The 137,709-nt window shown below is 34.7% G+C and overlaps 22 protein-coding genes, 3 non-coding genes and 1 pseudogene across 31 annotated transcripts in view; 10 read left to right on the top strand and 16 right to left on the bottom strand.

Moving 5' to 3' along the window:
* The first annotated feature begins 3,113 nt into the window (after positions 1-3,113).
* LOC18031622 (DNA-directed RNA polymerases II, IV and V subunit 9A) lies at positions 3,114-5,405 on the top strand. Its single transcript, XM_006419344.2, has 4 exons — positions 3,114-3,333; positions 3,448-3,523; positions 4,082-4,240; positions 5,057-5,405. Exons 1-4 carry the CDS (start codon positions 3,305-3,307, stop codon positions 5,135-5,137), a joined length of 345 nt encoding a protein of 114 aa, XP_006419407.1. The 5' UTR covers positions 3,114-3,304; the 3' UTR covers positions 5,138-5,405.
* Positions 5,406-5,436: 31 nt separating this feature from the next.
* LOC18031496 (PH-interacting protein) lies at positions 5,437-18,263 on the bottom strand. The gene is given in 25 exon segments (XM_024183627.1): positions 5,437-5,939; positions 6,070-6,128; positions 6,225-6,797; positions 6,884-8,755; positions 8,835-9,232; positions 9,336-9,390; positions 10,089-10,148; positions 10,261-10,357; positions 11,104-11,174; positions 11,260-11,340; positions 12,018-12,088; positions 12,672-12,840; positions 13,038-13,116; positions 13,266-13,343; positions 13,431-13,509; positions 13,512-13,533; positions 13,748-13,863; positions 13,949-14,043; positions 14,888-14,994; positions 15,091-15,168; positions 15,256-15,365; positions 16,076-16,315; positions 16,606-16,760; positions 17,005-17,362; positions 17,947-18,263. Coding segments are annotated over 24 exon segments (5,241 nt in total). The 5' UTR covers positions 17,355-17,362; positions 17,947-18,263; the 3' UTR covers positions 5,437-5,713.
* A 4,880-nt stretch (positions 18,264-23,143) lies between these two features.
* TRNAH-GUG lies at positions 23,144-23,215 on the bottom strand. The gene has a single exon. It is a non-coding gene; the product is annotated as a tRNA-His (tRNA).
* A 5,712-nt stretch (positions 23,216-28,927) lies between these two features.
* Positions 28,928-29,329, top strand: LOC18031465 (bZIP transcription factor 53). The gene has a single exon (XM_006419341.1). It carries the CDS (start codon positions 28,928-28,930, stop codon positions 29,327-29,329), a length of 402 nt encoding a protein of 133 aa, XP_006419404.1.
* A 244-nt stretch (positions 29,330-29,573) lies between these two features.
* LOC18031620 (probable bifunctional TENA-E protein) lies at positions 29,574-31,971 on the bottom strand. Its single transcript, XM_006419340.2, has 3 exons — positions 31,654-31,971; positions 30,893-31,113; positions 29,574-30,068 (listed from the first exon to the last, which is right to left on the bottom strand). Exons 1-3 carry the CDS (start codon positions 31,807-31,809, stop codon positions 29,726-29,728), a joined length of 720 nt encoding a protein of 239 aa, XP_006419403.1. The 5' UTR covers positions 31,810-31,971; the 3' UTR covers positions 29,574-29,725.
* A 408-nt stretch (positions 31,972-32,379) lies between these two features.
* Positions 32,380-33,474, top strand: LOC112096346 (annotated as a pseudogene).
* A 2,103-nt stretch (positions 33,475-35,577) lies between these two features.
* LOC18031293 (DELLA protein RGL2) lies at positions 35,578-36,870 on the bottom strand. Its single transcript, XM_006419338.1, has one exon. It carries the CDS (start codon positions 36,868-36,870, stop codon positions 35,578-35,580), a length of 1,293 nt encoding a protein of 430 aa, XP_006419401.1.
* A 1,437-nt stretch (positions 36,871-38,307) lies between these two features.
* LOC18031488 (DELLA protein RGL2) lies at positions 38,308-42,998 on the bottom strand. The gene is made up of 3 exons (XM_006419336.2): positions 41,835-42,998; positions 41,628-41,654; positions 38,308-38,616 (listed from the first exon to the last, which is right to left on the bottom strand). Exons 1-3 carry the CDS (start codon positions 42,996-42,998, stop codon positions 38,308-38,310), a joined length of 1,500 nt encoding a protein of 499 aa, XP_006419399.2.
* Positions 42,999-45,750: 2,752 nt separating this feature from the next.
* Positions 45,751-47,553, bottom strand: LOC18031396 (DELLA protein RGL1). Its single transcript, XM_006419335.2, has one exon. The coding sequence runs from the start codon at positions 47,551-47,553 to the stop codon at positions 45,751-45,753; it is 1,803 nt and encodes a 600-aa protein (XP_006419398.1).
* Positions 47,554-49,330: 1,777 nt separating this feature from the next.
* On the top strand, positions 49,331-51,540 carry LOC18031857 (ubiquitin-conjugating enzyme E2 32). Its single transcript, XM_006419334.2, has 5 exons — positions 49,331-49,595; positions 49,871-50,002; positions 50,095-50,179; positions 50,619-50,782; positions 50,873-51,540. The coding sequence occupies exons 1-5, from the start codon at positions 49,485-49,487 to the stop codon at positions 51,284-51,286; spliced, it is 906 nt and encodes a 301-aa protein (XP_006419397.1). The 5' UTR covers positions 49,331-49,484; the 3' UTR covers positions 51,287-51,540.
* Positions 51,541-51,641: 101 nt separating this feature from the next.
* LOC18031760 lies at positions 51,642-54,919 on the bottom strand. Of its 2 annotated transcripts, none has more exons than XM_006419333.2 (7): positions 54,668-54,919; positions 53,623-54,022; positions 52,649-53,213; positions 52,414-52,514; positions 52,240-52,329; positions 52,033-52,157; positions 51,642-51,910 (listed from the first exon to the last, which is right to left on the bottom strand). In XM_006419333.2, exons 2-7 carry the CDS (start codon positions 53,932-53,934, stop codon positions 51,766-51,768), a joined length of 1,338 nt encoding a protein of 445 aa, XP_006419396.1. In that variant the 5' UTR covers positions 53,935-54,022; positions 54,668-54,919; the 3' UTR covers positions 51,642-51,765. The 2 variants fall into 2 exon arrangements, with proteins under 2 accessions (XP_006419396.1, XP_006419395.1); XM_006419332.2 differs by having other exon boundaries at positions 53,623-54,013; positions 54,668-54,911.
* Positions 54,920-56,503: 1,584 nt separating this feature from the next.
* On the bottom strand, positions 56,504-57,810 carry LOC18031897. Its single transcript, XM_024189258.1, has one exon. It carries the CDS (start codon positions 57,674-57,676, stop codon positions 56,837-56,839), a length of 840 nt encoding a protein of 279 aa, XP_024045026.1. The 5' UTR covers positions 57,677-57,810; the 3' UTR covers positions 56,504-56,836.
* Positions 57,811-58,216: 406 nt separating this feature from the next.
* Positions 58,217-59,842, bottom strand: LOC18031469 (universal stress protein PHOS32). Its single transcript, XM_006419330.2, has 4 exons — positions 59,463-59,842; positions 59,223-59,332; positions 59,016-59,134; positions 58,217-58,577 (listed from the first exon to the last, which is right to left on the bottom strand). Exons 1-4 carry the CDS (start codon positions 59,638-59,640, stop codon positions 58,490-58,492), a joined length of 495 nt encoding a protein of 164 aa, XP_006419393.1. The 5' UTR covers positions 59,641-59,842; the 3' UTR covers positions 58,217-58,489.
* Positions 59,843-60,457: 615 nt separating this feature from the next.
* Positions 60,458-61,800, bottom strand: LOC18031466 (UPF0481 protein At3g47200). Its single transcript, XM_006419329.2, has one exon. It carries the CDS (start codon positions 61,772-61,774, stop codon positions 60,458-60,460), a length of 1,317 nt encoding a protein of 438 aa, XP_006419392.1. The 5' UTR covers positions 61,775-61,800.
* Positions 61,801-63,706: 1,906 nt separating this feature from the next.
* Positions 63,707-68,297, top strand: LOC18031615 (aldehyde dehydrogenase 22A1). 2 transcript variants are annotated; one of them, XM_006419328.2, is made up of 14 exons: positions 63,707-64,272; positions 64,369-64,412; positions 64,618-64,722; positions 65,167-65,294; positions 65,403-65,525; positions 65,815-65,968; positions 66,042-66,145; positions 66,223-66,301; positions 66,505-66,600; positions 66,751-66,888; positions 67,066-67,281; positions 67,429-67,620; positions 67,709-67,852; positions 67,953-68,297. In XM_006419328.2, exons 1-14 carry the CDS (start codon positions 64,161-64,163, stop codon positions 68,103-68,105), a joined length of 1,788 nt encoding a protein of 595 aa, XP_006419391.1. In that variant the 5' UTR covers positions 63,707-64,160; the 3' UTR covers positions 68,106-68,297. The 2 variants fall into 2 exon arrangements, with proteins under 2 accessions (XP_006419391.1, XP_024034636.1); XM_024178868.1 differs by lacking the exon at positions 65,403-65,525 and having other exon boundaries at positions 63,708-64,272.
* Positions 68,298-68,383: 86 nt separating this feature from the next.
* Positions 68,384-73,675, bottom strand: LOC18031418. 2 transcript variants are annotated; one of them, XM_024178849.1, is made up of 13 exons: positions 73,203-73,675; positions 72,901-73,087; positions 72,528-72,600; positions 72,049-72,196; positions 71,742-71,845; positions 71,166-71,306; positions 70,956-71,079; positions 70,743-70,886; positions 70,379-70,536; positions 70,195-70,269; positions 69,939-70,077; positions 69,583-69,852; positions 68,384-68,871 (listed from the first exon to the last, which is right to left on the bottom strand). In XM_024178849.1, the coding sequence occupies exons 1-13, from the start codon at positions 73,482-73,484 to the stop codon at positions 68,716-68,718; spliced, it is 2,001 nt and encodes a 666-aa protein (XP_024034617.1). In that variant the 5' UTR covers positions 73,485-73,675; the 3' UTR covers positions 68,384-68,715. The 2 variants fall into 2 exon arrangements, with proteins under 2 accessions (XP_024034617.1, XP_024034626.1); XM_024178858.1 differs by lacking the exon at positions 68,384-68,871 and having other exon boundaries at positions 69,713-69,852; positions 69,943-70,077.
* Positions 73,676-75,064: 1,389 nt separating this feature from the next.
* LOC18031712 (peptidyl-prolyl cis-trans isomerase CYP21-4) lies at positions 75,065-77,564 on the bottom strand. The gene is given in 9 exon segments (XM_024191012.1): positions 75,065-75,391; positions 75,494-75,641; positions 75,727-75,864; positions 76,255-76,298; positions 76,301-76,342; positions 76,526-76,573; positions 76,664-76,703; positions 76,794-76,977; positions 77,359-77,564. Coding segments are annotated over 8 exon segments (705 nt in total). The 5' UTR covers positions 76,952-76,977; positions 77,359-77,564; the 3' UTR covers positions 75,065-75,304.
* A 3,804-nt stretch (positions 77,565-81,368) lies between these two features.
* Positions 81,369-84,205, top strand: LOC18031233 (probable N-acetyltransferase HLS1). The gene is made up of 3 exons (XM_024177985.1): positions 81,369-81,539; positions 81,823-81,956; positions 83,311-84,205. The coding sequence occupies exons 1-3, from the start codon at positions 81,369-81,371 to the stop codon at positions 84,203-84,205; spliced, it is 1,200 nt and encodes a 399-aa protein (XP_024033753.1).
* Positions 84,206-85,197: 992 nt separating this feature from the next.
* LOC18031468 (protein high chlorophyll fluorescent 107) lies at positions 85,198-89,687 on the bottom strand. Its single transcript, XM_006419323.2, has 8 exons — positions 89,095-89,687; positions 88,056-88,199; positions 87,085-87,390; positions 86,909-86,968; positions 86,515-86,760; positions 86,189-86,299; positions 85,911-86,087; positions 85,198-85,784 (listed from the first exon to the last, which is right to left on the bottom strand). Exons 1-8 carry the CDS (start codon positions 89,650-89,652, stop codon positions 85,404-85,406), a joined length of 1,983 nt encoding a protein of 660 aa, XP_006419386.2. The 5' UTR covers positions 89,653-89,687; the 3' UTR covers positions 85,198-85,403.
* A 14,716-nt stretch (positions 89,688-104,403) lies between these two features.
* LOC18032679 (receptor-like protein kinase ANXUR1) lies at positions 104,404-106,992 on the bottom strand. The gene has a single exon (XM_006419320.1). It carries the CDS (start codon positions 106,990-106,992, stop codon positions 104,404-104,406), a length of 2,589 nt encoding a protein of 862 aa, XP_006419383.1.
* Positions 106,993-109,384: 2,392 nt separating this feature from the next.
* On the top strand, positions 109,385-110,231 carry LOC18032675 (dirigent protein 11). The gene has a single exon (XM_006419319.2). The coding sequence runs from the start codon at positions 109,506-109,508 to the stop codon at positions 110,046-110,048; it is 543 nt and encodes a 180-aa protein (XP_006419382.1). The 5' UTR covers positions 109,385-109,505; the 3' UTR covers positions 110,049-110,231.
* Positions 110,094-110,253, bottom strand: LOC112095531. The gene has a single exon (XR_002903906.1). It is a non-coding gene; the product is annotated as a U1 spliceosomal RNA (small nuclear RNA).
* Positions 110,254-110,759: 506 nt separating this feature from the next.
* LOC112095533 lies at positions 110,760-110,955 on the bottom strand. Its single transcript, XR_002903908.1, has one exon. It is a non-coding gene; the product is annotated as a U2 spliceosomal RNA (small nuclear RNA).
* A 7,374-nt stretch (positions 110,956-118,329) lies between these two features.
* Positions 118,330-124,323, top strand: LOC18032750 (ATP-citrate synthase beta chain protein 2). The gene is made up of 17 exons (XM_006419318.2): positions 118,330-118,551; positions 118,925-119,048; positions 119,174-119,276; positions 119,794-119,859; positions 119,943-120,066; positions 120,194-120,328; positions 120,852-120,912; positions 121,004-121,080; positions 121,387-121,542; positions 121,645-121,773; positions 121,908-122,040; positions 122,128-122,255; positions 122,431-122,536; positions 122,785-122,861; positions 122,959-123,029; positions 123,134-123,418; positions 123,949-124,323. Exons 2-17 carry the CDS (start codon positions 118,949-118,951, stop codon positions 124,022-124,024), a joined length of 1,827 nt encoding a protein of 608 aa, XP_006419381.1. The 5' UTR covers positions 118,330-118,551; positions 118,925-118,948; the 3' UTR covers positions 124,025-124,323.
* Positions 124,324-126,770: 2,447 nt separating this feature from the next.
* LOC18033413 (phytochrome B) lies at positions 126,771-133,449 on the top strand. 2 transcript variants are annotated; one of them, XM_024180767.1, is made up of 4 exons: positions 126,771-129,046; positions 129,823-130,630; positions 131,146-131,443; positions 132,945-133,449. In XM_024180767.1, exons 1-4 carry the CDS (start codon positions 126,958-126,960, stop codon positions 133,053-133,055), a joined length of 3,306 nt encoding a protein of 1,101 aa, XP_024036535.1. In that variant the 5' UTR covers positions 126,771-126,957; the 3' UTR covers positions 133,056-133,449. The 2 variants fall into 2 exon arrangements, with proteins under 2 accessions (XP_024036535.1, XP_024036532.1); XM_024180764.1 differs by having other exon boundaries at positions 131,146-131,439; positions 132,745-133,068.
* A 2,965-nt stretch (positions 133,450-136,414) lies between these two features.
* The window catches only part of LOC18033403 (probable serine/threonine-protein kinase DDB_G0282963), a 5,868-nt gene continuing 4,573 nt past the window's right edge, over positions 136,415-137,709 (top strand). For all 3 annotated transcript variants that reach the window (XM_006419314.2, XM_006419315.2, XM_024178725.1), the window contains exons 1-2: positions 136,415-137,185; positions 137,316-137,709. The exon at positions 137,316-137,709 is cut by the window's right edge and continues 21 nt beyond it. In XM_006419314.2, the coding sequence (XP_006419377.1) occupies positions 136,722-137,185; positions 137,316-137,709 (858 nt within the window). In that variant the 5' untranslated portion in view covers positions 136,415-136,721. The remainder of the gene's footprint in view (positions 137,186-137,315) is intronic.

Here is a 137,709-nt window from a genome sequence, read left to right as displayed (position 1 = left end):
TAAAAATTTATACAAATTATTTTGGGCCTTCGAATCAATTTTCTCTCTCTCTCTTTTTTTTTTTCCTTCTTGCAGTTTAGTTTCACCGATATCTACGTGCATATAAAAAATTAATTCAAAATACAACAACATCACCAAATTCATCTTAAAAAGATTGGCGTTTGGTTTTAGGATTTTTCCATCAAACCCTATTTGGGTTATAAAAAGATCTTCCAAAGAGTTTTACATCAATCTGATAGGTTCTCCTAAACTTCTGAGGTTTTTTTTTTTTTGGGATAAAGTTTCAAAGATTCGTAAACATGTTTCGTTCAAATCCACTTCCATTTTTACCCCTATGATCTAGTTTCATCAATATCTATGTACATACAAAAAATTAGTTTGAAATTCAGCAACATTGTGAAATTGCCTTATAAAAACCAAAAAAAAGTGTTTTATAGCCTTAAGTTCTGAGCCTAAACTGAACCCAAAAAAAATTATAAGTTTTCTTTATCAATATCTACGTGCTTACATAAAAAATTAGCTCGAAATTCAACACCATCATGAAATCACCCTATAAACACCCAAAACAGTGTGCTATAACCTTTAGTTTTGAGCTCAAACTGGACCCATAAAAAATTATGTGTTTTTTCAATCAAAGCCCCATTTGAGATATAAAAACGGACTTCCAAAGTGTTTCACTTCTATCCAATAAGCTCTCCAAACTTTAGGTTTTTTTTTTTTTGGGGGAAAATTTTTCAAAAATTCATAAAAGTATTTGGGGCCTCCAAATCGATTTCTATTTTATTTTTTCCCTATAGTCTAGTTTCATCATATCTACTTCCGAACAAAAAAATTGTTCGAAATTCAACACCACTACAAAATTGCCATATAGGAGGCCAAAACAGTGTACTATATCCATTGGTTTTGAGCCCAAACTGGACGCCCAAAACAATTAGGCTTTTTTCTATCAAAACCTTATTTCGGCTATAAAAGGGTTTGAAAAGAATTTTACATCAATCCGATAAGTTTTCCTAATTTCTCTATATATTTTAAAAAAATTTTAAAAGTGTTTTTAAAAATTCGTAAAACTTATTTTAGGCCTCCAAATCGACTTCTAGTTTCTCTATGGTCTAGTTTCGTAAAAATATCATTGCAAAAATTGCCCTATAAATGCCAAAAATAATGTCCAAAAATAAACTTCAGTTCTCGGGCCAAATTGGGCCTCAGAAAAAAATTCCAAAATCCTTCCAAAAGGTTTCTCATCAATCCAACAAGTTTCGAATTTTTTTTTTTAAATTCATAAAAGTTATTTCGAACTTCCAAATCAACTCTTGTATTTTCTTATGATCTAGGTTTGCCAATAGCTACGTGGTGCAAAAAACTAGTTCGAATTGAACATCATAGCGAAATTGCCATATAAAAGCCTAAAATCGCGTGCTAGGGCCTTTAGTTCTGGGCCCAAATTGGGCCCGAAGAAAAATGAGTATTCTTCCATCAAAACTCTATTTCGACCACAAAGAAGCTTCCCAAAGAGTTTCACGTTAATCCGAAAATTTCTGCTAATTTTTGGGCCTCTAAATTGACTTCTGATTTTTCATAGGGACTAGCTTCATCCATATCTCCGTGCATGTAAAAAATTAGCTCAAAATTCAACACCATCGAGGAATTGACCCATAAAAGCCCAAAATAGTGGGCTATAAAAATGCCTTAAAAAGAGTTTACATCAATCCGATAGGTTCCAAAATTTTGTAAACATTATTTTGAGACCAACATGAATTGGACTATAAAAGCCTAAAACTATGTGTTATAGACTTTGGTTATGGCCCAAATTGAGTAACTTTTTTTTTGTTGCATTAAAACTCTATTTGGGCCATCAAAATCTGTCACAAATTGTTTCATATCAATCTGACAAGCTCTCCAATTTTTTTGGGATTTTTTTTGATCTGTTAAAGATCATAAAAATTATTTCAAGCTTCCCAATTGCCTCCCATTTCGCTACTGTGTCTGTGATTTAGTTTCACCAATATCTACGTAAATAGTTGGCACAAAATTCTATGCCTCCGCGAAATCATCCTTTAAAAAAGTTTCACACCCTTCCAATAAGCTCTATAAAAATTTGGAACTTTTATAATTTTTCAGAAAAACACTTAGAAAAATTGCCTTTGGTTATGGGCTTGGGAAAGAAAAATTGCCCCCCCCCCCCCACCAAAACACTATTTGGTCCACAAAAATATCTCTTAAAAAGTTTCACATCAATCCAACTAGTTCTCTTAATTTACGGGAAATTTTTATTTTTCAAAAAAGTTTTAAAAAGTTCGTAAAATTATTTTGGGCCTCCAAATCGACTTTCTGTTTTATCCTATGGTTGGATTCCATCATTATCTATGTGTATTCAAAAAATTAATTCAAAATTTAACATCATTGGCAAAATCTTTTATAAATGCCTAAAACTATGAGCTTTTGGTTCTTTTCCTAAACTGAGCCTAGAAAAAAAATAAAAAATTGGGTATATTTTCAACCAAAATTCGGTAGTTTATTGGTTAATCAACTCCTTTTTTATTCATGTGGGTACGGACATGAGTTTTTCATGTGCATTATGAAAATTGATTTTTTTTTTCAAATATTTAGTAACAAATTCGGCTGATTTTGGTTTAGATATCCAAATTGCATATAGTTGGTTTACATGATTTATTAGGTTCTGATAGAGCTATAATTGTAAATATTTGTAGACTTGTAATGTAATTAAAAAATAATAATAATTGGTCAAATGGACGGTGACATTCTCTTTCTTAGCGAATGGTTCGTATCATATAGAAAAAAAAATGACAACAAATATTTTATAAGTGTGGCGAGAATGATGATCAATAAATTGTGATATCATAATTAAAATAAAGAGTTTGTTATCTTACATAATGGTGTAAGAAACATGATTCTTTCACAGTTTGATGAAAATCCAACGAGTGTGAGAATATAAAGTAATAAAATTATATTATTTTTACAACCGTTGAATTTTCATCAAAGGATTATAAAAGAGTCATATTTCTTACATCATCATCTAAGATAATTAGAGCCTTGAAATAATATATTTTCATGTCTACATAAAAAGTAAAATTGCTTTTTATTCGTCATACCCAATGCCTTTTTTCCATTTTTTTTTAAAAATCCTTAGTGCTGTACTACTGGAAAGATCTAAAAGAGCCCTATATATAAATCAGTTTGCCCGCCAAAGAAACTCGAAACGCTCATTCGCTCACTCGCTCGCTGCCTCTATCTCTCTCTTCCCTTTATTCTGTGTCTTTTTTGTTCTCTCTACTAATTTGCGGAAATGAGTACTATGAAATTTTGCCGCGAATGGTCAGTTTTGCACATACACTTTCTCCTTCATTATTTATTTGTTCTTTTTTCTTGAATGTAAAATAATAATAATAATAATAATTATTATTATTATTTGATATTTGTGAATTTCAGCAACAACATTTTGTACCCAAAAGAAGACAAGGATCAAAAGATCCTCCTTTATGCTTGCCGCAACTGCGATCACCAGGCAACTTCTCTTTTTTATTTGTTCTCTAATTTTCTCTTTTTTTATTTTAATTAGTGTTGAACCCATTAATATTACGAAACCCTAATACTTTTATGTTGCTCTATTTTTATTTAGTTGGTGACTTAGCATAGTGTTTTAAAAAGTTCAATAGGTGGTTGCATGCTTTGGTTTATATTAATGTCAAAAGGATATTTTTTATTGCACGTTCAGAAAGGGGCAATTTAACCCGATATCTGTTGATTGCTGTTGTCTAATATCAATCTTGTTTGGGAAAGCGTTTCCTTCTGTGGGGGGTTTTCAAAGTTTTCTTCTTTCTTTTTCTATTTATTTTTACCTTTTTATTCATTTTGTTAATTTGGTCAAGGGTAGGTGCCAAGTAGTCATTCAGCATTAACTGCACAATTTTAATATAATTTTAGTATATTTCCAAATACTGTATGTTCTTTGATAAATTTAATTATGGGTGGTGCTACAAGTAATCTGCTCATTATTGATAGGAGGGTTTTGCTGGCGTGTTTTTTTTTTCCCTAATTTGTATGGCTTTCCAATTCTTTGCAGGAGGTTGCTGACAATAACTGCGTCTATAGGAATGAGGTACATCACTCTGTCGGTGAGCGCACTCAAGTTTTGCAGGATGTGGCTGCGGATCCAACTCTTCCTCGAACTAAAGCTGTTCGTTGTGTAAAATGCCAGCATGGTGAAGCCGTGTTTTTCCAGGTCAAGTTCCTATTTCATTATGTTTTTTGGTTTATGTTCTTATTTATGGTCGATTTTAAGTTCTTGATGAAGCCATTGTGGTTCATAAGTTTTTCCATTTTCTATTTCTGGTCAGTTAGATTAGTGCTTGGGCTCCAATGTGCTTGTAGTTCTATTTCTTTGACATATTTTTGAAGAAGAGTATGCTTTTGATCACTTGCCAGGTTTTAGTTCTGGAAACAAAGAATGTTCATTATGTGCAAATAGCTATTTGAGCTCTTGATTTGACCCTTGAATGCATAATATAGTGTGCTGCTCTATCTTTTGCTCCCATTTTTATGTGCAAGTTCTGTTACGCTTAGCTGAGGAATGGTTTTTTTCCCTTGAATTATTTTAGAAGGAAACAATTTGTACTTTAGCACTTCTTCCTAGGTCTTGTTTTAATACATTCTAACTACAACGTTGTTAGTTGCCTACCTTTCGATGTTGCTTGATGCTTGGTTTGTTTCTACAGCTGGAATTTGTTCTATTGGAAAAGTGTTTCAAAATCTTTGTATAGTTATATCAATCCATACAAATACTTTTATTGGATCGGTGGGTGCTTTTACCACTGGTTTTTTCTAGCTTGTAGGAAATCAGACACTTTGTACTGTCTTTATAATTTTGAAATAAAGATGGAAAAATCTTATTTCCGTCCTGTTTTCTTCTCCTCAAATAATTGGTATTGCTCAATTTTTATGTTTGTGTAGCCATTCCCCATGGACCTCTGAGTTCAGTGTCAGCATTGACTCAAATCCTTTTTGCTAATACCAAAAATTTTGGGCATAACTCATGCAGGCAACTTCTAGAGGGGAGGAGGGTATGACGCTGTTCTTTGTCTGCTGTAACCCTAACTGCGGCCACCGTTGGAGAGAATAAGGTTTAATTGCTCCCATTCCAGACTTACATTAATGGATGCGTTGTGTAACAGTTAATGAATCCATTTGCTTTAAGATTAGATTTCCATGAACTCTCTCTCCCCCCTCAGTTGTTACCAATGGTTTAATTACCAGTGTTATTTCAGTAACCTCTCCCGCTCCTGTTACTGATGGTTTAATTATTGGTGTCATTTTCACCGCCTTGATGTTCAAAATTATGAACAAAATTTACAACCATATTCCCCTCCGTTTTCCTTAATGAAGCAATCAGCAGAGTAGCCCCATGACGAGACAAATATATTGACAATTTTCATTTTACTTCGTTATCAATGAAGGTTATGATGTTTCGGTGAGATGTCCAGCTGTTCTGTACAACAATAAATTTTCCGGTGGAAAAAATTTTCCACAACCAGCTAATTTCTACCAAAAACTTTATCCCCTCTAAGAAAGAATCCACCTGAGTACTAACCAATTCCCAAAATTGGATTGAAAGAGCCTGAAGAATAAATAAAAGGAAAATATTATCTACAACAGAAACTGGGGAAAATGCCCAGGCGGGGTAAAGGATTGTGTTATATCATTGGCCAATGTCATGAAACTGTGGGGCTTTTAAAGATGATAACGTCCGTGTGACCGAGTCAGAAAGGCGTTTTATTTTCGTTGAAAGGTCAGTGTTCCTCCCAAAGTAAGATTCTGCATTGGAGAGCATAACAGCAATGTCATGCTTCACTGCTTCCAAACCTCTATAATAGTTGTTCTCTAACCTTGACTGGATCACGTCAAGAGATAATGGAACAGGAAACCTGCAAATATTTTTATCAGAACATCATGACCAGAATCTTCTTTAAGAAATGTGATGATATTTTAATTCAGAGTGCATGTATATTCATGCATTATTGTCTATGGACTACAAGAACCATGCATCAACATTACCTGTTCGTAAAGTTGGTCTTCTGTGAGACTTGCTTCAATTTTTGAACTCCATATTGATCCTAAAACGTCCACAGCAAAATTTAGACAAATCTTGACAACACCTTCATCAGATAGAGCCACACACACACACACACACACAAAAACTTGATTGATACCTGGACTCTATTGGCAGACTGCTCTAATTTGGCAAAGGCAGACAACAGCTTATTTCTGTTATCATCGTCAATACGAGGTTGCTCCCACTGAGTATCAGAATCGAAAAGCTCCCAAGGACTGTGTAGATGTGTTTCTGTGGGCTCAGTCTTGTACTGGACGGTATACCTTTCCCAAGGACTGTCTGGAAATTCAGAAGATTTGGGCTTGACAGACAGAACTCGGCCGTCCCACCAACTACCATCTTCATCACTCTCATTTTTCCACCAGACTTTGCACTTATCCCTGCATGTCCAATTTCTCTGAATAGCAGCATCAAACCGAGTTCTTTCAACAAGGAAGTCTGGGAAACCAGTCACTTCAGGCAAAGTAAGTCTGAATGTCATATTGGACACACTGGAAGTAGGGTCTATAAATTTGAGTGTCATTTTGCAACAGCTATCTCCAGACCCTGAAGCAGTGGCATATTCAAGGCTTTCGACTTTACAAAATTCAACTGCTCTTATGTTTCCCTTTACTGTTATCCAAGGGCCCACTTCTCTTGAGCCGCTATAATTTATATACTCTTGATGCCCCTGAAAATTAGATTATGAAGCACAAACTATATAAGTACAGAAACAAGGGAAAAAAACAGTGAGTTTATTATGGATATCCATCTCACCTGTCTTAAATATACAACTTCATCCCCTAACTGGGGAATATAACGGGAACCTTCCTCATGTGTTGACAACATTAACCATGATCCTTTTCTCGATGATTGATGTGTCTTCCGCCTATCTATAGGACTTGAGTCACAGAATAAATAACTGGTTCTTCGGTTTCTTGTGGACCTCAATCCAACTGTCATCTTTGAACTTGATCCCCATTCTTCATGTGGAAGTTGACATCTGCTTGTAGATCTATTATGGCCACTATACATATCTTCTGGTTGATTATGTTGTTCCAACCTCAGATTAGAGCTGACGTTATCTGGGTCACATGTAGTTGTCTTCAGACCCATGGACCGTGTCCTACGAGAACCATCAGTTGCACTTTCATGGAAATTATTGTTGTTAGCATTTAAAGTGCTTTCGCCTACACCACCACCATCACCTTCTGAATTAGTCCTATCCCTATTTGTCTTTGACCTTCTATAGACAACATTAAACATCTTTCTTGAATGTGAATGTGACCCCAAAGGGTCATGCGAAGTAGAAGTGGAATCAATCTGAGCATCCAATCGCTGAGATCCATCAGCCCCACGGTCTGAACTAGTCCTATTTGTTCCATCGGACTCCAGCACTTCTGGAAGTGAATTGGGTTTAATGTCCAAAGAGCTGCTGTGCAATGCATCGCATCCATTGTTTTGATTTTCTACATCAGCATCCCTTAAAATCCTCTTCGATCTAATTCTCAGTTTGGTTGAGACTGGTGTGAGGATCTCTTTCAGTTCAGAAGGCTGGTTAGTCCCATTCTGAAGGTGATTGGGATAAGGAGTTGTGTCCTCATCAGTTGTGTTCACACATTTTGATTCATCATAATAGTTTAACTCGCTGAAGCCTGATTGCTGCTCTTTGCAACTAGCATCACCGCAATATACATCATTGTTCTCACCACTAAGATTTTTCACATTCTTTAAAGGCACTTCATCTGTATTGTCCCCACAGTTTGTTATTTCTTCCCCACAAGATATGTCAATTCCATCTTTTTCAGGTTTTACATGTCTGTTAACTTCACTTTCTTTCTCTTTATCATCATCAAGATGTATGCCGGATCCATTATTTGCATCCAATGGCATCATTTCTCCTATTTTCAAACGTTTTGAAGAGCGAGCTCTGACTCCTCCCCATCTAATTTTTCCATCTTTGTATCCATTGGACAGGTTTAAATAATCTTCAAGCTTGTCAAATTGTTGCCCTCTCCCTCTTCTTTCCATCAGGCCGCAGTTTGCATCAACAGAACTGCAGTTGTTGCCAACATAGCTTACGCGATTACCATTGCCTTCAGTTGCTTCCTGATGAGCCTCAGATGATGTGCCTATTACACTGACAAGCTGGTTACATTTATCTGACATTCTCTCCTGCAGCTCATGCTTATTTGAATCACGAACCGGCAATTTTAGAACCAATCTCCTGATTCCAGCATTCACATGAGATTCAGGGGTATCAAGTTTAGTCACATCCTCTGAATCATCCAAAGAAATTCCTTTCCCCTTTGAATGCTTCCTTTGCTCATTTAACAAAGATCTACCAGATTCCTCACTCTCAATATATGAGTCTTGCAGATCACTTTCACTCTCTGATAATTCACCTTCTGAACCATCCACATCTTCTCCATCTGTAGACGCTCCTGTAATTTTAGAAAAGAACGAGCGGGCATTGCGTGCAGCAGCTCTTTGAGGTCTCAATGACTTGGATGTGGAAGACTTCCTCCTTGAAGATTTTTGTCTATTTCCTGATTTCCTAGTTCGTTTATTTCCGAATGCAGCATTACCCTCAGATTCATCCAAAATCCTCCTTTTAACACGCCTCCCAGACGAAGTCATGATCTCAGCCTGAAAAGCGTATTAAATATTACATCAAGCAAGACCAAATGAGAAAAAAAAATAAACAAAATATGTAGAGAAAACTCACTTCAGCCTTTTGTTTTTTCCTTTTTGATCTACGAAGACCATCCATAGGATTTTCCCCATCCTCACTGTCTTCAGCACTACATTCTGAATCACCAGAGGAAGTGGAACTTAAACTTCCTTTCTCCTCAGTAGAATACTCTTCAGCAACATTGTACTCTGAATCATTATCATCACTTTGCACTTCATTCTCTGGTTCCCAATCCATTACATCAATAAATTCCGGCAGTGGATCAATCATTACATCCAAGTCAGCCAACGGCTGCAATTGGTAACCCTGGTCTAGACTGAAGTCTGGCCCCACTGCAAGTTTTAGTGAAGAAGGACGCCACTCAATACCCAGAGCTCCCAACCGTCTTTGCTGGTACATGGTCTGATAGGGTTCCGGGTATGGAATCATGGCTAGAATTTCCCCACAAAAACAGCGCTTAAGAAACAGAGACTAGAAAAAAATAAATCCTCTAAATATCCTAACCTAATTAGATCATTGCAAGTAGGGATAAACCTGAGTCACAAAGAGGATCCTGCAGATTCCGCCGGTGAGGAGCAAGTTGAGTTTCCTACAAAGTTTCCAATGTTTGAAATCAATAAGTGAATATACAAATATACAAGTAAAAAACTTATAATAAGACCTGAGAGTTATGCCCTAGCAACAGATGAAGCTCTGACCATCTATCAGAGAAAAATGAACAAGTGGATCTTTTAGAATTCACTAGAAATTCTTTGATTCCTTCCAGATCCAAATGCTTATGAGATATAAAGAAAATAATCGTCGAAAGGTGCGTGATATAAAGCCAAAGAGGAATTTTTATATATATGTAGATAGATAGATCTCTTTTCTTTATTTATATATTTTTTAAAAAATTTCCCAACATATAGCTTATAGTCTACTTGCTTGTTTATATCATATACTTAAGACTCTTAGTCAAACAGGCCAAATAGATAACCTTCTTTTGTTGCCTTAAAAAATACCTATATACTTTAGTATAGCAGAAGTAACTAAAAGAAATAAGGAAGATTTATCTTGAGTTACGAAATTTACAGTATTACATTAATCATCTAAATTTCAAATCTCAAACCTTAATTGGAATTTCTCTGGGATAAGCAAAATATTGTTTAACAAGCATGCTATGCTAACAACAATGATACATAGCATTTTCTAACAATAGCAGAGTCATTCACATGCTCATCAATTAAAAAGTAGAGCACATAAAGAGAATGAAAAACAAATTACCCCAAAAAAAAGGGGTCAACCAACCTGATCAAGTACATTTCCATAGGTATCTTGAACAAGGGGACGATAATCACCAAGGAAAAACTGTTCAAAAAGTCCCACAGCATAAGCATCATAAACAGCCACAGGGATCCTATTAATGAGCAAAAAATTCACAAAACATATCCGGTTAACAGTTATCTATGGTATCAATTACCTGATCGTATTTGGCATCCTTTTGAGACTCCCCTTGGCCTGTGTTTAATATATATAATTGACCAACATCGTCTGAAAGTATAATGGAAGCTCCATCCCTATATAACAGCAACAATGATGACTCAATAACTCTATCGCTGCAGGAAAACTACAGGAATATTCCCAAATATTTCAATGTTTTCCAAAAATAATTGCAACGCAATGAGTGACAGCTGAAAATTTCAAAAGCACCTAATCAGGTCCCAGGACATGTGAAAGCATTATCTCGTGGTTTCATTTTTCAGCCAACTCTCTCGCATCCTTAAGGATCAATAAAGCATGAAGCTCAAATGAATACAGTAAACTAACCAAGAGCGCCTCCTGGTAGTATGCTGGCGTAATTAAAGCTAAAAATAAACAGCTTTGCTAGGTGACTAGAGAATACATGAAGCTTAATCGATGAAACCGATGGATGAAACCGAATGTGCTGATTAAATCTATATTATCCTGTCAAAGCAGAGAGTTAGATTTGTTGGAATCGTATCCTTAAATGCTCCAATTCCACCAAGACTTAAGAAGCAAGCCCAATAATGTAACTCCTGCCTAAAATCAGCTAAATACGGAGAATGGACATTTACAAAGTAAGCACCACAGTTCTGATCACTAATGCAAGCAAAGCAAGGTAGATCATGTGATTGACATAGCCCACTAGTGCAAGAAGCACCTTACAACTATGAAATCTCAATTCTCAAGGACAGTGTAAAAACCCAAGTATATAAAAGTACCATGACAATGGAACCATCAAAGAGAAAAATAAAATGAGGAGCATCAATGCAATCGGCATAATGGAGTTTCAATCACTTACGGTGAAAACTTGCCGTCGACCAACCTGAAACGGGAAATTTCATATATCCTGATTGGGATGCCTTCCCAAATCTGAAGAACAAAAAATATAAATTCATCAAGTAAAGTTGACAAAATTGGCAGATCTTCGAAGGACACGAGAAAACTGGATACTCACATCCCACACTATAGTTTTTCCATCATAGCCAGCACTCATAGCTATCCGGGGGTTGAAAGGATGAACATCCAAAACATACGTCTACCAAGATTATAAGTAATATGGTCAGAAGCAGCAAAACATGAGAGTAACTTCATATATCCTCAAACAGACAAGTGATAACTGATATGCGACATTGAGCAACCAAAAGATGGTAAGTGGTAGAAGCAAACAAAACTGATCCAGTCTTAAAGCAGACAACCGGACCTTAAATTGGACAACACGATTTCAGGAGAATCTTTGTGAATCAGATGGTATGCATGTTAGAGCTCTAAAAATAGACATATATTTAGCAGGTGATACAACGAGAGTTTGGCAGGTAAAAAACACAAGAACCATTGCAATATGTTACTCCTCGCATAAAGTTAACAAGGATGATCAAAAAGATTGTTACCAACACAGACGAACAGGAAAGCTTGGAAAAGTAATGCTTGACATACATAATTCAACATCAAGATAAAGTGAATTAAATAAATAAGGCATCTGTCAGTCCGCAACAAAGAACCAACCAAGACAAGAGACACAAGGAACACCTGATGGTATATTGGTAAGACCTTCATCATGGCATCTGAGACAAGAGGTAAAAAGTCCAACTAATGCAGGTGGAAAAAATAGTCCAAGTATGCCATGTTTGATCACAATCATATTGCATTATGTAAATAAGAAGCCCAGAGATTACTAAATGCATTAGAAACACAAGCCCAATTTAGACCACTTACAGATTCAGTATGACCAGTCAAAGAATGTACTAAGCTACCATCTGCAGCATTCCAAACACAGATTCGGCAATCTGCAGTCCAATAAACATATCATCATTATCTGGTCAAAGTTACAAGCTTACGCCCTCAACAAAGTAAAGCAGAGAGCACAATCTTGATTAATCCAACTTCAAAGAATTTTAACAGGGCTCAGCATAGAGAATTAAAAAATGATTCTGGATATTGTCAAATTATACAAGCATCAAATAAACAAAATCAAATCATCGATATATGAATGCAGAACAGAGGGCTTTGAATAAACCTGCAAACCAGGACTTCAAAATATTTTATAGGACAAAAATCTCTAAAAATGAACGGCTGATTAGTACCTTGTAATGATAAATTCATGCCTTAATATCCCACCAATTATGCCAACAATCTTAAAACTGACTGTTACTTTATTACCTCAATCTCAATCCATCTATAAATAAAGTCATTCAGAAGGAGCCAAAAGAGTTGCTCTTACTAATAGATTCTCATTCTGCTGATTATGAGAGGGAATCACAAATGAGGCATTCCACTCACCTATGTATCAAATTAAAATCTTTATTTGTTCTGCCTTTTAATTCTGCAAATAAAATGAATCTCTTCTACTAATTTAGAAGCAAGGAGTACCCATGATAGCAGCAAGAACAAAGCGGTTGTCTAGGCTCCACACAATCATATTTACACCACGAGGAGTTGGAAGAATTCTCTGACGAGGCCCCCCTCGTGGAGGTTGAGGAGGCATAGGAGGAGGAGGAACTTTGAGATGATAAGCTTGCGTCCAGCGGGCAGCTTTTGGCTGAAAGTAATTACAAAAAGGTATCAAGTTTTACTTAAATTAAAAAACCACAATACCCCAAGTTAATTAATCTGAAATTGAACTTCAAAGGATCAATAAGGCTAGAAGCTGACTATTACTGCCTCATGAGAAAGCTTATTTTGTAAAAGTGGAGGGTAGAGAGGGGCAATTGGAAAATGGCTTCACAGATAACTTACATGTGATCTACGTGATCTCGGAATCCAAATAATTGCACTGCCATCGCGAGAACAGGTAACTATGTTGTCATGACAAAACCTGAAAAATGCCCGGACATGTATAAGCATTCAATAGATAACGTCAAAAGTAAATGATAGACAAATATTTTTCTAGTCGATGTAGTACGAAACAAACCAAGGTACCCAAAATTTCCAGCTTTTTCAATAAAGAATAGCACGTACACATACCAGGAATTTTTGAACTTGGGAGTACTGTCTTCCTTTGAGCTGTCAGCCAAAGAAAATCTTGATGCCACAGCACAACCACTGCAAGATAAGGTAGTATCACATTGTAAATTGACACATCAGATCTTACTAGCAATTTTAAACAACATAGAAGAAAAAAAAAACAACCTGAATTGGACATAATTGACATCATTCTCATGCCCAGAGAGCACATCTATCTCATGATTTGGTTGGTCTGAATCATCCTATTTGGTTTACAAGCATTCCAGACCTGCAAATAACCAACCGCTGTTACTAAAGATATTGTAGATTTATGCTGAACTTTTCTGACGACTAATAAAGGGAGTAAATATTGTAAACACCTTCATAATTACTGAGTGAGTGAAGATTATAAAAACCTTCATAATTACCAAGTAGAATGCAAAGCATGAGAATGACAGGCAGATGCAAGCAAGATAACTAGTGAATAACATCATTAAATGTACCCTAGCAAGAGTGTCCGAGCTACCAGTAACAAAGACAGTCCCATTAGCATTAAATGCACAACAGAAAATTTGATGGCTTTGTGGACCAGCACTTGAGGATGGAGCCATGTTCCTCCCTGCAGACATCAATTGAATATATCAGAAGTCCTTTTCATCAATAATTCAGTTAATATCTAAATTGTTTTATGGAAAGCAACGGACCAGCCACTGCATCTGATGGCCTTGGTATGTATATTCGTGGACTAAATTGGGAATATCTAGCATCCCATATCCTACATGTTCCATCATCAGATGACCTGCAGAGGATTAGGAAGCACTAGGAAAATAAGTGAAAAATGGAAAAAGTTATAAGTGCACAACCTGTCATCAGCAAGAAGTATCTCAAAGAGCTGACGAATTTATATAAACAAGGTCCACAATAGGCATGAAATCTCTATACTTCAAATTAAATTTAAATGTCAAACTAGCAGAAAACATACAGATAAGACTTCTTTGTCGCATAATCAACCAGGGCACCAAAACAAAAAGGAAAAAAAAACACACATTTTCATGGGAAATGCAAATTGAAAGATTAAAAAAAAACCACTGTATATGGTATATCCCTTATGGTGTCTGGAAAATTTAAATGCAACAAGAAAATGATTAAAGGCAAAAGCATGTAGAACATAGGGGTGAAAAAAAAAGGATTAATTGTTTAAACAGGTGACCAGAAAGGGATTTGATGTAGCAACCAGAATATTGAACATCAAAAAGGATACATATTGGCAACATAGCAGGGAGAAACAAAAGCACATAATTAACTTATAAAGATTGAAATTCCCTTTAACCCAGTAAAATAAGAATCATCTCTGATCCATGCATACTTAGAAACCCACAGAGCAAGGGAGATTTCATGAACTGAAAGCAACAGCTTTGATCTTTTCCAAAGTAAACTTATACCTCATAATGGATGTTCTCAAACAGATAAGGATATGCAATCAGTAATAGAGCAAAGCAAATAAATTTTTAGACTTAAGACCAAAATAGATGCACAACATATGAATCACTTCAATCAGACAGAAGAGAGCATTTTAGTGAATTAATTAGCAACCTCACAAAATATGGAAAAAAAAACCCCAACGAATCAGGAATTAGCCTTACGATAAAAGCTGGTATACGGAGCCTGGCCTGGGACTAAAAGCAATGGCAGTAACAGCCGCAGTATGACCACGCAGCACTGAGATCGGTAGCCCATCCGGCAAACGCCACTATTATAACAGGAAAGAGTTATCAAAACTGAAATTTTCCAAAGAAAGAAAATAGAGAGAACTGTATTCATATACAATGCAATAAAGGAATCTTACAACACGAATAATACAGTCATTTGAAGCGGATGCCACCAACGCATTGTTGGAACTCACAGCCAAATCCGTAATGTCACCCTTTCCAGCAGAAGGAGATGTGATACAGTGAAGAAAAAAAATCAATTAACAGTATATAAGTTTAATTTATAAAACGTCTAAACTCACTTCATGTCCACGACAGCTGGCCAGGCAATATGCAGTCTCCATAGACCATATTTTTACAAGGCGATCATCTGAACCAGTAATAACATATCTGCCCGAGCGATCAAAAATTGCTGTAAAATATAAATCAAGGCAAGAAAACTTAGATATAAGTCCATGGTATGTTTAAACTAAAATCACGTCAGAAGCTAATGCAAAAAATTAATAGGTGAATAGACACAATAATCTAGTGTCAAATGAATTAAATAGCTAAAGTCATGCAGATGGACTTTAACTTGGAACAAAACTGTTCTTCCCCTTCGAAATCAGAAAACAATGGCTAGCAGCCTCAATAACTGTACAAATATTCAAATACCAATCATAAATTTGATCCAGATCATGTATGCGGATGGGTGGAAATCATGCCATAACGTCTATAATCACAATAAATAATTAACCATAGAGAAAAGACAGCACAAAAAGTTGAGGGGCCACAGTTGCAGGTTTAAACTTGAACCTGAAGGCTACTAACAACTACTGTATTTCTGCAATTTGCTAAGTTAGTCAATAAATTCATAATAATAGGTAATGCAACATGGTCTAGCAATTTCCTATTCCTAAGAAAGCTTTACAAAACTTCTGCATGCAAATATATGACACATATTCTTGATGCCCTCGTTCTGATTATTGAAGAGCCTACATGCAAGCAAAGTTTAAAAAGAGAATAGTACTGTAAAGCAATTTTTAACTTTATAATCTTTTCCAGATTAATAAAGAATAAAGGACTACTAGATTCAAACATATCAATATTCACAGACTACAGATGTAATGAATAAAACCATACCACAATAGACGGCATTCCGGTGGCCCCGTACCCTCTTTATATTTTGCATCTTCTGCACCATGGTTGATGGTTTTGCAATGGCATAACAAGCAGCACGAATAGATGGTGCACGATGATGCCTTGTGAAACCACCCCCAATTTCCCTCAAACCAAGCCCACGAATCTGATCAGCATACATATGGGGCCAACGCATGTGAGCAGGGGGGTGATCAATTTCATTCTGTCCTTTATCCCTATCATCTGAAAAGAAGAACAGATCCAGAGTACATATATAGAGAAATCAGCCCTTGCCAATAGTTCTGTTTCTTAGTCCAATAGAAATGGCATTCAAACCCCGTGAAAAGAAAAGAAAGAATAAAGAACCGAAACTCTAAAATCATCTAATAAATTACATATCAAACAGAGGACAAATAGCTATTTCATCTGCTAAAATTTGAAAAAATTAATATAAAAATGACAATTCTTGACTGTTAAACCTACTGCATGAAAATAAATAAAAAGGGCCCAAAGTCTAAATAAAAGCCACTTACAGCTCAGAAGTGAAAACGATCCCCTTCCCAGAAGCGTAGGAACATCAGCTGCATTAGGGGCATCTCCACCAATCATGGCTCGTGATGGAGAGGAGGTATTTATTATCAACTGCTTTAATAGCTTTACCAAATGATCTTTTTCAATGTGAGGATACCTGAAGAGTACAAATGATGAAACCTAATAAGCCAAACATTGTATGAAAAATCATGTAACATAAAAATGATCCTGTGTTTGCCTCTCTAACAACATAAAAGCTGTTCAAGGAATGGTGAAATAAAGTGTATGAAGGAGACTATTGACCATAACCAAAAATACAATCTTATAATTAAGGCAATATTGATTGAAGTTAATACATACATACACATAAGCTAAAACAAGACAAAAAGCATATCGCATACCTTTCCACCAACTTATTGTAACTTAATGGGAATGACATGCCGTCATCATTTTCATCCCCGCTAGGCAACCCACTCCTTGAATACCAAGCATGATATCTTCGAGGTAGAAGCTGATGTTCAAGAAGTTCGTTCCAAAACTGTCCATAAGTTCTATGACATGGCCCAGTCGAAAGGAAATGCATAATCAAAAAATAAACTTCTCTGAGGTCGACATCCACGTCAAGTTCCGCAGGTTGGCTTGTGTCAGAACCTGCAAGCTGAGCATTCTCATGCACCTTACTAGAAAAATTTAAAGGTTTCATTGTTCCAGAAGGTGCATCAGCAGAAGGAATGTACTTGCGAAGAGCCATATCTGTTCCTGTAAATTTTACAAGCAAAATGAAGAGGGAAAAAGAAAGTAAGAACAATTTACTTTACAATCATTAGTACATAAGCAGTAACACTATGACCTAATGAAGAAGTTAAGAACCTAAAGATTAAGATCTTAAAAACCCTAAATAAAACACAAGTAATTGATAAACAAATGTTAAGTAAATTCACAATGCGTTAACAAACTTGCACAAAATCCTGAACTATCCACATCAAAACTCAACCAATCAATTCACCCTAATCAAATATACAGTCAATTGGTACAACAAATACTAAATTAAAAACCTTTGCAACGAGTCAAATATAAATTAACCAGATGGACAGTCCCAACACATTTGGAATTTTCTTCTACACTTTTGTTGAAACCATGAACTGACAAATTCCATAAATGCCACTCGTCTCTGCAATCAAAACAAGAAACCCTAAATTCACATTCCATGCACTTGCTACTACCACAAACTAATCAAATATACATAAAATTGAACCAAATTAACACAATTTAGGATCCAATATGCAGAAGCCCTAGAAAAATACATAAAATAAACAATTTAACATTATGAATTAAATAATTACCAGCTATAGAGTTGATTTAAATGCAAAACGCTGCGTTTCAGCGAGTATTACAAAGTTTTGGTCATTATTATTATTATTCACACTTCGGTTTCGCGAGGTAATGGAGATCGAGACGATGGTGAATGAAATTGGAGAGTGCGAAACACCCACCGGAAAAGGAATTTTAGATTATAAAAGGGAGCTCTGAGCGTCTCTGTTGAGGCTTTTGTGTTTGTTTGTTATTGTAAGAAGAGAAGAAACAGAGAGACTGAAGAAGAAAAAAGAATAAAAAGAAGCAGAAACGAAGTTGAACGAAGCCGTTTTATATATATCTTTGCGACGCACCCTCTTCGTCGAAAGATGCTCTAAAAGGGAGGAAAAAAATAAAAATAAATAAATAAATGGAAAAATTGGATTATCCGGTGGCTGTGTTTCACGCGCTACTATGACGCGTGGTAAATTCGAGCTTTCGAGCCCGTGAGCCTGCTCGTTATTCTAGGCCTATGGTATGGTACGTTGGCAGTACTTGAATTCGAAATCGAAGTAACCATGCTTTGGAACGGGATATGGGCCCACATTGGGCCGACTACGGACCCAATTACTCATCAAAGGCTCAACTTTCTCATTCCTATCTCATTTGATCCCATGGGAAAACTTTAGAAAAATAATTATAGTAGCCGCTATTTATATTTTAAAAATTACTTTAGATACTTTATTACTTTATACACTCATATATTAATTTTAAAAATTAAGTTTTATTTATATATTTTTTAGAATTTCATAAAGATCCTTATTCAAAATTATTTAAATTAATTAATTTTATTTATTTAAAACATTAATAAAGCTTTTAATACACTCAATTTCAAGAGATTTGATAAATTTTTATATAAATATTATTAAGTCAAGTTGTAAATAAATCATTTAACAAAAAAAATTATTTATTTTATTTATTTATTTATGTTTAATATTAGATTTTGCATCCAAAATAACTTGCAAATAAAGAAACAATAAGAATAAATATTACATAAATACTACAAAAGAAAATAAAAATAAAAGAATTAGAAGAAGAAGAAGAAGAAGAAGAGGTCAGAAGCAAAAACCTAAAAAAAAAAAAAAGGGGATGCTTTACAGTATTTTGTTCACTTTATGTTTAAAAAAGATGAGTGCATATATATATATATATGTATATATATATATATTTTATGGAGAAACAAAAATAAAAATTTTGATTTCATCATTATTTATCTAAATATTTATTAAGATGTTAGAAATAAAAGTTTAGGGTTTAAAGCATGAGAATTATGTATATTAAATAATGAATGTTCTGTATGGGCGTTCAAAGTAATTATGTATTATTGATTTATAATACATTGTCATTAATTGATATTTACATGAATGATATTTTTGTAATAAATTTTTAATTGAAATTAGAGTGTTTAGAGTAATTCTTAGAGTACAAATAGCATAACTCAAATAATTATTGTTAGAATGTTAACAATAAAAAGTACTTTTGAAGTAGTAAATATAATTTTTTTTAATAGGGATAAAATATGGTGTTAAGAAATTATGAGGACCAAATATTAAAAAAAGAGGAATGTTTGTGTCATTTTCCCAAAAAAAGTAAAATTTTCTTAATTATTTGAAAATTGCATTCCAATATTAAAAGATACGGGTTTGACTCTCGCTATCTGCTTAGGTAAAGTAACAATGTATGTATATGTGTGTGTATAGGGAATTAACCCTAACGGCAATTCAATCACATGTTCGCACATGTGAATGGATTAAAACCCAATTTTATTCTTATGCATTTGGTTTTTCAAAAGTTGTTCTTAAATTACAAAGCCGCATACCAATGGGCATTTGACCCAATAGAAGAATCCTAACACTTTCAATGTTGAAAGTAGGAGTTCGAGCCTCTATAAAAGTATTTTGGGAGTTAGTTTCAGTTCTCCTTCAATTATCAAATAATTGAATGGAGACAGTCTCTCTCCCCACGAAATGTGAGTAAAGTGAACACCCCTCGAATATTAGAGATGATTTAAAGAATTTGAGCAGCGTTTCAAATGAGTACATGCCAAGAGGAGGTCTCAGTTATATAATTTATTTGTAAATATTAATTGTAATATCTTATGTAATATCAGTAACAATCCTGTATAACAGCATTAAAAAAAAATTTACAAAGACGCATTAAATATTTTTACCGTTAGTTTACAACCAGTCAAAGCAAACAAACCAATTTCCTTGCTTGTCTTATGTGTCACAAAATTATATAAAATGAAGCTTCAATATTCATATAAGGATAAGGGCAACTGCTCGTCATATTTTGATTTAAGCGCTCATTTAATTTATATATTTTAAAACAAATCTTAAGACATCTTTGTAGTTAAATATGTTATATTTTTATCTTTATTTTTTTAACTTTTACAATAATACTCTTACAGCAATAAATTAATTTATTTATAAAATAATTAATTACCAAATTAATGAATAATTATTTATTAGCAAATTAACGATTGAATATTAGTATGAAAAAATTAGTATATTTTGTACCCTTGCAAACTTTGCTTATAATATTTATAAATAAATTAATATCAGTAAATTTAAAGAAATGTTCAATATCCTTGCAATAATGTTACTAATAATTATTTTTTAAAAATAATTTTCTAAATTAACTCTAAAAGTAAAATAATAACATAAAAACTTACATTAAATTTTACTTTTAAGCCTAATTTAGTAAATCAAATTTTTTTATTGATATTTCGAGGAATATTACCCATCTCTCCTTCTAACTGGTGGCTTTCCCTCTCTCTCTCTCTCTCTTCCCCGCTTCCCCCCGTCATGAATGCATCTCACCATCAGTTTTCTCTCTCTTGGCTGGCACGAGGCTCTTAATTTTAGCACCCTCATAATCCATACTGTTGCGCAGATTTCTGGTCAACTTAGAAAACTAATTTACGTGGGGGCGATATAACGAAAAGACACAGAGAATTAACATGGTTCGGCATTTGGCCTACATCCACGGGAAGAAAAAGATAAATATTTTATTAAGATCGCACTTATAACTTGACTCCCTCTCTCTTTGCTATTTTTTTTCCTCTTTAAGATCAAAGTAGTCGTTAGTGTTATAGTCATGATCTCTATGATACCTACAATATTTGCTTCTGTCTCTTTGATTTGGTATGGTCCTGATTTCTTTGGGCTTCCGCAACAAATCTAAGTCTCTTATCTGCATGAGCAGCTGTTCTCTTGGTACGCTAAGTGGCGTGTACCCAAAGTACCTGCTTTATGGGACTCTTGGTGCCCTGCTGTCTCCTGGTCTATTTCTTTTGTCTCGACTTTCAACCTGCTCATCCTTCCTTTTTCGTTTTTCTGCAGCTCTCTGAGGGTCCAGGTCTGCTCCTCTCTTTGAATTGGTCAGCTCGTCAGCATTAGAGTAGCAACGGAACCGGGGAAAGTATACATAAGGTCTTAGTGAAGAGAAAGTTCTTATGGCTCAATTGAAGTTGGAGTTTAGTACTGCAAAGGAAGAATTAGCTCAGGCCCAGTCCCAAGTTCAAGAGCTGTCCAACTCCCTTGACCAATTGAACCTCCAAATCCCAAGTATGAAGGCATCAGCCATTGAAGAGTTCAAGGCTTCTACGGACTTCGAGAATATCCTTGATGAAGAATTCCCCACAGACGGTGCCAAACTGTTGATGCAAATTTTTGGTCAACTTAGAAAATTAATTTACGCGGGGACGTAGGTCAAAGGCCAAACCACGTTAATTCTCTGTGTCTTTTCATTACATCGCCCCCGCGTAAATTAATTTTCTAAATTGACTAGAAATCTGCGTCAACACATACAACCTATTTCCTTCATGTAATATCTGAAATATAAATGCAGTTTCTTCATATTGTGTATATTAGAGTAATAAATATATCTCTTAGCATAGTTATGTTACTTCAATTTATTTTTTATGCACATTCCAGTTGCTGCTACAATTTCTTTGAGAATTTCAGCTAAATTTGTGGCTTTGTTTTAAGAGAAACTGCAAATTGAGACCTAAACAAAAAAATTAAATCCTTATAGCAACTCTCTATAATTCTATATTTGCAATATCAAAATCTAATAATAAAATATATAATTTGTTTGTCCAATTTTAGGAGAAAGTACACAATGAAAACACTAATCTCGTTTCATTAAATATCACTATAAAATCCTTAGATTAAGAAAAAAAAATTGCTTGAGGATGCATGGGAATTCCTAAGTATATATTTTCTTGAGTGGTTTTTGGATTATGTTTTAGTAGTCAAGCCGAGAGACTCCCGCTAGCTGAGGACCCATGGCGAGAGAGAGAACGCAGAACACGTGTGTGAGCTTGCCTCGTGTGTGTGTGTGAGATGCATACCGTGGCAATTTATACTTATATCAAAACACTACATCTAGTGTTATGTGTGGGGTCAACTATGGTGCAAATATTAGTATTGTATTCAATATTCATCATAAGATGTTCAAAACATTTCAGGTTAGAACTATATACATAAATAGAAGTGCATTTTCTAGTATGTTCTTAAATATATGTCTTTTATTGAACAACTGACAAACAAGGAATATGTGTATCTTTATACCGAAGCATTTTCTATAACAAGCTGATCTCAATAATCACTTAGATTTCTCTTTTTTAAATTTCATACAAGCTTCGTTAACCTAAAATATGTATACTCAAATTAAAATTGTCTAAAACTCAAAGTTTATATTTTGAACAATCCCAAGCTGTGATTACTGGGATTCGAGCCCAGAACTCAAAGTTTATACTTAGAATAATCTCAAGTTCTTCCTCTTAAGATCTTGCCTAAAACTCAAGTTTTATCTTGAACAATCCCAAGTTGTGACTACTAGGATTCAAACCCAGAACTCAAAGTTTATAATTAAACAATCCTAACCTCTTCTCTCTTTTAAGATATTGCCTATAAGTTTATACTTAAATGATCCTGAACACTCTTCCCTCTTTGAAGATCTTGCCTAAAAGAAATATACTTAAACAATTCCAAGCATTTCACTCTTCCCTATTTTAAGATCTTGTCTAAAAAAAAAAAAAAATTCCCTAGATCCCGAACGCTCTTCCCTCTTTGAAGATCTTGCCTAAAAGAAATATACTTAAACAATTCCAAGCATTTCACTCTTCCCTATTTTAAGATCTTGTCTAAAAAAAAAAAAAATTTCCCTAGACAACATAACTGTGGCTGCTGGGATTCGAGCCCAGGTCTCCACGGCCACAACGTGGAATTCTTACCACTAAACTACAGCCACTTTGATGGCATCATTATCCTCATTTATATATCTAATGTATGCACCACTAAGTGCCGTGTCATGTTCTAAATAAACCTAAAATAAAGAAAAATGAGTTCGTCTTTCAAAAAAAATTTAGAATATATTAGAGCTAATATAACCAACTAATACATGTACGACATGTGCATTTGATTTTTAGACTACCAATTGCATGCTGACTTTTCAAAATAAATGAATACATATTGGAATATCATTTACTTCTTATATGACTAATATAACATCTCAAAGGTATTCTAAAATTTTTTCATATTTTAATATAATACGAGGTGATTATAAATAATCTTCTTTGTTTCTTATTCGAAAACATTTTTATTTTCTCCTTTCTTTTGCAAAGGGGGCCTGTAGAAAGAAACACCCACATTACTCGACGTGTTTTCTGAATTCTTAAATGAGCATAGTCTTTTCTTGAAAGAAGTTGCAATGAAACTGAAGCAGGATTGTGATCATTGTTCAAAGTCCAAAAAACACATTGAGAAGATATCGTTAGCAAATAAAATAAAAAGTGGATACATGTAAATTAAGCTGATCAGTAGTGGAAAGAAATTAACTTCAGGAAGACGGAAGAAGATCGATGCACTGCTCACGCAGCTCTTATATATACTAGACAAAATGTTACTGTTGGTGCTGTTGGGGGCCCGTGGCCTGCCCGCCGAGAATAATAGGTAGCTGTGAGTCCAGGCAGACTGGCACTCGATAACGAGGTCTTTAATCTCCTGGAACTGGGACTGCTGCAATCCAGCCAGAATTTTTGGGGCCTATCGCCCGTATATATTCACCATCAGTTAGGTAACACTATTAAAAAAGTAAAAAGACCAGACAAAAAGCATCTAGATTTTGAAGTGCTTTGCGCGCGTGAATTCTACAGCACAGGTTGAGATGAAAATCTTAGTCGAATTGCAATAAATCCAAATCTAGGAATAATTTCTCTCTGTCCTCAGTACGTAATACTAAACCGAAACGATATTCACTTATTAAAATTATATGGACATACATGAGGCCCATTGCCGTCGTGGGAGGACCATAGTAACTGTCCGGCGTATTCTAAAACTTTCACGAGTGATTTCTAATAATTTTCAGGGAGCTCAAAATTCGGAGGGATTTGAATTGGAAAAGGATCACAATGAGCACCGCACACTTCTACTGCATGTGCATGTCCTTCTCGACGTACGTCATATTTTCTCCCTTTTTTTTTCCCTGCCAGTTTCAGGGACTGACGGCCATGGTTGGTTTTAGGTTTTAGCTTCAGAAAAATTCGTTTTGGGAGTTATGGGGAATCGAGCATTAGTTTTTATTTATACAGGATCTAAATAGCATTGTTATTATGCGGCACGTGTCATTATCACTAGATTATTAAAAGTCTAAGGATAGTAAGAAGAGAATAGTAAAGAATTGATTAATTAAAACCCTAATGACAAATTGGTTTGAAGAAATGGGAGGAAAGGAGGAGGGGGATAGAAATAAGGAAGAAAAAATGAATTTGAGATTGATCTTCTTTTCTCTTATTTTCTCTCTCTCTCTCTTCCCTTTCCTTCCTTCTCTACTCTTCTCTTCTTTCTACCAAACATGGGCCAAATTGATGCATGACTCCAAGGAATTGAATTGATACGATTAGAGACAAAAATCTTAATAAGTGCATATTTGATATGGCTTATCTAATAACTAAAAATTATAATTTAATCTCATAACCTCTTTTCAAAATTTCTAGTATTGTTTAGTTATATATCAAGTAGAGCTTTAGACATTAAATAAGCTATTTTATCTCTATTAACCTCAATTGTTTGACTTTTGGAAGTAAATGTTATAGAGCTTTTTTAAAGAGTTAAATTATGTAAATTATTCTTAATTTATTTCCCAACATAAATTTAAAAATCTTGCTATTAAAATAATTTCACAATTTTTAATAAAAATTCTTATTGACAATCAAACAACTCAAATATTTTTAGTATAAGATCTATTAGTAAAAATTTTACTTAAATAAAATTTACTTAAAAAGTTATATCAAATGAAACCCAAGTCCTTGGAAGTTACAGATGGATCGATCGAATGATAAGATAGCTCCACAAAAAAATGTATCAAACAAAATATATTGAAATTAAAATGCGGATGTTCAGATAGCATTTGTCAGTGGTTTGTTACAACTTACAAGCATAAGTAATAAGTGGTACAAAAGGAGAAAAAAAAAAGTAAGTTGAAAAAAATTGTTTATAGCCATTTGATGTTCTGAACGAAGAACTAATACAAACGATGATGAGAGTAGCTGATAGGAAAAGAAAAAAGTTAGTAGGAAATTAAATAGGTCATTTGCCTCGTCGACCATTGTAGCATGTGCATGCTTTTTTATCGAATTATGCGTTCTTCCTTTGAATAATATGAGCTAGTTAATTTATCTCATTTACTTATTATCTGAAAACGTTTTAATTTTCTTTTTAGTTTTGCATGGGGCAAGCAGAAGCACCTACATTCTTCGACGTGGTATATATATTAATGATTCTTCTGTCATAAGCATAATCTTTTCTTCAGCAAAGGTTAAATGAAATTGAAGAGGGATTGTGTGCTCTGATCGTTGTTTAAGCTAAAAAATATTTTTTTTTGAGAAGTCATCTTCAATTGGTTGGATGATAGATTCACCTTCAAACGCCAAAGATTCACTCTATCAAAATTAGAAAATTAAAGGTGACTTTCACTTTTCCATAAAAATAAGACTACATCTCGTGGCTATCGTATTATCATTCTATAAATTTAGCTCCACTGCCAATTCATATGCCCGAAGTGATGCTATTATATACTGAAGATTTAGACTCTCGATAGCTTTTCAGACCTCGATAGACTTTACCTAAGCATGCCAGAGTGTTGACATATAATTTTCAACCCTTGATGAAGACTCTAGACTATCTTACCATTACATGATCAATTTAAACTTTCTATACACCGAACTACACTGTTATCGAATGAACTGAGTTGAGGATGAAGATTAGACATCCGAAAAATCTTGGGATTTATTAGCATGTCATTACTCAAATTGTTAATTTCCAGAAGATAAGTTTTTTCAATACATTATCGGAAGAACTCAGGTACATGTTGGTAGCTTGCTAGATAAACCAAAAAGAGTCTCAAGTCAACATCCACACCAAATTATTCTTGGAAATGTTGAAATCTGAATGAACTGACTTTAATAAAACTATGCTCGCCACGTTAGCGTCACTAGTTTTTGGATAAGTAAGAATTTGTAGGATATGCATCAATTTGGATAGCGATTGGACCAAGTTATCGACTTTTCATCTTATTGACTATGTTTAGCACTAAATTAATTATTAATTAGCCATGCAAACACACAAAGGAAATTCAATACAAAGAGAATGACGTCACGTTTTTAAATTATAATCAACATCTATCACTAAATTTAAATAATGGGGTCTAAAAATTAGGGATGGCAATGGGGAGGAGAGGGGAGAGGACCAATCTTCTCGTATCCATCCCCGATATTTTACGTATGTACCCGTCCCCTCCCCATCCCCGTCAAAATTATTTAAGAGAATCCTCATCCCCTCCCCGAATAATAACAGGAGATCCCCGAGGGTCCACGATCCCCGAATAACTAATACATTTTTTTTTGTTTTTGATTTTGAGTTAATCATATTAAAATAAAAAAATTCAAATAAAAATAAAGTTCGAAATATATCTTACATTAATATCCATTACAAAAGTCACATACATTAAATTAGTAAGTAACGTAGCATGCAAGGGATACAAACTATCATGAACAAATTAATAGCCTAATACAAAATTGTTACAAATAAAATCAAATTTAGATTCAAAATTAACTTTTCAATGGTGGCGTGGGCACTTTATAAATGTGGACTATTCCCTTTACAATACAATAGTTAAGTCGAAGCAAATTAAGAGCAAATATTAGATTATATTATATATTAAAATTGTGATTTGCTGTGGGCAATTATAACATCTAAAAATAAATAAAAAATAGATTTAAGATAAATAAAAAATAGATTTAAGTTTAAAATATTTAATGAATATTAAAATTAAAACAAAAGTTTTGGGTTAGTAGAATCTGTCCGGTCTTTTTAATGTCCTAAATAAAAATTTAGGAATTTAATTAGTTAATTAGGCCTAAAAGTTTAATAATATAAATATTTTGATATTTTTTATTTTTACCAATACTTATAATTTTATAATTCAAATTTTATTATTTATTTACTAGTAATTTTAAAAAATTAAAATTAAATTAAAAATTAAAATGGGGAAATGGGTAGGGGATGGGGATTCCACCTCATCCCCGTCCCCTCCCCGAATAAGAAATTGGGTAAAAAAATTTCTCCGTCCCTTCCCCGAATAAGAAATTAGGTATGAAATTATCCACATACCCTCCCCGAATGAAAAAAATCTCCGAATGTACCTGTTCCCGTGGGAATTTTTGCCATCCCTACTAAAAATATATGAAGCATAACGTCAATAAATTATGAGATATACTCTCATTTATCAAGAGAGAAAAATGCCTTTAATTTTTTATTTGTGGACGTTGAACCACTTTTTATTTCCGGACATTGAACCCACCATTCGACTAAAGATAACTTTCGAGAATCGCACAACTTAAAAATAGTGGGCTGTTAAAAGCAAATAATCAAGAATGAGTTGTAAAAATTCAAAGATAATAAATCTCTCCAAATATACACCGTGGTAATAAATTTGTTTGATAATTATTTTCTTTTATCTATTTTGGTTTTTAAGGAAAGAAATGATTTGACGGTCTGGGTCTAACAATACGCACCTTTTATATTTCGTTATCTTAATGACATAGGAAAATCAACCTTAAAACAGCTGTAAAATTGATCCCAATATAGCGTGCGATCATAAATTTTTAAAGTCAATTTTGGAAAATTGATATCACAATTCTTATACAACAACTTTTTTAATTTTATAGCATTAAATGGTATCTCTCCTTATCCAGAAAGTAAATAAAATATTGACGTAATATCCAATGCAAAGCGTAGCATGTGATTTATGACTTTGCTCTGGCACAGTTGGCTGCTAATTGTACTTTAATTTAATTTATAAAAGATTTGATCAAACATGTAAGCAAATTGCAACACGTTTTCTCTTCGATCTGGAAGATACCTTACACCAAATAATTCGCAATTAAATCCACTTTTGTCAATTATAAATACCCCCTTCACGTCCCTTGAGACCCTCCACTTTCTTGTTTTCTTCACATTTTTCTCCTTCCTCCTCTTTCAAAATTAATTGGATCTTGTTCCTACTCTTTTGATCTTTCTCTGAGCAGTAGTTGGTATTCGCTTTGTAAAATTATTTATTGATCATGATTTTGGTCACCATCATGCTAATGACATGACCAATCTGTCATTCTTTTGCACGATTCTTTTATCTCATTCAGTATCAATAGTACTTCTATATTGGTTTTATGTTTTTCTTGATTCCTGTTTGATTTAAAAAAATCTCAAAGTTCTTTAATTATTGATTCAAACCCAAAGATTTAACAATTCTCTCCAATCAAATGTTTTAGAACTTAGGCCGAAAAAAGTGGATAGGTACAAACTGGACCAATCCAAATTTTCAATAATTCGGATTCCAGTATAGTAAAATTTAATTTAATCTTTGCTAATATAGTTTTTTAGTTACATCCTGAAGAAAAAGAAAAAAATGTCGCTCTCATGCAAACGCTCGGAGTATGAAGCAAGATATGCAAACATGGATGAGAAGAAGAGGAAGAGGATGGCATCAAATCGAGAATCGGCCAAACGATCGAGGCTTAAGAGAGAACAAAGAGTGAAGGATTTGGTTAATGAGATTGCAACGATGAAGGAGCAAATATTTGAGCTCAATGGACAATATAATGATCTGTCACAAAGGACTCGTATACTTTTGCAAGAGAATCAGGCTTTGAAAGTTGAGAAGGCGAAATTGGCTGAGTACTTGGATAATTTGTGCTCAATTTGTATGAGATTTAGGCAAATGCAAAGTGGCTGCTTCTCAAATCAGCCATGGCAGCAAGCTTATAGCCAAATGCAACCCATTATAACTACTGGAATGTCCGAGTCTTAGCTACCTTCAGAGTAGGTTGAGTGATTCGTGTTCTTGTGTTCAAGTGAAATTTCTTCTTGGTCTTGATATGTAGTGGGTGGTCTCGTTTATTTATTGATCCTGTTTGTAGTAAAATGTGATTTGTCTCTTATCATGTCGTGTTAAGAAATGACTATGTCCCTAATCGTCTGTATAAAGTCCCGTTTGAAACTTTGTACCCGTTTGAAAACGTTGAAGCTGTGTAAAATTGGATCAACTAAAACTCTAAAAGAAAGTGCGCAGTTTTATTGACCCAAATCTTTGCCCAAATGCTCTGCTTACAAGACAGCGAACGTTACATGTAATGCTCAGCCGACAACGTTGGGTGTACGCCACAAACTTTACCTATTTCGTGTACAAGTTTTATGGAAAAAAGTTTCACGCAGTCCCACGGCTCATGTTCCAGAATTCAACTTCATGTTCCAGGACACGAATTAACTCTACTTCAGCTTTCTTTAACACATCGTCTCCAGCTTTCCCCACAATCAAATCATCAGAAGCCTTCTCCAGAAGCCGGTTGGCAATTTTTTTGAGAGAATGGCAGTATTGACCAAAACCATCATTGCCCCATCTTTGGCAAACCTCTTGCAATTCTGGTGGGGTATTGGTGTCAGGTTCTAGACAGTGTGCAAAACTCTCTTGATAGACGGCTTCAATGGCCCAGAAAACTGTGATGGCCACTGTATAGTCAACTTCTGGGCTCATTAAACTCTCCAGAAATCTGCAGATAGTGAAAAAGGATGACTTTTCTGGTGGTTATGGATCATTTCAAGTACCTCATCGTGATTCCCCTTTCATTAGAACCAAAAGTAATGCGCTGGTTTTAATCCTAGATTAAAACAATAATTTTATACCAGCAGCTTGAAACTATGCGTCACAAACTAAAAGCTTAATTGTAAATGTACAAAATACAAAAAGGCACAGCATTTTCATCATCATCATTATATGCCAGCGATCCAATGTTATGAACTAATATGATTTTCCACATCCTCGATAGTCGTCAATAACATAGTTATGAGTTAATATATCTTTTTCTATAGATTCTAAAGGAAGATCTACTAATCCAATACAAACTACAAACTTTAGGACACTTTTAAGGAATGGAGAAACCCCTAATTCTATGATGAGAAGAATTACGATCATGGGCTTGATGAGAAGGTCTAGCTGAGGAATAGTTATTATCAACCAACAAGGCAACAAATTTGAATCATTCTGAGGTGATGCGACCATGACCATCAAATGTGAACTATACACCCAAATGCAGGCGTAAGAAATTTAGAATCCTAGGTTCAGAGAGTTATGTTTTAAAGAAGATTTTCTAAACAGCTTGTCCCACATCGAGTTAAATGAAAGAATAATTAAACAAGAACCATGAAATTTGACAATCACGCAGTTCAGTTTGGCAGTCAAATCAAGTTGGCAAATCATTTGAACATTAATCAAAATCACCCCATAAGTATCATGCTTCCAAAATTCAATGCAATCACCACAACTATCATAATAGCCAAGAATCAAACTCTAAGCTGAAGAAGATTCCGTAAGTACCTGCAGTAAAGCTGATTAGCTTTCTGAGGAACAGTTTCAGAGAGTTCAACACCCCATTTAGATGCTTCTTTCTTGAACCAAGCAATCTCATCATGCAAACCAGCCATGCCACCCAATATCACTTCTGTATCGCCTTCACTATCATCTGATTCTTTCCATGCCTTTATGAGCACACTCGCTGCAAATGCGACAAACTCCCTAACAAATATGTAATCTTGTCCCTGCATAACCAAAGAGAACCATGCTCACAGTGAATCAGAACACAGCACAAATTATTTCAACTTAAAAAAATAAAAGGGGATTTTAGGCTAAAACAGCCAAATTTACAACCTGGTTCACAAGTCTAGCACCTTTTTAATATCCACACGCATAAAATAATCTAGTGAGGAACTACGCAGCACAATTATAGTGAGCAACTAAACAAATGACATAATTCAATAACACCTTTGAGAAAAGAAAATTGATGTTGTGGATTAACCATGAGTCCTCACGTGACAATGTTACTCATCATAATGTGACCAACATCAGTTGAACTTTAGTCATTTTTTCACGACATCCGCGACATGTTAAAATTCGAAAAAGCAAATCTTTGCACAAAAGATTACTAAAATATATACGTACCAAAGTGAGTTGCTTAATCAATAACAGATTCCATCAATATCGTAAGAAATTGAAAATATGGGAACTTAGTATGTTCATGATTTTCACTTTTGACAGAACAAATAAACAAATGAATTAGTAAGCAGTAGCAAAGAAGAGACCAGCCATTTCTTGAAGGAGGAGTAATTGACAGTGCCATCGCGAATGGCAAGGATGAAGGGGTGTCTTGTAGCTCCAATGTAAATTAGACGGTGTTTCCTCAGCCACGTGTCAATCACTCCGCCCTTCCCCGCTTCTTCTTTCGCCTTCCCTTCCATTTAATTTTTATCTTTCTCTGTTCTCTCTGAGGCTGACCGAATTGAACTGAACTTCCAGAGCAGATAAATATAGGTCTCGAGAGACATGTGTAGAAACCAGTGGGGCCGCCCCGCTAACACGCGGCGAAACAGCAAGTCGAAAAGCAGAAAGGCCTCTCAAAGCTTGTGGAATTTTTGACCAACTTGTAAGCTTTTATCGGCTGCCACGTTTAAAGTCAACGTGATGGCCGATGGGGCCTCTGCTGGGGTAATACCAAATATATCCTTTTTCTTTTATTTTTTATTTTTTATTTTAATTCTAAAAAAAAGAAATTAGCAGGTACTTTTATAAGAATAATTTTTATGCAAATAAATTTTTATAAGAATAATATTAAACATTTGGGTGCGATTATACCAGTACTAATGGATCAAATTTTATCGTAACTCTGCAGTTAAGCGTGTTTGAATGAAAATAGTATTAAAATGGGTGACCTCTCGACCATATTATGCTACTTTACTATGAGAATTTTGTTTTTTTGGTGACAGTTACAGGTACTTCTCTAAGAATATTGATCTCTTTCTAAGTTTGAAATGGGCTGGAAAGCTGCTGAGAAACTCATTAGCCACTGGAAAGTAGTCAGAGTACATAATGTGAGAATGTGATTAACAGATTTATTATTTGCTACTTCCATTATCTTATCTGGACTCTCAAACAGCAAGTATTTTAATCACTTTTTTTACAGGTTATGATAATCAGGGGTAAGAATAAAGGCGAGACTGGTACTATATAGCGTGTCTTAGATCCCAAAACCGAGTCATTGTTGAGCGGAAAAATCTGGTAGGGAAAGTTTTTTACAAGTCTTGCTTTGTTGCAATTATACTTTCATGTTATAATTCTTTCTTAGTTTTTTGTTTGGAAGGGGAGGGAAAGTTTCCTGTCCATGTTTATGTACAAGGAAGCAGTTCTTAGGATAGTATTTATTTGACCGTGATAGAACCCTCATATTTGTTCTACCAATTTTGGTTAAAATGTTCATTGAGTCTTTGTTTCTTGCTTGATTGATAAGAGTTTATATCGGTTAGCACCTATAAATGAGTTTCTGACATCCTGACACTCACACACATGAATGATCATAGTAACTGAAGACTTTTGTTAAGTGTTTACTAAACTTATTATAGCATGTTTGCAAACTATGTGCCGCCATCTTCTAGTAAGTATGAATAAAATTATTGACTGTCTCTTAATCTTTATGGAGTTTCCTTTGATAATTTAGAATTTCGAGTGCATGCTTGTTCATTGTCTGTTTATGTTCTTGCATTTAAGTGTGTGTTTTGTCCTGCCTTCAAAAAATCTAAATGAATAATTTTTATCATATCTTGCAATTCATGATTCCATTGTTGTGGATGTGTATGCAGGTGAAGAAGCATATTAAGGGAGGAGAAGGTCATGATGGTAGAATCTTTACAGTTGAAGCCCCAAATTCCAATTCATGCTTCAAATGTTCAAGTTGTTGAACCAGTGAGGGTATAGTTATATTTTTTTAATCTAATTTAATTTCTGGTGTTAGCATCTTATGACATTTAAAAGAAATGATAATTGATGTTTATCTATGCAGGAAGCCTTGTAAGGTTGGTATTAAATATGTAGAATATGGAACTAAAGAGTTAATTCCTCGTCAAGGATAACAACAAGATGTCTCCAGTAGTAAAAAAAACAACTTTTTCGCAGGTTCACTTATAATATATAACAAGAGAAAATCACAAATTGTAATTTATCCATGATAGATACTTGAGTTTCATAGATGTTACCTTTCTAGGTCCACAACTTGAATGGGTATTTTGTTCAACACATAGCCGGTAAACTTTTTCATACCGATTTACAGAACTTCCAGTTGATGAATCTAGAATTTCAGGTTCGAGATTATTTATAATCATAAATAGTAATCGTGTGAATGAATAGTAACCATATTTGTGAATAGTATCCATATGCGTGTTTGAAACTTTTGGTTTCAAACTTTTGCTTTATGGGTTATAACATTTTTGTTAATCCTCATATCCATATACGTTTTGGTCAGCGCGCGGCTTAGGCTTAACTCAGTATTGACTTACTTTGAAATCAGAATTTTCTGAGGCAGTTGCCGATGCGCCCGAAGTCTAATCGGGATGATTTTGCGGTAAAATGCTTAGCTCGTCAAGATATTCACTATAATATAATATAGTGTTGTTTCAAAACGTGCTTGTGATGATAACATGTTATAAATTTATATATCTCTATAAAACAAGATATAAAATAGATTAATTAGTTAATGAAATGAATTAATAAAACAAATAAAGAAACATACGAAGATAGAGATAAGAGAATTTAGCAGAGAGAAGTAGAGCCTGGGCTTCTTCTTGTTCACTTCATCTTCATCCCTTTGCTAATACAATACATCCCATATAATGGCGTTAGTGAACCAATCGTACTGTATCAAGCATGCTCTTATTAGAAATATTTAATATAGATATTACTGTTATACATAACATAATTAGGTAGTTAGTATAGTAGGAATTGTAGGTAACTGTTGGTTATTCACACCATATTTCATGACACAAAATTAATTTTTAATTTTTTAAAATCATTGTCTATATTTTCATCATTTCAGCTACAATAACAAACATTCGGGCCTTATTGAACCAAGAGCAAGATCATGGTCCAAAGATAAAACAAAGTGGTTAACCTATCTGGCCCAAATGAAAAATTAAAAACGAAGGTTCAAAGAGAAAACTCTTGGAAAGCCCGTACTCGAAACGCTTCCTACCCGGTAACACTCAAGCCACCCTAACTCCGCAGGCACAGGGCTTTTCACTGTCTCGTGTAATCTCTCTCATTTTTGTGCATGACATCTGGACCGTTTGCTCACCAATCATATAATTGTACTAGAAAATAGAATCGCATTTCACGCGGCTTTGAAAACAAAATTTAATATTATCTTTTTTTTTACTTTACACTTAATGAAACTGATAAAAAATATGAATTGACTTTTTTTTAAGATGAGGCAGCCTTATAAAAAATAAAAAAAACCATTAGCCAGCAATACAAATAAAAAAACAATGCAAGATAAAGAATAAAATGAGAGAATATATTATAGAGTGATTTTATTCATTCTAATTGTGTGTGTACAAAACAAAAAGATGAGCTCTCCTTTTATAGTTACATAATCACTCCATGAAATTAATGAAAAATTATGGATCATAATTCCTGGTGAGATAGTGTGAGTTATAGGGAAACTAAAGGTTGCTAATGGGAGATAGTGAGGAGACTAAGAGATATATGTTATGAACATTTACATTTATTTTAATAAATTAATAACACTCTCCCTTGGATGTTCATAATAAAGAATATGCCTCATTAAAATCTTTACATAATTGTTATTATGTAATAACAATCAAATTAATTATGAGAAGATGAAAAGTCAAATCTAAAAGAAAATTTCTCTATTTATTAGATAATAAAAAATATACAAATATGAGAAATGGTGATGCCACGTCACCTCCTCAAGTCCCAACTTTATATATATATATATATATATATACTATTTTGGACGTAGGATGTTTCCATTCTTAACTTAAATATTTGGCTAAGTGATGCCATTCCATTTTGGGATTCTTAGTGCAGGCACTTTCTAGAGAAATTGAACGTCAAATCAGAGAATTTAATACATTTTTTCAATGGCGTCGTGTAAACTTTACTTTGGCTAGGATTTCCTGAGATGCTGGCAAGCCTAAAATCTGTATTGCAAATCTTCTCTACTCTCGGTGAAACTTCCAAACTGAAAGAGAAAGATGTGGTATTCCTTTCCATCCAATTATCAAGCATTCCCCATTCCTATCAATCGTGCAAGAACTCCCACAAGCAAAACTCCTAAGTATCAACTCTGCTTGAAATAACGACCATGAGCTAAGCTCTGCTTCAACCAAACCAAACCTGTTGAACAAATCCCTCCATCCATCAATCTTCATGTGCCCGAAAATCCTCTCCTCACCCTCACTTGCAATGATGTTCCGAATATGCTGACCTGCGTACATTTCTTCAAATGTCATCCGATTAGCATGACACCTATTCATACAAACTTCCAGGCAATCAAATAAAGCACCAAAATGAAAGAGTGTCCCAAAAAATCTGTCTTCGAAAGTCTGTAAATTATCATTTGATTCAACTTCAATGACGACCATAACGCATGGATTGATCTTTCTAAGCTCCGTGAGGAATGTTTCCAAACAATTCGGCTTTCTTATCATATGACTTAGGTGAACCGGTGAGTAGACAGCAACGACTTCACCTTCGTTCGTCTCAAAATCTTTGATGTCTGTTAAAAATGATATATTGAATGGAAAGGGTAAATTTATGGTTTCAGCAAAGTTGGCCAACCTATTTTCTATCTCCTCAAATTTCTGCTTTGATGATGTTGTTCCGACCACCATTGTTATCTTAAGAAGCTCAGGTGGACACCCTTGTCGAGTTGCAAGAGCTTGCATGATCGCGGGACAGTGGGATCCAGTTCTGGTTGCAAGATCAATTATATGAATTGTTTTTGCTGATGACACATTTTCTATCACTGCTTGGATTCCTGCAAAGACAGTAACTTGATAAAAGGGGACTTTTTGATAACAGGCAATAAGAGCTTGCTTTGCACTTGCCATTACCTCTTCTGGGTGTAATAATAACATTACTTCTTCACTCTTCAGTCCCTTTGATGTGATCCTCCCAGTTTCTAGATTAAACCTCTCTCGGAGAGCCTTACTGAAGTAATGCACCAGTCTTTGAACCGGGTTGCCAGTTGTTGAAGAATACTTATCAACATGGTCTAGGAATATGCTAGCACGATCAAATTGTTGGCTGCCAATCTTCTCAGCAGAAAGTAATAGGAGATGAACAAGTTCCACACCCTTGATCCCCCCTTCAGGAAATCCAGTGGGAGAATTGCCACAGAAATGGTCAAGGCAGAAGAGATCGGGACGCCCGTGAAGAGAAAATTGAAGGTATCTTGTTATTGCAGCTCTTATGATATCTACTAATGATAATTCTCCCAAACCAGCCATGGCTCAAGTGGTTAAATCTTTTCTCTTCCTTCCCTTTTGAAGAATAATAATAGCTTCACACGACAATTGCCTTCTAAAAACTGTGTCATATCCTTTGGATTCACCGAATCACAAATAGGACAGATTTCTTATGCTTCGTGTGAAGTTACTAAAATATTTGTAGGAAGTGATGGTGACTTTATCTATAAGTGGTCCAAAGACAGAACAAGACATGCATATCTTAGATTTTAACGACTAAATCTTAAAGCTGTATTGAACATAATGACAAGGTTTTGCTTAAACTATAAGTTATCTTGCAATGTTTTTGTTGGATGTTGACAAGAGAAAAAGAGCTGGCATATGCTTTTGAGAAGTGCAATAGCATAATGTTGTTTCTTTGAGGTCGCTGCATTTATTGAGAACTGCTGGGCTTTTTGTTAACAAAACTACCAAGACATAGGGTGTCGTAGTTCTGCTAAGAAAATTAGAAATATTTTCTGGGTTCATGCAAAAAGATGAAAGAAAAGTTACTTGAAGAATCATGTTTAGTTTAGGTGCGAATTGTGGACTAAAACTATAAACAAGGTACTATATATAAAGATTATTTGTAAAACATTTATATATAGGGGAAAAGATGATAGCTAAGCTGCAGAATTTGTCTTGTACAATGGAATAATAATACTCATCTCAACCAAAACAATCAGAAGAAAAATAATCTGACAATAGAATGAGACAACATTGTTATTTCTTTTCAGAGAATAGAGTTCTGATATAATTAATAGTGGCTGTCTCAAGACGGATTGAGTCCACTTTATTTATTCCATTGGCTAAGTAGCAAAGGTCTTAATCCATACTGCGAGATCCCGAACTGAAGGAATAAAAGAATTGTGCTGCAAATAACATAGGCAATTTTAGTAGTTATAAATTGCACAATTCAACTCCTTCTCTAGTATTGCTGAAACTTCCGAACGGAAAGAGAAGGATGTGGTGACCCTTTCCATCCTATAATTAGGCATTTTCCATTCCTACCAATTGTGCAAGAACTCGCACAAGAGAAATTCTTAAGCAACAATTCTGCTTGAAATATGGAAGATGTACTAATTTCTGCTTATACCATTCCAAATTCGGGAAAAAGTTTCCTCCAAGCATCGATCTTCATGTGCCCGAAAATCATCAATTCGCCTTCATTTGCATTTTGCAGTAGTAGCAAATATGCTGATCTAAGAACATTTCTTTGAATGTCAACCATTTTGGATCGCATGGCACCATACAAGCTTCCAGGCAATCTAGAGCAGAACTATAGTGAAAGAGTGCCTCAAAAAAGCGGTCTTCAAACGTCGATAAATTATGATTTGCTTCAACTTCAATGACCACCATCACGGTTTAATGTGTCTTACCACTTACCAGTGACATTACCCAATCAGGCTGTCTTGTCATTTGACTTGGCACAAGGGGACACTAGACAGCTAATTCTTCACCGGTGTTCAATTCAAATATTCCTTTGCGAAGATCTCTAGTTTCTGTTGCGAAAGCAATTTTGGATGAAAAGGGTAAGTTTAAGGTCTCAGCAAAGTAAGCGAACATTTTTCCTGTCTCCTCAACTTTTTGCTTCGATGTTGTTCTAACTGCAGTTGCCTTCAGAAGCTCAAGTGGACATTCTTGTCGAGTCGCAAGAGGTTGCGTGTGCTCCACTTCTGATTGCAAGGTTAATGAAATAACTCTTTTTGCCGATGCCACATTTTCTGCTATTGCTTGCATCCCTGCATACTGCGTAACTTGATAAAATGGAAATTCAAGGTAACAGGCAATTAGAGCAGGTTTCAAACTTAGAATTTCCTCTTCTGGGATGCAACAGCTTGATTTCCTCATCTTTTACTCCCTTTCATGTGATTCTCCCTGTGTCCTGGTTCAACCTTTCTTGAATAGCTTTGCTGAAATGATGAACAAGTCTTTCTACTGCATTACCTGCTTTGGAAGAAAAGTTTTCAAAATCGTCTAGCAATATGCTAGCATGATCAAATTGTTGGCTGCCAATCTTCTCAGCACATACCATTAGCAACTGCACAAGTTCCACTTCAAAACTCGTGCGGGAAGAAGATCGTAAGTATCTTGTTATTGCAGCTCTTATGACATCTACGGTTGATCATTCTCTGAAGCCCGCCACGGCTCAATTGAATGAAAGCTGGTATCGTTATTCTCAGTACTTCAAACCCACTTACTTTGGCAATGCAAATATAAGAGAAATAAAAAGTATTTTCCACCTCCAGACCTTTCAGAAAATTACAACGGCACCATACGAAGTTGCAACCTTTACGTTCTAAAAAAGTCAATTTAATCCCTTGGATTTATCAAATCACAGGTGGAGATTGGCCCATAGGAATAGATAGGACATTTTATTTTTTTAATTATGGTTATTGTTCAGATACTATAAGAGCTCTAAGGTGATGGAAACTAACTTCGTCAACAATAGAAGAAGACAAGCATGTCTTATTTTTCGACAGTAGCTTAATACTACCTTGATTATTATGACAAGATATGAATTGAAGGACGGTTCTTTAGAACTTGACATTGCTTTTTGTTTGCTATTGAACAAGAAAGAAAGCTGCTGATATGTTTATGAACTTCCTTCGATCAAGACCACACAAAATGACAAGTGCAGGGCAATTCTGAAGTTAAAAGAACTATTTGCCAAAGTGAATGCCAACCCTATGACTTTATGGTATAAAGTGCTTGAAAATTGAAGTCATGGATCGAATTTATATTCTTCAAGTGACATATTTTATAAATATAAGTGTGTATCTTAAGGTTGTTTCATTATCGGTCACAAATGTCATAACCAAATTACATTCAAGAGATACATAAGGTTAAATTATTGTATGTGCGATACATAGTTTAAAAAATAAATAATTCTAAATATGAAGGACGAACAAATTAAGTAATAAATACCATTACCAAATAATAGTGCGTGGTACACTATAGATAATGGATCAACGATTTAGATTTCACCTAAAATAAGTAGGTAAGATTAATGGCTAGTGTTAAATCATTGCATGTGCGAAACATGGTCCACAAAATAAATACTTAAATAGTAGTAAATAAGAAAGACGAACAAAGTAATCAAATACCATGTCATCATATTTATAAAAAAAATATATATAAAAAAAGATAGGGAAAACTTAAAATGCTTATAATTATAACAATATAACAGGACATTGCTACGTTTAGTTATAGCCTGTAGATCCACTAAAAAAAACTCGAAAATTTACATATAATACTTACGAATTTATCCAGGCATATACATGTATATTTAAAGTACAAAATGACCCCCTGGATCCCCCCCCCCCCCCAAAAAAAAGAGAATTAATAAAAAAAAGGGGGGAAAAAATCTTATCCAATTTGGGAAATTGCGTCACCCAAAAATCCAAATCACACTCGATTGATTAACCTACATTTATATATCATTATTAATGAATTAATATAATTGTTACTATTAATTAATATATTATTAACAATAATATCTTAATAATTATTGTTCTTGAATAAATAATCACAATAATTAATATTACTATTATTAATTAATTACTATACTATTATAATAATTATTAATATAATTATAATAATTAATTAAATAATATATTTATTACTAATAATTAATATATTATTAACAATAATTATTAATAATTATAATTTTTGAATAAATAATCACAATAATTAATATATTATTTTAATTAAGTAATTAATATTAATATTATTAGTTAATATATTTTTATAATAATTGTTAATGTAGTTATTATAATTAATTATTTTTTTTACAATTAATTAATATATTTGTTAATGGTAATTATGACAATAATCAATTAAGTACTTTTTAGTAATTTGTTACAATCTACTCATTCTTATTCCGATTCCAAGACAAAGTAAACACATTAATGACAATCCAACTTATTCCGATTTCGATTCTTACAGTTCAAGTAAACAAATTATTTTAATTCTTATTCCAACTCATTTCCATTCATGTCGATTTCAATTCCAGCTCATTCTGATTCCAGTTTAATAAACGCAACATTCAAATACTTAAAAGATTCTCATTATGCAATAGCAACATCTCCGTTGATGGCATTACTCTTCTTTCTAAAGTCCCCGTGAACGTAGCTCTATCACCTTTCTCTTCACTTCCTCATAGCTCAGACACCGACTCCATTCCTCCTCATATACTAAAATTTGCCTCTTCCAAATCCAAAAACGGTGCCTTTCTCGGCTTGTCCGTGAAGCAAGCTCAAGACAGAATCTTGAACCCCATAGGCAAACTCCTTAAGACCTTAACAGGAAGTTTTTGAGCCGCTTTCGGTTCAAAACTTGGTGGTCAACTATGCGGGTTGGTTCAAGTGCCTCTGATTTGCAAATGGAGACTCAGCTGATTCTCTTGCAACTCCCTGAACTTAACTCATTTGCTGTACTAATCCCTCTAATAGAAGGCAAAGTGAATGCCAACCCTGTGACTTTATGGTATAAAGTGGTTGAAAAGTGAAGTCATGGGTCGAATTTATATTCTTCAAGGGACATTTTTTATAAATATAAGTGTGTATCTTAAGGTTGTTTCATTATCAGTCACAAATGTCATAACCAAATTACATTCAAGAGTTTTTTTTTTTCAGCTTTACGGAACTTCCAAGCAGAAACAGAAAATATTGCTCTCCTTTTTCATCCAACAGTGGGGGGTACTTTACATGTTAGCAATTGTGCAAGAGTTGCGACGCTTAGTTTTCTTTCTATCATACCTGAACCACTGGAAGAAAAGAATTATCCTGCAAGTAGCATAGGCAATTTCAGGAGAGTCATAAAATCCGTAATGCAGTCCTCCTCTTGTTTTGATGGAACTTCCAAACAGAAAGAGAAAGCTGTGGTGACCCCTTCCATCCAACAATTAGGCATTGTCCATTCCTATCCAATGTTAAATAACTTGCAAAAGCAAAATTTTTAATTACCAGTTCTGCTTGAAATAAGGATGACGTGCTGAGTTCTGCTTCCACCATGCCAAACCTGTGAAAAAATTTCCTCCAAGCATCAATCTTCATATGCCTGAAAATCCTCTCCTCGCCTTCCGTTGCAATGATATTTCGAATATGCTGACCTAAGTACATTTCTTCAAATGTCACCCTCTCTGGATCGCATCGAGCCATACTGACTTTCAAGCAATCAAAAGAAGCACTATAGTGGAAGAGCACTTCAAAAAAACGATCTTCAAAATTTTGCGAGTTATGATTTGCTTCAACTTCAATGATCACCATCACGCATGGACTTATTTTCCTAAGCATTTTGATTAAGAAATCCGGATGTCTTGTTCGACTTAGCAGGATGGGAGAGTAGACGGCTACAGCTTCACCCGCGTTCAAGTCAAATTTATCTTCATTTAGATCTTTAGTTTCTGTTACCATAACAATCTTAAATGAAAAGGGTAAGTTCCAGGTCTCAGCAAAGTAAGCCAACCTTTTACCTGTCTCCTCCATTCTTTGCTTTGATGATGATCCAACTGCAGTAATCTTAAGAAGCTTAACTGGACATTCTTGTCGAGTTGCCAAAGCTTGCATTAACACCATACAGTGTGATCCACTTCTGATTGCAAGGTCAATGAGATGAATTCTTTTTGCTGAGGCCACACGTTCTATGATTGCTTGGGTTCCTGCAAACAGTGTTGCTTGATAAAAGGATGATTCTTTGTAACAGGCAACGAGAGCAGGCCTCAAACTCAAAATTGTCTCTTCCGGTTGTAACAACTTAATTTCTTCACCTTTCACTCTCTTTGATGTGATTTTTCCAGTTTCCCTATTAAACCTCTCCTGAAGAGCTTTGACGAAATAATGAACAACTCTTTCAACTGAGTTGCCTATTTTCGAAGAAAAATTTTCACAATGGTCTAGCAACGTGCTAGCACGATCAAATTGTTGGCTGCCTATCTTCTCAGCACAAAGTATTAGCAAATGCACAAGTTCCACATCTTTACTCTCCTCTTCAGAGATATTGATAGCAGAACCGCCGCAGAAATGGTAGAGCAGGGAGAGATTGGAACTTGAGTGGGAAGAAGACTGAAGGTATATTGCTGTTGCAGCTCTTATGACATCTACTGTTGATAATTCTCTGAAACCAGCCATGTTTCAAGGCAGTTATCCTTTTACTCAATACTTCAAACCCACTTCTTTGGTAATGCATATATAATATAAGAGAAATAGGGAATATCTCCTCATTTCGAGGCTTTTCAGAAAATAACAATAGCTTCGTACAAAATGTCCAACATTTACATTTTAGAAAACTCAATCATCTCCTTCGGATTTATCAAATCACAGACGGGGATTAGCTCATAGGATAGGACCGTTTCTAATATGAATATTTATATGTGCGCGTGTGTGTGTGTGTGTTTATCTATACTAAGAGATCTGATACGATGGAAGCTGAGTGGTCATCAACAGAAGAAGACCAGAATTTATTAGAGTTTATCAATTGTAAAATCTACCTTGATAATTATGACAAGCCATGAATTGAAATCATGCGTTGAATTTATATTCTCTAAGGGACACGTGGTTTAGAAATACGCTTATGTATCTTATGGTTGTTTCATCTTAACCATACACACTCAATAACAAATAATCAGAATGTGCTTGTTTCATTTCTATCAGACAAGTCATAACCAAATTACAGTAGCTCTTTCAAGAGAGTTCTTTTCTATTTTAGTTGATATCTTTCCTCATCCTTCAATCATTGTGATCCAGTTCAAAGAGTTGTGTTCTACTTTATTGAAGCTCTCCGGAAGATTATTGGTTTGCTGGTTCCACATATTCATTATCATTGGGATCACTGTGGGCGAAAATATTCAATAAATCTTGCTCTTGCTGCCTTCATTACTTCTTTGGCTCACAATGCCAGGGTACTGGTTCCGCTGCAAACTGCGATACAGCTTGTTCATTCAGTTATTTCACTTTCAAATGCTAGAACTCAGTCCCATATGGCTTCAGAAGTTCCAATATGGATGGCCTTTTCTCCTCTGATTCAGTTCAATCGAGTTTTCAGAATGGTTTTTACTGAGCTGTGTCCCACGTTACTTAGTGAAGGGGAGATATTTTTGAGAATAGGTCACTTTACCTATTATGCTAGTTTTTTTAATTGGATACTTAGAAATTTTAGGCCTCAGGTGTGTCGAACGAAAAGATTAGGATCCGGTGGTAGTTTTATCCGGGGATAAATTATTGAGATGTGTCCCACATTAACTAATAAAGAGGAGATATTTGGGTTTATTTATCTGAGGGGGAAATTGTTGAGATGTGTCCCACATTGATTAATAAAGGACAGATACTTAGGTTTATAAGAAAAATAGGTCACTCAACCCAATAAATTAGTTTTTTGGATTGAATACTTAAAAATCATAAGCCAACCCCCCAACATTTTTTAATTATTTAAACTGCCCTTTAAAGCCAGTGGCATGTTTCTGTTATCGATGAGATTAGTCATGATAACATACTAGAGCTTTTACTTCCCTTTTAAGGTTTTGACTTCCCTTCTAAGGTTCTATTTGGGATTGAGGTGTTGTAACTTTTAAGTTATAGCTGTTGTAGAAAAAAATTATAATTATAAAATAAAAGTTAATAATTGGTAGTAGATATAAATTTTAAATAATAATTTTGACAAGCTTATTAAAGATATAATAAATTTTATATAAAAAATCATATCGACATAACTTTAAAAGTATAACAGCTAATGTTTACTACTTCAGTGTTGTAACATTTAAGTTACATCGGCCTAACCCTCAATTCCAAAAGCAACCTAACTCATAAAGGTTAAAGAAAGTCAAAACAAAGTGCACACAGCAGGAAGCCATGAATTCATCGAAACTTGAGCTTCTTCTTGTGGTGAGACTAAAACAAGTATTAACGTGCAAACAAACCAGGAAGCCGGCAACCGGCAGCAAAAACAACATTGCAAGCTGAATGAAATATTGTACAGCTTTTCCATCTCCCAATTTAAAATTATATAAATCTAGAAATTATCCCCTTGTAGCAAAGGTAAGGAATAATTCACAAAGCTGGAATTGTTATGAACAGTGAACACAGAGAAAAAAGAACTCATCGAAAATTACCAAGGGTGCCAAAAATTTCTAATAAGCCCACGCTCCAAGCCACAAATTTGGGACACAATAAGGGTCGTTGCACTCTTTTAAAAGACATTTTTTATGCTTCAACCGTTACAATAACCAAGGGCATGGTCTATGTCTAATTCAACTTGATTGGAATACCTTCAATTCCCCAAGTTCTGCTCATCGATATCTGAAGTCAGTTTTTTAAACTGTCAATAATTCATCTTTTAATGATTTGTTTTAATCTATGCGAAAATGCATGTCTAAAAGAAATACAGCAAAATGTCATCTTCATTAAGGTAATGATTTCTTTTACTTTCAGGTCTGTTAATTGATTATTATTAATTCAACAGTCTGCTGTCAAATTCGTTCTAGAAATTAAAGAATCATCAAACAAACACAATATTGGACAAGAATTTCGTCCATGTTGCAATGCAACGTAAACTTTCAAATGAGCATCATATTGACTATTGAGATACAAAATAAAAAATGAAAATGAAAATGAAAATCCTGGACCTGAAAGATAGAACTTATATGACCATCATCACATGAACCTAATTAGTCTGCAATCAAATAAAGCACAAGCTAAAGCTGGTGATCTGATGCAGTACTATTCACATGAAGCATGCCCCTGTGCAGAAGCACTGCTCATCCATCAAGGCATCAATGATCACTAAGCATAACATAAAACTACAAATTCCAAGCTGTGGCAGCAACTCTAGACATGTAACCTATGAGAAACTGGAATTGGGAATCAAATCCTTCTGCTCGTGATCTAGTCAAAGGAACTTCCAAACGGAAACTGATTTAATCGGCGTACCTTTCCATCCAACAATTAGGCTTTTTCCATTTATGTCTATTGTACAAGAACTCCCACAATCAAATTGCTTCACCATAAGCCTTGCTTGATATAAGGATGACATGCTCAGTTCCATTTCCTCCATCCCATAACGGGCAAAGAATGCCCTCCAAACGTCAAGTTTCACATTTCGAGTCTCCCTTTCCTCTCCCTCAGCTGCCACCATGCTTCTGATGCCATCAGTATAGAAGACTAATTCTGTGATCGTCCTATGTGGATTATCCGGCTCCATGCAAGCATCAAGGCAATCAAAAAATGCACTGAAGAAGAAAAGAGCTTCAATGAACCGGTTCACAAAGACTGGTGAGTTGTGATTAGCCTCAATTTCAGTGACCACCATTACACTCGGATTGATTTTCCTGATCACTCTCATTATATTTTCCAGACGGTTAGGGAATGCAATCATGCTCCTTAGAAACAACAGAGCATAGACAGCAACTGTTTCCTCATTGTCTATCTCAAAGAGATCTTCTTTAAGCTCTAGCATGTCTGATACCATAACTACATTATAGGAAAATGGCAAATTCATGCTCTGGGCAAAACTCATTAGCCTCTTACCCGTTTCCTCTATTAGTTGTTTTTCTGTAGTTCCAACAGCAGAGATCTTTAGAAGCTCAATTGTGCAGTCATATCTGGAAGCAAGAGCTTGCATCAACACTGTCCAATGAACCCCATTCCTGATTCCTAGATCAATTATGTGAATCCTCTTTGCCTCAGCCCCATTTTCCAAAATAGCTTGGATCCCAGTAAATTGTACAATCTTGGAAAATGGAATTTGTTCATGACATGCCAGGGTAGTGGGGTTTGAACTCATTATTGCCACTTCAAAATCAAATGGCCTTGTCATCCGTGTTTGCTTTGTTGTGATCCTTCCTGTGTCACGATCAATCCTCTCGCGAAGAGCTTCTGAAAAATAGTACACAACCCGTTGAACAGGATTCCCGTTCTTGGAAGACAACCACTCACACTGGTTGAGCAATCTGGTGGCGCGTTCATACTGCTGATCTCCTACTTTCTCAGCAGCAGCCAAAAGGAATTCAGCAAGCTCCACATTTCTGATCTCCTCATCCGAAAGGCCAGAGAAAGAAAGATCAAAAGGATTGCTAAGCATAGAGACAACATCCTCAACTGCTCGAGAACAGGAACGGATGAACCTTTCTCCAGCAATCCTCATGATTTCTTCAACTGACAATTTTCGACTTTCCACCTTCGTAAAAGTTGTATTTTTATCATTGCTTGGTTCAATCCTTCTTTCCCTATTCAGTCTTTTGAACCCACTTCCATAGTTCCTTAGTAGCTCAAGAGATGATGAAGAAAATGGAAACAGCTTTTCCTTTTCCGGTTCCACAACACCTTGAGTCCCAGTTGGGATTTCACCAAACTTTGCAATCTCCTCCAGGCTTGCTTGAATTGGTGGAGAAGCAATATCAAACTTCAGATTATCGAGAAGCTCGTAATTAGAGTACAAATGCTCTTGCTGCTGTGGTTGCTGATATTTGGAGAAAATGAATCCTTGTTCTGATGACACATCTTGGTAAAATCCATTATGAGAATAAAGCTGATCAATGGCTCCAGACTCTCCCCAGTCCTCGGCTCCATAAGAATTAAACTGCTTCGCTGCGATCTCTCCTTCGAGAGTCTCATATCTGTTGTCTGTTGAACTAAGTTTATCTTGAACTTCACCATAGCTTATTCTCTCCAAAGAGAACACCACCTTTGCCATCTCAATGGGAAAGCTAGCTAAAGGATTGTTGGAGCACTCTACAATGCTTGTAAGTTGAGCATTTCTCAGATATAAATCAACAAAAAAACATTCTCAATGACAAACATTTCCAAATAGAGAATTCTTGTTTGACAAATTCTTACTCACAATTCATGAACAACAGCGATACTGACATTGACAGGTTGGTGTTATCAAGGCGGCCTGCTTTGTAATAAAATTAGATTATAATAAAAGTCATCTCGAGAACTAACCACACAGATTTTTTTTCCTTAATTTTTCAAAGGTTCAAACAACAACTGGAGTCCAAACAGTATGTTTCAAATGCCGCGATCAAGTTGATATCATCCTTACAACAACTTTTCACATTAAAAAATCCTCAGAAAATCAGCCAAGAAATGTAAAGAAACGACAATAATCGCCTACAAGGACAATGGGTGCAAGTGTTTATGAAAATAACCAAATATTAAATAAGAAAAATACATGAAAGCAAATGACATAAGGGCTTACAACTTACAAAGAGACTAGAAAATTTTGATGGGAACAGGTTCATTTGTTTAACTTGTAATGCTACACACAGTGACAGCAGCTTAATATTAGTTTGCATTATTTGAGGAGACAAGGAAAGTTGACTTGGTCATGGCCAAGTTTTGCTTCCATTTTTCTGGCCTGCACTTAGTTGCCAGGAAGCTGAAATAGAAGTAGAAAGTTTATGTGATGATTTGTTACAATCAAATCCTTTGCTTATTTGATTTGAACGCTCTCAGCCTCTAATGTTCTGTGAAACCCTGACAAACAGGCCCCTCTTTATCAACATACATCTTCATGTCGTTGTAACTTTACAAAGTGTGAATTTTAATCTCATCTAAAATCTTACAAACAAAAATATTAAACAAATAATAAACAGACACAGAGTTACCTTACAAATTTGTTGAGATATTTGATTTAGATAACCAAAAGATTTTTTTTTGGAGGTATTTGCTTAATAATTAACCAAAAGTTACTTTCTCGTTATTTTCTAATCATTTTTACATCACTTTTTATCATTTTTTTTGTTTGATCATTTTCTTGTCATATTCTTATAAATTTCATGTTACTTCTAATCATATCTCGTCATTTTCAAATAGAGCTTTTACAAAAAAGATTTTAGTTGTTTTAATTGTCAATGATAACTTTATTAAAAATTTTGAATTACTTTAGTACGCAAGTATTTTTAAGTTATATTATGGAATCAATAAAATAAGATTTTCAGTAAGTAATAAATATTTTAAACATTTTAAAATAGATTTTTAATCTATACTCTCAAAAGTCTAAAATTTGAGTTTTTGCTAGTAAATGCAAAATAAATTATTATTTTAAAAAAACTCTACAAAAAATAACAACAAAAAATTAAAAAAAGATTATGAAATTAAAAACTACTTATAACTACTAAATAAGTTATAATAAACAAACACTAAACAAGAATGCAAAAAGAAATGGGCCTATTAGGATTTTCTAAATGGGTCAATTTGTAACAGTTCAGCATTGAACATAATTCAAAAATCAACGGGCCAAGCCCATGAATTCTCTATTGACATTTTTGTGATTTCAGAGTCACTCTACCTACTTCAACAATTGCAAAAACATGAACACGGCTTTCTAAAAAGACCCACCAATCTTATAAAAAAAAAAAAAGACCCACCAATAACGAAACAAAACCATTGAAAACAAAATCCAATAACTCACCGCCACGTTAGCAAATTCACATCATATGACGTGCCAAGTTACTAATTAAAAAAAAAAAAAAAATCATCTTCAGCTCCCTAAATAAAATCTTCGCCTCTCAGTTCCTCTTTGCAATTGGCATTCCTACAAAGACTTTTGTCTGCTCGTTCGCATACAAAGTCCTGATAGGACGGTGGACGTGAACCGATCGAAATCAGATCTGAAATCCAATGGCGGAAGACAGGTACAATTTGAAAAATCCAGCGGTGAAGAGAATCCTACAGGAGGTCAAAGAGATGCAATCAAATCCGTCAGATGATTTCATGAGCCTCCCTCTCGAGGTTTGCTTAACTCTTTTTTTTTTCTCTAATTTAGTTATATTTAATTTCGATAGCTGATGCCTTTGTTAATATAGTTTCGATTGTGTCTCGTATAGTTTAATGGTGATCTTTTTTATTATGAAAAACTTTTACCTGGTTATGCGGGAAATTCATTGAATTATTAGATAAATGGTTAATTTCTCAAGCAATTTTTGTGGTGAGCAGGATGCTTTTTTGGGGAAAAAATGCTACTTGTCAAGGAATTAATAACATTTTTTTGGGGTTAATGTTCGCAGGAGAATATATTTGAATGGCAATTTGCGATCAGGGGACCGGGTGATACTGAATTTGAAGGTGGGATTTATCATGGTCGGATTCAGTTACCTGCAGAATACCCATTCAAGCCTCCTTCATTTATGCTCTTAACAGTAAGATGTTGCTCCTTAATGGAACATAAGAGTTACTGTTTGTGTGCTGATGATGGTGTGCTAACTAATGTTTGTGCTTTTTTCCCCCCCAGCCAAATGGGCGTTTTGAAACTCAGACCAAAATATGCTTAAGCATTTCGAATCATCATCCGGAGCACTGGCAACCATCTTGGAGTGGTATGTTTCATTCTTGTATACACACCAAGTAGGTTTGGCAAATGGCAATTTTTCTCCGGCTTCTGCAATTAGTAGTGTTCCTATTTGCCCAGTCAGTCAATGAAGCCTAAGCTCTGTGATCATAATATTATCTAGCTGGATTGCCTTTTGTTAGTGTGGGCAGTGGGCATGAAGATCTAGAGTAGAATTATGAGTTCTGAGATCACTAGGGTATATTAAGTGATGAGATAGTCCCTCCATTGTATTGCTTTTATTTTTTTTTTCTGTAAATCTGCAACTGGGGTTTGATTCTTCATTATCTCTCTGCTGGATATATTCCACCAGTGCTGGATGATGGTACTTAAGCGTTACAGAATCTGATCTATACATATCTGAACAATTTTTAACTGCTAATTAATTTATTTGTCAACTTTTGCTTGACTAATGCACTTGCTTGCAGTGAGGACTGCTCTTGTAGCACTAATTGCTTTCATGCCCACCAATCCAAATGGTGCTTTGGGCTCACTAGATTATAAGAAGGAAGAGAGGCGTGCTCTGGCCATCAAATCTCGTGAAGCTGCCCCAAAATTTGGGACTCCTGAACGTCAAAAACTCATTGATGAGGTGTGACTTTGCTTAAATTTTTTATCTAACAATGTGTTTTGTCTTTTACATTGAGCATAAATTGTGTTAATGAACTTTCTAATGGTGCAGATCCATGAATATATGTTAAGCAAGGCACCCCCTGTCCCTCAGCTCAGCACCTGTGAAGAACAGCCTGGCAACAGGGAGGGTGAAGCACAGGCAAGTTCCATAGACGCCATGGTTGCGGGTGCCGGGGAAGGGCTCCCAGCCCCAGTAGGTGATAGGATTATTGAAGAAGTTCAGGAGGATCTTCCTGCCAGCATGAATCCCAACCCCGTAGTGGCTGGAACATCAAGAGAGGTTCCTGCCAACGCCTCTGGAGTCCAGCTTCAGCCAAAACCGGAGACTAGGGTTCAAAAACCTGCTGATGATCGACTGTTCACATGGGCTGCTGTTGGACTTACTATTGCAATTTTGGTTCTTTTACTGAAGAAATTCATGAAATCTAATGGTCATGGTGCTGTTTTCATGGATGGTTCGTAGATATGCTATCGGTTTCGTCAAATCTGGGAGTTCAAAATTTCCAAGTCATAGTAGTTAAGGGAGAAATTATTATCAAGGGCATTAATCTTTATTGAAACAGTTTGTCGTATATATGATCTTTTATACCCCATGACTGTAATTTCATACGCAATTGTAAGCCAGATTGTCCTGTCATTTTGTACACAATTTGGATATCTATATTTCATGCTACTTTGTCCTTAAGCATAAAATATTTACACGACCTCATCCAATGATTACGCTTGCAATAAGGGAACTGAAAAACCACCAGTAGATTATATAAAGTCTCAAAAGTGAAGCAAGTACATGCATCAGGATTGACTAACCTGAAACCAGGTAGAGTAATGGAGTTCATTTATAAAGAATGCCGACTTATTGCATAAAAAAGAAAGGATCTAATCTTGCTAAACTCTTGATCTGCTCAACATTTTTACCGAGGACGAATGAGAATCATGTCATAGTCAGCAGGCAATCAAAGGATGCATCTTTCCATGGATTGCCTTGTAACATTGGAGACTACACAGGGGAAGTTTCGATTTTGAATCTCGATACTTGTATGCATTTGTACAATTTGGACCTGCACATTTTTCACGTGGCGGAGGATAACTGGATAAACAATCCACAACATATATCACTTCAGATGAGAACATATGTGGTAGTTGCATGAAACAATGAAGTAGCAGTGGCAAAACTACAATTGCTGATGTCAAATGAAAGAGAATTTTTACCTGCAGGGAACTGGATTGAATATGTTCGGTAGGCCAATATCTTCGGAGAAAATAACAATAGTTCCAGTAGGACCAAAGACCCATCTTACAGAGTTTGTTGCAAGTGTATCAGATTTGCCCTTACCCTGCATCAGAAGACACAATACTACGTCATAACAATGCTAAGAATCGAGCTGCAGAGAGAAAAAGAGCAGGAGGTTTATCAACCTGAGCCAACTCATCACGCTGCTTCTTCATCTTATCTTCTTTCTTCTTTCTTCCGGAATCTTGACCCAGTATTTTCCTGATTGCTTCAGCCTGAAAAATTATAATGTAAGACCATTTTTCGCTGAAGTGCCAAGATATTATGAACATAAAACATGACATGGTGGGCAGGCAAACCTCAGCTTCCCTGGCTGCCTTCTCTGATTGCATTCTTCGTCTTTGTGCAGCCTCAGCTTTCTTTAGTTGTTGTTCTACTTCTGAGAGTTTCTCCTTTTGTTCTGTTATCAGCCAGCCAATGAAGGAATGAAATCGTCTCAATATATCCCTTACATAAAAACATTCTAAAATATAATTAACTGCATTGTAGGAATCCTCAAGTTGTAAAAACTTCTAACATAGGAGAGCTGCTCACTTTTTGATGGGGCAGGGGGTAAACCATTTGGAAACTCAAGACCAGCACCGGGTCCAGATAAAATATCTTTCCCAGACTGAAGAGCCCGATTACGTGTGGTTGGAGTTGATTCATTTCTGCCATCTACATATGAGTCGAGGGGCCCCTTTTCCAACTTCTTCCTCCTAGATCCAGGTTCATCGTCTGATACAGGCTCGTCGTCTTCTTCTTCTTCCATATAGTTTTTATCATCATACAGCCCCCGTTCTCTCCCGATTCCACCATGCCCCGCATCATCATAACCAGCACCAACTTTAGGAGCACCGAGCCTCCCAAGGTATCGTAATTCATCATCATCATCATTTCCATCTCCATCAAAGCCTACATCCAAGGCACGTCTCTTAGGAACCCGCTTACTTTTACGAACGGAGTCATATGTTTCATTCATATAGACACTATCTCCGGATATCTTTCCTCTTGAAGAATGCCCCTTCCCAAAACTATAGCCACTTTTGGAGAAATCCTTCCTTCGCTCTCCATTGCCTTTACCCTTGTCTGAAGGATAAGAGTAATCACTATGCTTGTCCTGCACCAACCGTGATTATATAAAAAGCCTTCACAATGTTGAAGAAATGTTATCAAATAATATCCTAAAAAAGAATAGACATCATAATGAAATTGTCATTACACACACCCAATTTATCTAAAAGAAATAGATTAGTGGAGGAAATTCATTAAAGGGGCAAGTATTCATTAAAGGAGAGCAGGGAAAGTAAAATGACCGGATACCAGATTAAATACTAGCTTTTCAGAAAGCCAAGGGTAGTCAAACTATTAATGATCTTGAAAACAACTCTATGCATATAAGATTGGCCGATCAGGTATCCCTTGAGATTTCTTGAAATCACACTATAAACTACAAGATCCTGACCTCAAAGAAAAGTCAAACTATTAGGGCACAAAGCTTCCCAATCATGCAGAGGACCTAAAAGTACCTGCTTCTGTCGGTGCTGAGGGGTATATTCCGAAGTGGAGTTGGTTTGGATTGTATGAGTAACTCCACCAAACTTCAGCTTAAGCTTCAGCTTGTTCTCAACCCCTAATCCATCAGAACCAAATACAGCATCCCTGAAATTGCGATTTCCCTCATTGCTGCTACTGCTTATTGATTGTTTGGACTGTGGCAGAAAAGCACAGGCTTTCGAAAGTGTTTGTATATCAGGGCGAGGTCGACGAGATGTGCCACTCCTTTTCTTCTTTGCAGCACAACCAACAGCAGCAGGCCCAGAAGCACTAAAGCCTTCCATCAGTGTTAAAATTTGAATGGCTTTATAGCTAATGACTACCTCTTACAATGACCAATCCAACACTAATACTGTAGAAGGCCTGAAGATTCTTAGATAAAAATAACAAAAACAACAATGTGAGTGAATATTTAAATCAAGCAATCTAACAGTAAATTGAACGCAGAGCCAGGAATTAAGCAGTTCAAAAGAAAATAAGCCAACCCAAAAAAAAGAAAGAAAAAAGAAAACTGTTAAGCACTATCCATTTGATGGAGAGAAAAACAAGTATAGAAAATCCAATTTCTAATATCATATTATAGGTTAATTTTTGCATTCTAAAAATCAAATAGCAGAAATTTCTCACAAACTATGGCACCAATAAGAAAGATTAGTGAGTAAATCGCATTTCGAAGCTTCATTAAACAATTCCACAAACTTAAGTTTTGCAAAGCTACTTGGATTAGTTTACCATAATTTTTTTTTTTTGACTTAACAGAAATAAAGTTACTCTTCTTGTTTTCCTCTAATTTCTTAGCAACCAAACAGAGACTTGACTTAAGATACATAAAAGCCCATCAACACACCACTTTAATACACAAACAAGTAAAAGAATGCCTATTTTATTAGCTTCCAGAAGGGTGGAAGAAAACACATCTTTTATCTGGAAAAATATATATATATATTTATAGATATTTCTCCCATATTTTGCGTCTAAACAGAACAAAAATAAAAATGATAAGGTAGAGATACTTACATTACACAGTGAAGTGAAGCAAAGAGAAGAGAAACCCTAAAAGAGAAATTTTTAGAATGTACAAGCTGAGGTTTCTTTGTTTGGTCTTATGGGAATGGTCAAATTTAAATAAATATTTACCATATGGGTAAAGGGTTTTAGTAGACTGAGACGGTGGCCATTGCCGTTTTGAGAATAGTTTTGGCAAAAGACAATGACAGTCAGACTCTTTATCGTCTCCATTTCTGTCCCTTATTTTTGAGCATTACCCTTCCCCAAGTTCCCCTTTTTTTCTTTTTCTTTTTTTTAAATAAAACCTTTTTTGTTTGTGCAAGGAGACGGAGCAAGGATGTTACGAGCAGGCTGGGGGGAAAATGGGTTGCAGAAGCTCATGATGTAATGGGCCTGGGCCTACAATCAAAGACGTACTGGACCCATTACGGCCTAGACTGATATTAAAAAAGAGTAATGGTTATCAGACCCCTTTAATATCCTTCTAAAACCCTTATTTAAATTGTTATAAGAAATTACGTTAAAGGACAAATCCTCTTTAAATGACTAAATCTTAATCTATGAAAAAAATTTTTGCAATAAAATCATAATAATTTTGAATCAATGATGAAACAAATTACTTTTGAAATAATATGTTTAAAATTAATTTATTTATTCTAGATTGTAGAAAATTTAATTCAAATTCTGTTGTAATATTTTGTTCTTTTTAATAATTGTCATCAAAGAAAGAGCTATAAACATAAAAAGTGGGATTTTGTAAGAGTTTTAATGGAGTGTTAGAAGCTCCGCCAACAAATCAGAAAGTTTATTGAGACCTCACTAATGTACAAAGTATAAAAGAATACATAAATACTGAAAAATTAGTTCGCAGTCTGAAGGTTGCCTCAAGCTTCTATTTTCAATCTTGTGACTATTCTCAACTAACGTATGATATTTTTATTTTGTGTTGGCTAGAATTTTGATCTTGTCTTTTTTACATGACGAGTCAATAGTTACCTCATTTTTATATTTTTAGTTCAGTAACCACCATCACAGATAGATCAGTCTTTTTTACTCAATTTTTGTCACATGGTAGGAGAGTGCGTGGGCTAACTTGTGCATAATTTAACTTTTATATTATATAAAAACCCATAGATCTAATTTATTTTAAAAAAATTATTAAAAAATTAATGGTTACTTCAAGCTTATATTCTTAGGCTTCATTTAAAATTGACATTGGAGATTCCAAAGTCCACAACAATTAGTTTAAAGACATTACTAAACTAACTCTTAACCCAAGAACTATCTCAATTGGTTTGAAATATTCTTCTTATCATAGAAGACTTACACCCTTTCTACATGCATGTGAAAAAATAGTTGGTCTACCATCTAATTACTGAGCGTTTCCAATAGGCTAGGGCACCCTATTATTATTATTTTTAATTATTTGGATGAAGATGTAAAATCCTGTGTAATGTTATAAAAAAATAGTAAATATAACATTTTTGAAATTTCAAATTAATACCTCAGATTTTTCTTTTCTTCTTTGTCTTCGAAATTTCATAAACACAATAAATTTAAAAACTAAAGAAGGCATCGATTCTTAAGAAAATGGTGTGTGTGTGTGTGTTGTTGTTGAATTTTGAGACGTCCTTATGACTTCAAATTTGGAAAGATGTGATGAGAAAATAACAAGAAAATAATGAAAAAATTAGTATGAAGAATCAATGAACAAATGCTTATAAAATAACCTATTTCCAGAAACAAGATTCACAACTATTATTTATAAGACATTACGAAAAGTCATATATGATATATCTTACAATTACATTAAAAAAAAAAAAAAAAACCTTTTATTCCTAGGACTCTTCTCAGGCATCCTAACTTCTCTCTGGCTGGAAAATTTTGCTGATGAATCAGCTAAAGTTTTTTTTTTTTAAAGAACCAAGATCCCTCAAGAATTCATCCCAAGAGCTTGTAATGCTTTAGCTGATTCATTAGCTAAATTAGCTTTAAGTTTTGAAAGGCCTGCTCCGTGGCTGGAAAATTTTCCAGAAAATGTTTTGTTGTTGTTTTCAAAGTCAGTTTAATGGAAAGCTTTACTTTCCCTTAAAAAAAAAAAACCTTCTCTCTGGCAAAATCCAAAGCGGGTAAAAGAACTTCCAAGATGTACGCTATACAGGCTGAAATAATACGGCATCACTTGACCAAGGACGCAATGGCAACGCAATTGATAACCATCTTAGTAAGATGACCATCATAGTTAGAATACTGAGCCATTCCTACAAATGCATCATCACAATCGGAAAAATCTGTCACGGCCGCTCTAAGCATGCTATTAATGGTGCCAAAATCGCGATCAGGAATTGCATCCATTGCATTCTGAAGATTATCCAAAGCATCGCGGTAACTATCCTTGCAATGGCCTAAGCGAGATACCGCGGCAGGCAAGTTAATGGCGTGAGCATGAACTAGTTTATCGGCAGCAGCAATAGTCAGCCTTATTTGACTAGAGGTGGCCCTGATTGCCATTTCAAGCATGGAAAGGGGATCAGACTTGTGTTTGCAGAATGGGGCAAAAAATGTTAAGCAAAGAGAAGGGTAGTCAGTAGAGTCGCATATTTTTTTGATTTCAGGGTTTCTTGCGACTGAAGGGACGTGATAAGGATGTACTGTTTGGTAGAGGTGGTTGCCATGCATGCTTTCTTTGAGAATCCGAGTATCTTTTAAAGGAGACGTCAGCATATGTTTTGAAGGACCAGGAGCGAATGAGGCTTCCCGTAAAGGTTTTAAAAACGGAGCTTGGACTAATGAAGGAGGGATTAGTTGTTTTCGAGGAGAACGAATCCAAGCTGATGTAGGCTCTGGTGTGGGAGCAGCATTTGCTGTTAAAGAAGGTGTTGGCTGCGACCCAGGATGGGAAACAGGCTGCATATTTGCAGAATTTGGTGCTGGAGCGATTAAGCAAGTGGCTGGCGCAAGAATGATGAAAGTGAAGAATGAGAAAAGCAACAGCATTTGATTGTTGTTAGGCTCCATGTTCTCTTGATTTTTTTTTCTTTTTTAATTTTTGGGTGTAAGAGCGAACAAGAAGACAATATATATGCGAAAAATTTCAGCGGTGTTTGTTTCCCAGGAAAATAGGTTTACCATAAAAGGAAAAATAAAAAACAATGGTCATTAAGTGTCAAAATTCTGATGTTGTGGCATTATTTCAGGATTTTTAGCTGTGGTCTCTATTTCTTCATTTTCTCAACCTCTCATGCTCTTTGTAGAGCTTACAAGACGATGGCAAAATTCCCCGCAAGCTACGGTCATCTTAGATAGATTCTGATGATCACCAATGGATTTGTAGCCGCTACTACTTGGATTTGTAGCCGCTAGTACTAGGATTTGCAGCCTGTTAACTGCAATCGCTTAGAAAATAGAATAATTGTACAAAAACATTCTTGCTCTGGCAAGCAGCATCATTAATGTTAATACTAGTGCTGCTCAAATTCTTAACAAACAAGCAGAGGGTGTGTGTGTGTGTATCATTTATAACTAGATGAAACATTCATTTGCATAAACTGTGGAACATGAACTCCAATTTTTCTTATGCATTAATAAACCAGCAATATATAATCACTTAACTACAAGAGGAATAATTTCCTCAGAAGAAATGAATTTAGCTCGCAAGGTAAATACAAACATACATTGGCCACAAACTCGTCCAAAATAAACCAAAAGATCCGATAAAAACTTATTTCATACAATCTACATCCATGCAGATTAGAATTCTGGCCAGTGAAAGAAATCAGTTCAGCCAGAGGCAACATTGCACTTATTCCTCCCAGCAAGGGTAAATTAGAATCAGGTTTCATGGATTCCTTGCTTCACAACAGTAACAGGACAGGAACCATTATTCACTACATAGTTGCTTACACTGCCCATTATAGCCCTGCAAAGATACAAAAAGAAGAGAAAATTATAAACCAAAAAAGTCCCAAAAGAAAACACTTTCAGTCAAAAGAGGTCTCAATAATTATCCGTTGAAGCCATGGTGCGTGATGCCAGCTATACGGACACTTGATTCAAATAGCAGGGAAGACTTTAGCCCAATGTTTCAAGAAAGTTCTCAGAAAAAAGTTTAATTCCAAGAAAAATCATTAATTGGAAAAAAGTTTGGGTTGGTGTCTTTTCATGGCCTCATAAAGTCACATATAGAAAATTTTCAAATAGAGAGCATCTGAAATCCCAGATGACTCCGAATGGAAACAAACAGTAGAGCTTTAACATAATGTCCAACATAATCGAAAGCAACACTATAACAATCAAAAACATACCAAAAGTTTTTTTTTTTTAAAAGAAAATTAGGAGTTCATTGATGAAATCCAACCTCTTAAGCTTGCCAAGTCCTCTGTTTCCAATCACAAGACAGCTAAGGGGAATTTTATCAATTGCTTCACATATCTTCTCACGAGGATCACCCCAAAAGATCTTCATAACCACAACAATCTGCCCGCATTCATTCACAGGTTCAGCTTGACAAGAACACTACTATCAATCTCATTTCTCAATTTAAAAGAAAAAAAAAAATTTGGACCTGCTTTTGCCTAGCCACCGTGTTGACAATATCCAAGGTTTCAGCATCGGGTTTCGCTCCATATTTCTTCATGATGGTAGGTTCAGAGAACTCAGCCAGAGGAATTAAAGCTACAATAATATATAATCCAACAAAACCAAAATTAATAGCAAAAAAGGAAAAAAAAAAAAAAAAACTCCCAGTACAAACTATCATCCCATCAAATTTGCTTTTAAGTTTGTTTCAATGATGACAACATACGTGAACCAGAGTCTTCCCAGAGCTGCTGCTCGCCTTTCTCAAGGCCACCTTCGGGCACAATGGTAACAAGAATCAGATGATCCCCATTACGAACAACGTTATCTGCAGCCCACTGCAATGCTTTCTTGCTGCACGCTGAAAAATCAACGGCTACTCCAACTCTCCTAGTTCCGTCCATGATTTTTCTCTATTTTTTTTTTCCTGATGATCTGATTGTGTGATCTGTGTGCCGTATGTAAATGGTAATGAAATGAGATGATGATCAAGTGAAAGAGTCTAAAGTGGACCGAAATTTAAGTGGGTGAGGAGAGAGAATTTAGACTAGTCTGTCAGTGTATGGCATCTACAATTGGCAAGAGAATTATGAGTGAGAATGTGATATACGCAAGCGGAGAAAGTCTCTGTTGTGTGATATGTATGTACCGCATCATCTGTGCGTCAGTGCCTGTGTATTGAAACTACGCTTCCCGTTTGTGACTTGTGAGTAGTTTTAATGCATGTCCACCGTTGGATGGTGAGAATTTACGATGGTGTTGAAGATCGGACGGTCATTTTTGGGAGAGTGTTGTTAATGCGAAGAAGCAGGCGAACTTTTTTCTTTCATTGGATACGACGCGGCCCAATAAGTAATTGAAGGTCCAGTTTACGAATATCTCCTGTGTGGGCCTGGACTCTTAACTGTTAATTTAAAGTGGGCTTATATTTATTTAAGGTGATTCATTTGGATAGACACAAATGACGTGTGAGTGAGAAAGATTAGGAAACATACGGCACTCGATTTTCTTCAGCAAGGCATCTGTTGGGGGACATGGGAAATTAGCTTTATGTCCCTTTCTTGTGATACAACAAAGATACTTGTTAATTTGTTATAAAGTTGTCAAAGTCGTATCAATCATCCCCACACTTTCAAGCAACGGTTGCATATTCAAATGGAAAATAAAGCAATACGTAGTACTGTATATTATTTTTTCACTCAATTCAGTAAACCTAAGGGATTAGTGGTGAAGGAAGAATGATAGTACAGAAAAAAGAGTCCCCACAGAGGTGATAACAAGTAGCAAAATTGCTATACCAAAAACCTTGGTTTCTGGTAATGCAGCTTTTCCCTGCGGACGCTTCTTTTTCTTGCTCAATACACGGCGCCACCCGGTTTTTTTATACTTCATAACTTGCTCACATAGCCCATCGAAACAGAAGTCCTTCAAGTCCCCCTCATTCACTTCCTTGCTAAGCCTGTCAAACAGCCTGGGACCATCATTCTTATCCACATCATAGTTTATCAGAATCTGCCGGCGCTTCAGAGATTTCGCATCTTTTCTGGTGGGAATGAGGCTTTTCATGAGAATGACATAAGAGGAAATATGTTGTGTGTTATCACAAGGGCACTGCTCAAACGCAATGAGATTCCTGAGGAGGCTTTCTGTGTGCTGATGAACTCTTATAGGTGGGATTTCGAGAACTCCATGGGCAAACTTTATGTCCAATAAATTCTCTGTTTTCGATTTCTTGATCAACACTCCAGCTTCCTTAAGCATTTTTGCACTTTCCAAGCGTTGTGTGGCATTCGCCTCACTTGGTTTGACTCTTGGAATGGTTGGGAGGAAACAATGGCGGATCAAGTCAAGTAAATGGTTGCCATCTAGGCTAAACCTCTCGCGGTGAATCGTACGATCCCCTGGAATCATGTTTCTGAAGAACTGGAAGGCAAGACTGGTGAGGGACTGGTTAAATTTCTCAGGGAGTGGCACAATCTCAAATAATCTTTGAAGAATGAAAAAGGGAATTTGATTTTCTAGCAACATCATGTCACGCCTCAAATCAGAGAGCGAACCGGGCGAGCTAAATAAAGGATCATTCCTTCGTCTTAGAACCTTCACAGCATGCCTCAAAAAGAGCTCAATAATGAAACCACCATCAAGTAACATCATTTTAACAAACTCATCACTTGAGATATTAATATTCTCTACATAGCACAGTCTTGCTTTATGCTCCAACCCTTTCAGTGCTTTTACACAAGCATCCAAGCTTGCTTCTATATCTGGTTTTCGATTGAGAAGTGCATACAGATACCTCCACTTGTGTTCTTCCATTGCCTTCAAAGGACCTTCACCGTAATGAAGAGGGCCAATGGAGACTTTATCCGGAATGTAAAAGTCTTTGTGCTCTTGGGGAACGGCCACACCGGCTCTGTCTATGCAAAGCGCAGAAACTATTCTTTCCATTTTCTCCTTGATAGAGGATACGAGAGCTTCATTGGCTTTGGCTGGTGTGATGTCAATTCTTACTTGGTTTGCTGCTTCAGTATTATCCATCTTTATTTCGAACGAGGTGTGTGTAAATTCGCTCAGCCTGCAACATGGAGTGTTTCTCTTAATACTAAACTAAACATTACAGTCTTCTTTCAGCATTAGAGAAGAAGAAATGAGTATGAATTAGATAGACGAACCATTTATAATTCAAATTCGCCAATATTGCTTAGTTGATGCCCAGAACAAATTAAAAAAATTTCATGATAGAAGTTCATGCTAAGCAAGCGAAGACTATTCGGTCACATGTTACTATTGCCATACGTGAAATTCTCATACGGGAAAATCCACACTTCACAAAATGTGAATTTAAGACACACTAAACAATAAAAGTTACTAACTCTTAAAATGAAATTAAGAATCACTACTACCAAAGTTAAAATATGAAATGGACATGAAGAGAACATCATACCTCGTAGTGTTGCCTATAAAATTTACTCAATAAATCCAACTTGTAAACACACACACATATATTAACGCCACGTCCCAATAACAATTTATTACCTCTTCGGGAAATGCAGATTCGAGGAGCTACACACACATATAAATATGTATATGTCTTAAATGAGAATCAAGGATGACTTGAAGAGATTATCAAAGAGACGAAATACACAGCTGTACAAACATATGAATCAGAAGCTTTTCTTTATGATCATTGATTTATTCTGAAAAGTACTTCACAGAAACTTCGACATAGAGAATATATTGTTACAAAAGTAAAGAACTGGTTAAATTGCATACTTGAAGGAGAGTTCAAGAATCAGGAGCAGTAGACTCACTGTGCGATCAAAAACAAATCAATTGGCCGAATCTAATGAGATAAATATGGAGATTATGTTGATGGGTTAGTGTCACACTTTTGCATGTTATGTCACCAATACCACTTCAGCTTTCTGTCACGAGAAAAATAAGGGATCAAATGTCGGTTATTTTTTTCTTTTTCCTTAGTGGATTGATTTTGACCTATAAATTGAGTCCAATCAGCTCAATTCAATTCATTAATTTTTTGGGTATCTTTCTCTTTTTTTTTTTTTTCTTTTTTTTTTTTTGCTTTCTTAAGATCGGATTGATTCAAAATTTTAGAATTTGATTTTCAAACTTTACTACGTTGCTTCAACTCAGTCCGCTTGGTTCGGAAAAAACTGCCACCCTGAGAAATTAATTAATTGATATATATAGCGTTGTAAAATTTAACACGACTTGAAAATATGACATGAATAAATAGGTAAGGATCGTCTAATTTGACATCACTATTAAATGGATAGGGTCCAAGTTGACGCGATTTTTTTTTTCGTGTCAGGTTATATTTAAAGTTCTTAACCCATTATTGGACATGATATATTATATTTTCTATTTTAAATTAATTTATAAATTCTTATTATCAAGCGTTGAATATTGAACATAATTCTCTCTCTTTTTTTTTTTGAAGGATGAACAAACACACATTGTTCCATTTATAAAATTTTATATAAATTTAGAATTTCAATAGTGTAAAAGTATAAAATATCAGTAGATATAAATATTTAATAATATCGATATTTAAGATTATTTATGTATATATAATTAAAACTTCCATAGTATAAATATGTAATATTTTAGTAAATATGTACATTTTTTAATATTGATAAATTTATATGTGTGTATGTATATATAAAACAGTATGTAAACATTTGATGTAAAATTTATTGATTATATAGATATTAAATAGGCTATTGGATAAACCTTTTATTTTCAATGTTAAATTAAAATCTCAATATTTTAACACGATTATTAAATAAATTACGTTTTGATTGACTTAAATTTGACATGTCAAAAAACTGACATGAGGTGAATACGATTCGGTGACTCCATTTTGCCGGCTCTAGCTATATAGTTTTAAAGCCCATAAAAATCTTGTGTGAAGCTTTTAAATATGGAAGAAAATTTTCTGAAATTTATTATAAAAAGGAAGAAGAGAAGATAAAGGATGGTTTTAGAAGAAAACAAGATAGGCAGGCCCCAAGAAAACTCTTGTTCGCACCGGTCCATACATTACAAGTTCAACGATCCAGTTGCGACTGCTGCTGCTGCATGGCTAATTTCTGAATCACCCTCGCATTCGCCTTCGAATTGCGTTTAACTCCGCAATTGCCCGCTTTTTTATTCGATTGGTGAATTGAAAAACAAAACAAAACAAAAACAAAAGCAAAAGCGATGCCGCCTTCTCATCGAGCAAATACGAGATCATAATTTTATTCTTTTGTTTCGTTATTGGGTTTCCTTTTTTTAATATTTAAAAAAAAAGTTCAAAAACACCTAAAATCCTGGTACTCTCTCAGGCACGCACTGGCTTCCACTTCATTTCAATTTTCAAATCATCATATTCTAACCTTGCTCTGCAAAATAAAAAACGATGGCGTTTTTGTTTTCGTTGATCGTCCTCGCTTTCGCTTACGCGATCTGTCGCTTCTTGCTCATGCTCATCCCTCCCAATGTGCCTTCCATCGACGTCGACGCATCCGACGGTTCTTCTCTCTACACGTGTCTATTATATATACATTTTCTCTCTATTATACTGATTACGATTTGTTTAATTAATATATTTTAAAATTTTCTGACAGTGTTGGATGACGGAAACCAAACGCCAGATAACAGTTTCATTTATGTGAGTTTTTAGTTAATTTAGTTTTTTTTTTAATTTATCAACTGAGTATTTTGCTTTATTTAGTTTTTGTTAATAGGTTTTTTTGCCTTAATTAATTTACTGAATAATTGTTAGTATTGAGATGGAGTTATGTGTATTGCGTAGTGAATTGAGTGTGAATCTAGTTCAGTTAATTGCTTATTTTGTTAATGTAATTGTTACATAGATCCCTCCGAGAGGAAGGACGCCGCAGTCTGAAACAAAAGTTCAGTGCTATGAGCCAGCAACTATGAAATACTTGGGATACTTCCCTGCATTATCGCGTGCTGAGGTTAGTGATTGCTGCACTTGGTAACACATTTGTTTAAACTAATAGAATTCAATAGTTGCAATAACGTTTCATTTGCTTTTCGTTGGCTTTGTTCTCCCCATTTTAACTTTCTATAACACTATTCGTACAAATTTGGGATACAAGTAATATGGCTCGCATCTATCAGTGGTTGCCCTTTGTAAAGCAGTTATTGAATTATTAATCCATCAAAAATGTGTGATTTGTTGCGCAATGGATGCCATGTCAAATGCCACACTAGTTTGGGAGACAGCTTTGTATGTATAGTTTGCATTTTTATCAGTCTTTTGATTGTGAATTTAGGATAAGTTACAGCAAGCTTAGTGATGCACCAAAGATGTAGAAATCTGTTCTTTTGATGTTTGCTGCTATTGTTTTTACTATTACCTTGGAACTAAAGCTAGTGCCTGAGTAAAATATGTGCAGGTTGATGAGCGTGTGGCACAAGCAAGGAAGGCACAAAAAGTATGGGCAAAAAGTAGCTTCAAGCAAAGACGTCAGTTTCTACGGATACTTCTGAAGTATATTATTGAACATCAAGAGCTTATATGCGAGTAAGGATTTGGTTTCTTTTGTGTAAGTTTAAGGGAGGATATTTTATTTTCTTCTGGCGCAGCTAGTTAAGGACGGGTGTATGTCATGACTCATGTAATTTTGATTAGAATCTCTTCGCGCGATACTGGAAAGACAATGGTGGATGCCTCTTTGGGAGAAATAATGACAACATGTGAGAAGATAACTTGGCTTCTTTCTGAGGGTGAGAAGTGGCTGAAGCCTGAATACCGGTATCTCATCTGTGTTTTTGCTTCTATTTCATTGTGTCATCTCCACTCCGGGAAGGAAATAAAATTAAAACTGTTATTCTCACTGAATCATCATGTATTCATTTCGTGGTGTTTATCTTTTGTGCCAGCACTCCTCAAGATGTGTGCCTTCTCACTATTGCATTCTTACCATATTATATACATGAAAGTTGGAACGGCCTACAACTAATCAATGAATATCTTGATTCACTTCACTGGATTACTTTTAAGTCATGCATTTCCATAGCCTAATTCATTACAATGTTTGTAGGTCTTCTGGAAGGTCAATGATTCATAAGAAAGCAAAGGTGGAATTTCATCCCCTTGGTGTTGTTGGTGCTATTGTATCATGGAATTATCCTTTTCATAATATCTTTAATCCAATGCTGGCGGCAGTCTTTTCTGGGAATGGCATTGTCATCAAGGTATCTAGTGTTGGACTAAACTACTACTCTTATTTTGATATCGTTACATGTTACCTTATATTTGTAAATTTAGGTTTCAGAAAATGCAAGTTGGTCTGGATGTTTCTACTTCAGAATTATTCAAGCAGCTCTTGCTGCAGTTGGTGCTCCAGAAAATCTGGTTGATGTAATAACAGGGTATGCAATTTGCTGAGATTTTGATACTCACCAAGGTCAACATTTTACCTTGAGCTTTAATCAGACACTTCTTCTAGGTTTGCTGAGACAGGGGAAGCCCTGGTGTCGTCAGTTGATAAAATTATATTTGTTGGATCGCCTGGTGTTGGTAGGATGGTATGATCCTCTCTTGTTTAACTGCTTAGGAGTTTTTTCCCTGAATTTTTGTACAATTTCCATACATGGTACCTTCAAACAGTCCTCTCTGAAGAGACGTCTTATTTAGAAGAGGTGTCTTGCAGATATTCTTCTGACAACTACAGATCTGAACTATCCTTCACTTTTTTGCTGATTACTTGTCATATTTGCTTTTGCTGCAGATAATGAGAAATGCTTCCAAGACCCTTACACCAGTTACACTTGAGCTTGGTGGAAAAGATGCTTTTATTGTTTGTGATGATGTAGACGTACCTCATGTATGAATCCTATCCATCACTGTCTGATGTCTTGTTGACCCACATGTTTTTATCAATTGTTGAGATATTGATTGATGTTTGTGATTAAGAATTAAATTCATATTCTTGAGTGCCATTGATCCTTACAAAAAACTGCTCTGCTTGATACAGGTTGCTCAAATTGCTGTCAGGGCTGCTCTTCAGTCTAGTGGGCAGAACTGTGCTGGGGCTGAGAGATTTTATGTCCACAGGGACATTTATGCTTCGTTTGTCAGTCAAGTGGCTAAAATCGTGAAGTCTGTTTCAGCTGTAAGTATGTCATCTTTTAAAACATTTTATGTGGAAGATGTTATTCTGTCTACTAAATTGTCTTCATGGTTCTTTTGTGGAATCTGCATGTAAATCTTTACCACGTGTATGCCCTACAGTTTTCATTTGACTGGTGATTTGCCTCTGGCATTAGAATTGGCGTATAATCTTTTGCAGGGTCCGCCTCTAGCCGGAAAGTATGATATGGGAGCCTTATGCCTGCTGGAGCACTCGGAAAAGCTTCAAAACCTTGTGAATGATGCTTTAGACAAAGGAGCAGAAATTCTTGCCCGTGGAAGTTTTGGCCATTTAAGTGAAGGTGCAGTTGATCAGTATTTCCCTCCTACTGTGATTGTGAACGTAAATCACACAATGAAGTTAATGCAAGAAGAGGTACCAAGAATCAGTCTACTTCAATATAATCCTTTTCATGAATTTTGGTTGAGTCATAACATTTGAAATTTGTGTATTTCGCATGTGAGAAGATCATTTTATGGGTGTCATGAAAACAGCAACTCATGCGAAACTTGTGAAATACAGGCTTTTGGACCAATAATGCCCATAATGAAATTCAACACTGATGAAGAGGTAGTGAAGCTCGCAAATGACTCAAGATATGGACTTGGATGTGCTGTTTTCTCTGGCAGTCAGCACCGTGCTAGGGAGATAGCTGCCCAAATACAATGTGGGGTTGCTGCAATTAATGATTTTGCATCAAATTATATGTGTCAGGTATTCAAGTGTATCTCTGATGAATTTGATTCTGTCCATGTTATCCTTAATGATCCTACTAAACTGAAAATGCTTCCTCATTTTTCAGTCCCTGCCATTTGGTGGTGTCAAGGATAGTGGTTTTGGACGATTTGCCGGTGTAGAGGGATTAAGGGCCTGCTGCCTTGTCAAATCTGTCGTCGAGGATAGATGGTGGCCGTATATTAAAACCAAGATACCCAAACCCATTCAGGTAAACGCAAACTTTATTAGTTTACTAGATAACTCTGATGATGCTTCATATTTTTCTAACCTAAACCCATACTTTTTTCTTTTTTCCTCTGCCAATCTAGTATCCTGTTGCGGAGAATGGCTTTGAGTTCCAGGAATCACTTGTAGAAGCACTTTATGGCTTGAACATATGGGATCGTTTGCGAGCACTGGTCAATGTATTGAAAGTCCTTACCGAACAAAACACTCCTGTCAGCAGTAGAAGGAATGATTGAGCCTGTGTGTAAAGCTGAAAAGTGGGTTTACTAGCTATTTCCAAGGAATTAGCAGCCTGTAATCATTTTCACTTTTCCCAGCCTACAGATATAGTTTTTTTTTTTTCCATTGTTCAAACATCGGTTTTAAATGGATGATTGGCGGACCTCAACAATTTTATCAAAGTAATGAGTGATGAGTGATTTCTTTCATCATTGTTCAATTAGCTTGTGATAGGTATAAAAAGTCACAGAGGCTTTTACATTCACAAAAGTTTGACAAGTATAATACAACTCCACTCTCTTAGACGGGAGATGGCTTGATAATTATACAAAGCAAGATGCATACATATTGTTTATAGGTACTTATTTGTCACGGACCGTTCAAATTTACCACGAACGGGTTATCTAAATACTGTACAGGTTGCTGTGTAGTTGTACTCATCCCGTGACATGTTGTTATAACTTTTAAACGGAGATGCTACACTCGGCTGCTTCAATGAGCGCACATTGGCGTTTTTTTTTTTTTTTCTTGGAAGATGTTGAAACAAATAATTAATCAATAACTCTTCCATAAATGTGTCCTATGCAGCTTCGCTGTGTCGTTTTGAACCATCAGTAGGTACAGACGTCACTCCCATTTAAGTGCACGAGTGATCTCCCATGAACTTGCCTGAGTCTCTTGAGTAATACCGTCACTGGACTCATAGTGCCCCCTCTTGCAATTCACTAAAGCTACCATGAATCTTTCACCCTCTAGTGAAGAAGGGTACATTATTTGTTCTTCCTGAAATACACGCATCAAAATTTGTGATATGGAAACCCCTGGAAGATACTTCTGTACAGCTTTGTTTAAACAACTTTCTACCGAGATGTAGATTAGAGTAGCCCAAAAAGAGGGGTAAAAAAAAGCAGTAATGTTATTGGTAGGTATTATGTAAGATGCAGTGCCGTATAGCGTCACATTTTACCCCTCTCTATTCAAAAACTCAAAAGATTCTAAATTTTTGTCCCTAGCCCCTCAACTTTGTGTATTATTTGACCCCAGGTTTTTGGTTATTGACAATCCAAATTCTACCATACATATATATGTAAGCTGGGATTAGGAACGAAATTTAGGAGGATTAAAACAAAAAAGAAGGTAATGCTCCACTAAGTTAAGATACATAGTTATATTTCAAACGACGAAAGATCTTACATCTCTTTTATTGGTAGATGGTAGATATTATCTCATTAAAGAAAGACAACAAAATCAATTACACATGAGAAATAATAATTAGTGCACATTATTGGGAAGACAAACTTTATCTCTCAACTAAGTGTAACATTATTGTAAAAAAAATAAAAAAATAAAATTGAAAACTTGGATTTTTTTGGGAACAGATGAAACGCTATACCAAACAACACTATATTATGGTCATTCTTTACTGATAAATAATGGATGTTTCTATATAATCTACTTTTGGAAAAGATGAGATTGTAGAGATTAAGCACTTACCTCGGGCAACTCATAGAACTCATTGGGAGATATTTGCAGCAACTCTATTGCAGTTTGACCAGTACACCAAGCTAAAACTTTGGTACTCTCATCTGCAAGAGTGACTTTCAAGTGGAAAGTGCGCACAAGTTCAGCATTACATTGAATGTGACAGAAACTGCATTCAAAAACTCCGGTAGGCCTCTCGTTAACAAAATGGCCACAAAGGGCATGAGCAAATCTTGTATTTACGAAACAGCTATCAATTTGATCAAGCCAAACTCGACATAGCTGTGTATGAGTTAAAGGGGGAAAAAAGTCAGATTAGTGAACATGACATTATGATTGGTAAATGAATTCTTCTAAATGAAACATACAAACATGTAGCTAGCGCCATTGGATAGATCAGAAAGGCATGATGACCTATGAAGGCAAGACGAGTTTAGCAATGCAGGCAAGCAACTTAGGTTAACAAAAGAAGCTCCGGCATCCTTCTCAGACCATAGCACTTCCAGGCTGTCAAACGAATTAAACAACTGCTTTATGAGATGCTGGGGCAAAGCATATTTAAGTACAGAAAAAGCAACTCAAAAATCATTCTTCATTGCTGAAGCATTTGTCAACAGTGCATACCGAATTTGTTTTGTCATAGAGCATGTCAAACCAGATATATATACCACATGGCCAGGGCCTAGTCTTCCCAATGACCTGAGAAATACAATTCTTCAAGTTATGAGTAGAGTAGACAAAATTCATAAATTGTTAAGGCAATAAAAGGGTTACTATTTTGTAGAATTAAACAAAATTGTTCCAATACCAAGAGTCTGCGAAATGAATTTTTACAGTAATCACTCCTGTTGTATCCTCAATTTTCAAAGAGTAAACTCCAGGAGTATTTTCCTTGTGAAAAATGTCTATGACAACACCATAGAGGCTTAAACCAGTCATCTTGTCACAAAGGTTGATGATAAATGGCTGCAAATTTTTCATGAAATGAAAAAAATCAAACTGGTTGAATTGAATTAAAATATATCCATAAGTCACACAGGCTATGTGGGCAAGAGTGATACATTGTCCACAGATCAATTAAAATGTGAAGAAGAAATCATTTAAATGGCACTTGAATTGCAAAGAGATTTAGAATCCAAAATAGTGCCTGACAAAAAGAAGAATAAACTCACACGAAAAGGATAGTTACTGAAGTCGATGGACCCCTGAGAATCACAGGGCAAGGTCACTTGGGAAACTATGGGAACCTGGCTAGGATCTACTGCACTAAGCAGCCTTGAACCTTGATATCGATTTTGTGTCAATGGGACACATACCTGAGGAACACACAAATTAGCTCCAATTTTAAATGATAATAAATTTGCTTTTCAACAATCAACACGTACTTGCTCCTCCTGTTGAATGAAAGGCACTAGGTATAATTGTGTTGCAGTACCATACTCAAGGCAACACTCATCACTTGTTTCTAAAGCGATATATGGTCTATCCAGTGCAAGCGTACTTCCTATACTGCAAGATATTGCAGGATATAAAATATATATTATGCCTGGCGAAGAAGGCAATATGATAATGAATCCAGCAGCTAGATCTTTTACCTGAAAAGGTTGGCTATGAGAACCTGTTCACCCCACAAAAGAAACTTCATCTTAACACCATCATTATCAACAAGAGTGATTTGCCTCCTCTGTATGCTGTCAAACTCGCCCTGAGTTTCCAGTAATCCAATAGATTCAATCCTACATAAATAGGTTGAAAGAAAGGTATAATCTTTTAAAACAAAAACTGTTTACCTTTGTTGGACATGGTGACATGGACTATCAGATTAGCTTATATCATCTGGAATTCTATTCAGTTGCAAAAGTTATTGTTTACATGTATGCTTATATATAAAGTAATACATCATAATTTGGTATCTGATTTGACCATTGCCTCTGGCATCCCTGAAAGGAGGACCTAACAATCACATGTCTCCATTTTATATTCGGTAACAGATTTCATACTCAGTTTCATATGAAGTAAAAGTTTTTTTTTTTTTTTCAGTTGTTAGAAATTATTCTTTTTTTTTTAAATAATAAATAAATCAAAGCCAGTAAAACTGTTCAGAATGAGGATCTATTTTGCAAAAACAATTCAGCATAGGATAAAAATGTATACAGAAATTTAGAACATACCTTGCATTAAATGAATAAGAAACCCCATTGTTGAAAGCATCAAGAGAAATGGAAGAAAATGAATCTGAATAAAAATCCAGCAGAATAGCATCGTGATCCTGACCCTAAAATACAAAATATAGAATCAGAACCAATATCATAAACGTAAAATCTGATTCAACTTTTAAAGACAACATAAATGCCAAAAAGAATTAAGCAAGTTCTCTATAAGCTGGCTCTTTCCACAATTTAACCAACTTGCCAATCTAAGAATTTCAGAAAACCCTATTGTGGAATGATAATAAGGCAGAAGATATTCAAGAGTTACCTCATCTAACAATATTACAAGATATTCTGTTGGCAGCAGCCGTGGACTACCACATCCTTCTCTTGCAGTTCGAAGATAGCATCCTGTCAGGAAAACTTCCCTCCCTTTCTTCAAAATCCCATTCTGTGGATCCACCAACTCATAATATCTATGATATAAAAATGTGCAAACAAAAGCTTCAGTATAGTTATCACACATACAAATAGAGAAACCCAACTTATACAGAGAAGAAATGAAATCATATAAAACCATTGATATGAATGAACATGTTACTATGAATTGATCTTTACTTTACAAATAGAGAAATGGAAGAAAAACATGTCACTATGAATTGATCTCTGGTTTAGTTCTCCATCATGTCATTATAATATGTGAGAAAAACATGCATCACAAAGAAATCTGGCAACCGTTAAATTTATGACTATAACTAATCACCATACATGCTAAATTGCTAGGTGCTAATAGTAAAAACAGTTTACCTGCGGTGGAGATAGAGATCAATAGTATTAGAGCTCCAAAAATCCCCCAATGTAAGCATATAGATGTTTGTACCTAATTAACAGAGATGTAGGAAAATTGCAATTTAGACTACCAATTTTTTTTTTTAAAAGAAAATTCGAAGAATTTTTTTTAAGGAAAAATTAGAAAAACTTTATTCAAACCACTTTAATCAGAAAGCACTTCCAAAGTTTCGACCTAATTCTAACCCCAAATGAATTTAGTAAACACATTGATACAATTTAAATAAAAAACTAATTATTTCTAAAGCACAATTTGCCTCATTGCCACCGCCGCAAACAATTATAATCTAATAAGGTTTTAATTCTTTAAAATAAAAAACCGAAAAACTACCTGGAAGAAGATAAACATCAACAACAACGGTTTCTAAAACGCTAGTTAATGATAAAAAATTCTTCTCATATATAGAATCAATTGTGACGGTGTTCGGAAGCCTAGTTCTCCGATGATGCTTTTTCAACTGATTCACAATCTCCGGTCTCTTCTTCGGGGCACCTACTCTGTGCTGCTCATTCCACGCCTTCAAAAACAAAACTAGGTGAAATTAGTAACATTCAGCTTTTCGTTTCTTTACTTATTTATTTTTAACAAAACTAGGTGAAATTATTAGTTGAATATATAGGAAAAAAAGGGACCTGAGCGAGATCGGAGAGAAGTATTGCAACGGTAACTCCGCTGGAATAAGCGATACAAGTTTTAAGAATCCGAGAGGCGATCCAGCTCCAGCCAGGCCCACGGGATTCGGATCCAGTGTTATTCGGATCTTGTCCGGATTCATCTCTTCCTTCTTCTTCTTCTCCGGGCCATAACACTGACCTTGCGTATTCAATTAATCCAAGAAAAGGATCTTCTTCTTCTTGTTGCTGATTTTGTGCATTATCAATTTCCATGAGCGATACTTTATTTCTTTGACTCATTTGCTCACTCAGTCAGGGATGTTCTAAGCCTTCGGGATATAAAATCGAGTAATCGAATTTGCCTAAATGGCGGCGATTTGAATTTGACAGCGAAATTTTGGCGCGCATTTGAAACAAGGGCCTGCTGGGCTGGACATGCAAGCTAGGATTTGATAGGCTGGGCCTACAAATAAAGGTTGCTGATCCGAGAAAACTAATCAGATTGTATAATACAAACCGATCAGTATGGTTCGATTGGCAAATATGATGGGTTGGGTCCAGGACCATATTCCACAAAAACAGTTAAAACAAAATTAATTGAAAATGAAGTACTGATACTTGATCTTCTCCCAGTTTATTTCATTAGCCCCACGTCTCAATTAATTTCCAAAATTATCTTTAACATCAAATTTTGCCACAAACGCCAAAAGCTTTCACTTTCAACTCCGGTGGCGAATTAAGTATTTATTTTTTTAGGAGGAAATTGTCGACCGGAGAGCTGGCTTGCATCTATGCTTCTCTGCTTCTCCACATGACAATGGAATCATTATCACTCCTGAGAAGAATGCAACTCTGATCAAGGTTGCATATGTGAATACTGACTTTTAATGGCGAGTTTGTTCTCCATGCTTTTTGATTCTGAATGTTGGATACTGTGGTGCACTTGTAGGTTGTAGCAGTAGCTGCCCCTGCTGCTGCCACTTGGCGGTGACTGGTAATAGTGATGGTACCCCAGCCACTGCTGTCACAGAGGAGGGGAAGGATACCCAAGGAAGAAAGTGAAGATGACGTGGGATTTTATTTGACTACGTCGATATTTTACACATTCTTCTCTTATTACTACTAATTGCATGTCCAGCTCCAAAATTTAGAGACGCCAGGTTTTTTCGTTTACGGCTAGATAATATTCTATTTATGAGTTCATAAGAGCAATTAAAAAAAAAATTGATAGACGGAAGGTAATTTTGGAAATAAGTGAAGCTAATTGAGAAGTCAAGAGTTAATTATCTATCACTCTTAAAAATATTTTCAAGTGCCTACCTGATCTAGCCAAAAGCAATTAACTTTTTCTTTGTGTTGTTTGATTGTATCTTAAATAAAATTTTTGGAGGTTTAAAAAATGTTTTACCTCTATTATGACTTCTTCTTTTCTTTTCTTTTTTTAAACTTCTAAAAGCAAAGGTTATAGGTTTTTTTTTTCCAAAGAGTTAATAAATTATTTAAAATATTATTTATTTATTTCGCAATCATATTTCACACCTTTGATAACATAACTTTAATTATTTGTACTAAAATAATTTTATAATTTTTAATAAAAATTTTAATTGATAATCAAATAACTAACAACTTTTCAATAAGATATTTACTTATAAAAACTTGGCTCCAAAGAAATTCTATTTAAAAAGTTACGCGACACAGACCCAAGTAATGCCACCGGCGTCAAGTCTTCACGCTGTAACGGATCCGACGTTCCGTTGATTCAACCCAACATGGGAAGAAGAAAGCAATGCAGATTGACACAGTAACAGATTGTCACCTTTAAAAGGCCGCAATAAGTTAAAAACATTTTCTCATGAAATTTTACAAGAAAAATTTCAATATGAAATTGACAAAATTGTGTATTTTGTCTACTAAGAAGTACAAACCTTTACTTTTTTGAACAATGCAACAACATTTCTTTGAACCCTTCTCTCCCTGCGGTCCAATAAACGGGGAGAGACAAGAAAGAAAACCTGAACCAAGCGTTCTAGCAGCAGCAATACAAGATTAATAAGAAAATCAATAGCACAACAAGAAACTTGGCTAGGTGTAAAATCTTTTCGGTAGCTTAGCATACATCCTCATATCGCATGCTTTAGTGTCACATTGATGATCCCTACATCTGACTTAGGCTGATAGTGCTCATCTGTATCCACCTCTTCAATTTCCTGATTACACAATATGATTAGGTGCATAAATTCCAAGTTAGCTTCAATTGAGTCATTGGCAATATCAATTCAGGTTACGAATCAAACATATATTTTATTTACCTGCACCACATCCTCACCCTTCACTACTCGTCCAAACACAATAAGCTTATCATTTAAATCTGGTATTGGTGCAGTTGTAATGTATAGCTCAAATCCTTTGCTGTCTTTAGATTTTACAGTTCCAATCATAAACGCCTCATGCTTCGGACTAGTCGAAAACAGGTAAATATCATGTCATATATACAGTAGGCCCAGCACTACGGCAAACACTATATAAGGTGCTGAGAGAAAACCTGGTCCTCAGCTGACTGCGGATCTTCCCTCTTGATGTCCATTCATCAGCAGCTGCAAGATCCTTGGAATGCCCAGCTTGAATGACATAGTTTTTGATCACATGATGGAAAGACATACCTTTGAAGTACCCCTTTTGACTGCAAAGCCAATTTACTTTGAGGTTCTTTGAGTATAATAAAACAAGCAGCATGCACTAAGCAGAATGTTTGTGATCCCAGAGAGCATTTAGTTGATTAAGGACTAAAAACATTGTTGGGAGTTATAAATCTCGTAGTTTTCAAAGAGTCATGGATCACAAGCTACATCCACACAAAACTGCAATACAATGCTACTACAAAATTATAAATATATCTATACACCATCGAGGACCCAAATGAAAGAACAAGTTGATAGAATAAGAGCATAAGACTAACTGATTATCAGCAGTTCACGCATCTATGGAGAACAAAGACGGTAAAGGAAGCGACAATTCGCAACTGGAAAAAAAAAAAAAAAAAAAAAGGATGTAGATGCCTGAAAATACTTACCACAAGTCAATAAATTTATCCACGGTTTCAGGTGAACCCATCTTTGAAGGAGTTCCACTATTATATAACCTTTAGATGTATTTAAAACCTACACAGGAAAAAGGCACAGAATAAGCACAAGGTAACAATATCAGGATGTGAATAGGAAAATTTGTTTATTTGGGTACAGAATCAAACAGTAAGCATTATGACTAGCTCTAAGAAATCAAATTTTCACATCATATAGAAATTAAGAAGTAAAACATGCAACCATTTCATAAACCGAACTTACAGCATGGCCAGGAAGATCAAACTTCTTTGAAACCACATAGGCATCATCCTTGATCATAGAAAGAGAAATAAGCTTAGCAGATCACACAGTGTAGGAGCCAGACTAACACACATCAAAATTTGAACTCTAAACGACTACCTCAACGGTTGACGATTCATTCCCTATTTGTTCATTTGACCTAAAAGAAAATTACCACAATGTTACAACACTAGCAAACGAAAAACTTAATCATCCATCAAAAGATTCAATAACAAGGGGATAACAAAACCTTTGTGAATGCGACCAATGTCTATATGTGACAACTAAGCACAACACTATCAACACGACAATTAAATTGCAAATGATGATCGTCTTGGCACTGATTCGTGTAGGCCCCTTCTTCCTTTTGCTTTGAATTAACAAAGCCTGCGGTTTCATCCTCGCCATGATGCTGAAACTTTATTTCGGAAAATCTGCAAACACTCAATCCGTACTCAAAACTCAGATTCAACTAACTGATTATCTAAACAACAAACATATTGATATCCAACAATTCTCCAAAATTACAACTTTCAGATCAGTTGTATACATCTTAGTAAATCAAATTCAAAAAATTTAAGTCGGTTCAATCGTCGAGAAGCTTCTACATACCAAGATTTAACTTGAGGTTTAATTAAATTTAACTAAATACGGTAATAGACTGCACTGAACATTAAATAAAGCATGAGCAGGCAAAGAAATTAATTGAACTAAAATTCAGCTAAACGGCGACGGATTTAGAAGAAAGATAAGTAAATATAGAAGGATTTTTCGGATAATAAAAGTTGGATGTTTATCATTGATGATAAACGTACCTCTAACTGATCAAGTTGTTGATTCTTCGTAACTAATTCAATAAGGAACCTAGAAGAGGGCGATTTATGTTGCTGCTGTAGTGCAGTGCTGTGTCGTTTTAATCACGGATTAGGGGTCGATTTTTCTCTCTTTTTTTTCTCTTAAGTTGATAAGTCCTCAGTTACGGTGTCTATGTTTGGCGTTCTTCTTTGGACCCACCACGCACGAGAAGTTCAAACTGACGGTCTAGATGCGTGTACCTGTTCAAACTTGTTCGAATGGGTAATTGAGCGATTAACGCATGGGTCTCTATACATTTATAATTTTCAAAATAAAACATAATTTTACATTTATCTCAATTAAGTCCAAGACCTCTATTATAGGTAGTTTGATTATTTTGATGGGGGTTAGATCACAAATGTTATTATACAAAATTAATTTCAGAACGCACTAGAGCTCCAAAAGACTAGAATCTCTTCTTACATTGATAAAAAAGGAAATGACTTTTCTATATATATATCCGATTATTGGATGAATTTTCCTTATTTATGTAGAGTGATATAATACAGTCACAAATTCTTATATAAATTTATTTTGTACAAACTGATGTGATATTAATTCATTGGTTGAATAAAATATAAAATAATATAAATAAATCATGTGGGTCAAGAGATATTTAATTCAACTAATGAATTAATGTCACATCAGTTTGTACAAAATAAATTTGTACAATAATTTGTGTCTATATCATTACTCTTTTATGTAAATGAAAATTAGTTGCAAGACGTTTATTTCTTATTGTTTTAACTGGCAAACAACAAACCAAATTTATTTCGCTTGTGCATTAGGGGGGCGGATTTGGTACTCTTGCTCAAATGTCCATAATTTTTTTTAAAAAAGAAAAAAGCTCAAATGTACTCTCTTTTATCTCTTCCTTAGTTACCGTTGGTTTACACCTCATGACAAGCCAAACGCTAATAACTGAACAAAATTTATTGCTTATAATGGATAAGGTCCAAAAAAGGTGTGGTTGCATTAGAATGGCAAAGATTGTGCATTGCAATAATATTTATGAAAAAAATTTCATGACGTTTGCACATACACGCATAGAAGGAAGAATAATTGAAAATAATTTAGAGAAGAATCTCAGATAGTACCCCAGAATTTCAATGACGGGTTAGAGCTTGCTCCCAAGAATAATTAATAAACATTACATAATTAAAAAATAACGATTTAATGGGTGATGTTACTCACGTTTTTATTTTGTGAAGTACGTACAAATATTTAGTTTTAACACTATTTTACAAAGATAATCTTGTTAGAGATAATCTTATATCAAAGATTGGGACAACTATCAACTTGTGAACTAAGTTTTAAATAGTGAGCAAAAAGATCGATCTGCGGCATGATGGATGGACAAGATTATCACATATTTGCCTATTAAATTTTTGAGTAAGTATATAAGTTAATTTGGGGCAATCCTCAGCTGGCTTTTAAGCATGAGAGCACGAATTAGGCTCACTAACTTATTTCAATCACGCCACGCAGTTAACTTTTGTTCGTCATTTAGAATGTGCGAAGACACAGCCATCCAGTGACTCCAAAATTCCCTCGACGATCAAACGAACGAGAGAATTAATGATCCCCACACAAAATCCGACGGTGGTGAATTATCATTAATTTCTCAAGAGAATGATAGAACAGCTACGTGAGTGATGGATTGGTGTGAAGCGATCAATATAAAGTCAATGTTGTAATGAATGTTCTGCGAGCAAGCATTTTATTGATGATTGTGTATTATGACGATTTTGTTTATTTGTTGGTGGTTGCTGGGGCAAAGGAGTCCGAATTTCAGATTTTAATGAGTTGATTTTAACCTAGAGTCGGTCCACGTCTTGCGTCATTGTTAGCTAATAGGTTTTTGCTTTTTTGGGTTCTTCCGCAATTTGCATGTTTACGTACTCCTGATAGATTCTTGCATCGTTACATGATTAATCTTTTCATCTTGTGACCCTTGAATATGCTAGGAATTAAACAATAAATAAATAAAATGAGTGATTTTGAATTTACAGTCTCATAATGGTCTCCTAAATCTTCGTTTTACTTGGATTAATTGTATTGTTTTTCTTCTTGCATAGTATTTTGTAAGTGCTTGTGTTCTTATTAATTAGCTCTCCTTTCGGCTTTAGCTATCCGCAAAGTAAAGCTCAAGTCCCTTGATCAGTGTTATCTGATTTGACTGTTTAATAAATTTCCCAAATAAGGATAATAACAATAATAAGTAGGAAGAAACGAATCTACGAAGATGAAGGAAATGTAGATAAAAAAGAAAAAGAAGGGACCACCTCGTGTATAGGTCTGATTCTCATATCATATAAATGGTTATACGTCTTAACTTTTACTCAAAAGTAATAGTTATCTTAACCTTATATTATTGTCCTCAAATCTTGAGGGCTCTACACATTTGGCTTCTATACAATACATCGGAAATAGCAAGTACTCATTATTTATGTTAATTAAAAGTATTAATTGACTCTTTTATCAAACCTCAGTTATAATTACATCAATATCATTTGTCATTGCAAAATGTCCAGGTTCTAGCTAGATGCAACAACAGAACTCCCAAACTCATTACCACATGGAAATTAATTTTGTGTAATCACTCAAGTTGATCCGTAGTTTAATAGAGAAATCTCTCAAGCAAGCAGTGAAATAAAAGAAGGCTTCTTTGACCTATCGCTTACGTACCTTGATAATAAAAAAAGAGTCAATAATTTCCGGATTTTGTATGAAAATTGGGGAGAGTTCAGTGCTTATGGCTGAGCTTTGGGCTCTATATCAGGGTCTAACTCTTGCATGGGAGGTAGGCATAAAAAGGTTGTTGGTTGAAGTGGACAGTCTTTGTATTACGCAAATGATTTCTAAGCAGGTGGTCGTTCCTAATGTGTTCTATGCCTTAATAACAGCCATCCGGGATTTACTAAGTAGAAATTGGCAGACAACCATATCCCATATATTTCGTGAAGCAAACTCAGCCACGGACTTCATGGCCAATATGGCTCATTCAGTCCCTCTTGGCTTGCACTTTTTCTCTAAACCTCCTGTGGGTATCTATCCCATTATTTGGAAAGATTTGTTTGGGGTTACTCAACCCCGCTTTGTTCCTGTCTAGCTCGTTTTAACGAGCCCCCTCTCATCAAAAAAAAAAAAAAAAAGAGTCAATAATTTCCGAAGCATAGTGTTATAAGAATCAAATAATTTCGCTATTAGGGTTATTCTTACACGTCTAAAGGTGCTATAAAATAATACAGAGAATTTGCAGCTGAGGTCAGCAGGGCAGAGGGAGCAATTATAAGTTGGAAGAAAACTTTTGAGCAACAGCTAGATGTGATCCGAAACTAGCACATCAAATGATTAATTGATCAAACTCCATGCATTTGCCTGCTGGCCAAGGCCAACCTCTTCACATTTCACATGGCTTTTGCTTATTATGCCTTGTCACTTCTATACTTGAGACATCAATGGAAAGTGGCTATCAGCGAATATAACTTCAAATACAACAAACGAACAAAACACTACTGGGGCTCTATGTTTGGCCTACAATTTTATTTGTTTGAAGTTTCAAGAACTGTGTGTTAAATAAAAGAAAAGATATATATATATATACACACACACATTAGCATCTATTGTCTAATATCAGAAAAAAAAATGTGAGGATACAACCATATTTAAAGAAATAACTCTTAGCTATACATGACAAACAATTTATACATAAGATTTTGAAAGCCCAAAAATTAAGGCAGGGATTATGAGAGAATCCTTGTCTCAGATATATGTACACACCTTTTTATTATTAACTTAGAGGGATATACGTACGTATCTGCGTGCGTGTATAAATAATTCATGAGCACATGAGAGTGAAATGAGAGGCGTGAGTTTATGGCTGAAAAGTTTTTTTTGATTTTGCAACCTTAGTCTGGAACCCAACTTGTTTCTTTTATAGCAAGGGAAAAATTTTTGAGAAAAGGGAATGGAGAACAGAGTTCTGATAAGGGAATTCAATGAAGCTAAGGATGTTGAAGTAGTGGGGAAGCTCGAGAAGAAATGTGAAATAGGGTCTAAAAACGGGGTCGCTTTATTCACAAACATGACGACAGACCCTTTATGTAGGATTAGGTTTTATGCTGTTCATGTTATGCTGGTGGGTGTATTCTTTTTCCTCTCTTGGGCAACTGCATATATATACATGCAATTTCTTTTTGTAATTTTTGTGTACATATTTACTTTTATCTTCAACGTACAAACTTGCTTAGCATTTTTCTCCGTGTTTATGATTGCATTACACTATATAGCTAGAAATGCAGTGAGAGGCAACTTTATAGACCCCATATGAGATCTTATCAACGAACATTTTAATAATAGTTTGACTGGCTAGACAAGTAATAATTATTAATTAACATTAATTGTTTGAAAATGGGCAACAGGTTGCCGAGCTGCGGGAAAATGGGGAGCTTGTCGGAGTTGTGAGAGGATGCATCAAGAGTGTAGGGACTAAATTTGAGGGACAAATTGTGAAGTTGGGTTGTATTTTAGGCCTTCGAGTTTCTCCGAGGCATCGGTATATACTCTTTTATCTCTCTCTCTCTCTCTCTCTCGAAGTTGAATATGAAAATTACAATGATCTTTTCTCATTACTTGACTGGGAAAATTTTTTAAGCTTATGATGCATGGTGCTGGTAAATGATATATATGAGATTTGGTATATCTATAACAAGTTCACTACCACCATGGTGAAAGAAAGAATTCTCTGATAATAATCGCATCATGAATTTTCAAGCCACTTTTTCCTCAGTGAGTGAGAAAAAAACAGTTTCATTTTAAAGAATGCATGATTTTTAACTAAGTGATCTGGAATGTAGAGAAATGTGTTCCCTTTAACAAGTAATGTTATTATAAAGATCTTCTTGATTATTATTCTTCACTTAGTTGAAGAAACATAGTGCTTCAGATTGTTAGAACATAATTAAGATGATTATCCCGTTCTATCAAGGTTCATCCAAAAAAAATGGTTGGGTGACAACGGATTATTCTTTGGCTATAGGGAGAAAAGAGTTGCATATTAATTAAGATAACTTTTTAAAACCTAATTAAGAAAAGAGGAAAAAGAGTGTAATGATCTCCTATTATTTGACAAAATTAATTGATATTTTTCGGATGTTTTAAAACACAGCCAAACCCATTTGGTTCAACTTTTTTATTGATCTAACTATTTTTGGAATATAAATATCTTTAATTATTTAATGAATTGAATTTTTTTATCATGATTAATTATGAAAAAAAGTAGGGGATTGTAAATTAAAAAACTATGATGATTCCCTTACTTTTCCATACTTTTTCAACTAATTATGATTAAAAAAATAATTAAAATTATTCATATTACCAACATCAAACAACTACCAACAGTAAAATTGTAGGATCAACAAAAAAGTTGACGTTGAAAGATATATGAGCGTGTCCTAAAACATTAAAAATTTTGATTAGTTTTATCAAACAACAACGGTTTCACTCTTTTTCCCTTCGGAAAATTTTATACATATCACTTTATTTTATTTATAAGGAGCCATTAACTCGTTACATCAGATAAAGAGTTGTGCTTAATATAGAAAAAGATGAGAGAAATTTGTCCTCTCTCTACCTACCCACACTCTCTTTTTTCTTTTCTTCTTTATTTCTCTGATCTTTCTCTACACCAAATATTTTCCTTAGATAAAAGCTTGAGTTATAACTTTCTTAGATGAATATTATCTGCAAATTGCCATTTACTAAGTTTAATGAGTGATCGAACTTAGTACAGTATTTACTCATATCAAAGAGACCGTGGCCTTTTTTTTACTTTTTTTTCCCTTAAGAACTAAAATGTAATTCTACACATTTTTTTTGCTCACATGTAAAAGTTGTATGAACTAATATAGGCGAATGGGGATTGGATTCCACCTTGTCAAATCTGTTGAGGAATGGCTGATGAGAAATGGAGCTCACTACACTTTTCTTGCAACTGAGAAAAACAATGTGGCTTCTACGAATCTATTCACTAGTAGATGCAATTACATGAATTTTAGCTCATTATTCATATTTGTTCAACCTGTTAGCTTATCTCTGAAGGTTCTTTCTCAACATATCAACATTGAGAAGTTGCAAATAGACCAAGCAATTTCTTTGTACAATAACAAGCTCAGAAGCAAAGATTTGTTCCCAACAGATATTCACTCAATCTTGAAAGAAAAGCTCAGTTTGGGTACATGGGTGTCTTATTTTAAAGAAGAAGCATGGTTTGATTTTGAGAACAACAAGGAGAATAATAATGAAGGTACCATTATTGCCAAAACTTCTCCAAGTTCTTGGGTCATGTTTAGCATTTGGAATTCTTGTGAAGCATACAAGATTCATAAAAGCAAGTCTCATCATCCTTTCTTCAAGTTTTTGCATGCAACTTTGAGCCATGCAAAAGTGAAAATTTTCCCTTGTATTGGCGTTAGAATGCCAATAGGTAGCTCTCTTGGAAACCCATTTGGGTTTCTTTTCCTGTATGGTCTTTATGGAGAAGGAGAGAGGCTTGGGGAGCTAATGAAATCTGTGTTGAGCTTTGCATCAAGATTGGCTGAAAATTTTAAACATTGTAAGATGATTATCACTGAGCTTGGAGTCTCTGATCCTCTCATTCAACATGTTCCCAGAGAATCCTCCATTTCATGCATCCAAGATCTTTGGTGTTTGAAAAAAGTGAATTGTGTTGCTGATGACAATAAGGAGGAGAGGATGATGATGGAACAATTTGGTAACGTATTCGTTGATCCAAGAGAATTTTAGGGCTACAATTTAGAGGGTTTATTTGATCCGTTTAAAAAATAATAATAATAATCTGAGGCACCTTATCAACTGAGAGTGTAGCCATCAAAAAGCTTGTATGGTAGTAGTACATGTAAACTTTGTATCTCTTTGCATTTTTTCATATGATTATAGAATTTTAAGCTATACCAGTCTTTCTCACTCAAGCTTTGTGATTCATTCATCAATCAGAACTGTTCATTCTTTTACAGCTGCTATCGGAATCTAACGGATGTGGTTGAAAGAAGGAGAGATTATAGAGCACCGTTATTGCATTACACCCGCTTAATTACACCCATTTAATTTTTCATGTATAACATCTGTATATTTGTTTTGAAAAATTATCATATACTTGATAATTGTATTTAATTCTTCAACACATGTCATGACATGCATTAAATGAGTATAATACAGTAACGGTACTCTAAGAATCTCCCAAAAAGAAGACAAGAAAATCCAATAAAATCATTTAATTAATGTGTTAAAAAAATTTTGTCTCACTATTATAATGGGTCATTTTATAAAACAATTGTTTATGTATTTAAGGCTTTCGTCCCACTTCGGACTACTTCAAGAACATAAATGCATGCCTCAAATATGGAAGCCAAAGGAATCTCGAATCTCTATCATTTTCAAGAATAGACGACTACTGATCATTTAATCAAATTTGCGGTTGCTTTTGCGGTTTTGCCCTACCTTAATACATTGACGTCTCCCGTGATCAGACGACCTGTCGGACACCAATATTATATACGCACGACTCGACGTTTAATTTGCTTGGGCCGATTCTTGGGCTTCGAATGTAATTTTAAGTTTTAAATTATTGATAGGAACACCCTCCTTCCGATGCACAAAGAGTATAGAAGTTCATTGATTCTTTGGATCTCAAAGGTGCTTTTAATTGCTCTTTCGAATTAAAAAACTTGTAAACTAAAGACATATTTAAATAAATGTTCTTGATCTATTTAGTCGATTTACATGCTACATAATCCAACTTGATATTCTCACTTTGACAGTTTTGATCAGCAGCAGTTTAATATTTTAATTTTAGAGTAAGATGTCACTGTAGCTTTTTGTTGATATACAAGGCAATTAACTATAGACCTATACACAGGGTCTTGTATGTAGTATGCTTCAGGCATCTTCTATAGCATCGACATGAAGTGACTAACTATTGGTCTCAGGCAAGTGTTGCTGCAGTTTTGTCTTCTGGTCTGAAAATTCTTCTTCTTGGATAATTAACTTTCCTCACCACCGAAGGGTTAGATGTTTTTTCCAGCAAAACATCAAGCTGATCAGGGTCTAGATTCAACTTGTTCCTAATGAAATCATCTAAATCAAATCCACTTGCACTTTCCAAGTCATTTCCAACATACAAACCAGAATAAGGGCTGACTGATGCCTCATCATCAGTACTTTCATTATCACCTGGAGAATACTCCAAAGGCTCCTTGTATGAGCTCTTTTCCAAGTTCAATAGTTGCTTTATTCTGTCAAGTGCTGGGTCAATGATATCCATGAATCCCATAACCCATGACGCATCATCAACGACTTCAGTCCGCTGTTACAATAAACAAAATAAACCTTCACAAATGGAAAATAGCACACAATACAGATGCAACACAATGTTTGACCATGGATTACAATTTAGCAAGATAACATAAGATGAATTATGCTGACTACTGACCTGCTGGAAGTAGAGATTACGAATTTCCTCTGCACGCACAGAATTTCCTTGATCCTCCTCCAATTGTGCCCAAGTCATCCATGTTATATAACTCTGAGAATTTATGTTTAGTGACGATCGAAATAATCTCCTCGCTGCTGATAAGTTACCAACTCTCTGTTCAAGAACACCCCAAGCCTGCAGCAGTCAACAAAGAAGTTCAGATATGCAGAAGATGAATTAAGTAGACTATCAGCCTATCCTCGGTACATCATATTATGCAGTGTAATAGTTATTACCTGTAGACATCGAGCTGCACTCTCAGTAGTTGAGTCAATTGAGAGTGCCCTTTCGTATAATTCCCTGGCGGTATCTAAATTTCCTTCCTTCCATTCCATCCATCCCCAAGCCTAAACAGCCGAGTGTTTGTTCAGTCACTTAAGTTGCAATGTACTCACATTGTTGAAAATAATCCAAGAAAGTAAAGTACAACATTTACACATACAAAAGGGAACTCAGATGCAGCAATGTGCAAGTTGTTCTATATCAATTTGTAGTCTACAAAGAAATAAAAGAAGCTGGAACAGTTAACCAACAGATCATTCCTATATGGAAGGGTTCTTACAATCCATACTGGTTGGTGCCTTGGATCAATTTCAGACGCTCTCCTGAACAACTTTCGAGCAAGATTTGCAGTTGAGTATTTATATTCTAATAAGGCAAGAGACTGAAGTAGAACAGGATCTCTTGGATTCACTGCATAGCCTATCTTTAAAAGTTTTTTCCCCTTGTCAATAAATCCCATATTTGCTTCAAAGATTCCCCATACATGCCATGCAAATCTATTTTTGGGGCTTGCCTGGACTGCTCTCTACAAAATGAAAACGGAAGATGTACGCATACAGTTATTATTATAACTGAAGCTTCACAGACACATAGTATTGCATTTTGCTTTCCAATTTTGGAAGAAGAAATGAGAGCGATTTTAATGCATCCTCTCTATGATATTGAAAGATTACCTCAAATAGCTGCCTAGCTGCAAGGTTGTTTTCCTGTTGCATCTCCATTTGTGACCACGCCTGCAACAGAGAAAATGGACGCAAACAATAAGGAAGACTCCATTGAAGCCACATCAATGGCAGAGAAGTTAATTTTCATGACAGATTAGCCTGGGAGCTGGACTTTGAAGACTTACAATCCAACTAGCACAGCTTTTTGGATTACACTTAGTGGCTTGTCGGAATAAGTTGCGAGCCTGCTCATAACGATTTGCTTTAGCTTCCAGCAAAGCAAGTGTTTGATATATGTATTCATTTCCACCACAAAACTTAAGACCTTTAGCGAGCAGCTGCCTAGCCTTCTTGATATTACCCTGTCTCAGCTCTAGAACTGCCCATCCATGCCACGCAGCAATGTGTCCTTTATCAGCAACTGTTGAAGCATCAAATAACTCTCTTGCCTTCCCTATATTCCCTAGCTTATTTTCCAAAACAGCCCAACACTGTTGCAATAGAATACCTACTTGTCAACTTCACATGTGAGAAATGATCATGGACAATGCAGTCATTCAATCAGTTTCGGTAATCCTATCACAACAAAAGAATTTCACCAAATTTAAAGAGATTTACCTGGTGATAGAATCAAAGGCACCAACAACTTTTCTAAGCTCTCTAAGTGAATGATAGTGGATCTCACAAGACTAGATCCAAATAAAGCTATGAGGGTGGTCACACCTCATTTCAGTATCAATAGCATAAAATAGGTGAAGACGAAAATTTATCCACAGAACATGGTAACGAACACTCAAAACAAATACAAATTACTTCCAGCAGAGTTCATTTTTCCTTTGGTTATTGTCATCAAGAATAAGTATTGCTTTACTTGTTTTCTTACAAAACTATATAAATTAACAAGGATTAGAATCCCTTTCCAATCGAGTGGAAAATAAATGCAATCCAGGGATGTTAAGCCCTCCACTATATTATCAGTAGCATAAACAAAGTTCTAGAATTCCAAATCACACATTAAGTACAGAAACCATAATTACTCATCATCAGTGCTTTGATTGGCTACTTGGTTTTCCAAGCAAAATGAAAAGAAGAAAAATTTAAAGCATTGAACAGAAATTGCAATCTCATTGTAGCATACAAGGAAAAGAACACAAACCTGCCAAATATAAGGATTCTCTCCTTGGGTAGCCTGGCTACCTTTGGCATAAATAGCTCTAGCTTCTGCTACTTTTGATTGCTTGCTTAGTACCTTCCCTAGTGCTACATACGGCCTCCCATCCTCTGGCCAATAATCTATACACTTCATATACAGTCACACACAATCATTATTTAATTATCATCGGCAATAATGTCCAAATATTTCAACAAACCGTAAACTCAATAATGGGAAATATTTCAAAACAGGTTTCTCCATTCAAATTATTCCAAAATGAAAGTCATTTTACAAGAAAATCCCAAATTCTAAAAAGTTACAACCCCATCATTCCAACATAAATGAAGAAATGCTATACATACCCTTTAATTTATAATCAAATTAGAAACTGAAGACAGAAGGTAATTCTTGCAACCACTCTACAATTGAAATCCTTCCTTAACCCTCACCAAGCTCTCATCTTATCTTCTTCAAGCTAGCTTAATGCATCTAATTACCTAAACAATTTCTTTTCAAGCTATTTCCATAGTCTACACTGAACTCAATTCAAGCTAACAAACAAAATTATATGCACCCAAAAACCACTATTAAACTAATTATAACAATTTGTATATATATATTAGAAATATTCTAGCCATAAATTTTAAAGTACGAGAAATCTTTAAAACCGCATGGTTAAAAGGCTTAAAGCTGTAAGCTTTTAAAATCTTTCTTGACTTTCCCGTACTTTAAAATTTTTTACCAGAAACTTTTATATATATATATATATATATTTGAGTTTTTTTAGTAAAGTGGGGGAAAAATCGGGAAAATTTTAAAATCGTGGTGTTTTAAAGGTTTAAAATTTAGAGTGCTTAAAACGCACGGTTCATGCATTTTTCCGAAAGTTCTAGCACTTTAAAATTCCAGAGCGAACCATTTCTAATAGATATATATATATATATATATTAGTGAGCAATTGAACACATAGCGGAATCACTGTGAATAGTGTGGAAACTGCACACAAACTAGATAGCAGTGTCGCAATAAACAGAAAAGGTACCTTCTCAAGAATCTCCTCGGCTTCTTGGTATCTAAAATTCTTGGTCAAAATCTTAGCTTTATACAAGGCCAAGTCCAAGTTGACTGTAAGCGGCTTCTCACCAGAACTAGATTCCATTCTCTCCGGTTCAAACATTGGCATCTTCTTCGCAAACTCATTAAGAGTGGCGTCTATGATCCCAGATGAATTAACCCCACCATCGCCGCCCCCGCTACCGGCCACGTCACCAACTTCTTCATCTGAGAGCTCCTTCACCGGCCTCCGAACCACAAGACGATCTTTATTAAATGAATCTTCCTTCTCTTCGATACCGACATCAGCATTCTTGACAGCTTCTGTCTTGGTGTTGTGCGATGATTTTTGTTGTGAGTAACATGGAGGCAATGTGAGATGGGTTGTTTTGCATGGGATTATAAAGGGGAATTTGGAGATATGTTTGTTGATGTTTTGTGAAGAAGTAAAGAGATTGAAGTTTGACTTTGAAGAAGAAGAAGAGGAAGTAGTGGTAGTGAAGAGGTTCATTTCTTCTTTTAACGGATATAACTGTGTGGTTTGCATGCTAGGAGGGCTTTGGAAGGGAGAAGACTGCTTGTGTAAGTAATATTATACTTTTTTTTTTTTACAAATTTAGTAGTAAGATAATAAACGATTAATAATTAAATAATTGTACTACTTTTGACATGAATGAGAACTAGAAGCATAAGACAACAGCGTAATCCTTGTTATAAAAAAAATTTATTTTTAAAAAATAGGTGAAAATAGCTATTGAATATTTGAATGTTTATTTGCTTAGGGCATTCTGGTAATTATAATGATCTGACATTCCCTGGACTGAGATCAGCCACGTCGCTTACTTTCAGGTGGCTCTGGTCTTTGCAATCTAAAGAAGATTGGTTGCGCCACATGGAAGATTTCTATTGGTGTTATTCTGTTGAATCAAGATAGTTTGTCAACCACTAAGTCCACACTGTATCACATTGGGGAGATGCAATCGAATACGTCAGCCCGAGCTTAAAATACTTCATTGGGAAGACGCAATCGAATACTTCATAGGACTGTTAAAAGTCCAATGAGTCACCACCCACGACATGTTTCCTGCTTTCAATAAACTCATTGCTTTCAGTTAAATGAGTGCAATGGAGCCAATTAGATTATGGCGCAGCGGTGAACTATTATTCTTAAAGGTAAGAAAGATTATGAGAATAATTATTTGATTTTTCATAAATTCAATCTCTCTTAATTAAATAAAAAATTATGTGAAGTTAATTTGTAAGTTTTTTTTTTCTTTTAAAATATGAATGAAGAAGAGACATTCCCCGCCTGTGAGGAATCATATGCCTGGACATGTATTTTATAGAATAAATATAATAATGTAAGTCCCAAATTATATATCTGATTGTAAATATCAGTGTAATGTCTGCTCTAATAACAATTGTAAATATTTATATAATACAGTAATATGATGTGTAATCAATATTAAAAAAAAAAAAGAGTGCAATAGAGAAGCCATAAGTTGTTCTCACATAAACTTCTGGGGTACCAAAACTAAAGTTGGCAGTAACAATAACCATCTATAATAAAGTAAAATTTACAAAGAGCAACATTTGAATTAAGTGAATCACTCAGTAGCAAAAAAATCCCGGTAACTGTCTTAGCCGTGAGGCTCAATTATTCCTGTTCACTGGCAAATTACCTAGATGCTACTGATATTGCGCTGGAGAACAAAAAAATGATCTTAAAAAAAAAATCAAAAGAAACTAAATGTGCATAAAAGACTTGAAGAAAGATAATTTGCCCTTCAGAAAGCAACATATCAGTAATCTGACTTTTTTTAATCCACCAACAACTTTCAATTGTCACATGGGTATTCTGAGGAATAAAGCACATTGAGAAGTGAATGGTCCACCTTCGCAACCAAGAGATTTGCAAATGACTTTTTTTGTATTTGATGTATAGATTGAGACCAGCAGATGAAGAAAAGGTAGAAATGCATAAAAGCTACTCAAAGCAAGTACATGGTAAAATACAAAAAAAAAAAAAACATTGTGATAATAACAGACTTAGAACGTGCAATAAGAGAACGCTAACATTTAACAACAATAAAGAAGATTCGCTATTGAGTGGTTATACATACAATTAAATCTGAACAAGGTTTTAATCTCACTCCCAGCTTTCCTTTCCTCAACAATCAAATGAAGTGAATCCCTGCACATCAGGGCAGGATGGTCATGCTTACATCTGTAATTGGTATTATAATTTCTACTAACACATTTGGCAATACTTCCTTCCCCTGTTAACTTGTTTGTAGGACACTTAAATTGTCTATCACCAATAAGCATCCCATGACAGTCAGATTCCTGCTTTGCACGAATCCTAAGAAGTTTTTGTGATTGCCAACCATGTCTTCCCCCAAAATCAACAGGATTGTTGTTATAGTAACTGTCATTTGCGTCATCCGTATCGTAATAAATCTCATCCCAGCCATAATCTTGGCCATAAATATGGCTCCAGTGCCTTTCAAGTAATCCAGCATCAAACACCGCATGGTCCTCGCCTATTGAAGACCTGGTATCAAGCCACCTTCCTTCTTTGGCTGCATAGCATTCTCCGTAAGACCGGAAGTTCGAAGATTGATAATTTCTGCAGCCCCCCTATAACCACTTTTGATTTCTCTAGACCGTGATCTATCCAAAAGCAAATGGGGAGAGTTGCGATATCTTTCCATTTGGACAGATAACTTCACTTCCTTTCCAGTCAATGGTAAGTCTCTGTCATAGATGCTATCTAAAGAACTCCTTTCTCTGTCAAAAAATGAAACAGATCTATTGTATTTTTCTTGCATGAAGTCATCTTCCCGACCAATATCAAGAAAACCATCATCACAATCAATTTCTTCCAAAATCCGAGTTTTTCAATCTTGCTTCTCCATTTATTTTTTAAAGTAGAAGGCTAATTTCAAACAAACCAACTGGAACGTCATCTTTTATAATTAAGATAATTTCTATCCATTTCATCTAAATTATCCGCTCTACCACTTATTTCATGGCAATACTCCCTTTCATCCCATTTTCTTTTGATACGGAGATCTATCTGATCTCTAAAGCACTGACGCGATCTCCAACGAGAATCTCTGCCTTTTATCAGTAGCCCAAATGTGGCCATCACTAAAAAGCTTGCAGATGATAATGAAAAAAATTAATAGCAGTATCAGGGAAAAAAGGTAAAATAACACAAATTAGTAGCGTACCAAATCGAACAGTCTCTCTCCCCTATCAGGAAATTTTGGCAAAGGTATAAAATGTGTAATATCTTCAGCTTTAAATTCTCGAACTATATTCCCATGCTTAACTTCACAAGCCTGTACTCAAACTAAAAAAAAAATTTAAAAAAAAGTTTTCCTTGACCAGATTAAGTTTTAAAGGATTAATATAAATTAGGAGTCGAACCTCTACAAAATTATAACCTCAGAATTGGTCCTACAAACACTATCAATATAAGACTCGCATTAGTTGGGGTTATTTGTAAAAGACCAGCCATCTGAAATTATGACAGTGAATTCACAGCATAAAATTTCAGAATGATCTGATCCACATCACGAAGAGACATGCCAGAATATCAACCGGAGGATGGCCTGAAGTGACATTGCACATATATACCATATTAGTTGCTTTAACACAGCAAGCAAGATATTAATTTCATTTACCAGCAAACTGCAGTATCTCTTCCGGCTATGTTGAGTAAAATCAAAATTAAAGAAATCTGATTTGTTACCTCCAGGCTGACTCCATGGCTTCTCCTCAAACGAATCAGTATTTATATCCAGTATAGTTCTGAAAGAAATATAACAACTCATCATTTATTTGAGAAATAAGATCATTAAGAAATCATTGTCTATTAAATCCATTTTCACATAAATAAATGTCTTTAAATTTTAAGTGGAGTCCATTTTCAGCTAGATTTCATGAGAATCACATGATAAACCCTGAGACGTTTGATACCGATGATTACAAACCCCGGTTGACATGTAGCAGATCAAAATTTGGCCTTTTGTCTTAAGGGGCACTCAGCTTGTGATAACTTTGTGAGTGTCGCTTGAATCTTGATGATTGGTGCTTTGGGCCTCCTCACCGGCCTTGGTTTTAGTTGAAAGCGGAATGACTTGTCGTGTTTCTTGCTTGAGACTTAGATGGCATATCGTTTTCAATAAGACGGCAAACAAAACAACACATCCACATAAATTGTTGATTTTGATAATTTGTTTCTCAATCCGAAAGACGAAAATCTTTAATTATTCAAAAATTAAAAGGCATTTTGGAGGGTGGTTCTCTCCTTCTACTTTGAATTTTATGAGAACTGATTCAATTTTCAATTATGGCAGGCATGAACAAATTCCTCCAATAGTAATTTTTCGAGCTGCACCAGTAAGCTCTCTCTGTTGACAACACAAATACCATTTAGAATGGCGTATAATTTCATCGAGCACAGGTCATCAGAAACAAGATTCATTAAAGCTTTATTGGATATAGGATCATCCATTATGAAAATCCAAGCCACTTCTAATTCGGAAAAGAGCATCTAATTTTACAGTGCTTACGGTGTTGTATCATTAGTGGGAAATTGGTTTATAAGAAGCAGCTCTTTTCTTATTGATGATATAAGAAACTGTGGCTCCAATGGTCAAACCACCACCAACAGTCAACGCACCTGAAATTTTGAAGCACATAGCTAGGAATCTTGTTAATTATTTGAATTAAAACTGCATCCATGGATTCTTACAAAGATCATAGAATTTAATTAAGCTTACCTATGTAAAAATAGTTGGAGACAACCGTAACAGCACCTGCCAATTCACACAATGATCATTAGATGACATGAACTGATTTCATGGTCGGACAACCTTATTCTCCATTTGAAATTGAAGTTGGATAGCTTAAAAGTTACAATACTAAAGTATTTGGTAAATACTAACTGTTATAGTTTGTAAGCTAAATTGATTTGATTTTACACTTTTATAATGAAAAATATATTATATCTTTACTAATTTTGCTAAAATTGTTATTTCAAATTATATTTACTGTGTAATATTAACTTTTATTTTATAATTACAATTTTCTTTTTCACAATAGTTATAACTTAAAAATTACAACACCTTAATATCAAATAGAATTCTAATCTCATTCATATAAAACACACAACATGAAGCATTTTTACTGGTAACTAATATTTTCATAGAATTACTTTACAGTGTTTTTTATGACTCGTCTTTAATACTAATATTAAGCTTTTAGCTTGGTAGTTTCAGCGTTTAGTTTTTAGTAGTTTCTCTAATATAATGTTAGAACTAAGGTCTCGTGTCATTTGCTCACTTTCACGTCTTTGTTGTTGTTGTTTTTTTTTTTTTTTTCTTTCTCTCTATCTTTTGAAATCAAATGACCTTAAAATTACATCCAGATTTCATATTAGGAGGAGGCTTACTAAGAGTTGTTTTGTTAAATATTAATATCCTAATGACTTATTAAAACCTGTCTAAAATACCAGCGTCGAATCTGTACCTATTCACTTAACTTTTCGGATTTTATGATTTCTCTAACAGTGCTTATTAGGGGAGGAACAAAAAAAAAAGTAAGCACTTCTTGGGTTAATTTCTCTAGTCTCCAAATATTTCTCTAACAATGCTTATTTGGTAGCTAGATAAAATGAAAGAAGAACTTGATTACCATCACCATAACAGCTAATCGAGTGGCGACCATCGGGGCAAGTACAGAAGAACTCTTGGCTTCCTGTGCCATTAGTGCTGTATCCACAGAACCCATCAGAATTCGAAGCCTCACAAGCTTGACATGCACCCGCGGCCGGTGATCGCCACGTCAGCTTGAACCCTTCAGTCAAGACTCGGTCAAAACTGCTCGCCCGCAGCAGCTCTCCATCATCAAGCACCGGCGCAGTAACAACTGATTCACAATACGCATGCTAATCAAACTCAGGGGTCGCTAACGCTGTGAACACAAACGAACGCATGGCACCAAATTGAAGGCACTTTACGTCTTCTTGTGAAGGTGGATATAAGGTGCAGTTATAGAAGAAATTCAACATCTTATTGCCGCAAGTGTGATTGAATAACATTGGGATGGTTACGTTAGTGGGTAATTTGGGACAGCTTTGTTCTTTAATTATTTGATTGGGATATGAGATGATGAGAGAACTGTCTCTGAGTAATTGATGCTTTTGATATTGTAAAGAGTGTTCGATATGTTTAAGGCTGGATTTTGGTTGTTGCATGTGAGGTTCAAGCCCTGGTAGCCACAGTGTTCAAGTTGTTGGCTATGGTGCCATAACGGGTACCTAATTACGACGCCGTTTCCGCAGTTGAAAGTAGCGCATCTGTGGCCTGGTGGCTGAGCAAAATTACCTTTGATGGGTGTGCAGAGGATGCTGATGATGAAGAGAAGGGTTGAAGACATAATGATGATAACCGATTAGGTTAGCAAAGCAAATGCTTATTGAGAAGTTTTATTTAGCAAATTGATGTGTGCAAAATTAAAAAAAATTGAGCAATGGTCCAAAATTGATGTCAACGGAGTCAGTAATACGATCGTTACATAATGACATTGTTGGAATAAATCACCTGTATGTATTTATTTATTTATTTTTAAAAAAGAAAAAGTAATATTAGTTACACAGACATGAAATAGTTAGATTGCAATAAAAAAAAATAAGTGATCTCATAGCAATTAATATCTTATTAATTTTGCCATTGACTTTTGCTGGTCCAATAATTAATCAGCAATAATCTTACGTACTAATCAGTAGATTAAAAACCAAAGACAATTTGTTGGTTTAATTATTTTAAACAGGCTTTCAAAACAAATTTGCGCGCATGATTTAATCCTACTCATTGAGCAAAAATATTTTAATCCAATATTATTAATGAAAGTAATAGCGCATTTGGTTTTCAAAATATATAGATAGATTGTAAAATTTCAAAAAAAAAAAAAGGTGCCTAAATTAACGAGGACTGCGCTATAATCATTCTTCTTATTTAATTTAATTTGTTAACACCAATTCTTTATCACAGCATCCATCAATTTTTTAATCTTAAAGATATACTCTCACCCCAGCTTCTAACTTTACGAACCCAACAGATGCTGCACAGGGTTAACTTTCGGTTCAGGACCCAAACATCGCCTCTGTATCGAGTCACATGCTCGTGCTGTCGGCTATTTGTGAACCCCAAGCGCATAAGCCACGCATCCTGACGCCGCCGGGAGCATTTATTTACTACTCGCCAATTCTTCCTTCTTCTTCTGTTTCCAGTGATAAAGATGCTCCTTCCAGTTCTAACAATTTGGTAAACACTGTTACACGTTGAATATGGTTGACTGAAACAGAACCACCCATGCTTCCCTAAAAGGCCAATAAGTTTTGAAGATTTATGCATAATTTGACGGGGCATTTTGGTCTTTTTATTAGTAATAGACCATACTTCGTAGCTTGTGGGCATCGTACGAGCAGCTGTCGGTATTTGCGACAGTTTAAAGTAGTTCCGGTCCTGTCCCTGGCTCGGGTACATGGTTGTGCATGCGTATCATCGGTATCTGAAAATCCATTTGTGTTGCTGCCGGTCCTGGCAAGCAGCACAAGTCATTTACATCTGCAGTGAACAAGTATACGATGTCTCGACTTGCACGTGACATGCCACGTGGGATGCTGACATTCAAATCAAGATGAAGATATTTTGGGGAAAGAAATATTATAATCAAGATTTAAAGGAAGAAAATTGTACAGAGAGTAGTTTCCTCGTGAAAAAGAAAGTTTAGTTAATAACGTTAAAAAAAAAAAATTCTAAGAAACCCAAATAAACATAGCGATAAAAACACTTGAATTTTGTCTGGAATAATTATCGAAACAATCAAACAAATATGGATTACGATCTTCTCTTTATTTTCTTTCTTTTCTTATTATTCATTTTCTTCATAATTTAGAGAAAAATTTTACTTAATTATAAATAAAATGAAAAATAAATAAGAAACTTAATATTATCCACAAATAAAAGTCTCCTTGAATTACATTAAACATAATTTACAACTAGGCGATCCACCGGACCCATGGCTCTTTTACTCATTTTTTTTTTTTTTACTTAGGCAGACACAACAAATAGATTAAAGACAATTTTTACCATATCTTCGTGGAGATACAATAGGAATGTGAATATGGGGGACTCAACTTTTACAGTTGGATTTAGCGGAAGATAGTTTCGATCGTAGAGATTTATCTTTTTAATTATTTACATTATACTCATTGATATTTGTTGAAACTCAAAAAAAATTAAAATTTTTAACACATAATTTCAGTTTGTTTCAAATTTACATTGTTTAATTAGAAGTGAGACATAAAAAAAATTAGTATTATTTTTAATATTTTAATATAATATATTTATTTCAAAGAATAAATTTTTAATATTATTTATTTTAATAAAATAAATATTATTTAACGTTATTTATTTAATATTATTATTCATAGGCTTATTATTATATTTATTCTTTCAAAAAACTAAATAATATTAAATAAAATGAAATAATCAGTAGTAAGACTTAAAAAATAAATATAATTTTTTTATTAATGTTATTGATTTTATTCAAAAGGATAAATTTTAATATTATTTATTTTTTATTAAAAATAAATATTATTTTTTTAATATTATCTAGTCATATTTTATTATTATATTTATTCTTTCAAAAACTAAAAATATTAAATACAAGGAAATAATTAGTAGTGAGTCCTAAAAAATAAATATTATTTTTAATTAATATTATTTATTTTATTAAAAATAAATATTATTTAATATTATTGATTTAATTTATTTAACATTACATAGTCATAATAGCCTCATAGGCTTATTCTCTCAAAAAATTAAATAATGTTAATAAAATAAAATAATCAGTAGCGAGTCTTAAAAAACTAATATTATTTTTACTATTAAAAAAGAAATATTATTTAATATTATTTAGTCATAGGCTTGTTATTATATCTATTCTTTTAAAAAAACTAAATAATGTTAAATAAAATAAAATTATATTTTAGAAAATCATCAGCCAAAGCACATAAATTAAGAAATAAACTGTGGATAAAAAAGTAAAAAAATATTAAACAAAATTATATTATATTTTAAAAAATCACCATATAAAAAAATATAAATAAAAAATAGTAAGGATTTAAATAAAATTAACGTCACAAAGGACAAAATTGATGGTACCTTGTTGCGAGGTAGCTGGATCCGAATACGGGAATGTCACGGGGTTAGGGATGGCAATTGTACCCGCAAACCCGCAAACCCGCCCAAACCCACCAGCCAAAACCCGCCCGTTGCGGGTAATTTTACCCGTTGCGGGTGGGTTTAGTATTATAAATTAAAACCCGCACATGGATGCGGGTGGGTTTGGTATTAACCTTATATCCGGTGGATACCCGCATGGATATCCACCAAACCCGCAATATTTTTTTCAAATATTTTTAATTTAATTTTAATCTAAAAATGTATAAAGAAAATAATGTCATTAATTAAATTACCAAATAACCAAAGACTCAAAGTTGTGTATGCGTGTATGTGACCTATATCCTATTCTAAAGTCATAATCTAAAGAAAACTAAAGGCATTTTCCTTCGAATTAGTATTTGAAAATATTAATCTTAATTATTATTATAAGCATTGTGTTGGATGGGTGCTTATGGTGGTGAATGAAATGAATATCTTCTCTTGGAGCTTGTTTTAAATGATAATATGAAATGTAATTATTATTTTTAGATACTAGTTTGTGTTTTTTAAATGGATTTGTGTAATTTATACTTAAATTTGAGAATTTGTGTTGAATTGATGTGGAAATTTTAATTTTTCATTTACATTATTTAAATATAAAATTGAGTATGTTATATGGAATTTAAGGTTATTATTATAAATTTATATATTAAACATTTATGATTTTAAATACGGAAACCCGCAAAAAATCCGCCGGATACCATTGCGGGTTTGGTAATTGTTAAAACTCGCTGCGGGTGGGTTTTTGTAAAAAAATTAAAACCCGCTGCGGGTTGCGGGTGGGTTTGGTAATTTAAATTTTATGCGGGTTTGGGTTTGGTAATGGCAAACCCGCTGCGGGCGGTGCCCATTGCCATCCCTACACGGGGTATAGGGGGCATTGGGAATAATAACTTATAGGTGGTTTAGGTTCAACGAAGACAGATTGCATATTTAAGTTTAAGCTAGTCAACGCTGATGATAGGACTCGAGCTTTCACTTTCAAGCGAGCCTAGACATCTATCCACGTGACTTTGATTATAATTCATGCATCATGTGATTGGTACAGCAGCCCAGTCCCAGTTCCCTGGTCTCAAATGCGTACGGGAGTTTTTATTTATCACCCATTCTGCAGAATCAAATAAAGAGAAGCGCCGTCGAGCTTATGGCCATCAGTGGACGAGTGACTCACTGTTTTCAACCATATGGGGGTGGAGCACGAGTTGAAGCTTCTCCAACAAGCAATTGATCAAACTTTTTTTTTTAATACACAGCAATTGATATTTGATTTCAATTTTGATTACCTTTCCTTTTTTTTTTCTTAAATATAATGTGAGGTTTGTTGAGCATAGTTCGAAAATTTAATTATATTTAACATATATGAGATTTGCTTCGAACTTAAAAATTATATGAAGATGAGTCTCGTTTATTCTTTCCCTAATAAGATAACAGTCTTAATTAATTTATCATGTGTTAATGGCCTACGCGACACCATAATTTAGCTGAAGATTTAACTCTGATGAAATTTAATCAAACAATATACACGATGGAGATTAATTTGATTTTCATTTTCTTTCTTGTTCCGTGACGAACTCTTCAATCTTCTCCAATGGAGAAAAGTTAGAAACCCTGGTTAGGTTGCCATGTATTCAAAACAATAAAGGATTTAATAGTTGTTCATTTGAACCCAAATGGATCGCCTGTGCCTTCTTGATGACAACATGTGGTGAGTCCTATACACAGAAAGCAAACAGTGAAGAAATTAAATTAACCGTACACATGTTGAAGAGAGGTTTAACTTTTAGCATCAGAGAGAAAGTCGTCAGTCATTTAACAACGTGCTATGTTTTTCTAATTGAAGCAAAAAAAGCGCATTTCTTCGTCCTTTAGCACTTTATTTTCATAATCAGGTCTTTTTGGTGAGTTTCTTAAAGAAGGAGATTAGGACAAGTAGCTTTCACATATTTACTTCAGCTGCACTCACAAGCGACAAGTGCTAATGTGGACAACTTTAACATTTTCATTACCATGTGTCTTTGAGGAGCCAAGAGCCTTTACTAAATACTCTCACACGTGCACAACTTTAGTATATTTTTTATACGATCAGAGTTAGTAGACCAAATTTTGGCTCGTCAATTAATAGGTGATGCTAGTTTTCTCAAAACCTGAGAAAATTTTTTATCAAGATGAGAGGATCTTATATAGCTTGAGAAAAATTAGGTACCTTGCATATAGGTTTTTCCATATGATTTAGCTTTGTTAATTTTTCTAAATGATAAACCTAAGTTAATAAATCCACCACAGCTTTATGAGGACAGATTTCTTCTTTATCATCAAGCTTGAAACTCAAGTTTGAAAGACTTGTGTCTATTTATTCTTCTCTTATGATCTTGGGTGGCTAGGTTCAATCTCCGATATTGGCAAACTGTGAGTAGATTTCTCTAACATATAAGATATAATTTTTGGGTTGCAATAATTTTATCTGAGTTGATCAAAACTAGTCCTAACAAATTTCTTACTATAATATCAGTAAATAATATAATCCTCATGAACCAATTAAAACAAATGCATGCACGCACCTACAAGAGTGGGAGGCTATTGCCTAATGCCTAGCTTTTCTTACGAGTTTCTGCTTTAGTTTAGGCTGGGTGCTTGAGGCCATTAATGCTTCCCTTCTTAAAAGCTCAGGAGAATCGTAGACTTTTTCTCTTTTCTCAAGATGCCGCTGCTTCGATCAGTAGTTGTGGGGTCTTGAGAAGACACATGCAGATTGCTTAGAGAAAAAAGAGAGAAATTGGAATTTTCTACTAATAAAAAAAGAATGAAGCTAATGGGGGTAGATTTTGTTTCCGTCCAAATTATTATTGTTAAAACGCATGGTGGCTTCTTTCACTTCTCTCTCCCTTTGGGCTTGGAGCTGTGGGATGTCAACTACAGTCTACATATGATATGAACTGCAACAGCAAGCATGCATTATGTAAAGTGATGAGTTACAAGATACTCACCTTCTTGGCTACGCTGTCAATTAAATTATTAAAATCCTGATAAAAAAAAACTTATAATTCCATTGATATTAACTGTAATCGAAGTAAAAGGATCAGTAGAAGCCACAAATGCACAGGAAAATAATAATATTGTTCGGGATCAACTACTCAAATATATCTTGGTCATTCTCGTGCACAACTATTCATCTGATCTTGATCATTCTTGACCATAGTGGAAAATGAATTATTTGGGTACTAAAGTTCAGCGGAAGAAGTCAAAAGAAAAAGAAAAAGAAAAGTAATTGAAACGGGCCTGAACACTACAGTGTTTGGAAACGACCCCTTGCCATTAAGCATTAAATGGCTGCTGCTGCTGTCTTTCAATTGTCGTGGTGCAGGCCAAAAAGTAATGAAATGGGATTAGAGTTGGACTGCAGACGGTTGGAATGAAATTGGTGCTGCTGTAGTGCTGTTGGTTCAACTACAAACTCTACCAAGTTCCAAGTCGCTCTTGCTGTCTTGCATATATAAGCCGACAAAAATCTCTACTCTACCCACGGCTCGCTTCATTTGAATCACTTCACCCCAAATTTTCTACAGGTTTTCATGAAGGGGCCAAACTGCCAAAGTCAAAACAATATTCATCTTCTTCTGAAACTTAACCCAAAAGCCATCATGAAATCTTGTCATATGTGCTGCTTCTTCAGCTGCTTGATGTTGATGATGCTTACAATCATTATATTTTGCAATCTTGGCGAACTTTCAGGTTCAGATACTGCTAAGAAGCTCTGGTTTTTCAATTTATTTATCTCTCTTTGCTTTTATCTTATTTGTTTGCGTTGGCATGCAGGAATTTCAACAAGATTTCGCATTCATTCCATGAAGACAAAAGTCACTGGACTACGAAAAAAGTATACACACACAACAGAAAGCTTTTGGTGCATGGTAAAGATTCCATTGTAGAGTCATCCTAATTCGCACTTCATACCCTTTTTTGCAAGTCATTGGATTTCTTTATGAATATCTTAATTACTTATATTTTATCTTCAGGTTCTTGCACAAACAGGGACATAAGCATCTCGCAAAGCAAAGATTCAACATCTGGGATCCCACAATACGTAGTTCAAATTGTGAACACTTGTGTTTCTGGGTGTGCTCCTTCAGACATTCATCTTCACTGTGGTTGGTTTGCTTCTGCAAGAGTAGTGAACCCAAGAACTTTCAAAAGGGTGTCTTATGATGATTGCTTGGTGAATGGAGGAATGCCATTAAGACCAAGTCAAGTGATCAGGTTCACTTATTCCAACTCGTTCATGTACCCCATTGCTTTCAAGTCAGCCAAATTTTGCTGTGCTTAATTTCAGATAAGAATAGTTACACTGTGACTGATGGGTGACAAAGTTCTAACCCAAACCCAAATTTCAAATACCAATGAAGAAGAACCAGCAGTGATTCAGCAACAGCTTTTTGATGGCTTAGCTAGTACATAGCCTACTGAACCTATAATAATAGAGTTTTGTAAAGATACTAATTAGTTTATGTCAATAGAGTTTTATCATTATTATTAATATTTTGACATCCTATAAAAAGTCCTGAATTTTCAATACTCTGAAGCCAAAGTACACTAATGGCCCAACATTTTGGTTTGCCATTTTCTTACTTTAGTAGTAAAAATTGTGAATTTTAGACTGTAATGCTGCTAGATAACATGGCAGCTAACTGCACCTATAAGTTCTGTTGACAAGGTGGATAATATCTTACTTAAAGCCATTACTTAAAGCCATTATTATTTAAAATAATTTTTTTATGTGCATTATTCTAATTTTGGATCATTTAGTAAATTTCTCAAAATTTGTCAAGTCAAAAGCTAAATCCCGTATGCATGGATTGGCGTATGGAAGGGCTGAAACTCAGTGTTTCTTTAGCATCTCGTGTGCCCTCTCATTGCAGTGTCTTTTTTTCCTTTTTCTTTTAAAACCAAAAGAGAACGATTGAGTGACTCGGAAGCTTTGAGTTGTTTTCTATTTGGGGTTGTAGATGTTGGGTCATTTTTCTTTTGCTAAGGATGCTTGGACAAGTTTAGAGATTTGTCAAGTAAGGCAAATGTGATGGGAAATAATGTAACATAAAATGACAAAAATTTCCCATAGAAAAAATAAGCAAAAGCAGTGAAAGTATGAAATGGGTTTTCAATCTCTTTATTCATGAGTTGAATGTGAGCATCGAGGCTCACTGCTCGAGAACAGAAATTGCCTAGTGAGGTAAAAAAGCCAAAATCTATTTATGAATATTTGTTGGATCTCTTCGAGAAATTTGGTGACTCTTTGCTTTTAGACACCGCCGCGACAGAGGCCAAAAAACAAACAAATTCCGGCCGGAGATGGACCATTTTTATTTTGGTTTGTTTTAATTTTTCTGTAATTTTTTTTTAGTACCAATAATATTGTAGTACTTAAGTTAGATATGGCCTTGTAATTACGTAAGTATGATAGATACATTGTTTTTTGTTTTTTAGACATTTCTAATACGTGTTATTACTAAAAAGAAAAAAAAAAGAGGTTTCAATATTGGCCAAATTTGGAATGTTTCAAAGTGAATTGCAAATATTCTTTTGATTCTCCATCTTGCAGTAGTAATTCTGGAGCATCATCCACGTCGTGCAATTGATGCAGGAGCCAGCTTCATTCATCTACTGCTAAAGTCTTCGGGTAGTAGCATTTAAGCTTCTCAAAAAAAAAAAAAAATAGTAGTAGCATTTAAGATCGAGCGAGTGAAATTTTAGGAATATTTTATGAGAAATCCATAATCAGAATTAAAAATAAGCCAAAGTCGCACATGCAATAAGCAATCCTGTAAAAGCCGTATTTGCAGGAACCTAAGCAAATGTTTTCGGTTTTTCAATTTGTAATTCTGTAAAGTGTACAATGTGAACCCAAGCAATAAGCACACTAATATTTAAAAATCCAAACTAAAAAAATCTAACTAAACATCCTATGTCTAATTGGCATAATGGGCAAAATGCCTCATTTGTACTCATCTTCCCTTTGGATTCACTATCTGTGAGAATATATCGGTAGTATTTGAGGTATCAATCTCGTCACTCAAAACACTCTCTTCATCAATGTTTAACATGGCTTTATGCATGGCATAAGTGTCATTGGCCTTATCGGTCTGAATTGAAATCAATTTATCACCATCAGGATTATCTTGCAATTGAAGTGCAAACTCAAGATTCCACAACACATCGCCCATGGAAGGTCGATCGATCCCCTGATCGGATAAACACTTCTCAGCGGTCTCTGTGAACTTTCTTAAGCACTGATCAGTGATGTTTCCCTTAAGATTTGGATCAATAATGTCCTCAATAGTTCCCATCCTTTGGCAATGTAATGCCCAATCTGCTAAACTAACTTGTTCTTTAGGCAAATTTACGTTAAGTGCAGGCCTTGCACATAACACTTCAAAAAGAACTACTCCAAAGGAGTAAACATCAGATTTTTCTGTCAATTGCTGCCTCCGAAAGTACTCAGGATCCAAGTAACCAAAGCTGCCCTTCACCATGGTACTAACATGGGTTTGATTGAGATTAGGACCAGTTTTTGACAGTCCAAAATCAGAAACTTTTGCTTCCCATTTCTCATCTAACAGAATGTTTGTAGTTTTCACATCTCTGTGAATGATTGTGTACCTAGCGCCAGTATGAAGATAGTGAAGTCCCCTGGCAGCTCCAATGCATATTTCTAACCTTTGCTTCCAAGGCAAGCCAGGTTTATCACCCTTGTAGAGGTGCTCCCTTAATGTCCCATTGGCCATGTGATCATAAACCAGAATCATCTCTCCATCTTCTTCACAAAACCCAATTAAAGACACCAAATGCTTGTGTCTCAGCTTCGAAAGCATCTCAATTTCCGTCTGGAATTCATGTACTCCTTGTTCTGAAGACGGGTTGGATCTTTTAATGGCGACCTTTGTCTTTCCATCAATATAGCCCTCATAGACTTTACCAAATCCTCCAACCCCTATAACATGTGACTCGCTGAAGTTCCTGGTACCGTGCTTAATTTCAGCTAATGAAAAATGGCGACAAAGTCCTGCTGCAAGATTGGTAAGATGGCTACTCGTACTTTTACCAGTTCCTGTTGATTTGCCGGTTGTGTGGGAAGTTCCATAGAGTGGCAGCCAAGAACTCGTAGAGCACCGACTTCCATCATTATTCTTCTTCTTGTTGGAGACATAAAATATAATAGCAGTTGCTACAGCAATACCAAAAACACCTCCAGCAACGCCACCAATCACATGGACCACAGTTTTGGATCTTGAGCTTGAGGGAGCAAATTTCTTCTTTGTGGCTTCAGCATGAAGCAGCATAGCTGATGGCACAGGATTTGGACCAGCCAAGTTGCCCATTGTATCATTCTGCTTAAAAATCTCCAATCCATTGAGGATTGCATCATAATATTCGGGGTGCATCGACACACTAGGATGCAATGCCACCCATAATTCATCATCACCGGGCAAATCTTCAGCATAAATAGCATAATCTTTATACACAGGCACTCCTTGCTCTCCGGCCCAGCCAATCACATCAGCACCTTCTTGTGCTGTTTGGTTGTTAATAAAAATATCAAACACTCTTTGATTAATCTTGGTCAGCAAAATCTCACAGAAATGGAATCTGACAATATAAGTAAAATTTGCATCAATCTGAAAAATCCAGGTCAGATTATAATTCCGATTAACGTTTGGATCTGGACCCATTGACCTTGCTGTCTCGTATACACTCAAGGGTGCAATTTCTTGTGATAAATTGCTAGGATATTCAATCTTGGTCTTGTTATCGGCTTGAGATGTGACACCAAATGCAGCACCAAACAAGTAAGGCGAATCATCGTACCATGTTCTGGTAAGGCCTGAATCATTTGTTGATGGAATGAATTTACCGCCAACATTTAATCGATACATTGTCTGTAAAGTAGAGCTGTTAACTTCAACAGATTGATCACTAAATCCAACCAAAGGTGCAGACCCAAAAATGTCAGGCATCGGAATCACTTCAATCCCATTAACAAAAGCATATGAATCTTTATGATCCGAAGAAGGTGTAAAGGTTATGATGAGGTCACCAGATTGTGCAGGAACAAGAGAGAATTCTCTTACAATATATGCTTGCGTTAATGCTTTTGCTGTTATTGAGGCACTGAAATTGTTAAGGAGAGTGAAGCCATTTGCGTTGACAGAAAAATAAGCATTCGATGGATCAAGATTGCCATAAGAAGCCGGATAAAAATGAAGCCTGAGCCAGAAACGATCCTTGGATGAAACAGTGAATTTGTAGCTTGATGTGGATTTGAAAATTCTTGCGGTCATATAAGGAATCGTTGATGGCAACGAAGAGTCCTGAGATTGCGCTGTTGCCGTTATTGAGTTGCCTGAATTTGTAAGAAACTTGGAATCTGATGTCCATTTACGGTCATTCGAATCGGTGCCATCACTTGAAGCTCCACATGCAAGCACATAAGAATTAGAATCTGATTGAGTGCCTTGGCTGAGAACACAAGCAATGTTGCTTAACGTAAGAGAAAAGAAAAATATAGAAAATAAAATCTGGGTATCGGAGTTCATATCTGAACAGGGAAACCCTTTTGAGGAGATTGAGAGAAAGTGTGAGAATTGAGAGAGAAAGATAAGGGAAATGTCAAGAATAAAAACCAGAGCACAGGAAAACAGGGGAGCAAGAAAATGAGGAAACGAGGGGGAAAAAAATTACTGTATTATCAAATAAAATTAATACAATCTAGGAATACAAAGATTTGGATTGAAATTGCGGCATGTTTAAAAAAAAAATTGTTGAATATTAGTGAAAATGGAAAAAAAAAATTGATAATGGTTTCCAGTGTTGTTGTTTTCGTGTATTGTTTCTTGGGAGTTTAAGATGACGTTAGAACAAAGAGTGGCGGTTAGGGAGTAACGGAAAGAGAGAAACGCCAAAAATGGTTCTGTTGCATTCATTGCTTAATTAAGAGTTCATTAACCGTTTCTTCAGGTTTTAAGTTTATCTTCGATTCAAGTTCAACCATATCACACTATGCAAGATTGTGTAATATACATTAATACATGGATACTTATTTTTATATATTTAATTAAAAGTTACATGTGACAATAATCCAATAATAGAGGAGAACTATATATATAATGTACACTATCCAAAGCTTTCTTATTTGCATGAGCAACAAACTAAGAGCATAGGATGTGACACTCGTTAGTATGTGCAACATTATATTAATAATGTAAAACTAATGTAACAAGTACTTATTAGGCTCTACCTCTCTATGAGTGTGTTTGGGGTATGGTATTGCGTAGCATTAGTGTGTGGGTCCAGTATTACTTGAACAAATCACATGTTTAGCGATTCATCGGAAAGCAGTGGGCACCATTAATCTTTGCTCTTGGCAAGTGTGCTAATGTGGCAGTTGCCGCATTAGTTTTTTTCAATATAATAATAATAATAAGAAGTATAACTTTTTAATATAATATAATATTAATTTTTATTTTTTTTTATTTTTATACTATAATTATAATATAAATTAATAAAATTGATAATTTATTTTATTTTATTTTTTATTATATTAAAAATATAACTAAATAATGTATTGTTTAATTATATTATAATAATTAATATATAAAATTGATTAATATTTAATAAGTTAATAGAACTAATAATAAATACTTAATAACATAAAAAAATAAAAATATAACTTAATATTACATTATTTAATTATATTATTGTAATTAGTATATAAAAACTTATTATTATTCAACAATTTAATATAACGAATAATAAATGTTTAAATAATAATAGATTTGAATAATATTTATTTGAAATTAATAATATAAAATATTATTACATATACTATATAATTCTTACTTGGATTATTTTCTAAATATATAATTTAAATTAATCACAAAAAATTAATACAATACAGTGCGATATTAAATATAATATAATTAAAAATTAATACAGTACAATATAACATCAAATATTATATAATTTTATTATAATACAGTACTAATGTAATAAAATATAATACAATACACTTGTATTAAAATAATATAATACAATGTAATGTACCAAACACATCTTTTGATTATAAACCTACAGGCCTTTGGGCCCTCTTTTTTTTTTTTTTTTTTTAAACAGTGGTGATGTTCCCCCCACCTTATAAAATACAATCGGCCCAAACATCCCTTCCAAGCACCCCCGAACCCCCCAAAAAAGAGTAATTTATATAAAGGTCGGTATTATTTGCCAATATTTTAAATAAATTAATTGTTTATACAATTAATTAAATAAATCCTTCATAATTTTCTTTTCACATTTAAATATCTTTTTTTTTCTTTAATTCATATCTTGAGCAATAAGGTTGGCTTCATAGAAGATTAATTTAATTATTTAGTGATTTTAATATTACAAGACGAAATTGCCCACAATACATTTTAATTAATGTAATTTTTTATGATTCTAATATATTATGGCATAATTGCACATAGCTTTTTGGGCTTTTGATTAATTTATGTTATAAAATTAAACTAATTAAATTAATATTATGTTAAGGCAATCTTAATGCTCATAAACAATGAAAGAATCTAAGGGACTAAAGAAAAGTAAAGTTTTATAGAGATGAAACTGATTGATTATGTAAATAAATGATATCTTTCAAATTTTAGAAAATACAAAGGACTTTGATGTTATTATTTGATTAGTGAGTTGGGTAAATGATGAATGGATAAAGCCATGATAAAATTGTAACGGAAATTCTGTCTTTTAATGAATTTTAAGAGTTTTATTTTTTTTTATTTTTAAAGAAAAATGTGAAAACATTAAAACGAAATGTGGGGAACCACCCTCTTAATAAATAATAAGAGCAATGATAAAATAATGTTTATAAAACCAATGACTAAGGCATCAAACATTAGGGAAAGCTACTAGAAAGAACCTGGACTTTCACAACCCCACTTTGTCTTTTTCTTTCATCAAGAATTCCAATTCCTCAACCAAGCATCTTCAACTCATCTATCTACACATCTCAAACTTCAAAAGCACCAGATTCTCATCTCCAAATTGACCCTAAAAAGCCATGGCCACTCCTCTAAGCCCCACCTCCAATTTCTTCTTCTTCATATTCGCAGCAGCACTCCTTTTCATAGCCTACACATTCCCAAGACAAGAAGCAAAAGAAAGCAACTTAGTCCTGTACGTGCATGACTATTTCACTGGCCGTGACACCTCAGCAATCACCGTCGCCGGAAAAGATGGACCCACATCACATATTCTCCGCTTCGGCACAATCGCGGTTGTAGACGATGCAGTCACCGAGGGCCCCACGATCGATTCCAAACAAATAGGCAGGGCACAAGGCATTTATGTGAACTCTCAGTTAGATGGTAAGGCCTTGTACATGGCTTTCAGTCTTATTTTTACTGACGGAGAATTTAAAGGAAGCACTTTGGAGATTCAAGGATCTGATATCTTTGCAATGAAGCAAAGAGAGTTTGGTGTTGTATCTGGTACTGGGCATTTTAGATTTGTTAAGGGTTATGGGATTATGGAGACTCAGTTCCTTGATGTTGCTAATTTGAATGGTATCATCAAGCTCAATGTAACAGTTAAACATTACTAATATTTTTATTATTTGAATGATGAAACTTTGACGGACTAGCAATGGGCAGGGGCCGCGCGAACGCAGGCCCCCACTGCCACAAATTATGACGTAGGCTCTCCCACTTGGGGAGACCTTAGGGTGGTGCACTCTCCAAGTGCAATAAGAGTCACTATCCTAGGCCATGGGCCTTCTTGATCCCCATCGACCCCGCCCAGGTAAGTAAGTTATAAAGCTGATCAAACTTCTTTATTTGTATGGCGTCAGGTTTCTTATTTTTCAATCTTTCTCCGATGTGGGATATTTACGCAATGTCGAATAGCTCATATCAAGTCAATATCACGCCATATAAGTTGATTTTCTCAGCAAGCAGGTCATGCAAGGTTGAATCTGTGCAACGTTAACATACCATTTAAGAGGATTCAATGGTCAAGCAAATTCAAATTCTTTTTATGTTTTTTGTTTTTTTCTGGATCCTTCATGATATATTGATATTGTATCAGGAAACAACAAGTAATTCATCTATGATTTACAATTAAGCCCCACCGGAGTGGACACCCAATAAATTTGTATCAATCGACAACCTCCTTGACCAGTAAATTTATTTTGATAGAAAGAAGACAAAGCAGGACACCATTTAAATTCTCTCACACTACAATATTTATTTATTTATTTAAGAATAAATAATACAAAAAATAAGCTCAATGCATGTCAAAAATTTCAGTTGTATTGGTAGGGTGCGCCAGGCCCGTGCAATAGTGCCAGGCAAGGGCGACGCTTGAGAGCCCCGGTAGCAAGCTACCGTATCGAGCTCTCCCCCTTTAAAAATTAATTTAATATCGTGTGAGCCATTGGCTCACATATCAGATATTAAACTGATAAGAACAGATACTACACTTGATCTTAGCCAAAAGGCCGAGAAAGGTATGAATCTAATGATTGTGCAGTTGCTTCTTTTATACACAGCTGACCTCTCCTTCTTTTTCTCTCTTAATCAATGTGGTAATTTGGAAACTCTCAGGGAACTCCCTCTAATTAAAATTAGGCGCTCCACGTTCTCAATTAATACAACTTTTTAACCAATAGCATAGTTTAATGAATGCTTGCTTTATTTCATTGTGTATGAGGGTACAATTAAGTTAGTTTAGGCTCTTTTAGTGAAAATAAACAGTAGGGGTTGAATTTCTCCAATAATTTGACCTCTTGTAATGAAAACAAGAGATTAAGACTTCAATTTCCCCAATTTATACAATTAATAGGAAGCTTTTAGTGTTTTACTAACATAAACCCGTCAAAATTTGCACCCTTTCTTTTTCTAATTAAAAAATAGAAATTCTATTTGATCTCCAGTTAATTTGTACACCAAAATACAACGCAAAATTCATCAGAGCACTGCGTTCCTTTTTTGCTTTGAACTGCTCTCCAAGACCTAGATGAGCCATTCAATGGCCATACAAAACTTAAATTATAAGCTCTCCGCCATTACTAATTACTTGTTGGACATATGACAGCAAGCAATTCTACCCACACTTTGCTTACCAATATCCATTTCTTCTCCAGCTCCAATTTGCTCTACTCTTTGGCCAGAATATATACTTGCATCAAAAAGTACAGATTTGCTTCCATCTCCCTTCGCAGTGGCAGGTTTAACATGCGCATTCACTTTAAGAATGTGGTTACAGGCCTCCTTATTGCTATTTTGATCTAAAGAGATATATTGTTTGAATGATCTGGGAAAAAAAAAAAAACCAGAAAAAGATTGAAAGATAGTTGGATGTTATATTTCATTTTGGTTTTAATATTGGTATGTAAATAATTGTATAATTAATTTGTACTCGCTTGTGTAAATAGAAATAATGCCGTCTTGGGAGTTTGCCTGAGTGATTTACAGTTACCCTTCTTTGAATGACTCTTTTAATTAAAATCCAAGGAAATTAAGAGCTAAACAAATGATTTGGTTTTTTTTCCAGAACCCCTGCTTAAAAGAAAGAAAAAAAAAAGGAGTTTGAGGTGGAGTGTGAAGGCTGCTAGTGCTAGCCTAGGATAAAATATGTAATTGTATTTGTTCGCTTATTTAGAAGTAAATAATGAAGGATATGAGTTCAAAATTAGACTCAACTTTAGAAAGCCAAGTGTGGCAACTGGTAAACGATGCAAGCTCCACGGCACCAAATTATTCCATATATTAACTAAAAATAAAGTATCGAATGAACCTTACTCATTCGATAAAAATTAGTCACAAACATAACATAACAATTTAGGTGTTCCCAAACGGTTTGCTCTATCTACATATAAAATACTGTTTCATTACGATCATATAAAAGAAATGCACTTCAAATTGTTGATTCAATGACATCATAAGAAAACTTAATTAGATCCTATTTATTAGTTTATGAATTTATCTGTTACACTATTGAATTAAATGACAAAGTCATCATTGAGAATTTTCTTTTTTTTTTTTATGTGAAATGAAATTAAATTCATGTAACGGAAGAAAAAATGTATATGGTCATGTATTTGGAAAGATTTGTGACCGCAATATAAGAGTCAATGACAGAGAACCGATTAAATGTTAGATTGTTAGAATACCTAAAATTATTGTCAATAGCAATGCTTTAACTACCTTAAAAAATTGTGAACGAATTATATATAAGCCAAATATGAAACACCAACTAACTTTTTTGTTTTCGGAGGATTTCAAACGTTTCGACTTTCAACCACCAAAGTATAAGTTCTTGTGGACCAACGACTTTTTGTTGCTGAGGCTGGTGTTTTTATTGGAACAAAATTGATTCAATTCTATTGATTAAGAGTACCGTCAAATTCGTGGGGATTCGCCCCAAGTTCAATTTTAGCCGCCTTTTTAAAAATGATGTTGGTGCAATTGGTGCACTAATTAAAAATTATTGTCCCACTTAAAAATAAGTACTTGTGGGGCACTATCTAACACTCCATTATTGAGGGCCTGAGATTTATCACTGTGCTACAGCCTACAAGGCCCAGCGGCTACAGCCTTCAGGCCCTTCACTTTACTATGTGCTATTGAGATGGAAAAATATTATTCATTCTTCTTCATTGCATTTTCAATACGTACCAACATTGTGTTTTGTTATTGTAGAAGTGTTGTGTTGTCGCGGTAATATATTGGTTTTCTTTTTCCGATTGAGAGGTGGTTTTTACTTATAATAATTGAGGTTAGTAGACTAAGTTAACGTTGCAAATTTCCTCCGATGCTTCATGAGATTTTGTTGTATGGACCCATTTATTCTCCTCCTGAATTAGAAATTTATAGTATATGAAGTTATTTTGTGATTAGATGTCACCTTAACTTAGATTTGAATATTAAGCATTATTCTATATGTTTATATTTAAGTCGTGATTTGACCTTATATTTATTTCTATACAGTAATGTATTGTTGGTCATTCTTACTTTAATAACATGTGTTATTAATTTTAAATACGACAACAACAACAATAATAATGAATGATCATTAGGAGATCAATAGTAGATAGTAATTAAGTAAAGTCATGATATTGATATGTCATGCATGAAAATGATCTTTCATTTAATTCAATGGCGGGAATTAAAAGACATCGAGTAAACAATATGTTTTTGCCACCCGACATTGACTAAACATTGAAGCGAAAGATTCTAATCATAGTGTTATCAAAATGAAGAAAGGGACTGTAAACAAAAATAGTTGGGTCAACCATAAAAAAGAATGAACACGAGGCTCACGAGCTATTAGGCAAAATAGGTTTCGTGCTTAACGATATCATTGACACGAGCAATGGAATCTTTGATACTTTGTAGGACGAAATTAATATAATCTTATAATGAGTCTTCATATTAAAGAACAATAAAAAATAATTATTCAAATCCAATAATATCGACCAGGTGTAATGTCTTCAGAGGGGTTAGTTAACCAGATTGATGTATCATACATATTATATTTGTTAGGCGAAAATAAATACTAATTGACCATTTGCGTGTGGACAAAAATTTGGACAAAAAACTACTCAGAAGGCATCGAATTTTGTGACCAATGACAACATAAGACGGTTGTATCGTGATAATCAAATCTCAATCAGAAATTACCAGCTCAAGAAAACCAACTTTTAGAATTCGAGTATTTGGAAACTATATATACGTATTTGTACATATGATAATGTTAATTGAAGGAATGTCTGAATTTTTTTGGGAAACCTAGGGACACCGCTGCTGTTATTATTATTATTTAAAGCTTTAAATGCCTAACAATCTGTGTTAACCAAAATTTGATTTACACGTGGGGCCATAAGCTAAGATCACAATGAATAATAAATTTGGTTAATGTCATGCATTTGTTGACCATCAACACTATCGTTGTCATAGTTCCACCCAAAAAGCACCCAAAAAAAAAAATTTTCATTATCTTATCGAATCGTAAATTCATATGGAGAAAACGACAACTAGTGGGTTACGTTGATGAGTGATGGCATTATGCAAATTGCAAAAAGAGTGAGTGAGTGGTATTTTACCCATACGCTGATATTTCTGGCCACGTCGTCCACTGTAGCTTACGGGGAGGAAACAGTGTAGATTGCTGGCTTTGCAAGTTCTAATCATACGCAATGACAACAAAGCAAAGCAAAAATTTCCACGCGCGCGTTACATTATCCTTTTATTAGGAACAAGGACATTTCTTTTCTTTAAAATCCAGTCAAAATCTATTTTGTCACACTTAATTTTATTGTCGAACAAACGTCGATTTATTCTATATGTTTTATATTACTTAAAATGATTTTATCGGTTCAACCAACCAAATAGCAATACTCACAGCCTAATTCACTGTTTAATTTGGTGACAAATATCGATGACATTAATATTTATGGGTGGGCACTAGTATGGTTTAGTTTTGAATCGAATTAAACCGATCGATTTTTTTATAATGTGTTATTTTTTTTTTTAGCTTTTTCTTATATCTATCTTTTTTTTTTTTACTTTTTGAAATTGAACTGAACTAAACCTTAGGTGACATATCATTTATTGAATAGTTGATAAATTTTTAAAACTTTCAAGTGATTTTATTATATTATTTCACCATATAATTGATATATACTACGTCATTTGGAATGAAAATTTAAAATTTTCTGTATTAAAGACAAGATAAATACTCACTTGAGTGCAATAATTTTTTTTGCTTGCTCGTTAAATGTGGTCTCGACTCTACACACATGTATAATTGCCGTCTTAGGAGAGTACCATTTTAGATTAGTAATTGGTGGCAAGATTGTAGTTATCCTCCATCTGAGGGTCGTTCACATTTTTTTCTAAACTTAAATCTATTACTTTAAGATAGGGATGGGGTTATTTGAATCTATCAAATTTCTCTCAAAACCTATTTAGAAAAATAAATTCATTATTAAGAGTTTAAAATTTAAAAATCTCAAAATTACCTTTCATTAATCTCTTTCTCTCTTTATCGTACAATTACATATTCTCTCTCTACTCCCACATTTTACAAACTCATTTTTTTAGTTTTTTTAGTATACCACAAACTATATCTCATGATTTCTATATATAAGGATTTTTTTTCTTCATATGCATTAACTTTTGTGTTTGGTAAAAATTAATTTTTTGATATATATTAACCTTGATGATGGATAAAAATTTATTGATATTTTTTTAAAATGGTAGTTTTGCTCCTTTTAGTTAGTGATACTAATTATTTGCATCTAAAAATATATATCTCAATGAATTTACGAGGATTTATGAAATTAAGAAGAAGAAAATAAATAATTAATTAAGTAGTTTTTTAAAATTATTTAGATAATAAAATTTTTAATTAAAAAATGATATAAGGAAGAAATTTGTAAACTCAAATAGCACTACTCAAACCACTCGTCCAAGTTAGATCCAGTCCCTCATAACTACGAGGGTAATGGTTCAAACCCCCATAATATTATTGTGGGGGTTTAATTTCATTCCTTAAATTTAAGTGAATGTAATTTTAGTAATTATCTGATTGTAAATATTAATTATAATATTTCTGAATTGTAATATGAACTCATATAATAATAATAAAAAAAAATAGTGCTAGCCAAATTAAAATATCCGTGCAAAATTTTCCCCCCCAAGCAAACGATTCCTCCTACCAACCACCAACCTGATCGTACCAGCAGCACTTCTCTATCTCAAATACAAATTTGCAGCCTCTAACTTTTTGTAATTTCTTAGATATAGCCACGGTTTTCCATTAATACCATATTGGTCCTTACTGCTTTCAAAATGACTAAAGTACTCGAAGTGTTGAGTTAGGTGTTTGTTTTTTAGTCTCAATTGTCAAATATGAAGAGTTAAATGAAGGATATAAAATGTCATATCAGTGACTACTAATCGAGTATTTAAAGTGACTAAACAAAGCATTATCCTTTATTTATTATACTTTTAGATTTGCGTCATTATAAATTTTAATAAAATAGTACCCTCATACATGTATTAACATAAATCATATTCATGAGAACTTAACTCTAGTTTATGAGTAGAGAGGATGCAAATAAAACAATTAATTAGAGATATTTTTCTAAAAATTATTTAGTAAAATCATTATTTTAGGAAAAAATGACGTATTTAAAAATAACAATTTTCCCTATTAAGTTGGAAAAATAAATGTTCTTAAGGCTTGTTTGTTAAATGTCTAAAGTTTTATTTTTAAAAAAATTTACTTGTTTATTTTTTATAATTTATTTTTTATTTTCAATTATTTGCATATGAATAGAAAAAATAAATTTTTGTAACTTTTATCTAATTTACTAAATTAGTTAAGTTTAATTGCATTATATAATTATCGTGTGTTTACTTTTAAGAATGATTGTTATTCTTCATTGATATATTTACTTACTAAAAATCCAAAAGAATGAGAATGAATTTTAGGTGGGGCTGACAAACCTAAAAATAAGGAATGAGAATCTCATTTATATGAGAGGTGGGAATAATAATGGGGAATAAATTGACATTTTTATCCTTAAATATTAAATAAAAAATTATTTATAAAATTAAAATAATTATAATTATATTAATATTCATAATTAACAATAATAATAATAATGACAATAACAATAATTGTCGTTATAATAATAATAATGATTATTATTAATTATAATTAATATAATAACTAAAATAATTAGAATATTACTATTACTATTATGGTAATAATTATTAATATTTTTAATAATAATTGTCATTATCTTATTATAATATTATAATAATAATGGTAATAACAAATTTTTTATTATAATAATTGTAATAATAATAATATTATTATTAAAAATACTTATAGTAAAAATATTTACTCTTTATTTTATTAGTGAGCAAGTACATAATTGTACCTAAGGGCATTTTAGTAACTTTAAACAATTTGTTTCAATTACAGGATAATTAAATAAATTAATGGGAATACATCTTATTCTGATTTATGACTATTATGATTCTAGAAAAGTAAACATATCATAAGAATTCATTTGATATAATTTTTTAAATAAAGCTTCTTCGTGTAAATTTAATGATAGAACTTCTAGACATTGAGATTTTAACTTCGTCAGTTTTCAATCATATTTTACCAAAAAAAAATTAAAATCACTTCAACATACAAGTTTTTTAAGGTTATGTTATAAGAGAAATGAGAAAGTATTGTAAAAATAATATGAGAGTAATTTGTATAATTTAATTCATTTTTCCAAAAAGAAAAAAAAAATGAAGCTTCTTCGTGTAAATGATAGAACTTTTAGACATTGAGATTTTAACTTCGTCAGTTTTCAATCATATTTTACCTAAAAAAATTAAAATCACCTCAATATACAAGTTTTTTAAGGTTATGTTATAAGAGAAATGAGAAAGTATTGTAAAAATAATATGAGAGTAATTTGTATAATTTAATTCATTTTTCCAAAAAGAAAAAAAAATGAAGCTTCTTCGTGTAAATTTAATGATAGAACTTCTAGACATTGAGATTTTAACTTCCTCAGTTTTCAATCATATTTTACCCAAAAAAAATTAAAATCACCTCAATATACAAGTTTTTTAAGGTTATGTTATAAGAGAAATGAGAAAGTATTGTAAAAATAATATGAGAGTAATTTGTATAATTTAATTCATTTTTCCAAAAAGAAAAAAAAAAACCCAATCAACATTTGTAGTAAGGGGCAAGTTTGTCATTTCATAAATGATTATTTGACGGACAGAACAGGGCTTGTTTAATACAAATGGATAAATTATGTTCTTACTTGAGAAATTATAAAAGGTCAGGTACGAAAATATGCAGAAGGGGTAAGTTTGAGTCAATGATAGCAAGGCCATGAATGATCTAACTAACAAACGCCACGTGCCGTCTGGCTTCTTCCCTTCCAAGTCTAGCTGCCAAAGCCATTCTCCCCTTCTATAAAATCCTATTCTCTTCTCCCCCCGAATTTCGAATCGTCTCATTTCTTTTACCCTGTCTCGCATTGTATCGGCTGAGTTCACGAGGCAGGGACTCCGAGTCAGGTAGTTGTTGACTCAGATCCCTTTCTCTCTTTGATTCCAATTCATGTCTGTTTGATTACAATTGTCGATTTATACGAGGATAGAGTAACGATATGCTTCGTTTTGTTGTTTAGTGAAAAAACTCCTGATTATGAATTCTATTTAAATGAATGTAACCGTTTGCTTTGCCTCTACGTCGCCGTTTTACTATTCTTTTTTTGTTAGTTGTAACTTGCGATCTGGTTAGCTTCTGGTTTAAGTTAGGTGCGTGTTTGTTGAACTAATTGAACAATGTAGATCTGCTCCATTTCGACTGAATTTGCACCAAATGAACTCTAATCACACTTGCTAATTTTACTAATTTGACAGAATTGAATTGTGTTGTTCATCGCAGGTGTCTTCAGCGATTAGTCACGCCATGGCTACAGGACAGCTGTTTTCAAAAACCACACAAGCTTTGTTTTACAACTATAAGCAGCTTCCAATCCAACGGATGCTTGATTTTGATTTCCTTTGCGGTGTGTATGATATGCAAATGCAGTTTTTTATTAATTTTATGTATGTGAAATATGGATAAGGTAACCGCATTATCTTAATTGATGGTGTGTGGCATTATTTTGAATATCTGAAATTGTATTTTTAGGGAGGGAAACACCTTCAGTTGCCGGAATTATCAATCCTGGGGCTGAGGGATTTCAGAAATTGTTTTTTGGACAAGAGGAAATTGCCATTCCTGTGCATTCAACGTAAGATTATGTTTCTCTTTCTCTATTTATATGAATCTGTCACTTCTGTATTATTAAGTAAAACATCTTACTTATTTCGGTGTTAAGAAAGCTGATTCCTGTTGATTTAGCTAGGCCGTCTAATGTGGAGTACTCGTTATCCTCACACAATTTATTTAATATTTTACTCTTTTGTGAAAACTTGGTGGTGTTGTTATTTTTTATACTCTTGTGTTTATGTGAGAATAATAAATTGTAAGTACAGTTTGGTCAGTGTATACTTGTGGTCATGAGCATTTTTGGCATGTTACGTGTCAAATATTGATGTCACGAGCAGAAATCTTTAGAATTCCGTCAGTCAATTTTATGGTACATTGCTAATTGGTCTATTTATGCTAAAGTCAGTCCACTGCTTTATATCAGTTTGGACATTTAGTTTACAAATTTGTTAGCCTAACAATTGAAGCAGTATACTTGCACTGAAGTTGCATATTCCTGGGCTTTGAGTTTGCTAACCTGTATTTTTAAAATTTTGCAGTGTTGAGGCAGCTTGTGCTGCTCATCCAACGGCTGATGTTTTCATCAACTTTTCATCATTTAGAAGGTAAATATTCATTTGTTAGTTAATATCATGGTTTGAATGCTTTGTGAGAACTACATCAGTCTGACATTTAAATATAATTGCAGTGCGGCTGCCTCATCTATGGCTGCCCTGAAACAGCCAACCATTCGGGTAGTGGCAATTATTGCCGAAGGTGTGCCTGAGGCAGACACCAAGCAATTGATTGCATACGCTCGGTCTAACAACAAGGTGAGGAGAATAATATGAAGCTATTTTAATTAACTTGTATCTTAATTTCAATACTAGTAGTCATCCTTACTGATTAATTACCTGTCTTGTTAACCTGTAACAAAATTTAATAATGATCATTTTGCAGGTTGTTATTGGCCCAGCAACTGTTGGAGGAATTCAAGCTGGAGCTTTTAAGATAGGTGACACAGCCGGAACCATTGATAACATCATTCATTGCAAACTCTACAGGCCTGGATCTGTTGGTTTTGTCTCCAAATCTGTATGTACTCTTTCCTTTAGCATTATCATTTGGTTCAGTTGGGAATCTAAAAACTTAAATTTGAAATTGCTCAGTCATTTTAAGTTATGGCCTAAAAAAGAGTAGATTTTAATGAGGGAAACAAGTAGTAAACTGACTGGTCCATATTTTTACTAATTTGGTTGAAATAGTTACGGAAAAGCTCATTCTTTTTGGATAGCTTTAATCACTCTGATTATATATTCTCATAGTAAAAATCTATATGCTGCTTGCATTTATGAGGCTCTAAATTGCTTTAACCTTTGGAGTATCATTTACTGCCTTCTCGACATAAATCATGTGATCTTCAATGTAGTTGACTATGTAACAGTTTTGCCCCACAATTTTGACGAGTGAGATCGAGCTTGTCTGTATGTAGAGCTCAAAATGGAACCTACCCATTCATTAAGTTCTTATTATGACCAGTAATTTTCTTGAGATGCATAGTTTGAATATGCCATATGATTGAACCTTTGACAAATAATGTTCCTTTTGACAATTGCAGGGTGGCATGTCTAATGAACTATACAACACTATTGCTCGTGTAACAGATGGAATCTATGAAGGTACACTGCATGCATCTTTATTCCATCTTTTGCCTGCCTAAAATGATTTAGGATTGAACATATTGTGGGGATATTTTTCAAAATTCTGTAGGTATTGCAATTGGAGGAGATGTGTTCCCTGGCTCCACTCTTTCTGATCACATTTTGCGGTTTAACAACATCCCACAGGTAAATTTGTGTTTCTATTTATTTCTTTGAGTGTTTCCTGATGAAAAATTATGTCTTGACAAAGCCATGTGGATACCTGTAGCAAGTAGTATGTATAGACATTGTTTTGGTGGTGAATGTTGATTTTTTGAAGTGTTATTGCAACTTGAAGTTGTTAATTAATTCAGTTTACTTGCTCTAGAGGGCATGCTTGAAGAAAATTATAAGAATTTTTTTACCGCTTTTTCTGCTTTAGTCTTTTTGCACATAATGTTTTCTTCTTATTTTTCTCTTCCTTCTAATGTCTTTTTCTGGGGCTGACCCCAGGTTAAAATGATGGTTGTTCTTGGTGAACTTGGAGGACGGGATGAGTACTCCCTTGTTGAAGCTCTGAAACAGGGAAAGGTAAACAAACCTGTGGTTGCATGGGTCAGTGGAACCTGTGCTCGACTATTCAAATCAGAAGTGCAATTTGGTCATGCTGTAAGTTATTACTCAAGTTTTCCTGGATAATTTTTCAATACCATAGCATTCTTAACTTGAGGCCTGCATATCCATAATCTTCCTTGTCATTAACTAAATCAGGGTGCTAAAAGTGGTGGTGAGATGGAGTCTGCTCAGGCAAAGAATCAAGCACTAAGGGATGCTGGAGCTGTTGTTCCTACTTCATATGAAGCCTTTGAATCTGCAATTAAGGATACATTTGGGAAACTTGTTAGTTTCTAAGACCCTTTGTCTGCCCCTGCCCCTTTCCCTTCCTCTCCCACCAAGGGAAGACAAAAGGGCTACAATTTCTTTAATGCTGCCTAACTAATCTTATTCATGTGGATGGATGAATTTTACCTTAGGTTGAAGAGGGGAAGATTCCACCAGTGAAGGAAGTTACACCACCACAAATCCCTGAGGATCTTAACACTGCCATTAAGAGTGGGAAAGTACGGGCTCCAACTCATATTATTTCAACCATCTCTGATGACAGAGGTACTTATTTTTTTATGGTCTTGATTTGATCGGCAGTTGGGTGTTTGGCTTTGATAACTTTAAATTCTTCTTTATGCTAATCTGTAGGTGAGGAGCCATGCTATGCTGGTGTACCAATGTCTTCAATTGTAGAACAAGGTTATGGTGTGGGTGATGTTATTTCCCTTTTGTGGTTTAAACGCAGCCTTCCCCGCTACTGTACCCAATTTATTGAGGTAGGTTCATTGTCAATGAAGAGCTTTTTTTTAATTTCTACCGTTGAAGTACTATGGAAAGTTCTATTCAGTTTAGCTTTCTTATTCCTCTTTTTCCCCATTAGCGTCAAAGCACATGATTAATAGTATATGGTGCTCATTTTTTTTTTTCATTAATACACATTATCTTGGACAGATATGCATAATGTTATGCGCTGATCATGGCCCCTGTGTTTCTGGTGCTCACAACACTATAGTGACAGCAAGAGCTGGAAAGGATCTTGTTTCCAGCCTCGTGTCAGGTAAACAACTGGTTTTGGTTTTATTATCCTCTTTTCCAATGGTGTGGATCTAAAGTTAAAAAGTTGCATGTAAGTGTTCATCCATCTACTATTGGATTGGATGGATCCAATGGATGACAAATTAAGTCATGATTTTTCCAATTAAAAAATTTAAGTCAAGGAAACCCCACCCATTTTAAAAATATTTATAGTTTAGTTATCATTTGAGAATTGACACGACAGAACTAAATTATGAGGTTCTGAAACAGGTTTGCTCACAATTGGTCCCCGATTTGGTGGCGCCATTGATGATGCTGCCCGATATTTCAAGGATGCTTATGACCGGGTAAAGTTTAGTGGATTACGTGAGATGATTAAGCAATACTCTGATTGCTCTGATAGTTTCTAGATTCTGAAATTTTATTCTTTTGCTGTCTTATCAGGGTCTTTCAGCCTATGAATTTGTTGAATCAATGAAAAAGAAGGGCATACGTGTGCCAGGAATTGGGCACAGGTATGTAGGTGTTATTAAATCTTGGATCTATGAAATTTAATGTTCATGCATTAGTTGCTAATTGTAAATCAATGTTGATATGCTATTTGCTTTCTGTGAAAAAGGATCAAGAGAGGAGATAACAGAGACAAAAGAGTGGAGCTGCTACAAAAATTTGCACGCACTCATTTCCCTTCTGTGAAGTATATGGAATATGCTGTTCAAGTTGAAACCTACACTCTATCAAAAGCAAACAACCTGGTTCTTAATGTAGATGGTGCAATTGGGTCCCTTTTCTTGGATCTTCTTGCTGGCAGTGGAATGTTCAGCAAGCAAGAAATCGATGAGATAGTGGAAATTGGATATCTGAATGGGCTCTTTGTTCTGGCACGCTCCATCGGTTTGATTGGGTAAGTAAAATTACACTTCTTTTCTAAGCTCATTTGGGCTATATGCTTAACTTTTGCTTTCTTTGCAAAACTTTGCTGTTGATATTGGGATAGGACTTTGTTTATCAAGAGAACAAAAAATAATGAAAATTGGAGTTTCTGGTTTCTAGTGTTTGTTACCACAATGATTCTTATCTGGAATTGCTTCTTGCTACGAATAGTGATAGCAATGTGGCTTTTTTATGCCTTTCGATATGTTTAGGGTGTTTAGTTATGTTGCACTTGGCTGTGATGCTGTGAGGGTCAGATGACTTCTTTTGTAGATTAGGATGTTGCTATGCATGCTGATAGTGATTTCAACTTCTTCACAACGGAAAATGAACGGTTCCATTAATCTTATGCTATCTGGTACTTTGGGATTACTTGACTGTGATTCTGACGTCCAATTTTGGTGTCTCATAGATATAGAGAAAATTGCAGTTTCTCTGTATATTATCCCTCTTTTTCGTCACATCCTGCATCTGACTTATTGCTTCTCATTCAAATCTCAGGCATACCTTTGACCAGAAGAGATTGAAACAACCTCTATACCGTCACCCATGGGAAGATGTTCTCTACACCAAGTAATTCACTTCCCGGCAACAGGTGGGAAATCATAATCAACATGCTTTCCAAAACATTTTCCCTTTTGAAGTCTTGTTGTTGGGTTTTTAGATTACTGTTTTTGTAATTTGAAGTACCAGCCGAAAACTTTGGTCTGTAAGTTGAAAGTTCATCAAGATACGACTCTCAGATCATTAATTGAACGAAGTGATGTTTCAAAATCTAGATGCAGAGCTTGCATTGTTGTATAAGGATCTCTCCATTCTTGAATATTTGAATAAAATTTTTAGCCACCATGATTAGAAATGGACGGCTTTTAGTAAGAGCCAAGATGTTCCAACAAATTCCGTACGCGTGGAATCGTTCTACTTTTGCGAATGATATAGCTATGTATAAATTTAAATTAAAATAGCATGCAGTTCCATTTATCTTTTTAAAGTAAAATATATGTAAAACTTTCATTGGAATCCATGTAAAGCGTTTGGAGAGTTAAATCATTGATGCTCTTGTAATGGAATCTACTTTTTAATATGTTGTTGATCATCTATTCACGTGGGCGTCACGTTGCCTGGAATGCATTTTGTGCTTTTCAGAGCGTCAAATGTCGCTGTGTGTTATGGCATTTCATGCGCTGGTGGAAATTTTGAAAGGTACGGCGCTTTACAAAGACATACACTATCTATCCAAGTTTTTTGTCCATATTTTCTAACAGTATCGGTGCTTTTATCAGCGGTGAATTACTGAATTGGGACGCCTTTTTTTTGTTTTTTGTTTTAAATCCGGTATCAAAGTTGACATTTTCTGTGAAAAAAACAAAACCATCTCTCTTTTACACTGTGTATCGATGCCTTTATGATTATTGTACTAGCTGCAATAATTAAAAGGCTAGCGCTAAGTTACGTTGAACGTAACTTTGCGCCGTTGTTACTGTGAGAGGGCCGTTACGTTTAATGTAACTTAGGCCCTTCCATAATTAAAGACTTGAGAATTCTTAAATTTACAATTTTGGAAAGGCGGATTTGAAGGTAGATTATGTTATTTTGTCTCTCGATTCATTATGATTGAGACCTAAATTTATATATTTAAAATGCTTCAATGTAAGTATTAAACTCTCTAATTTAACACCAAGCATTATATGATTAATGCCCTAATTTATATATTTAAAAAGAGCTAACGTTAGCATTAAAGAAGACGTTGATTGAAGGCATGTGTGATCCGACTTAAATTCTTATTTTAACATGTCTGAGCGCTGAAGAAGTATCCATTGGCGATTGACCAATTATAGTTCTATAATTTGACACTAATTTAACATTATATTATTAGGAGTAATGATACAGCCATAAACTCTTGTACAAACTTATTTTGTATAACTTGACGTGTCATTAATTCATTGGTTGAATGAAAATATAAATTAATAAAAATAAATCATATGAGCCAAGTGATATTTAATTCAACCAATTTTATCGTACCACATCAATTTGTACAAGGATTTGTGGCTATATCATTACTCTATTATTAGATACTTAGTTGATCGAGCCTCAAACATTCATTTTACAGTGTGTAGGTGGAAGCATTTTAGACGAGCGCATTGGCCGAATATATTTCATAATTCAAAGTTTAAAAAGAAGAAAACTTTTAGAAAAAAGGGGGAAAAAAAGTTCATGATGGCGTATATTTAGATAAAAATATAAAATGAATAGACTAAAGTTAAATGTTTAAAGTTTGAAATTTTATTAATTAATTTATTTATTTTTAGTGATTTATGTTTAATTTTTAGACATTTACATAAGAAAATAAATTTTTGCTAACTTTATTTAAATGAAAAAAAATTTGAATGTAAAGTAAATATTATGTTTAAAAAAATCTCTATTAAATATATTTATTTTTTAAACTATAAAACCTAATTTTTTTTGTTTTGTTTGAAAAGAATAAAATATCAAATTACTATATTTAAGATATTTTTATTTATAAAAATAAACGGAATAACACCTATATTCAGATATTAAAAAATAAATATGTAATTTAGCCAATTATATTTAAATTCATTTGGACTTGAGAAAAAATGAGATTCAATTCAAATTTTAGGGGGAAAAAAAAATTATATGGCCACGTAAAACAGCATGCGGAGAAAAAGAGAACAAATAAAATATTATATGCTGTGAGGGCTCAACACCGGAGGCAAGGGGCCAGCCAATCAAATGGTTCCCTTTCATTTCCCACCACCGTAGCTATCTTAACGCCCACAAATAATTCCAGATCAGAAAAAGGAAAAAGAAAAATCACGTGCCCAAACTAAAAACAATATTATAATAATAATAAATAAATAAAATACCTTCCCAAGAGAAAAAGAAGAAGGTAAATGAACTTTTGACATAATAATATTTGGATTCCTAATTGTTGGTCAATCCACAAATAAAGATATAGTTTAATTTTTATTACAAGTTTTACTAATAAAACCAACAAACACCAACATTTTTATTTTATAATTTCATCAGGCCTGGAGGATAAGTTAATATATCAAACCTTTTAAATTAATTAAGATTCTGTTCAGTATAATTTTTAAATAAAATTTATTTAATTAGAAATTTTATTAATTATTTAAGTGTCAATAAATTTTTTTATTAAATATTAAAAAATTATTTTAATAAAAAAATTAAAAATTATAAAAATATAAAATAAATAATGAGGATTTTACTTTAAATAATTAATTAAACACTTAAAAGACAATTAGATAAATAATACCAACCTGACTGCCATAGGGTATCAAAGAGCTTTCACTAAAACTTAAACCGTTCACCCCCTCCAACTTTTTGATCCAAAATTCCCAATTGACAAAAATCCTCTGTTTTCATCTTGCTTCTTTGATCATTTGGCTCTCTTTACTAAATTTTTTCACGTTCAGTCATCTGAGGATTTTGCAAAATCTGTAAACACTGAAGAACTAAATAGTAAAAGAAATGGCTTCGAATTCACAGCACCAGCAGCAGCATCGTAGAAGTCAATCAGCAGCACAATCTTCAGGCACAAGCAACATAAGAGCCCACCACAACGCCACAGAATCAATGACGGTAAGCAAAGCCATTGCTCAGTACACAGTGGATGCTCGGCTTCACGCTGTGTTTGAACAGTCGGGCGAGTCCGGTAAGTCGTTTGATTACTCACAGTCAGTTAGAACGACGAGTCATTCAGTTCCTGAGCAGCAAATTAGTGCTTACTTGTCGAAAATTCAAAGGGGTGGCCATATTCAGCCCTTTGGTTGTACTATAGCTGTTGATGAAGCCACTTTTCGAGTCATTGCTTACAGTGAAAACGCGGGCGAAATGTTAGGATTAGCTCCACAATCTGTGCCTAATCTTGAGAAGCAAGAGATTTTAACAATTGGGACCGACGTACGCACGCTTTTCACTTCATCAAGCTCAGTTCTGCTTGAAAAAGCCTTTGGCGCTAGGGAAATTACTTTGTTAAACCCAATTTGGATTCATTCGAAGAACACGGGTAAACCCTTTTACGCGATTTTGCATAGGGTCGATGTAGGGATAGTTATTGATTTAGAGCCTGCAAGGACAGAGGATCCTGCTCTGTCTATTGCTGGAGCTGTGCAGTCACAGAAATTGGCTGTGCGCGCGATTTCTCAATTGCAATCGCTTCCTGGTGGGGATATTAAATTGTTGTGTGATACTGTTGTTGAGAGTGTGAGACAGCTTACCGGGTACGACAGGGTTATGGTGTATAGGTTTCATGAGGATGAACATGGTGAGGTTGTGGCTGAGAGTAAAAGGCCTGATTTGGAGCCTTATTTTGGATTACATTATCCGGCTACTGATATTCCGCAGGCTTCACGGTTTTTATTCAAGCAGAATAGGGTTAGGATGATTGTTGATTGTCACGCCACTCCACTTTGTGTCATTCAGGATGAAGGGCTTATGCAACCTTTGTGTTTAGTAGGTTCAACACTTAGGGCTCCGCATGGTTGTCACGCTCAGTATATGGCTAATATGGGGTCGATTGCTTCATTGGCTTTGGCTGTTATTATTAATGGAAACGATGAGGAAGCTGTTGGTGGGAGGAGCACTACGAGGCTTTGGGGGTTGGTTGTTTGCCATCACACTTCTGCACGGTGCATTCCATTTCCACTTCGTTATGCCTGTGAGTTCCTAATGCAAGCTTTTGGACTCCAACTGAACATGGAATTGCAATTAGCTTCACAGTTGTCTGAGAAGCATGTTCTGAGGACCCAGACTCTTTTGTGTGATATGCTTCTTCGTGACTCTCCTGCTGGAATTGTTACTCAGAGCCCTAGTATTATGGACCTTGTGAAGTGTGATGGGGCAGCACTGTACTACCAAGGAAAATATTACCCACTTGGTGTAACCCCAACTGAAACCCAGATAAAGGATATAGTGGAATGGCTGCTGACTTACCATGGAGACTCAACTGGTTTAAGCACAGACAGTTTGGCTGATGCTGGGTACCCTAAGGCAGCCACACTTGGTGATGCAGTTTGTGGAATGGCTGTTGCCTACATCACTAAAAGGGATTTTCTATTCTGGTTCCGGTCCCACACAGCAAAGGAGATCAAATGGGGTGGTGCAAAACATCACCCAGAGGACAAGGATGATGGGCAAAGGATGCATCCACGTTCTTCATTCAAGGCATTTCTGGAAGTGGTGAAGAGCCGCAGTTTGCCATGGGATAATGCAGAAATGGATGCAATTCATTCTTTGCAGCTGATTCTGCGAGACTCATTTAGGGACGCTGAAGCAAGCAATTCTAAGGCTGTTGTAAATGCCCAGCTTGTAGATCTAGAGTTGCAAGGGGTGGATGAGCTCAGTTCAGTTGCCAGGGAAATGGTAAGATTAATAGAGACTGCAACTGCCCCCATATTTGCTGTTGATGTTCATGGCCGTGTCAATGGGTGGAATGCAAAAGTTGCAGAGTTGACTGGGCTGTCAGTTGAGGAAGCTATGGGGAAGTCCTTGGTTCATGATCTTGTTTATAAGGAATATGAAGAAATCGTTGACAATCTTCTTCATCATGCTTTAAAAGGTAGTCCTTTATCCAGCATCTTAACTTGTGCTAATTCAGAGCATTTTCCAAGTATGTTTTGACATCTTGTAGGTATGTATAATTTCTATTCCATTTTCCTTGTCAGTTGAGTGTGCATATCAGAATGAAACCTTTCCAAAATGAAAATGGGTGTTGCCAAAATCGTTTACAGAAATGACAAATGGAAACTTAAAGCAGGTCAATTTTTGCTCTCCAATGCTATTGAGGGTGAAAATTGGGTATCTAATATGCAATATAAATCATGTTTCACTGATTTAATTTGCATGTGTTCTGTGAGTGCCTTTTGATTGACTGAATTTAATCATATTGTGTTGATATATGCCCCTGTACTTAAATAGTGTCCGCACATGCTATGAAATGGTAAAGTTCATTTTAGACGCTTGAGATGGGAAAGATGTAAAATAGAGTCTCAAACCTGATTGAAGTCATTATGTGGTTCCATATATGTACATTGGCACTGGTCAATTTATTCAGTATTCGACCAGGAATGTGGGGTGAGTGTTGAGATTGGTATGAGGAGCCTAACTCAGCCACCTTGAAATAATTAGCTGGAACATGGCTGTGTTGCCCCAGTATTTTTCTACATGAGAAATATACGTCTAAAGTGAGAGTCTCCTCATTCATAAGTTGGAAGGTAACAGTCACACACTTCTCATCGGCTGGTGATTAATTAATTAGCATTTGTGGGAGAATACTTATTGTCGGCTTCTGAAACTGCTTTTACTAGTGTAAATGACTCAAGTTCACTTGTGCAGGCGAGGAAGACAAGAATGTAGAGATAAAATTGAGGACATTTGGTGCAGAAAATCGTAAGAAGGCGGTCTTTGTGGTGGTCAATGCTTGCTCCAGCAAGGATTACACAAATAATATTGTTGGAGTTTGCTTTGTGGGTCAGGATGTTACCGATCAGAAATTGGTGATGGACAAATTTATTCACATACAAGGTGATTACAAGGCCATTGTTCACAGTCCCAATCCTTTGATCCCTCCCATATTTGCTTCAGATGAAAACACTTGTTGCTCGGAGTGGAACACTGCCATGGAGAAGCTCACTGGGTGGAGTCGAGGAGATATTATTGGGAAGATGTTAGTTGGGGAGGTTTTCGGAAGTTGCTGTCGTCTCAAGGGTCCTGATGCTTTGACAAAATTTATGATTGCCTTGCACAATGCATTTGGAGGGCAGGACACGGAGAAGTTTCCTTTTCCCTTGTTTGACCGGAATGGAAAATATGTGCAAGCACTTTTGACTGCCAACAAAAGGGTAAATATGGAAGGGCAGATTGTAGGAGCTTTCTGCTTCTTGCAAATTGCTAGTCCAGAGTTGCAGCAAGCTCTTACAGTTCAGAGGCAACAGGAAAAGAAGTGCTTTGCTAGGTTGAAAGAGTTGGCTTACATTTGCCAGGAAATAAAGAATCCATTGAGTGGTGTGAGCTTTACTAACTCACTCTTGGAGGCCACTGACTTGACAGAAGATCAGAAACAGTTACTTGAGACAAGTGCTGCCTGTGAGAAGCAGATGTTGAAGATCATAAAGGATGTGGACCTAGAAAGCATTGAAGATGGGTGAGTCTTTTTTCACCTTGTGAACAGTCTTAACTTTGATCATGATGGAAAACCCTCATCACATCTATTGTGATGCAGGAACAAGTGTTTTAATTTCGTGTAAATATACATGTTTGAGTGTTGCTGCTTTCAAATTATCTTCATTTGTTTGTTGATAGTTCTTGCTTTTCTTTCTTTCTGTATTGTACAAAAGCTTCGTTTACAATGAAAGAGTAGCTAGAAGACTGTCCTAGTTATACCAAGTAGGAAACTAGAGTTAACAAGAACTCAATTATTGTAAGCCATGTCATATAAGGGTGTCGTGGTTTTAGGATTTCAGCCACATTCTTCCAGTGTAGAACTGATTAATCATCCTTGTGACTTTTGTTTTCTTTTCATATTGCTAGTGATCTTCTGTTTTTATTTATTTCTAAACTATTATAATCTAGTGTATTCTTCTACTAATCATCTGAACCTCCTGAAAAATTTGGCTAATGAGAAAGATGATCTCATTTTTTATTTACTTTTGGAGTCAGTTCATTGGAGTTTGAGAAGGCTGAATTTTTACTCGGGAGTGTCATAAATGCTGTTGTTAGCCAAGTGATGATGTTGCTGAGGGAAAGAAATCTTCAGTTGATTCGAGATATCCCAGAGGAAATCAAGACACTAGCTGTTTATGGTGATCAGGCAAGAATTCAGCAGGTCTTGGCTGACTTTTTGTTGAATATGGTACGTTATTCACCATCAGCAGAGGGTTGGGTAGAGATCCATGTTTGTCCAACATTGAAGCAAAGTTCTGAGGGACAAACCATTGTACATAATGAATTCAGGTTTGTTTGCCCCATCCTCATTTCAATATCATACTTATTGGTTATTCTAATAACATGTGGAAAGGTCCATGTCATTGATTGAAAGCAAAAAGAATAAGGCCTTAGTAACTCCACTCACATTTAACTCTAATGACCTTAATAACACTTTCCTAGTACTTTCATAGTAAGAAACTGTGATGGCTGTGGCTATATAAATGTTCTCCGATATGATTTCCTTTGGAGTATTTTATCTCCATCATTCACAAGAGTAATACTTCCTTGTGAATTTGGGAACCAATCTTGTCAGTATACATACTACATATTGGCACTAATTTCACAGGTATGAGTCTTGTTTAAGTGCTTGACTCTCTATGTAACTTGGACCGAATCATTTGTCTTGCTCTATCTTTGTTAAGTTTTTTGTTTGTGCTAGATAATTTATCAAGTTACCGACTCTATATTTTCAGTCATATATATATATATAATAGCAAGTATAAATCATAATTTGCTTTAGGGCAATATGGCTATGCAACATGCACTTTGGTAGAAGTTCATAGGCATTGTAAATAACCTTGCTTTGGCCCACATGGTTGGCCTGCCACCTGCGAACATCTGAACTGGAGATTTGTGGCTGCACATCATTATTTTTGTTTCTTTTGGGTGTGTTTGAGGTAGCCTTAATTGTCAGATGAAGTGTTAAGGTCCCTGGGCATTCTATTTCATTGACTTCTTTGTGGCTTCTGAGCCTGCTTCAAGCCTGGTGACTCAAGCAATATTTGAAATTATAGCTGCGTTTCTCTTGCATCTTGCTTTTTAGCTTTTGTCATTTTATAAGCAGCATCGAGTTGCCACAGTTGGGACATTGGTTTTTTGGGTAAGTAGGTAGTTGACTGATTGAACTTTGACTCACGAGCTTTGACTTTGGTATATTGAAATTTCAGTATCTAAATAATTTTGTTCTCAAGTCTGACTGGACCTGCCAGCTGCGGCCTTTAGTTCTGCAACAATCTCTAATGGAATTATTATGTAGAAATTTCATGCTATAGCAACTAAACAACCTTCACTTTTGGTAGCACTCAGTGCAGAGTTGATTGTGTAGTAAAGAAACCTTTTGTTACTTTCTGTTTCCTTGACTAAGTTTTGTGCTATGATATTGGATTAGGATATTTTGTTTCTTGGTTTTGTCCGTAAGAAGACATTGTATACTGCAAAGTATAAATCACGAATTGTGACAGTGTGAGGATATTTGTTTATGTTCAGTATTATTTTAAATGTAAATCCTCTTGATGCCCTTTGAGTCAACTAACATAAATGCACTTTACAAAGGATGGTATGCCCTGGTGAAGGGCTTCCTCCTGAGCTGGTGCAAGACATGTTCCATAGCAGTCGGTGGATGACACAGGAGGGCTTAGGGCTGAGCATGTGCCGGAAGATTCTGAAGCTAATGAATGGTGAAGTCCAATATATCAGAGAGTCCGAAAGATGCTATTTCTTAATTATTTTTGAACTTCCCATGCCTCGGAGAGGCTCAAAGAGTATCACTGACTAGATTATTCCCACTTGAGATGCACAAAATCAGGACCTTTCTCGGACTTAACGTCAGGTGCCTAATCCTCCATATAGTTTTGAAGATGTAATGCATAACCCAGGTAGATTTGGCCAATGGGCATTAATAATCCTATGAACTTTTGGTTACCCAGCTCTGTAATGTTATCAACATCCTTGCACATGAAGCTTCCAGATCTCATGAATGTTGTGCGGCCTCACGTATCAAGGATTCAGATGACTGGGTTCACTTGAGATTGTTGTAGTCTTGTAGGTTGTAGAGGTTTCATAACAAAAAGTCATGGCGGACTGGCGGATAAAATTACTTGTTTCCCCTGTTGTAAGCATGTATTCTAGATTATATTACATGTGTACCATGTCAAGCTCCCATGATAATTGTAACATATCGTTCGGTGTTACTCCCTGAATGCTAGAACTTTATCTCATGTTCGATAATGTAAATTCTCTTGCTCACGTGGTGGAATTTGTACGTTCCATATAAATAGGGCAACTCAGAAGATAAGAAGAAGAATATGGATAAGTTCATGAGCTTTGCTAACAATTAGGACCAACCAAAACGCGAATGCCCACCCGTATAATGACCCAGATGACCATTTGCAGGCAAAAATAAGAATATCTTTAACAAATGAGAAACACAACTTGATAAGTTTATATAGACTTAATTTTCCAAAACAAAATGGTTCGCTCACCTAATTCCAAGGCGAGATTCAATGTAAAATCTTATGTAAGCAGCCTACCAAACAGGTTCCAAAAATGAAAAAGCCAGAGGCATTTGCTGTCTGATTAGTGATGAGGCAGAACTTGAAAAAGGTCAATCGATTCAAAGTTGTAATAGAATGTTGAGTTTTACAACATTATCTCCAAATTTATGGGTCACGCATGAAGAAGATAACGAGATGGGCAGATGGCATGCATCGCAATAAACGCTTTGGAAGTTTCCATTTTTTAGAAAACTTTTTGACAGCCATAAATTAAACTGGGCCTCTGTCTCTTGTCACACTAAATTTGTGTGCGTGCGCCCCCCTGAGCGTAATGATGCTGTGCACGCAAACAAAGATTTAAACACCTAAAAAAGAAAAAAAAAAAAAAACAAGTTTCTAGAGTGACACTTGTTTCCAAGTTCCCAAAAAAAAAAAAAATGATAAGATAAGACCAAGATAAAGAAAGAGGACACGGAAATCGCTACATTGTATATGGGTCTGGAAAAAAAAAAAGGAAAAAGTCAGAGCTATAATTCCTGCTTGCTTTCTCTTGCAGGAAGTTCAGATTGAATGAATTGAAATTTGACGACTTGGAGACTTATTTATTAGACATATTAATAATTAAAAAGTGTTGCCATAAAGATTCTTCTCCTTTTCAAGCATATAATTCTTTCAGCAGAAAACTTTTTTACGGTGCACCCAGCCGTTGAATCTTAATAAATTTATTTATTTAATTAAATTTTAATAAATTCATTTATTTAATTAAATTAAATGGCTGAATATAATAGTAGTATGGTACCACCGTTACACCGTAATCGAATCCATTTTTCAAGAGAGACTTGCCCAAAAGCAAACTTAATTTTTCTCTTCTTAAGCCGCTCTATACAACAAAACTACATTTTCTAATTGTACCCATTTGCATTAGTTTAAGGTCTCTTTTTTCTTTGTTCGAGTGGAATTCGATTTGAAATGTTTTGACCTACTAGGAGAGGGGAGAGTTTTAGGTCTTTTAGTGTACGTTTTTTTTTATCCGTTAGATTATTTTCACATATATTTCACAACTAATCATGTAAAAATTGATCAATCGATTCTTGACTCTTTTGCAAATAAAATTAAAAAATTAACGATTTAATTCATGATTTTTTGAATTTATCAGGTTGAATTTAGTTATTCCTTTATAAATTTATCTCAAATCGAGTTTTTTTTTTTTTCCTTTGTAGTACTCAATGAAATTTTACTAGTTGAATTTAGCTAATTAATCGGGGGAGTACTTTTTTTACTAGGTAACAATTGACATTAATTTATTTCAACAATGGTGTGAGTTCATTGTGTTGTGAAATCCAAGTCAGTCCAATGAATGTGCAATTGCTGTTTAGGTAATCCAAGAATGAAGCTAACCTCAATTTGGGTATTATATTAAACCCATTATTAAAAGTAATAATAATATTATTATTATCTAAATGACTTTGCAAGAACTCACAAAAGATGGGTGTCGTGGAAGTATCGGAAACAGAAGTGAAAATATACGCTTTTAGGGCAGCCCAATATGGAGGCCTTTTGGCTGAAAAGGAGAAGCCATAATATTAAAAGTCGAATAAGTTTCAACATATTCCCAATCTTGATTGTACTAAACGCGCCAAGAGTATTGGACCAGTAGTTAAAAATCAGGCACCGCGATAGGCCATGACTTTCCACGTGATTTTTTGGCGCGTGGAAAGAGCGGCTTGGTCTGTAGAATAAATAAACATCCGGCTCTGGTCTAATAAATAGTTGGAGTCAAATGATAATGGAGAGATAGATGAGAGAGAAACAAAAAGAAAATAAAAGGTGAAATTCAATAAAACACAAAGGAGTAATAACACCAGGATCCCCCTGCTTTTCTATGTTTTCACAAAAGATTACATAGTTTGTTCATTTGTGCAAAAATAAATCCAAATTTCCGGGAATCACAAATAATCTCATTATTAATTCGAACTTATTTTTATATCCTCCAAAATCTATTGAATTTTTTATTTTTATCAAATTACTTATTTTTTGAATCCCACTTATTATAATAATTATGATTAATTTTATCATTTTTATAATTAATGTTCATTCTTAATGAGCCCTATCTTGTTTGGATTTAAATTATATTTTCTTTTAACATCATAAAAATTTGAAAAATCAAATCAAAATTTTTTATTTTTTATTTTTTTTTGGGCCTGAACTAATTTGTTACCATTCATGTACTCTTATTTTTTGAGAAGACCATAATTAAAAGTGGATAAAAAAATAACATAATTGAATTAAATTGAACGGACTGATTAATTCAGTTCGATTTTAATTCATTGTAAAAAAAGAAAAAGAAAAAGAAAAATCAACACATAAATCAAAAGCATCAAAAATTAGTAATTTTCATCTTTACTCCATTACCACAAAAATTGAAGTAAACTGAATTTTGACTATTCTTCTAAAAATCTAATATTATATGTTAATTGCGATGGTGGTGGGGTTAGGAACCTAGTTGGTAGAAATGGATAAACAATAACATTAATTTTGAAAATATAAAGAACTAGGAATCCCATTGTTATTATTCTCAATATAAAAACAAAACCAAACCGCCCAAAACAAGAGAGAGAGAAAGTTGAAGAAAGAAAGAAAGGAAGGCAGAATAAACAAAATGAAATGAAGACCTAAAAAGAAAGGAAAAGGAAGGAGTTGAAAAAGAGATATATTTAAAAAATAAAAATTAGCCCCAAATAAAAGAGAGAGAGAGAGAGAGAGAGAGAGAGCTTCTTGTTTTCTTCTTCATTCATTTTCATTGCAATGAATTGACTGCACAAATTAGATAAGAGGAGTTTCTAGAGAGTGTTTTCAAGACATATATGAAAATTAAAATAAAAAAATTCAGTAAATGAATGGAGGAGTAAATGAATACTGATTTTTCATTTCTCCTTGTACAAACAAAGCTTCGTTTTGTTTGGACTTCGGAGTCGTAAGTTTCTTGAATCTTTGAAACTTTATACATATTTGTTTTGTATTTGTTTTTGACTTGTAATGGACGCAAACACGGGGCCAGCTGAAGAGCTCCTAAGAAAGATTCAAGAGCTAGAAGCTGGACAAGAGCACTTGAAGCAAGAGCTGTCCAAGTTGAAAATCTCAAACGATCCGAAATCGGAAACTATTACTACTACTACTACTACGACTCACCACCAACAGAGGTCGCATTCGGTGTCGCCGAGGCGGCCGAGGTTGGCGGGGCCCGCTTCCAGGAGAAAAGGGGGCGGGACGGGACCGGACGCTGCTTCAGCGTGGAAGGCTAGCAATTCGGCGTCGTTTAGACATTCCTCGCCGTTGCAACGCGAAAGCAAAGGCGGCGATAGTGGTGGTAGTGATGCTGCTGGAAATAGTAACAGTGGACCATCGGCTTTTAACTTTACTGATAGGCAGTATTTGAATATTTTGCAATCTATGGGGCAATCTGTTCATATATTTGATCTTAGCGATCGTATTATTTATTGGTGAGTATAACTATTATAATTGGCTTTGATGAAGTGAGGTTGTGATTAAATTAAAGAATAGATGAAAATGTGTTTTTAAGTATTAATTTGAAGTTAGGGGTATTTTATTTGCGAATGCTTGCTTATGCAGGAACCGGTCAGCGGAATTGCTTTATGGTTACTCAGCTGAGGAGGCACTTGGTCAGGATGCTATTGAACTTTTAACTGATGGTCGGGACTTTGATGTGGCCTACGATATAGTTCATCGTATAAAGATGGGAGAGAGGTGGACAGGGCAGTTTCCGGCAAAGACTAAAACGGAGGAAAGGGTTTTAGTTGTGGCAACTAATACCCCATTCTATGATGATGATGGTACTTTGGTTGGGATCGTTTGTGTGTCTACTGATTCTCGGCCGTTTCAAGAAACAAGAGCTGCATTGTGGGATACTAAGAATTCGGATACTGATTCCAACATTAACAGGCCTAGGAATACTGTTACAGCTAAACTTGGGCTTGATTCTCAGCAGCCTCTGCAAGCTACAATT

The sequence above is a fragment of the Citrus clementina genome, unplaced genomic scaffold, assembly GCF_000493195.1.
Source record: "Citrus clementina cultivar Clemenules unplaced genomic scaffold, Citrus_clementina_v1.0 scaffold_9, whole genome shotgun sequence".
Lineage (NCBI taxonomy): Eukaryota > Viridiplantae > Streptophyta > Magnoliopsida > Sapindales > Rutaceae > Citrus > Citrus x clementina.
Note: the sequence above shows the minus strand (reverse complement) of the source record. Positions and strands in the feature narration are given on the sequence as shown.

What these genes read in the sequence shown, in the direction of transcription:
- LOC18033413 (XM_024180764.1), top strand. Translation starts at nt 126,958, where the DNA reads ATGGCTTCGAATTCACAGCACCAGCAGCAGCATCGTAGAAGTCAATCA. An exon ending in TCTTCATCATGCTTTAAAAG is followed by an intron (nt 129,047 to 129,822) that starts GTAGTCCTTTAT and finishes TCACTTGTGCAG; the next exon opens with GCGAGGAAGACAAGAATGTA. An exon ending in CTAGAAAGCATTGAAGATGG is followed by an intron (nt 130,631 to 131,145) that starts GTGAGTCTTTTT and finishes TTTTGGAGTCAG; the next exon opens with TTCATTGGAGTTTGAGAAGG.
- LOC18031396 (XM_006419335.2), bottom strand. Translation starts at nt 47,553, where the DNA reads ATGGCAAAGGTGGTGTTCTCTTTGGAGAGAATAAGCTATGGTGAAGTT.
- LOC18031615 (XM_006419328.2), top strand. Translation starts at nt 64,161, where the DNA reads ATGGCGTTTTTGTTTTCGTTGATCGTCCTCGCTTTCGCTTACGCGATC. An exon ending in TGGCTGAAGCCTGAATACCG is followed by an intron (nt 65,526 to 65,814) that starts GTATCTCATCTG and finishes CAATGTTTGTAG; the next exon opens with GTCTTCTGGAAGGTCAATGA. An exon ending in CGCCTGGTGTTGGTAGGATG is followed by an intron (nt 66,302 to 66,504) that starts GTATGATCCTCT and finishes CTTTTGCTGCAG; the next exon opens with ATAATGAGAAATGCTTCCAA.
- LOC18031293 (XM_006419338.1), bottom strand. Translation starts at nt 36,870, where the DNA reads ATGGCTGGTTTGGGAGAATTATCATTAGTAGATATCATAAGAGCTGCA.
- LOC18031468 (XM_006419323.2), bottom strand. Translation starts at nt 89,652, where the DNA reads ATGCAAACCACACAGTTATATCCGTTAAAAGAAGAAATGAACCTCTTC. An exon ending in AGAATCCTTATATTTGGCAG is followed by an intron (nt 87,391 to 88,055) that starts GTTTGTGTTCTT and finishes CTATTGCAACAG; the next exon opens with TGTTGGGCTGTTTTGGAAAA. An exon ending in AAAGCTGTGCTAGTTGGATT is followed by an intron (nt 86,969 to 87,084) that starts GTAAGTCTTCAA and finishes TCTCTGTTGCAG; the next exon opens with GCGTGGTCACAAATGGAGAT.
- LOC18031622 (XM_006419344.2), top strand. Translation starts at nt 3,305, where the DNA reads ATGAGTACTATGAAATTTTGCCGCGAATG. An exon ending in ATGAAATTTTGCCGCGAATG is followed by an intron (nt 3,334 to 3,447) that starts GTCAGTTTTGCA and finishes TGTGAATTTCAG; the next exon opens with CAACAACATTTTGTACCCAA. An exon ending in GCCGCAACTGCGATCACCAG is followed by an intron (nt 3,524 to 4,081) that starts GCAACTTCTCTT and finishes AATTCTTTGCAG; the next exon opens with GAGGTTGCTGACAATAACTG.
- LOC18031469 (XM_006419330.2), bottom strand. Translation starts at nt 59,640, where the DNA reads ATGGACGGAACTAGGAGAGTTGGAGTAGCCGTTGATTTTTCAGCGTGC. An exon ending in CTGGGAAGACTCTGGTTCAC is followed by an intron (nt 59,333 to 59,462) that starts GTATGTTGTCAT and finishes ATATTATTGTAG; the next exon opens with CTTTAATTCCTCTGGCTGAG. An exon ending in CGGTGGCTAGGCAAAAGCAG is followed by an intron (nt 59,135 to 59,222) that starts GTCCAAATTTTT and finishes GAATGCGGGCAG; the next exon opens with ATTGTTGTGGTTATGAAGAT.
- LOC18031488 (XM_006419336.2), bottom strand. Translation starts at nt 42,998, where the DNA reads ATGGCTGGTTTCAGAGAATTATCAACAGTAGATGTCATAAGAGCTGCA. An exon ending in CCTTATTTCAAGCAGAACTG is followed by an intron (nt 41,655 to 41,834) that starts GTAATTAAAAAT and finishes TGCTACTTGCAG; the next exon opens with GATAATTCTTTTCTTCCAGT. An exon ending in CTTTTCTTCCAGTGGTTCAG is followed by an intron (nt 38,617 to 41,627) that starts GTATGATAGAAA and finishes CAAGTTACGCAG; the next exon opens with TATGCAGGGATGCAAGCAAT.
- LOC18031418 (XM_024178849.1), bottom strand. Translation starts at nt 73,484, where the DNA reads ATGAGTCAAAGAAATAAAGTATCGCTCATGGAAATTGATAATGCACAA. An exon ending in TCTTATTCATTTAATGCAAG is followed by an intron (nt 71,307 to 71,741) that starts GTATGTTCTAAA and finishes CTATTTATGTAG; the next exon opens with GATTGAATCTATTGGATTAC. An exon ending in ATGGCGCTAGCTACATGTTT is followed by an intron (nt 69,853 to 69,938) that starts GTATGTTTCATT and finishes ACTCATACACAG; the next exon opens with CTATGTCGAGTTTGGCTTGA.
- LOC18032750 (XM_006419318.2), top strand. Translation starts at nt 118,949, where the DNA reads ATGGCTACAGGACAGCTGTTTTCAAAAACCACACAAGCTTTGTTTTAC. An exon ending in TGTTTCCAGCCTCGTGTCAG is followed by an intron (nt 122,537 to 122,784) that starts GTAAACAACTGG and finishes GTTCTGAAACAG; the next exon opens with GTTTGCTCACAATTGGTCCC. An exon ending in TCAAGGATGCTTATGACCGG is followed by an intron (nt 122,862 to 122,958) that starts GTAAAGTTTAGT and finishes CTGTCTTATCAG; the next exon opens with GGTCTTTCAGCCTATGAATT.
- LOC18031233 (XM_024177985.1), top strand. Translation starts at nt 81,369, where the DNA reads ATGGAGAACAGAGTTCTGATAAGGGAATTCAATGAAGCTAAGGATGTT. An exon ending in ATGCTGTTCATGTTATGCTG is followed by an intron (nt 81,540 to 81,822) that starts GTGGGTGTATTC and finishes AATGGGCAACAG; the next exon opens with GTTGCCGAGCTGCGGGAAAA. An exon ending in CGAGTTTCTCCGAGGCATCG is followed by an intron (nt 81,957 to 83,310) that starts GTATATACTCTT and finishes GAACTAATATAG; the next exon opens with GCGAATGGGGATTGGATTCC.
- LOC18031466 (XM_006419329.2), bottom strand. Translation starts at nt 61,774, where the DNA reads ATGGATAATACTGAAGCAGCAAACCAAGTAAGAATTGACATCACACCA.
- LOC18031897 (XM_024189258.1), bottom strand. Translation starts at nt 57,676, where the DNA reads ATGGAGCCTAACAACAATCAAATGCTGTTGCTTTTCTCATTCTTCACT.
- LOC18031857 (XM_006419334.2), top strand. Translation starts at nt 49,485, where the DNA reads ATGGCGGAAGACAGGTACAATTTGAAAAATCCAGCGGTGAAGAGAATC. An exon ending in TCATGAGCCTCCCTCTCGAG is followed by an intron (nt 49,596 to 49,870) that starts GTTTGCTTAACT and finishes TAATGTTCGCAG; the next exon opens with GAGAATATATTTGAATGGCA. An exon ending in CTGGCAACCATCTTGGAGTG is followed by an intron (nt 50,180 to 50,618) that starts GTATGTTTCATT and finishes ACTTGCTTGCAG; the next exon opens with TGAGGACTGCTCTTGTAGCA.
- LOC18031620 (XM_006419340.2), bottom strand. Translation starts at nt 31,809, where the DNA reads ATGGAAGGGAAGGCGAAAGAAGAAGCGGGGAAGGGCGGAGTGATTGAC. An exon ending in CCTCCTTCAAGAAATGGCTG is followed by an intron (nt 31,114 to 31,653) that starts GTCTCTTCTTTG and finishes TTGGTTATGCAG; the next exon opens with GGACAAGATTACATATTTGT. An exon ending in GCTAATCAGCTTTACTGCAG is followed by an intron (nt 30,069 to 30,892) that starts GTACTTACGGAA and finishes CACTATCTGCAG; the next exon opens with ATTTCTGGAGAGTTTAATGA.
- LOC18032679 (XM_006419320.1), bottom strand. Translation starts at nt 106,992, where the DNA reads ATGAACTCCGATACCCAGATTTTATTTTCTATATTTTTCTTTTCTCTT.
- LOC18032675 (XM_006419319.2), top strand. Translation starts at nt 109,506, where the DNA reads ATGGCCACTCCTCTAAGCCCCACCTCCAATTTCTTCTTCTTCATATTC.
- LOC18031760 (XM_006419333.2), bottom strand. Translation starts at nt 53,934, where the DNA reads ATGGAAGGCTTTAGTGCTTCTGGGCCTGCTGCTGTTGGTTGTGCTGCA. An exon ending in CTCAGCACCGACAGAAGCAG is followed by an intron (nt 53,214 to 53,622) that starts GTACTTTTAGGT and finishes CGGTTGGTGCAG; the next exon opens with GACAAGCATAGTGATTACTC. An exon ending in ACCCCCTGCCCCATCAAAAA is followed by an intron (nt 52,515 to 52,648) that starts GTGAGCAGCTCT and finishes GGCTGATAACAG; the next exon opens with AACAAAAGGAGAAACTCTCA.
- LOC18031465 (XM_006419341.1), top strand. Translation starts at nt 28,928, where the DNA reads ATGTCGCTCTCATGCAAACGCTCGGAGTATGAAGCAAGATATGCAAAC.